Source organism: Haemaphysalis longicornis, unplaced genomic scaffold (genome assembly GCF_048455015.1).
Source record: "Haemaphysalis longicornis isolate Haplotype H1 unplaced genomic scaffold, Haemaphysalis longicornis Haplotype H1 scaffold_7, whole genome shotgun sequence".
Lineage (NCBI taxonomy): Eukaryota > Metazoa > Arthropoda > Arachnida > Ixodida > Ixodidae > Haemaphysalis > Haemaphysalis longicornis.
Window position 1 is genome coordinate 159,428,963 of NW_027526422.1, and position 144,179 is coordinate 159,573,141.

The 144,179-nt window shown below is 46.0% G+C and overlaps 2 protein-coding genes across 2 annotated transcripts; one reads left to right on the plus strand and one right to left on the minus strand.

Moving 5' to 3' along the window:
• The first annotated feature begins 40,041 nt into the window (after positions 1-40,041).
• On the plus strand, positions 40,042-81,403 carry LOC144145398 (uncharacterized). The gene is made up of 5 exons (XM_077676987.1): positions 40,042-40,204; positions 63,567-63,718; positions 71,147-71,214; positions 75,975-76,055; positions 81,089-81,403. The coding sequence occupies exons 1-5, from the start codon at positions 40,088-40,090 to the stop codon at positions 81,238-81,240; spliced, it is 570 nt and encodes a 189-aa protein (XP_077533113.1). The 5' UTR covers positions 40,042-40,087; the 3' UTR covers positions 81,241-81,403.
• Positions 81,404-85,797: 4,394 nt separating this feature from the next.
• On the minus strand, positions 85,798-88,838 carry LOC144146628 (uncharacterized). The gene is made up of 2 exons (XM_077678564.1): positions 87,657-88,838; positions 85,798-85,827 (listed from the first exon to the last, which is right to left on the minus strand). Exons 1-2 carry the CDS (start codon positions 88,803-88,805, stop codon positions 85,798-85,800), a joined length of 1,179 nt encoding a protein of 392 aa, XP_077534690.1. The 5' UTR covers positions 88,806-88,838.
• Positions 88,839-144,179: the final 55,341 nt, after the last annotated feature.

The window sequence follows — 144,179 nt, forward strand, 5'->3', positions numbered from 1 at the left end:
CCTTGGCCTTATGAAAAGAGCACCAGCCAGCCTGAAACTCAAGTTGACAGCGACACCGAATTTTTTAAGCCGAGATCCCTTCCTTGCGCCCTCCATGATAAGGTCTCTCGAGAAATTGAACGGCTTGTGTCCCTTGGTATCCTATGACCCGTGCAACACGCGGAACAGGCTTCGTCTATTGTAGTCGCCTTGAAAAAAAGACGGCACCGTAAGAATGTGTGGTGACTTTAAGGTCACGCTTAACCCAGCATGCGAGGTGGAGCATTACCGCCTGCCTGTGGTAGAGGACATGTTCGCAAGCCTAAATGGCGGTGAATACTTAAGGGCCTCGAATTTAAAGGATGCGTACAAGCGACTGCCCTTCAGGAAGCATCCCGCGGGCTCTGTGTCATTTACTCGCACCGCGGGCTCGTCCAATATAAGAGACTTCCTGTTGGTATAGCTTGTGCGCCGGCCATTTTTTAGCGGAAGATGGAAGCATTAGTGGGTAGGCTACCGGGCGTCCAAGCCTACCTTGACGATGTGCTAGTGTCTGAAGGCAAAGGCGAAAGTGGAGAACGGCTCAAGAGTGTGTTGGAATGGTTCTGGGAACAAAGCGTTCAACTTAAGATGGACATCGTGTAGATTGTCAGACCTCCACCACATTGAGAAAAACGTACACGCCGTCATGCAAGCTCCGCCCCCATGTACCGCTAGCGAGCTACGATCGTTTCTTGGCATGCTTATGTTCTTTGCATGGCCCACTGTCTTCGTGTTAGTGCGGACCTCAGGGAGTTCTACGGACGAGCCGTCTCCCAATGAAGAGACTGTGGCACGACGGCCCGGACTAGGGCTGTTGCGAGATAAAAGTTTTCTCTCACTTTCTTTCTCCCTCGACTGCGCTCCGACCATTGTATCCGTTCGCGGTCCCTCCTGCTTTTGCGGTGAAGCTCCGAAAGTAGCGGAGGGCGCAGCAGCACGAGCATTTGCTCAAACCTTTTGAACTAGTTAGGTGGCCACCGTTTGGCTTGTGTGGTCTGACGTGTGACACTAACTAATTAAGAAGTTCATTAACGTTACTGCTTTTTGGACTTCTGGCTTCTTTCACTACAGCAATATTACTTCTCTTTGAACCGTCAGAACTGTACCAGCCGCCGCAAAATGCGAAAGAGCACGCCACCTCCCGAAGCTTTTCCAAATCTGCGCTTGTACCTAAGGCCTGTAAACGTTCAGGCGCATTACTTGATGATTATGATTAGAGGCCCTCTTTTTGTGTCGGGACGTCCGTTGTTACAAGCCGAATTGTCTGTGTTATTCCACATATTTGATTTACCCCAACTGACCTGTTGGGTTAGCACCCCTCTCCCCGGTTTTACACTCCCATCGCTTCCCCCCTTCTTGGCCTTGCACACCTGTTTAGCCCCTCCTTTTGTTCTGAATTCTAATTCGGTATACTATTCTTCTTACGTCCAACTCGTTTCCCTACTTTTTTTCCACCAGCACTCTAACCGCTTCTTCGTCACCTCTTTGACCCTGAAGTTGAGGCTCCCCCTCACACCAATCCGAAATCCTCCATCAATGTCGCTTCCCCATCGTCCCGCCACATTTGTATCTCTTTGCAGTCTATGACAATATGCTGTACGGTTCCAGATCCCTGCTGCCTGTAGTTAGCCATGTACGCCCGTGTTCGCAGACCCCGCCTATGCTTCAAAAAGCAATGCACTGCCTCGCGTATTGCCATAGAAACCTTCATCTTGATTTACAGTTTGTCTGTGCTGTAAGTCCCCAGAGTTTTTCCCTTCCTTTCTCTGTACCACATTCGTCGCATCTGCTGCTTTTACCTGCTTCTTAACTGATGTGTATACCCTACTTTCCCTTACCGAATTTCTGTACTGCTTGGTCAGCTGTCTCATCCTCTGTCTACATGGCGAGTACATGCTCTTGATATACACGTACCTAAATTCTCTCGCGGCTTTTTTTCCTCCTTCATGTCATGTAGTCTCTCCTCAAATTTTATCTTGCTCAAAGAACGTTCTTGCATCAAAGAACGACGAGCCCATATCCCCCTGTACAGCTTCATTCCAGTATTGCTGTACGCCCCTAGAACCAGATGGACTACCACGTTCTGATTTACCTCCAAGCCCACTTGCGTCTCTCACTTCATGCATATCACCGAATTTTCTAAGGTCTATCTTGGTACCATGACCCCCTTCCCGACTCCCCTTACCACCTCGTATTTGTTGTAGCCCCACAGTGCTCGGTTTCATTATACCCGCGTTCCGTCTTCCTTTTTCTTAATGGTGGGGCTCTTGCGCATGTGTGTAATCTGCCGCGTCATTAGGCCTTACTCCTAAATATTGATACTCAATACACCTACTTGTTAAATTGTTACCGATTTGTGCTCTGCGTCGTCATTGAACATCATGATCCCCGAATTTTCTCTGCTAAACGATAACCCAAGGTGCGTTGATTCCGCTCCGTATATATTGTCACGAAGACAAGGACGATGCTGTTGTCTTGAATGAGAAACACGTTTATTGGAGCGAACTTGTGCTCCCCTAACAACTCAAAAGAATACAGAGGCGGCGAAGCAGCGGTCAACAAAGTGACTTGCACAGGCGAGTGTCGTCGAATCGAATGCTCCGGCGTCCGCACTGCAGGCTTTTTATCTTTCGGCGCGCGTGGTTCTCGAAACGTCGATTCACATCGAGAACATAGTAGATCCAAGAAGATTATTCTCGGCCGTTCACGTTAGATCGGAATGCTCTCCCTATCACAACAGATAACACATGCGCCACAGAAAGAAAGAATGGAACGCGCGCTACCCTTGGCGCAGAGATAACACAGACCGGCGCAGCCGGGCGGTAAAAGCAAAACACAAATAAACGAACCCAATGTATGGTTCGCGGCATTACCCCCCCTCTAAGAATGCATCGACTCGATGCTAACATAAGCGACAGTCCGAAAATAAAAATAAAATTCGTTATCGTCCGTAGAAAGGTTTTAAGCGAACCACGTGGATGACTTCAGGCCGCGTGCGTTGTCGTGATGTGCCGGAGTCACCATCGGGGATCACTTCGTAGGTAAGTTGGCCAACACTTCGTAGAATCTGTTAGGGTCCGAAATACCGTCGCAGGAGCTTCTCACTGAGTCCGCGTCGTCGGATGGGAGTCCAAACCCACACACGATCCCCTGGTTGGTACTCGGCGTCTCGGCGCCGGAGGTTTTAGCAGCCCGCATCCACCAGCTGCTGGTCTGTTATACGAACTCGAGCGAGCTGGCGGGCCTCCTCCGCACGTTGAAGATATCCGTGGACGTCGGCGTTGAGGTCGTCGTCTTCTACGTGCGGAAGCATGGCGTCGAGCATCGTAGTCGGCCTTCTACGGTAGACGAGCTCGAACGGCGTCAGCTGCGTCGTGTCCTGGATAGCCATGTTGTACGCAAACGTGACATACGGGAGCACTTCGTCCCAAGTCTTATGTTCAACGTCAACGTACATTGACAACATATCTGCGATTGTCTTGTTCAGACGTTCTGTTAGTCCGTTTGTTTGGGGGTGGTACGCCGTCGTTCTTCAGTGATCCGTGTTGCTGTAGCGTAATACTCCTTGCATCAGCTCCGCAGTAAATGCCGTTCCGCGGTCTGTGATTAAGACTTCCGGGGCTCCATGTCGCAGCACAACTTGGCTTATAAACAACTTTGCCACTTCTTGTGCAGTCCCCCTCGGAAGAGCGGCGATCTCTGCGTAGCGCGTCATGCAGTCTGTCGCTACGACAATCCACTTGTTCTGTGATCGTGACGTATGGAACGGGCCTAAAAGGTTCATTCCAATCTGTTGTCTTGGTCTCGATGGGACGGCGATCGGTTGCAGAAGTCCGGCGGGTCTTGTCGGCGGTGTTTTTCGTCGCTGGTAGTCACGGCAGCTCCGGACGTAGTGGGTGACGTCAGAGGTAAGGTCGGGCCAGTAGTACCTCGCCTTGATTTTTCCAATAGTGCGGGCTGTGCCTAGATGTCCGGAAGACGGGTCGTCGTGGCACGCTTCCAAAATTTCGTCACGGAGGTCCGCGGGGATGACGAGAAGGTAATTTGCTCTTGTTCCGGGGCTGAAATTCTTCTTCACGAGGACGGAGTTTCTCAGGCTGAATGCTGGTAAGCTGCGTTTGAAGGTCCTAGGAACGCCAACGTTGCATCCCTCGAGGTACTCGATTATGACGCGTAAGTCGGGGTCGGCACGCTGCTAGGCGGCTAGGTCGCTCTCCGTCACGATCCCAAAGAAGAACGTGCTGTCTTCATCAGAGTCTTGAGGTCGTGGGTCGACGGGGGCGCGGGACAGGCAGTCGGCGTCGGAGTGTTTGCTGCCGGATTTATAAACGACTATAACGTCGAACTCCTGCAGGCGCAAGCTCCACCGCCCAAGACGGCCAGAGGGGTCCTTCAAATTTGCGAGCCAGCACAGCGCATGGTGGTCTGTTACAACCTTGAATGGCCTTCCATACACGTATGGGCGAAATTTTAAAATCGCATATAATAGCCAGGCACTCTTTCTCAGAGGCAGAATAGTTTTTCTCCTCCTTCGACAGACCATGGCTGGCATAGCCGATTACCTTTTCGCAGCCGCTTTGCTTTTGGACAAGGACGGCACCCAAGCCCATATCACTGGCATCCGTGTGCATTTCCGTTTCGGCATTTTCGTCGAAACGAGCGAGCACGGGCGGGCTTTGCAGGCATTTTTGCAGCTCGCAGAATGCTTTTTCTTGGTCGTTTTCCAAGCTAAAAGGGGTGCTAACTTTCGTCAAGCGCGTCAGTGGCTTCGCACGCCCTTCTTGTCTTTCCTCCTTGGGAAGTTCGCAATGGCTGAAGTTTTTGCCGGAAGAGGTAGGACTCCCGCGGCGTTGACGACGTGGCCCAAGAACTTGAGTTCCTCGTATGCGAAACGGCACTTTTCAGGCTTCAGCGTCAACCCCGACGTACGAATGGCCTCGAGTACAGACTCCAACCTTGCAAGGTGTTCGTCGAAAGTCCGGGCGAATACCACTACGTCGTCGAGGTATACGAGGCAGGTGTGCCACTTAAGGCCAGCTAGCACAGTGTCCATGACTCTTTGAAACGTCGCTGGTGCTGTGCATAGCCAAAACGGCATCACCTTGAACTTGTGCAGGCCGTCTGGGGTTATAAATGCGGTCTTCTCTCGGTCTCTCTCGTCCACTTCAATTTGCCAGTAGCCGGTCTTCAGGTCAATCGATGTGAAGTACTTCGCGTGGCAGAGGTGGTCGAGGGCGTCGTCGATTCGGGGGAGGGGGTACACGTCCTTTTTCGTGATTCTGTTCAGTCGCCGGTAGTCAACACAAAACCTTAATGTGCCGTCTTTTTTCTTTACCTGTACGACGGGCGCAGCCCAGGGGCTTTTCGATGGCTGTATAATGTCGTCGCTCAGCATGTCGTCGACTTGAGTCCGGATGGCTTCCCGTTCGTGTGAAGAGACGCGGTACGGTGACTGACGAATAGGTCGGGCTCCATCTTCGGTTATTATTCGGTGCTTCGCTAGAGGGGTCTGACGTAGTTCTGCGCTCGAGGAAAAACATCCGCTATAGCGACGCAGCAAAGCCAATAATTTGTTCCGTTGTTCTTGCGGTAGCGCCGGATTCACGTCAGAGGGCCGCGGGAGCTTGAAGGTTTCTACGGGTGTGCGTTCAAAGTCGGCGACCGCAATCACGTCACTTGCCTCTTGCGTTTCGTGGAGGCATGCAATTTTCGCGCCCTGGTTTAAATGCTGGTACTCCTCGGTGAAATTAGTACCCAAAATGTGGGATTGGTGTTCCTTGAAGCGCGCAATGCCTCTTGCGACCGACACACCACGGTCGAGAAGCACCCTTTGATCAGTGTCTACGATAGCGTCGACATCAGGAGCAGCATCTTCACAGTAGACTGCGACCATCAAGCTTGCGCGGGGTGGCAGGGTGACGGCAATCCTTACAGCAGCACGTCGTTCGGGGTTTGGTTCCGGCGTCATGGAGTGATGGGGGGAAAAAGTTATTGACTTGGTCTGCAGATCGATTATTGCACAGTTGTCGATCAAAAAGTCCATTCCAAGAATTACGTCGCGGGAGCAGTTAGGCAGAATGACGAATGCCGCAGGGTACGTTGTGATTGATTGATTGTGGGGTTTAACGCGCCGACGCAACGCAGGCGATGAGGCGCGCCGTAGTGGAGGGCTCCGGATTAATTTTGACCACCTGGGGATCTTTATCGTGCGCCGAAATCTCGTACACACGGGCGTTTTTGCTTTTCGCCTCCATCAGAAAAGCGGCCGCCGCGGCCGGGAATCGAACCCGCGACCTCGTGCTCAGCAGCGCAACGCCTTAGCCACTGAGCCACCGCGGCGGGTGGTACGTTGTGCCGTCTATGGTGACGCGCGATGTGCACGTTCCACTTGGCATCACGAGGTGGCCTCTTGCTGTGCGTATGTGCGGACCGTCCCATCTGGTCATAACTTTCTTCAGTTTAGACGCAAATGGTCCGCTCATTACCGAATAGTCAGCTCCCGTGTCTACGAGGGCGACTACCGCAAAGCCGTCGATGGACACCTTGACGTCAGATGGAGTCTTCCTCGATTTCCGGGTTCGTCTGGGCGTCGTATCTCTGCTTGTACGTGTTGACGGTCGGGCACTGTGCATCGTCGTTTTCGTCTTCTCAACGGACGTCTCGGTCAGGTCGGGTACGCGTCGCACCGTGTAGCTATAGTCGTGTTCAGGAGTCTCGTCAGGGCTAGGTCGGGTCGTCTGGATGAGGGCATGTCGTGAATCACTGTCTTCGGCGCGTCCTTGCGTCGTTGGAGGGTTTCCAGTTTTTCGCCGTAGAGCAACTTCACCTCCAGAAGTTGCTGCTTTTATTTTCCCCCGCGTGGGCTGGGGGACCTTCCACGTGCGAAATCAGCATTGCTACGGCGGTTAGGCGACTGTTATGGGTAGGGCGACGGCGATCGGTGTGAGCGGGCTGGTCCTCGGTTGGTGTTGGACAGGTATTCGTCGATCTCAGTAGGGCGCTGGCCAGGCCGGGGGCGTGGGGCGTCGACGGAGAACCCACGCAGTCCGAGTCTCCTGTACGGGCAACGACGATAGATGTGATCGGCTTCTCCGCAATGGTAGCACAGCGGACGATTATCTGGCGTTCTCCAAACGCCAGTCTTCGTCGGCGTCTGGGTTTGGGCTGTGTACGGCGGTACGGTCGACGGCGGCGACAGTGGGGACGGCGGCGAGAGTGGACGGCGGTACGGAGGAGCTTCTTGTAGATGGGTTGGAGCAGGGCGGGGTCGACGAACAGCCACGGAGTAGGTCATCGCCTGTGGCTCGCGGGGTGCCTCGGATGGCATAGAAGTGCCCAAAGTGCGTTGAACCTCTTCGCGGATGACATCAATCAGGGAAGCCACTTGAGGTTGCGGCGTCGTCGGAAAAAGCTTCCGAAGCTCCTCCCTGACCAATGCTCAGATGGTCTCACGCAGTGTGTCGGAGCTTGTAGCCCCGGCACCGATCGTCTCAGAAACCAGCACGTTGACCGGGCGATCGTACTGCCTCGTTCGAACTTACAGCGTCTTTTCCATCGCTGCCGCCTCAGACGCGAATTCGGCCACTGTCTTGGGAGGATTGCGGACAAGGCAAGCAAAAAGCTCCTGTTTTACCCCTCGCATGAGAAACCTTAGTTTCTTTTCTTCTGTCATCTCCGGATCCGCACGTCGAAACAACCTCTTCATCTCCTCAACAAAGATCACTACCCCTTCGTTGGGGTGCTGCGTTCGAGTTTCAAGTAAAAGCGCTGCGCGTTCTTTTCTGACCACGGTAGTGAAGGTCTTAGTGAACTCGCTTTTGAAAAGAGCCCCGTTTGTCAAGGAGCTCTCGTGGTTCTCCAACCAAGTGCGAGCCGAATCTTTCAAGTAAAAGAAAACGTGCCGGAACGTTTCTGCGTCGTCCCACCTGTTGAATTTCCGGACGCGCTCCAGTTTCTCCAACCATTCTTCTGGGTCTTCTGCGGGGGCTCCACGGAATGATGGCGGTTCCCGTGGCTGCTGCAGAACGACAGGAGGATTGGCTTGGTTGAGCATGGTGCTGGTTGCGACGTCTTTCTTCTTCGTCTTCTCCGGTAGTAGACCGAACTTGGGTGGTAAATCTTGCAGGCGGAGACTGGCTCTTGTTGGACTGGCTTGGCGGCTTCCAGAGGTTGAAGTGGGCATGAAGGGTGCGTACCCAGCACCTCTACCAGATGTCACGAAGACAAGGACGATGCAGTTGTCTTGAATGAGAAACACGTTTATTGGAGCGAACTTGTGCTCCCCTAACAACTCAAAAGAATACAGAGGCGGCGAAGCAGCGGTCAACAAAGTGACTTGCACAGGCGAGTATCGTCGAATCGAATGCTCCGGCGTCCGCACTGCAGGCTTTTTATCTTTCGGCGCGCGTGGTTCTCGAAACGTCGATTCACATGAGAACATAGTAGATCCAAGAAGATTATTCTGGGCTGTTCACGTTCCCTCCCTATCACCACCCTCTCTCCTCTATCAATTCCCTCCCTATCACCACAGATAACACATGTGGCACAGAAAGAAAGAATGGGACACGCGCTTCCCTTGGCGCAGAGATAACACAGACCGGCGCAGCCGGGCGGTAAAAGCAAAACACAAATAAACAAACCCAATGTATGGTTCGCGGCAATATTCATCATGCCCTGCATACCTATCTGGTTGTCCGCCATTAACAATATGTCGTCTGCATATGTTAATACTGGGATTCGCTGTTCCACCACGTGTCCGTTTTTATTGTATGATAAACCGAAACTCAGCCTCCTGCCCCTCTGGCTTCCATTCGAAACCCGTCATGCTTATCATGAACAGCAGTGCAGAGAGAGAGGACATTCTTGTTTGAAACAATTGTGGATGTATATAGGCCTATTGTGTGTTATCCCCTCCCACCCTATTAGCAGTGGTCTCCCCCAGTTTAGCTCCCTGAGTAAGATAATAAAATCTGCCCGCCCCCCTACCTCGTCCTCCATGATACTCCATAGAAGTTTCGTGACTACATAATCATACGCCGCTTCAATGACCAGAAAAGGTAGTCACAAAGGTCGGTTTCGCATCTAGTCTTCCCTACTTTTGTAACCCATTTTGAAGTTCCCCTAGCACTCTAGTCTTTTCTACCCACTGCTCTATTGCAAATGTCACTGCCTCCATTCCCAACCTGTATAGCACGGACGTGACGGTGACTGGCCTATACGAGCTCGGTTTATTCTAGCCTCCTTCGCCCTTATAGATTAAGCTCATCCTGTGAGTATATCCTGTGTCCGGTATTGCCTTCTTTTCTATCTTGTTGCTGATGGATTGTAGTAGCCTTCCCTTGCTCTTTGGTCCTAACTGGTAGATCAACTCTATCGGTGTCCCATCCGTGCCCACCGCGGTAATTTTGCAAACCTTTTCGTCTGCTTTTCCCTTCTTGAGCTTGTCCACACCAATCTCCATACCTATCTCCAGACCTTTCGGCCAATGTCTTCTCTCCCTTCAGCCACTGCCCCGCTTCGTTTTCTAAAGTACTACCTTCTCTGTGCCCCCTGCATTTCCTAATACCCGCAGATGGTTTCAATACTTTTTCGGCGCCACTCTGCGCTTTCCTTGCATTTGCACCACCCTTCACTCGCTGTCTTCCTTTATCTTCGCCTGCTTGAACAGTTCAACTTGCACTGTTTATTGCTTATATTGCGCCTATTTTATGTCCACCCCTTCCTGCTGCCTCCCTGCCATCTTGGCCTGCGTGTATTCTCTAGACGCCTGTTTACGCCGCTCTATAGCCTCCTTGATTTATGCGTTCCAGCAGTTTCTGGGCGCTTTCGTTTCTTTCTATTGATTCGGCGTTTCTGGCTTGACTATTTTTCCGGCATTGTTTCATGAGCTCGTCATAATCCAATATTTCTCCAGGATTTCTTTCTATGTATGTCGGCTATATAGTTTTGGCTATAGCCGCAATTTTTTTACTGCTGAACTTTGCGTACTGCTCCGGTCCGTCCTGTTTTCCGCCCTCCGTTTCCCAACCTTCAGCTGTATACGCTTGTGGTCACTGACCAGGCTGCGGCCACCTTCCTCCTCTATGCTCATTCCATTCAACCATGCATAAATCCCCACTGCGAGGAGGCAGTCGTCGATGCTCGACTGTCTCCTGCCACAATCCCACGTGTTTTGGCTATCGCGTTTTTGTTCTCTAGTTGCTATGATCACTTTCTCTTCCGTACATATATCCAGAATTAGAATTCCGTTGTTGTCTCTCTACCCGTCTAGATCTTTATTGTGGGCGTTCATGTCCTCTACCGAATGTCCCCCCCGGAGCATTTCAAATCTTCAATGTTAATTTTTTGGCACGCCACCAAGTTTTTACTTTGTTCCTTACTCTCTTTACCCGCCCACAAGTACGACACTACTAAAACAACCGCCCTGCCCCTAACACCCCTTTCACCCACACATGCTCTTTACAGTCTTCTTTCACTCTTTTCCAATTTGCCCGTGACGTTTAGGCATACCTATTCGTCCGCCTTTTCTCGACCCAGCTGTTCTATTGCAACCTTCCCAAATATACTCTCCAATTACCGGAGGTTCTTCCAGGTTCCTTAGATGCGTCTCGGTCACTGCATATGCTCGGATGTCTCCCTTCTCTAGCTGTTTACCAATTCCCACCCATTTCTTTTGTTTCCTGCCACCCTGCACGTTTATGTACGGGATCTTCAGCTTTCGCCGTCTCTTATTTACACACCGGCGGCTCCCCTTTCTCTGTCCTGCACCATCCTGTACTGACCTAGATCTTTTTGCTGCCGTTAATTCCCTTTTCATAAATGCCTGGGCCCGCCGTAAAAAAGCCACTGCCCACGCCGCGTGTCGCCGCCCGATGGCTTCTCCCATCTGCCCGCTGAAGTGGACTTGGTCCCACTAGAACGCCCTCTTCCAGCCCACTCGTCGGATATCCGTGTTGATTTCGATGACTGCCAAAAACATCGCCTTAACTAGCACTCGTATCTCTGTTTATAGCCATCACCTCAACCTCCATATGCTCCCCTCTCCGAATGATTTCGGGCATTACGCTCACGACAAGCTGCCCGTTTGGGCACAGCGTCCTATGCTCCCTAACTCCCTTCTCCAGCTGTTTTCTCACACCCGCCCCACTTCCCTGCAGAACGTCGTTAGTCCCTCCGGCTGTAGCTACGAGGTTCTGCCACTGCATGTTGTCCCAAGTTTTGTCCTTCGCATTTCACAGAACGAACCTGACCATCTTACGAGGGAACACGCCCACCTCCACTCTTTTGTCTCCCCTCACCTGTCCTCTAATCTTCCCCTCGGAGTAGCCAATGTTCGAACCGCCTGCCACGATCACCATGCGCCCCTTTCCTTTCTTTTGGATGCCCCCCGGTGCAGCCACCTGCTCCGGCTGCGTCTTAGTCAGCCTGACCTCCTTATCACTCGGGCCTTTTTCGGCCTCGTTTCCGGCTTCACTACCCCCTTTATTATGACCGCACTGGCACTACCTCGGTGACCACCGCTTCCCTGTCCGCCACCGTTTTCCTTGGGGTCAAGCACACTCGGCGCGCCTGTATTGCTACGTACGCCATTCTTGTCCCTAAAGGCGTCTCTCGTCACTAGCTTGTCCACCATTTCCGTTAACTTCTGTTTGAGCGGTTCCCGCTGCCCCCGTTCACCTTTCAGCTCCTCTTCTAACTCTCCAACGTGCACCCACAGCGGTTGCTTTTATACCTCTAGCCGGTGGAGTGGCGACGCCAGCACACCTACTCTGCGCCTAGAATATTGCTCTTCCGCTTCCTCGACCGACTTGAACCGTGTATCTTCGAGCGGGTATTCGTGCCGGCACCCAGTGCACACCACACCGGGCTTCTTCTTTGGTGAGATGGAAGTTTACGTGCCCAGTAGTGCTGAACTTGAACATATTCACTGCTGCGTTCTCCCGCGCAGAACGCGTTATTCATAAACCAAGTCCACGTGTAACAACCCCTTGTCACATTTGGTTAGAGCGTTTCCCTACGCTACCCACTCCTGGAGCGATATCCTCGTGGATTGTCCGTCTTGTGTCCGTTTCAAAAGCATCCGTTTTGAGCAAGCCCTGATTGGCTAAAAGCGAACCGGATATGACGCAATGCAAGCACGGCGGAGCTATGAATGGAGCCTTCTAGGAGGAGACGAGGTTTTGTCTCCAGGCTGCTGGTTCGCTTGCGGAGCAACAAACATATAAAACATAGTTTAAACTAGTTTCGTAGTTTAGAATGTGTTTAAAAGAATTTGCGCAAAATATATTCAAAGTCAACCTACGACTAGAAGTACGTCCCAGTAAAACGGACGCAAAACGGGCGTTTTGAAAACTGACAAACACGACAATACCGCCCCTGATCCCTTCCACAAACCCGTAACGACTAAACCTACATATATTTCTTCTAACGCTTTACCAACCTGAAAATAGAATAACAGAATTCAAATACCCACTTTCACCATACGTGTCTCAGCTGTGCTCCGCACATCCGTACCGTGAGCCGTCGAGGCGGCGGTGTCATGATAATGATGGTGATGATAATTAGAGGCCCTCCCTTTGCATTGGGACGTCCGTCTTCACCAACCGATTTGCTTGTGTTATTCTACTTATCTCCCCTACACTCCATCAACTAATGGGATAGCCCCCTTCTACTGCGGTTTTAAACTCCCATGGTTCCCCCTCTTCCTGCGTTTCCACACCCGTTACCTCCCCCCTTCAGTTCTAAATTATACTTCGTTATATTATTGTTCCTACGTCCCACTGTCTTCCCTACTTTTCTTCAACCACCACTCTACCCCCCCCTCGTCACCTCTTTGGATCTGAAGTTGAGGCCCCCCTCACACCAAATCCGAAATCCTTTATCAATGTCGCTTCTCCACCGTGCCGCCGCTGTCGTATCGCTTTGCATTCTATGTCAATATGCTCTACGATTCCCCGACTCCTGCCGCAGCATACACCAGTTCCGTCCTGTTGCTTGTAGTTACCCGTGTACCCCCGTGTTCTTAGATACCCCGCCCATGCTTCAAAAAGCAATGCAGTGCCTCACGTTTTGTCCTAGCAACCTTGCTTCCTGAATTCTAGTTTCTCTCTTCTATAAGTCTCCAAAGATTTTCACTTCCATTCTATGCACCAAGTTTGTCGTATCTGCTGCTTTTACCTGCTTTTTAATTGATGTGTATACCCCACCTTCCCCTTTCGATTTTCGGTACCACTTGGTCAGCTGTCAGGTCCTCCGTCTCCACCGCGTATCCATGCTCCGCATATAAAGGTACCTCAAGACTCTAGAGGCCCATTTTTTCTCCTGTATAACACGTACTCCCTCCTTAAATTTTATCTTGCTTTGCACCTACCTTGCCTCAAAGAATGACCAGCCCATACCCTCTGTAATGCTTCATTCGTAGTTTTGCTATGGGCCCCTCGGGCCAGCCTGGCTATCGCCATGTGATTTACGTCCAGGTCGGCTTGGATTTCTGACCTCATTTCTGACCCTCATGCGTATGGGGTATCTGACCTCGTGCATATTGTCACGAAGACAAGGACGACGCAGTTGTCTTGAAGAAGAAACAAGTTTTTTGGAGCGAACTTGTGCTCCCCTAACAACTCATAAGAATACAGTGGCGGCGAAGCAGCGGTCAACAAAGTGACTTGTGTTGGCTAGCGTCGCAGAATCGAATGCCACGGCGTCTGCTGTGCAGGCTTTTATCTTTCGGCGCGAGAGTTTCTGGAACCGTCGATTCACATACAGAACATTGTAGATCGCAGAAGATTATTCTTTGCTAGCGGCGTTAGGGCGAAACACGCTGCTTATCTGAATGAGATAGCCCGTGCGGCATAAAAATAAGGAATGGAACACGGGCTTCGCATGGGACACAGATAACAAAGCAGGGCGCGGCCGGGCATTAGAAACAAACAATAAATAAACAAACTCGTACGTGGTTCGCGGCAATATCGCGTGCTCTACCAGTTGTACAGCGCCTCCTCGTGACGCATTTGGCAAAGCCGTGACGCATTTGGCAAAGCCTTCGAAAGGCTGCGACATGAGTCCCGACTGAGAGCATCGCGGCAAAGCCAGGTTTAACAAAGCGGCTACGTTAAAGCATTGATCATTCTTTGGTGCCGGCGTGGATCATGATGTGATCGCTAGGCGAGGTTGTCTTGCGCGCGTTCGCCACCCCATCCACTAGAGTAAACGGCATCGCTGTTCAAAGAGCATTTTAGTAGCCCACCGAGACAGACTCCGTGCAGGCTTGCGAGTTCGTTCTGGAGTGCGACAGCTACGTACCTGCGCCCGCGCACACGCCCTTGCCGCTCGAGTACTGGCGGATTGGCTAGAAGGAAGGAAGAAATCCTTCGGTCACGTGATCAAAACGTGACGTTACTTGCAGCTTCAAGGGACAACGACGAAAAAGGCGCACTGTTTCCCTGGGTCCCCGAGTGAACGCTTTGCGCCGTCAGTATCCAGTGTGTCGATTTTTGTTGATTTCTACCCAAGTGCGACCAAAGCATGCTGCAGCTGCGTAAAGATGCCGTGAATGTCAAAACTAGTGCAACCTCCGCATCGGATGATGTGTACTTACGGCACTTCAAGAGAGACTTGCAGCATGGGCTCTACGCTCTAAGTAGCTCAGCCATGCCGTCTCCGGCGTTTGTTGTCACAGACACCGAAGAGCAGGAGAGAGGACATCTATCTATGCGCACATTTTCCCAGCAAGGTCCGTAACATGGTTTTTTATGTTCGCTGTAGTTTTTGTGTTTATACGACTGTACTGTGTAGGTAAACTGCGTTAATTCTTCTTGTTTGCTTGGCCCCCTCGGCCTCTTAGATGTCACTCTCGTTCCCGATCGTTTTGTGATGTTAACACTTTTTACCATATCTTGAATTCAAAGTTAGCGTGGGGTGCATACTTGGGCGAAGAACAGACAATGGAAAAAGACAAATCAGTCATTGGTGCGCAAACCAACAGTTTCGGGTATCTAACGCGTGGTTTGTCTTTACCAACTGGCGCTGTTTCTCGTTCAAGTGTGAAGCACATGCAAAATTCAAATTACGATGCTAAGTCCCCACACGCTCCGGCCGCAATTTCAAGCGTTTCATTGTTGTTCTTTTGTGTAGGAGCCCGTAATACCACAGCTACACTGGGGTCCGAATGTCATTTGAACTAATGTCATTTGGGTCAAATGGCTTGGAATGACATTCAGAATCCGTCGTGCTACACTACAATTGCGAATTGCATTTAAAAGCTTTCACAATTGCTCGCCATGCTGTATTGGTGCTGTTGTCGCCCTGTTCCGCTTTCGTACAATAATACAACAATCAAATTTAGGAGCCGTTTAAGGCAGTAAAATGATATCCAATTAAAAGAGACACCAGTTTTGACTCTAATGTGGTGGCTTTTTGCGTAGTTTTATTTTTTTTTGGCAACTGACAAACTGGTTTTGGAGTATAAAAACCAATTATGTTGATTTCATATTTGAAGCAAAAAAACAGTGAACAGTTTCACAAACAAAACTATTTTGTTTATTTTACGCACGGAAGTATTATATTGCCGCGAACCATGCATTGTGTTTATTTGTGTTTTGCTTTTACCGCCCCGCTCCGCCCGTCTGTGTTATCTCTGTGCCAAGCGAAGCGCGTGTTCCATTCTTTCTTTCTGTGCCGCATGTGTTATCTGTTCTGATAGGGAGAGCATTCCGACCTAATGTGAACAGCCCAGATAATCTTCTTGGATCTACAATGTTCTAGATGTGAATCGACGGTTCGACAACCACGTACGCCAAACGATAAAAAGCCTGCAGAGAAGACGCTGGGGTATTCGACTCGCCGTAGTTAGGATGCGTACGTCACTTTGTTTACTGCTGCTTCGCCGCCTCTGTATTGCTTAAGTTGTAAGGGGAGCACAAGGTCGCGCCAATAAACGTGTTTTTCTTCAAGACAACTGCGTTGTCTGTGGCTTTGTGACAATATTTTTTATTGCCGATCGAAGACGCTGCTTGCGAGAGTTCTAGAAATGGCATTTGAAATCCCAAATGTCTCGCTCTGTGCTCATATGGCTTGAATATCATTTGCGTCCAAAGGCATGTCAAAACCAAGTGTGTGCTCAAGGCTGATCGAGCCAGTGGCGTACTGCACTCAGCGAAGTCGGGGAGTTCGGAGGTGGGGTGTCTCAAGCGTAAGTATGCGTGTGTTTGATGTGTGCCGATTACATGTCGAGAACTGTGCTTCCCGTACAAGGCGCTTCTGAAAGGGAACCCGCCGCGGTGGCTCAGTGGCTAAGGCGTTGCGCTGGTGAGCGAGAGGTCGCGGGTTCGATTCCTGGCCACGGCGGCTGCTTTTCTGATGGAGGCGAAAAGCGAAAAAAGGCCCGTGTGTACGAGATTTCGGCGCACGTTAAATATCCCCAGGTAGTCAAAATTAATCCGTAGCCCTCCACTACAGCGCGCCTCATCCTCTGCGTTGCGTCGGCGCATTAAACCCTACAATCACTCAATCACTCACTCACTAAACATCCTAGGCACTGTTAATAAAAAACACCAAGTTACCCACAAAGCTGTCTAGAGCCGTTAAGTGTTCTAGGTTCCAAAATAGCAAAAATTTCCGTAGCATCAGCGCGCACTCTAAATGGAAACAAATTCCCTCCACTTAAATGCCAGAGCGGCAAATTGCTCGGTAAAGGGTATAACCGACTAAAGCCACTAGCCGGGAACCACTCACGGCTTTGTTTCCGAAACCGAGGCTGAGACTGGCATCGCAGCCATGTAAGAAAAAAAAGAGAGATCTGGGTGCTGTAGAGAATAGAGCTTCCGGACATAAGCAACTCTTATCCACACAGTTATGTTCTAAAAATAGAAATCTGTGCACATCGTTTTCTTTCAAGTTTACTGGTGATTGCACCTTTGAAACTAATCACTGACACACAATTGTGTAGTTCTACACGGGATATTTGTATGTATTGCTCCTACGCGTAACTGAAGTTCAGGCTGCGGACAGCCACATCCAATTTCTCGTTTCCCATGATGCCGCCGTGGCTTGAAAGCTACTCGAAAGTTACACGATGATCAGCGCCGTATGCGAGATGACGAAAATGCTTCGCTTCCGGCTGGATGTGTTTGTTAAAGCTTAACAGCCAGCACGTTTCAGGCGTCGGAGCGCTGGTCTTGAAAGAGAGGAAAGGACCCTGTAAGACGGTGGCTGGCAAGGAATACGCCGAATGGCTTCTCTAATCCCGCATAGCTTCACCGACTTGGGCAAAGTCGGTCGTTCAAGCCAATATGACAATGCTTAGTGAGCTAATAAAATAATAATTCCTGTTCGAACTGCAGTGGATTGTTCCCGCTTCATCTGTGTAAATGTGAGTAGTTGCACAGTAAAATTTGGTATTATTCTAACGTGGCATATGTAGTCGGCTAGTTTGAGGCATGCCCAATTTTCGAATCAATTGCGCGAAATAAATAGTTTATCCCGAGGGCTGCCCCAGATCAGAGCGGGAAACTTGGTAGCGTGGTCGATGTGCTTAAAGCTGGAATTAAGGAGTTAATGGCGAGTATTTTTTGTCTGAAGCTGGGATTGTGGTTTTCTTCAGGGAAATTGCACGGGACATGGTTTCTTCCATGTAGCTTGTGCCTAAAATGAAAGCGGTGCGTTTGTTGAAGCCGTAGCACGCGCAAGTCAAGCTACCGGATTCAGAAATTTTGCCAGAACACTACAAGACGTTAGAGAGTCCGAGACACTTTCGGAGGCAGTTATATATTGCTGCATTTAGTGCATTTTACATAAATGTTTAGGTTGCTGCAGTACAGGGAGGCTACAGCGCAACACGCCATCAACATACGCCTCTAACAGCAAAACCATAGGGCCGCAGTCGCTGCCACCGCGGGTTTCAGCAAGGTATCCATTTATTTGTGATGCTGTTGGGATTCGCATTCAAAGCCTGTTCACTAACGGGACCTACGAGAGGTTTCTGTCTTATAGGGATGCAAGATATCTCATGATACTTACGAAAGTTAGAGGCTGGCCACAGAGAATTCAAAAAGTATCTAGCGGAAGCTTCTCACAATATTAAATTTGACTTTTACGGTCTTTGACAATTTTGCAATATGAGCTTTGAATATTTCTTTTGCAAGCAGCATTATGGGCGCTTGCTTTACAAATTACACATAAAGGCTTTAATTACCGTATTTGTTGAAGATTCATAGCACGGTTCTATGCCTATCCCAGGCATGCTTCTAAAGCACTCCACTAAGCGGTTGTCATTTATCGTGTGCACATATTACAGGTGCCCAGGAAAATACCTAACCTTTATCGTAAATCAAACGTGGTGGTCATTCACAGCACCGCGTGCCCATTGAGGAAGAACATGTGGACAGTGCATGTCCCAGGTTAAAACATTAAGGAGAGTGCGGGACGGAGCTAGTACTCGGCTAGACCAAGCAAAATTCACATACCTAAAATGGGACTACCAATTAAGGTGTGATATTTTGGGGACTCTTTGTCATTCTTGTAGAGCGCGGACGGGTGGTAAGACCCCAGCATCAGCACTTTCAGTTGTAGCATCACATTTGCACAAACAACAACCGTTGAAGTTACTCCTAACCCGACCAAACAGGCCTGCTTAGAAGTGGAGAAAGTAAAATAAGTAACTGCAAATATTTAATGCATGCTGCAATGGAATGATAAAACGATGCGTTTCAGTTGCAAAAAAGAAAACAAATTGGTGACTCCAAGCACGCCACGGGAACGTCGATGAGGATTATGTGATGGCGTCCTGCAATAATATACGTCCAGCCCGACAACCAGACCCGGTCACGCACTTTCCGTAAATGGATTCTGCAGATCGGCATGCGCACACTAGCAAGTTGAGTTTTTCATTTGTCAACGCGAATGTCCGCCTCCATCACTCCAAATTTTCAGGTGCACTGTACTTCGTGCTATGTACCCAATCCAAGTTTTTGTACACAGCTGTAACAGGCAATCTTCACAGAAGACTGATGTAGCACAGGAATGATGTAACCCCGGGTAACGCGATACTAAATGCAATTTCGGATCACGTCAGAACCTGGGACATATGAGTTCCAAGCAATTTACAGGTGTTTTTACACGCTTGCTGGCTGAGTGTGTAATTATTGAGAGATCCTTAGAAACTCATCACAAAATCTGCAGCTATATTCACAACTCCTGCTAGCAAGCATAGATAAGATCGTTTTTTACACCACTGTTTATCATCAACAACATAGCGCTGAGGGTGCCGTAACGACACAAATTTCTCTTTAGACTCTGCCAGGGGCTTTTTTTTTCCAAAACACTATTCCTTCGAACGATTTATTTCTTAAGGTAGTAAGTACCTGAAATCACGGCTGCGGAATGGGAAACAGGGTGTGTATACATGACACCACCCTTGACAGCGTGCCCCGGATTTCGCTTTAAATCAATCGAGCGGTAGGTACGTTCTTCGCTAGTGCGCAATCATCATAAGTGGACACATGTGTATATTTCTATCTCTGGCTCTGTATATATATACCACCGGAGGGTCAACTATATCCCTTACAATATATATATATATACATACATATATATATATATATATATATATATATATATATATATATATATATATATATATATATATATATATATATATATATATATATATATATATTGGACACTCGCAAGTTGTAGCAAAAAAAAGAAAGACGCACGTCGACAAAGGAAAAGGTTGAACATTTAGGTCGAGGTACCGGCCTTCGTCAGAATAACCTGACGAAGGCCGGTCCCTCGGCCGAAATGTTCAACCTTTTCCTTTTTCGACGTGTGTCTTTCTTTTTTTTGCGATATATAGGTATACATATAAATATATATATATATATGTAAATAAATAATACTTTAGAGAAGGTAGTGGCCTCAGACCTCTGCCAACGTTTCGACAAGGAGACTTGTCTTTTTCAAGGACAAGTCTCCTTGCAGAAATGTTAGCAGAGGTCTGAGGCCGCTACCTTCTCCAAAGTAATATTTCTATCTGGCGACCATCTTCAAAGCCTTCCAGTACCCTATATATATATATCTATATATATATATATATATATATATATATATATATATATATATATCAGGGTGTCGAACAGGAACCGAACCGAACCGAAAACCGGAACTGAACCCGAACCCGAACCATTATTTTTTGAGCCGGCTGAATCAAAACCGGAACTGAACGAAAAAAAAGAAATAATGGTTTCCGGTTCTCGAAGAAACGGTTCGACCATCCTCTTATTGATAACGGGAGGTAAGTGTCATGAAGGGCTTCTTTCACGCGCCATCAACTACGCAATCTCTCGCTGACTTTTACCCTTCCAATGAACTAAAGTGCTCCGAACGCACTCATCACGGTCATAACATGGTGACAATTTGATTATTTGATTGATTGTGAGGTTTGTTAATGCACCGACGCAACGCAGGCGATGAGGCGTGCCGTAGTGGAGGGCTCAGAATTAATTTTGACCACCTGGGGACCTTTAGCGCGTGACGAAATCACGAACACACGGGCGTTTTCGCTTTTCGCCTCCGTCAGAAAAGCGGCAGCCACGGCCGGGAATCGAAACCGCGTTTTTGAGCTTAGCAGCACAACGCCATAGCCACAACATGGTGAAACGACTGCACAGCAGTATAGCAATTAGGGCCCCTAATCTCAACGGTATGTTGCTTTGGACGAGCAAGCAGGGTGCAAGGCTGGGAAGAAGAAATGTCAAACTCTTGGAGGCCTGCGCGATGTTTGAAGCACCGAATTCGCCCTTCCCGCGGTCGCCGGTGCGCCTGTCACCACGCCCCCACAAGGGGCATTTTTAAAGGCTCTATAAAACGTTTGTTGCTCTCTCTCTCTCCCTCATTTGGGCGGTGCAAGTGCAATCAGTCCACGAGATTGTTGCACTGTGTACCAGGCAAGGTTCAAGCCCTACATTTGCCTATGCCTATTTGCAACAGCTACAGAGTGCTGAAATTTTGGCTTTTAGGTACATGCATAATCACAAGAATTAAAACAGCGCCAGAAACGGGACGCATGAAGAAAGGGACGCACATATGTCTGTTATTGGTTCGAGACATCGGCTTTATACAAGCGAGGCAAACCTCGCGAAACGAGAAAGATGGGAAAATAGCGCGAAGGGGCCGGAGAAATAAGATTTTTAAACCTACTACACGTGGATAAGGGAAGATTGATTGATTATAATGTTTAACGCGCCCACGCTACACAGGTGATGAGGCGCGCTGTAGTGGAGGGCTCCGGATGAATTTCGACCACCTGGGTATCTTTATCATGCGCCGAAATCTCAAACACACGGGCGTTTTCGCGTTTCGCCTCCATCAGAAAAGCGGCAGCCGCGGCCGGGAATCGAAACCGCGTTTGTGAGCTTAGCAGCACGACGTCTTAGCCACTGAGCCACCGTGGCGGGTGAGGTAAGGGAAGATGCTTCTCTATTCGAAATTCTAGAGATTGTGTTCTTTCGAACTGACAGGTGTGCCCAGAGTTGTGCAGTGTACGTTTGGTTTCGCTGATCACCACTGGAGTCTTTGGTAGTCTGTTGTACAGGTAAAGCTGCTCTTCACAGGCGAATAAAACGCCATATTGTGTGCGCTGGCGTGTGTTTGCGCGCTTTACGTGGATGTTTGCTTTGTTGATTGTTTTGCAATGGGGATGCAGGCAGCATTCGGTCTTGATTGTCGCAGTAAGCCCGATAACGAAGGGGCCGCAGCCCGTGGTCGGCGATATCTTTCCGCCGCGTCTTCTTACATGCTTGGGCAAGGATCTTAAATGGACCACGAAAACGAATCCCTACATTGCTCTATTTGAAAGACCTACCTTTGTTGACTCGTTAACGGCGTTGTTTTCACAAGAAGCTGTGAGAAACACCAAAAACACTTTCAAATTTTCTGCCACCAAGCATCAGCAGTGACGTAACAAGGAAGTAATTCAAGCAAAATGGGCAATGACCTAAGTCATTATTAGCATACAAGCAGTACAACAAAAGGAAGCAAGGGGCAACAATAAATAACACACTCGTGTTGCTTAGCGGTGGCTTTGTGCGGTCTCTAGGACGACAGTAGAGGTGGTGAAAAAGATGCTGGTACATTTTCTGTTACACCTGGCCTGGAATATCAAATTTGACAATAGTATTGCAGCTCATTTGAAAAAAACTAGTTCGAGTGAAAAAAAAAACACATCAGTTTTCTGATGAATATAGAGTATACACAACTGATTTTTTGCGCCTTGCTACTAATTCAGTTCTGAACCGGTTCGCGAACGGGTCGGGGCGTTGAATTTGTCGAGCCGGAACTGAACCGGAACAAATTAAATTTACCTGAACCCGAACCGTAGCCGAACCCGTATTTTTTTCGGTTCGACACACTGATATCTATATATATATATATATATATATATATAGATATATATATATATATATATATATATATATATATATATATATATATAGATATATATATATATATATATATATATATATATATATATATATAGATATATATATGTGGTGGGTTAGGTGGTCCGTGGGCCACCTGGCAGCCTCCAGTCACAAGCCCCCAGTCACGTGTCCTCGAAACTGAGCCCGTAAAACGCCCCATCCTATTTAATGCCTCCCAGGTGGCCCACGGACCACCTAACCCACCACCTGGTCACGCTGGAGAACCAGTGTCAGTCACCGAGTCATCCCCCAATGGAAAGATAGTGCACCCACATGAGTGCCTGCGTTCGAGCCCCCAATCTGTACCAGGCCGCCCAGGAACCTATCCGACACGCGCCAGCCACTCGGACTCATCTGCAGCCGCCTGGCTTCACCTACGCATCCGACTAGCAACCCAGCAGAACCATCGTCTGGCCGTGGTTCGAGCCTTCAAAGATGTAGGGCTCCCACCGGTCTACCTACTTCCAGCGCTCCCTCCGCCGCTTCCAGCGCCACCGAGGCCCCAAGATACCCACTCCGCAAGTACGCCGACGTCGCCAAACCTTCGTTGCAAAAGTGACTACCCAGGCCAGCATCAAACGGTTCTGTTTCCCGGCAAGTTTCTAAAACATTTCTCAATTTAAGAAAAATTGCCGACAAACGCATTTGTTCCCAGATGCTTGCCTCCTCCCTCAAAAGTTACGTCAGAGCATCTAAAGTTCCTAAGGGCCTACAGATTATGTTAAAGCCAGCTACGTCGAAAATGTCCGCCCATCACATCGCTAGATGGGAGAGTGTTCTAAAAACTGCGTCACTTGAACTCGCACGAATTCTTATTGATCACTATGAGTCTTCCGAAAAATCGTTCCGCAACACTGAAAAACAGATAAGGATGTCATCCGAACTGTCCTCAAGTGAAATAGGCTTATCACAGGAATACGAACATAAAAAGAGTAAAGAAATCGGTTTAGTAAAATCTAAGAAATTTCGCCGCGATGGTATTGTACAGCCCGCTACGGTTCAACAGCGGTTAGATGCTGTAGTCAGCAAAGAATGCGAGCCAATACTGCATTCCCCTAGTCCTGAAAATTCTTGCATTGTAAATTTGTCCTGCGCTACCCTCTCTCCTGCTGAATTGAGTCTGTTATCTCGTGGCTTAAGTTTTTGCCCGCAACCGGTGGTTTTAACGAATTTTCCCTCTTTAAAGACTTGGATAACTTTTGCCGCAATTTACGACTTCGAGAGTATTTCCATGATCGCCCCAGCCCTAATGAGCCGCATGACCCTTTACCCCCTCATAAGCATTGGACTCCCCCGACACAGCGCGATAAGTGTTTAGACATGTATATATCTGCCGTCACGCGGGACATACTTCAGTCCTACAAAAAGCAGGCCACATATCGTAAGAATCTTTCGGCGGATGAAAGCAACGCGCTCAAGTTGTTAGCGACACATCCTGAAATCGTCATTAAGCCAGCAGACAAAGGAGGCGCAATAGTTGTCATGAATAAAATTGGCTATATAAACGAAGCCCTGAGACAATTATCCGACAGCTCTTTTTATAAACGTGTCGATGCCGATCCCACAGAAGAATTTAATGCCACTATCAAGGAAACCCTTCAAACTCTGGCACAGGCTAATAAAGTAGCACCAGACGCAATAAAATCCCTTGTTCCACTCAGCCCGGTGGCAGGTAGATTTTATCTACTGCCAAAAATACATAAAAAAGATAATCCAGGTCGTCCGATCGTATCCGGAATTGGCACAGTGACAGAAAAACTATCCCTTTATGTAGACTCGCTTATAAACAATATCCCACCTATGTTCCCTTCATTTGTAAAAGACACAAACCATTTTTTAAATGATATCGTGGAACTCGACATTCCACCCGGTTCGCTGGTCGTGACTTTGGACGTAGCCTCATTGTACACTAATATACCTCACGATGATGGCATACGAGCTGTCGTTGAAACCTATGAAGCCTTCTGCGAATCAAGTCCGGTTGATGGTGACACACTGGCAACGTTGTTAAAACTGATTCTCGAGCTAAATAACTTTGAATTCGATAATGCACACTATATTCAGATAAATGGTACTTCAATGGGAACGAGGGTGGGACCAAGCTATGCTAATATTTTCATGTGTTCTCTCGAAAGAGCATACCTGGATAAATGCGCTCTCAAGCCCTTCTATTATAAACGCTTCATAGACGACGTTTTTATAATTTGGCAACACGGCGAAAATGAACTTCTCTCCTTCATCTCTGGTTTTAACAACTGCCACCCCCGTATCTCCTTTTCGCACCAGTACTCGGCTGAAGTAATCAACTTTCTTGACGTCACAGTGACAGTTAAGGATGCGAAACTAAGTACAAATCTTTATAGAAAACCCACAGACCGCCATCAGTACCTCCACTTCGAGAGCAGTCATGTAAAACATAATAAAACTAGTATACCTTACAGCCAAGCGGTTCGTTTTAAAAGGATATGCTCGCAAGAATCCGACTTCAATCAAAACTGCGCAGTACTCCGTGCCGCCCTGACTAGACAAAAATACCCAAAACAGATTATTGACGATGCAGTGACACGAGCAAGCATGCTTGATCGCAACGCACTTTTACTCCCGACGACACAGCCTCGCACTCAGCAAACCACTAATCTGGTACTCAGTTATTCATCATCAGCCCCTAAAGTAACATCAATTCTTAAGAAGCACCATAACATACTTATGCAAAGCCAGAGGCTCCAACGCATTTTTCAAATCCGCCTCGCGTAGTCTATCGACGAGCAGCGAACCTACGCGATTCACTCACTTCGTCTAAGACCACTCGCCCACCTTGCATTGGCTGCCAACCCTGCCAAAAACCGCGATGTCAAATTTGTCCCCAAATGACGACAACTGCCACAGCCAGCAGTACAGCTTCCAATTTCACACTAAACATAAAAGGTAATTTTACTTGCGAAACCGAACGTGATTTATCTGCTCGAGTGTACCGAATGCCGGCTTCAGTATATTGGCCAGACCCGCACGTCTTTTAGATTTCGTTTTAATAATCACAAGTCTCATATTAAGACCCTCCCGAACCTGCCGTTGTCCCAACATGTCAACGTAGTTGGTCATTCATTCAACAAAATAAAAGCAACAATTCTTGAATCCGGTTTCCGCTCACATCATGATAGGGAAGTCAGGGAATCGTATCCCTTTCACAAATTCAAATCTATGAAATGGGGTTTAAATGAAAGCGTTGGCGCGCTGGCTTTCTTGTCGCACTGATCGCGTCTGTGTAACCTTTTTACTGCCGTTTACGTAGATATACTTGTGTTTGCATTGGCGCTTGTGTATATGGTTGCGCGCGTGCCACCAACTAAGCATTTCTATCATTTTTTCCGTCTTAGCTTCGGCATTAGCCTGACAAGTGATGCTATCTATACTGCATTCCTTACGACAGGTTGACTGTTCAGATGTTACTGTTTTATCTTTTTTCTCTTTTTTGCCCGCTCTGCATTGTATATATTTTTGCTGACTCCGCTATTAAGTAGAACTTTTGTTTTTCATCCATTGCCATTTTCCTACACCCATTTCCCGTTACTCTATCTACCTTTTTTGCACAGCTGTCACTGTATCTTGCCAGTGTAAGTGACCTGGTTTTTTAAAAATCCTGTTAGCCTTGATATGAAATCACTTGTTCATCAACTGCTGTCGTCCTGCCTAACACAACACGTGTCACCTTGTTTACTGTGATTGGCTCCTGCTGCTTTATAAGCCAGTTCACTTGCAATTTGTTGCTATTCTGACGAAGGCTTCTCCGAAGCCGAAACGTTAATACATTTTCGTTCGTTACCCTTTAGTCTTCTCTGTCACTGTATATATGTATATATATATATATATATATATAGCGTCAGATACAGTTGTGGTAAATATAAATACCCCAGAAAGCGAAGGAGCACACAGTCCCCAGATAGCCGAATTTGTAAGGCATTCGAGATCTAATCGAAAGTCGTGGGTTCGGTCCCCACTCTGGGCGCGTGTTTTTCTTTCTTTCTTTCTCACGTAATAATAATAAAATAAAATAATTTAACGTCACTAACGGTAAAAAATCGTCTAACCATTCCCCAATGCCTTCTTTGGCGTTGTAGACTGCCGGCATTTCTTTCTGTATTTCCTAACGAGCCCCTCATTTCCAAACCCTATATATATATATATATATATATATATATATATATATATATATATATATATATATATATATATATATATATATATATATATATATATATATATATATATATATTTATATATATATATATATATATATATATATATATATATATATATATATATATATATATATATATATATATATATATATATATATATATATATATATATATATATATATATATATATATATATATATATATATATATATATATATATATATATATATAGTAAGGAAATGAGGGGCTCGTTGAGGAAATACAGAAACATAGGTCCGCAGTCTACAACGCCAAAGGAGGCATAGGGGTGTGGTTAGGCTCTATTTTTTACAACGGTTAATGAAGTTAAGATTTCTTTAAATATAAGGATGAAAGAAAGAAAGAAAAACACGCGCCCAGAGTGGGGACCGAACCCACGCCTTTCGATTAGATCTCGAATGCCTTACCAATTCGGCTATCTGGGCGACTGTGTTCTCCTTCAGTTTCTGGGCTATTTATATTTATTAGAAGTGTATCTGATGCTCGAGGGTGGTAGCCAGCGCCACTCTGACTACACGGGGAGTAGAGGACTTTCTTTTCAACCCCCGGGGCGTGACTCAAACGTCTACAGCCTGTCATGAGTGGGTAACTGGCGGGAAGCCCTCTTATGCTACCTAGGCATCAAGGCTGCCAGAACCGAGACCCTCGCTAGGCTTTCGCAGAATAATATAGTAACGAAATGAGGAGCTCGTTGAGGAAATACAGAAACATAGGTCCGCAGTCTTAACTGAAATCTTAACTTCATTAACCGTAGTAAAAAATAGAGCCTAACCACACCCCTATGCCTCCTTTGGCGTCGTAGACTGCGGACTGCGGACCTATGTTTCTGAATATATATATATATATATATATATATATATATATATATATTTCGTGGTGAACAGACGAATGAGAGGAACAGCGGATGCCTGCGAAACAATATATTTCAATGATGTCGGCCATCATAGCACACAGCAACGTCACGCACCATGCACACAGCGTAGTTGTCGTTGTCTTTTTTTGTGTGACGATATATATTCAGCACGTGATAAAATTATCATTAATGTATATTTTTTATCCTGTCCTACGATAGCTGTAGAAGGGCTGGAGAATTATTCAACAGAAGTAGATTGAAAGTGCGTTACAACTGAATTGTGTCTTTGGAGTCATACGCGTTAACATAATGTTGATCAGAAAAAATATTTCAAGACTGGCATTGGCGATGGTGTATTGCACAACGTTCTCTTATTCGCCGTTACTGATTAGCTGGGGCGTTTTTTGAGAAAATGTTCTATGTGCAGTGCCGCAAACAAAAGGCATAAGCATGCGTACTATTGCTTTTTTTTTTACTGGTTCTAGTTAGAGAACATCACATACGTGACAGGTACCATCCGTAAGTACATGTTGACATCAAAATGCCCTATGATTGCCTTTACATGTGAAATAATTATTCGCTTTTATTTCTTACAGGATGCTCAGTGACGTAACTCGGCAGTTTAAAACTTTTTCTGCTGCCCACGAGGATAAACCAGTGACGACAAATAATGCGTACAGATAATGGCACTTTCCACGTCAGTTTTACCAATTGCAGGAAGGATAATCTTTGTAGCCTATATGACTCCCTTGATGTCATTTGAGCCGGTATTCCGTATCTACACCAATCAACACTTCACTATTCTTGATAAAACCAAATTTCGCAATACAGAGCATTCTTGTGTTGAATATTATGTCTTTCCTATAGAGAAGAAAACCGCTAGACGTTACTCAAGCAGCTGCAAGATTTACCAAAGATAATCTGCGCCTACAAAGGGCCTATTTTTTTGTAGTAAACAATGTGAGCCTAAAAAACCTCTCTCTGAGTAACATATCCCAAGTACATAGATGCAAACAGGATCCTCAGCAATAATGCCTGTGCTACGATTCCTTCCAGCCTTCATCCTTCAGCAGGAAAAAAAATCTTGAGTGCATTTGAGAAAAGCACAATCAATGAGCTTTTCTTTTTATTTTCACACAGGTTACATTATTCAAAAATCAGCTACATATAGGAGGCCTTAAAGGGTTAATGAAAACAAAGTTAAAGTTTGTTATAGTAGAAAAAATTTTTTTTTCAGTGCCCCGACCGCTTGTCAGGCAGCAAACTATGCTTTATTGAATGACAAATTAAACAATGAAAGGCAAAACTTTGATTATTCTGCTAAATAGTACGTTTCGTGGCGTCTGCAATGACGTATCCTTGAGCAGGTGTTGAATAAAGCGCTACTGCGGGACTTAGTCTGCAACAAACTGCGAAACGCGTTCTTTGCTGCCAGTCCGCCTAGACGGTTCCAACATACCGCGGTTCCCACTCGCTTTGTTTCTCACCGGATTTCCACCTGGGTTGCTTCTGTTACAGTTGGTAGCAATCATTTCGTAAAGCGTTGGGTATGTTCGATAAACACGGACACGTAACACAAGGTTGCTTACACCAATCTTCAAGTGGCGTGTGAGACAATCTCAAAGCGCCGTACTGCTGCAGATCTTTAAAAGCATAGGGCACGCAGTACCGACAACAGTACACACGGGTCCTTCTTTGTTTACACGTGCATTCGTCACTTCCATTTTTACCTCTCAGTGATTACTGCTGTAAAAAATATGGGTTAAATTTAGCCGCAAATGACCCGTTCTGAAAGCGCACAAGCCCTACCTATCTCAGGTTTGCTTTTGCCGGCCTCCGCCAATCGCACAGCTGCCTATAACACGTAATCGCTTCTTGTACAGGCAATGCGCTAAGAGGTTGCATGACCATGCTCTTTCTTTTATAGGTATATAGCCTTTTTGATTAGAATTTGCGTTAACAGTGGAGTCAGTGTTATTCTAACAAGGCAATCTTTCGAATCAACCAAAGTTGCATTTCGTCTGCATTGTCACTTTAGCAATCTTGCAGCCAGGAGAGCGTTCATGATGGAGTCCGACCTTTTGTGAGTACATACCTCTTTCTGGCTCTGTTGTTTCGATTGAATACCGACCCTGGTTTAATTGCTACAAAAACAAAACTAAATATTCGCATGTGGGGGAAAATTGTGCCGAAAATGATAATACTCAGAAAACAAGACCAGTCACTGCTACGCCCAGTAAATATTAGGGCACTGCGTAAGCGTAGCCGCGCAAAGCTGAAGCACCAAAAAAAATTCAGCCACCATCACTGTTGAGATGGGAAATCTGAAAAAAAATTACACCATCTTCCCGTAGGTGAGCCCTGCGTAGTATGCGAAGCAGCCTCTTCCTGTAGGGTAACCCTGAATGGTATGCGAGGCAGCCATGGGGTCGACTGAAATTCCCACTGGTTTTCAGTTCGTCGTTTCTGTTGACGTTCAGTTTCGTGTGCCTTCGTTGTATCAGTAGCTCCCTGACCTAGTTTGAAAGAGTGAAGGACATAAGGCGCGATCGTAGCCCATGCACCCGTCTCGGTTTGTAGCGCAGTGGGAAGAGCGCCGCGTACCTCCCGTTGCGGCGAGATTGTCGTGGGGTCGAAACCGGGCGCCGCCTAACTATTTCTTCATATAATGGACTGCGCTGACCTCAGCCCAAACGCTGACGGCGCTGAAGAGACGCGCACACGCAGTAGAGTGCGGACGACGGACGACAAGAGAGGGAGGGACACAGCCCCGAGCATGAGATGCTCCGAATCCAAAAAACAGCGGAGCTGGTGGCCTTCAATAGCTTTACTTCAGTTTTTCCAAGGACCGCGGCAGACCTTGGAAAAACCAAACCGAGGTAAAGCTATTGACGGCGTGCTAAAGACGGCTTGCTCATGTACCCATACGGTGGGCAGACCATCTACCCACCTTATGGGTAGATGAGCACGCCGTCTCTCTTAACTAGGATACTACCTTCCCGTCAGAGATAACATCCTCACCAGGCGCTGTCATTCCCCGACCTCGCCTCCCGAAACCACCATCCGCCCACTTCAAGCCATACAAACTCCAATTACAATGACCGCGCTACGAACCTAAACCACATGGTAAGCGCCCCGAATGCGATCATTGCGGGACAGGATAGACATCGTTTCATAACGCGAGGTAACCGCGATTCCTTTAGACCAACGGAATAGTTTTTTAAAGACGATAGTCGTTCTTGGGCTACTTGAACTTGAAACTTTTGGCGTGTCTGTATGCATGCATGCCTCTCTGTCTGTCTGTCTGTCTGTCTGTCTGTCTGTCTGTCTGTCTGTCTGTCTGTCTGTCTGTCTGTCTGTCTGTCTGTCTGTCTGTCTGTCTGCCTGTCTGTCTGTCTGTCACTCGATTCAGCCGACCGGCCAAAGTGAAACATTATTTGCCTAATAGTCTTATATACTCACAGCCAAATCTAAACGTCTAAGTCCGGTGTTTATCTTCATACTTGGCAACAAGACAATACGCAAATATTATTAGATAGGTTCCGCGTTCCGCGCGGAACGCTCGTGAAGTGGGGCAACGTGTTTCTGTAAACAATGTAATCGGTTGCCTCGATTCACACGCGTCTCTGCACTACGGCAGTGCTGGCATCGAGACACCCGACTGGGAGCAGTGGAACGCGGCAAATTTAAATTGACTGAGCAAACCTCTAGCGTGTTTTCTTGGAACGAACGAGACGGGAGAGGAACATCATGGGTGGTGAGTGGGAAAAAGAAGGGATGCACTTACTTGCCAGGGGCATGAGTCGACTATCGTCTTGGTCGACATTTGCAACGAAAGGAGCAGGTACGCGGCCAATTCTTTTTGAGAGGCCCGCACTCTCACCACTCCTAGTCGGCTGCTTTCCTTCTCGTCGTTTTCCCTCACACTTCTTGGCCCAGCCTTTGCCTCCCCGCTACTTTGCTGCAGCAAGTTTGTAGCGACGACAGGCATAGATGGAAGTCAATCTCACACAAATGCAGCTGCTGAGCAACCATCCAGATGCTATCCCGGGAAACTAACCCACGGGGGTACCGACGTACGGCGCCGCAGGGCGTAGCACCCTTAAATGCTAGAAATATTGAACTTCTATGTAAATACAAAGCATACTTGGGTACGCTTTCCGACTTCAAAAGCTAGCAACTTACGTTTTCTGGCCTATTTCGGCAGTTCGAATGAACGCGGATGAGCTGTTGTTAACATAGGAAGCATAACGCTCATGCGGATATACACAATCACGCACACAAACGCACCCGTAACTACGCACAAAAAGTCTGCACTCGTTGTTCGTTCAATAACAAAGAAATCTGCCCTTTTGAAGGCTGTTAGATGGGTGCAGCAGTTATTTTTACTGACACTTTAATTCTCTGGTAAATATTTTGGCATGCGATTTTCGACGGGTGTTGGTTTGGACGAGATGGTGTTCGTCTTCCTGCGTAGAAGATGAATAAAGAGGAGCGAAGACACGACACAAGCGTGTGTAATGACCTCTGTCTTCACCTTTTGGACAAGTAATGATGATGATTGGATTTTTATGGCGCAAGGCCGACTGACGGCAAAGAGTGCCAACGGATGGTTAGTTCATTTGAGTGACATGAAAGTAAGCCATTTGGCTAAAAATAAACGAAGTAAAACACAAGATAACGAAGATCACTGGTGTACAGGGCGAGGTTGTCATTATGCATGATAAGAAATCAGGTGTAAAAACTTGACAATGGAGAGAAACATAAAAACACACTTGCTGAAAAACTTGGGCTCGTCTCCTAAAAAATATGATAGGCGAACCGGGATTTCTTGTCTGTATAGTTGTGGGAAATGTTTGCGTCGTGTTTTGTCAAGTGCCTTGCATTGAAGTAGCACTTGGAAAACGGATAGGGCTTCTACTCTGCCCCCCCCCCTCTGCACATGGGTCGTGGAGATCCCGTGAGCAGGCCGGAGTGTGTGGCATGTGTGTGGCCTATCCGTAATCGAGCCAGGGTTACTTCATTGTGTCTGTTGTGTGTGTCAGTGGTGTACGCTCCCAACAGTGGCTTTATAGCCTGTTGTTTGTTTGTCTGTCTGTTCATTCCACTGTGCTTGCCATGTTGTGGGAATGTGTTGTCTGATGTGTGACTTGAGGTCAGTTTAGGGTATTGTCAGCTGTATTTGTAAATGCCGCAGCGGCCGCCATTTAGTCTGCTGTCTCATTACCTGCCATCCCAGAGTGCCATGGCACCCATCACACGGTCACTTCAAGGTTTAACGCATATACAGACATCATAATATTAATGAGAGCACTGACCACAAGGTTTTTAGACTTTTCTGATGGCAATGTACGCACAACACTTGAGTAATCCGTATAAATTACGGATTTGGGAATTTGATTTAGAGGAATATGATTAGCTACGAGAAGTATGCCGTATGCCTCTTCAGTAAAAGTGCTTGTATTTATATTCATAGTCTTGCAGACATTAAAATACCCCCATGCGCAGCACAGGAAACAGTTGGGGCAATTGTTTGAAGCGTCAGTGTAAAATTCAGCACACTTATTATTGTGTTGCAGAGAGAAGAAATGTTGCAGGATCGCGCTTCTGGGCACTCTGCTCTCGACACTTGTGAAAGATACATCACATGAGATCAGGCGATGCTGCCATGGTACTAGAATTTTATTAACGGAGGTTTTCCTGGTGTCTGAAAACATGTCATCACGTTATGACGCTTCTTCTCTTACTCTGGAAGGGAAAATAAGCAGAGAATTATGGACGTTTAAAAAAGAGTTGAGATACGGACGTATCATAAAAAAAGCTGACGTAAAAGAATCGTGAGGCATGAGATTTTAAAAGCATAAAGCAGGTCCGTGTATGCTCGCTGACGTCCTAGGGTCCACTTGTTGAACTTCACATAGAGGCTATCAACTGGACTAGTCCGGAAGGCACCACACACCAAGAGGAGCGCTAGATGAATCACATGGTCCAGAATTCTGAGGGATGTTTCAGTGGCTAACCCATGAACATGCTACCATACTCCAGTCATGAACCTGTTAGGCTGGTAAAAACACGAAAAGGAGTTGTTTGTCAACACCAAAATAAATTTGCGAGAACACCTTCAAGATGGTCATTGTTTTTAAGCATTTATTTTAGTTGTTTTAAGAATGGGATGAATATGAGCGTTTCGTCAAAGATAACACCTAAAAACGTGTGTTCGTTTTTCATAGGAATTGAGACACCGCTGGATGCCACGCCTCTTGGAAAACAAAACACAAGTGCACTTTCCTGGATTACACCTAAAATCATTGCTATCTGCCCAGCCGTCTAGCTTGTTAACACCAAGCTGGAATTGGCGCTCACAGATAGACAAGCTACAGGATTTAAAGGATAGTTGAACGTCGTCTTCATAGATTGAACAGGAACTCGATGGTGGAAACGCCTTCCTAAGAAAATTCATTTTCTCAATAAAAAGCGTGCAGCTATAAACTCCACCTTGTGTGCGTTCAGGTGACCTAATAATATGTATGGTTCAGGTAACTGATCTATCAGTGCTTCAAAATCAAAACTTGTTAGCCGATAATCTGGAGGGAAGTATATGGAGCATATTGTTACTAGCCTGTTAAAGATCGTCGTTCGGATTGCAACAGTCTCAAGGACAGTGCTGCGAGTGAATGGATGACAGGCTCAGGATTTTTGGGCAATATTGGCCACACCACCAGAAGAAGTTGTGCAGCCAACCCTGTCCCTTCTGAAAATTAGATAATTGTTGAGTAAGTTGTTATGTTTTCTGTTTAAATGTGTTTATTCCAAGCACATAACACTTAACAACGTGAGGGTTCGAGCTAGATGGTACTCCATAGTGAAAATTAAAGCGCAACAAATTTAGACAAAAGACGAATGACACAAGGACAAGCGCTTGCCTTGTCCTTGTGTCATTTGTCTTTTGTCTAATTTTGTTTCGCTTTAATTTTTCACATAACACTTGTTTGGCTCGAATGCTGTAACTCCTATACATCATAAATATTTTTAAGGAGGCTTCTGCAGTTCCATTGGATGACATTTTATTTTCCCAGTATAGCCATTTAGGAGGTACTGCATTGCGTGTGTGCGTACTCATGTTTTCTGTGTCGGGGCTTGTACTCTGAGAGGGGGCTTTTGGGCCTTTCTGTTGGCCACGTGTAGTCATGGCTTGGTGTAGTTGGCTTGGTGCGCAAAGAACCTCGGAGGCCCTTCCCTGCGCTGCGATGCAGGCAGGTACGGCCCGAAATCTATCTAATCTCCAGATGTCCTGTGGGTGCCCGACAGACTGAGCTCCCTCGACATAGATGTAATACCCTTTCGGGCGCCCTTCGCTTCAGCCACCACTGCCAAGGGCATCGCAGGCGCCATGGGCAAGACAGGTGGTGGGGCAAGGGTTGGATATGACGCGGTTCCCCCTGTGTCCATTTCCTCAAGGCTCTCGGGTGTGCTCGAGGCCTGTGAGGCAGGAAAGAGAGTGACTACACTCCCACCCATGTGGGTGGCCACCTCAACGACTGCCGGTCAGGCAAGTGGCGTGGTGAGTGGTGCGGCTGTGAACGTCAGGCTCGTGGTGGGCGAAGGTAGGAGAAAGTCAGCTGAGCTGTATTGCATCTCCTCCAAATCCAGGCGCCGCTCCGCCCACCTGCGAGCAGCGTCGGCGTACCTTCCAAAGCTGAAGAGTTCGAACCTCTTCCGGGCTTCGGGAAAACTGAGGTTTTCATCGTTCTTCAAAGTGATATTTGTTTTTCCTAATTGAACTTTTCGCATGATCGCGAAAACACGTCGTGAGGTCCATGGCCACTGGGACAAGTGAACCTGTTAGCATCGCAGTTGGCTCTATTATGGTAAATTTGCCCACACTTCACACATGTTAATCTACTGCGGCAGGAGTTCCTGCCAAGCCCATACCGCTCGCATTTGAAGTAGCGACGTGGGTTTGGCACATACGGGCCCGTGAGACATCGCATGAAACCTTCCGTCACGGCTTCTGCTGTTGAGGTTCTATCAAAAGTGGGGAATATGTGCTTTTTTTGATTTCCTTATTGTCTCGCCCTATTGTGATGCGCCGGACTCCTGTGACCCCTTATTCACGCAGTCCTTCTAGGATGTCGGTTTCTGTTTCATTGATGAGCTTGAGTTCGGAGATGACGCCTTGAAAAGAGTTTAGGGTTCTACGAGGAGTGACTGTTATTTCTAGATCATGGATTCTGGTTTGTTTCAGAAGCTTAATTGCCTGCTCTTTGTGGCTAACTTTAATGAGCACATCTCCAGACGTAAGTTTTTTTGCCTTGTAGTGCTTTCATGCAACACTCTCGATTAACCTTGCTACAAGGAAGACGGGTTTTCCATTTACGGGGGTTTCTTTGTCCACAGATTGCATCACGAGGAAGCAAGGCAAGTTGTCGTTGCTTCGGAGGTCAATGGTCGATTGCGGTTTGAGAGGTACATCGGGGCGGGCTATTTTCAGAACCTGATCGTTTGGATGGAGGTGAGGAGGAGGTTGAAAATACCATGTAGCGTAGTATACTTCTCGAGCGCTGCCTTTAGGGGCGCCACTGAAATCCCCCTAGCGGCCCGTTTCGAAAGCAAATGCGGGAGTCGCCGGCCCGCTCACCACTGTCGCCATTGCTTTTGAGGCACGTTCGCGACCGATATTTTCCGTTTGTATGCGTTGGAAATACATATTTATGCGGAGAAATCACTCTGTTCACAAATGTGGTGTATTTACGAGAGTGTAAATGCTTCTGACGCGATCTTACTGTGGTACATTTTGTCCGCATAAGCGCCAGGTGTGTGTCACAGCCCGGCATCGCGAAACCAGCCTATGCATGGAGCTGATTGTAATTCCACTGCCCTAAAATTTACTAACAGTACCACCGTAAGCAGTGTTCGTTCAGATGCTCATGCTACGGCTATACTGGCTATACACAACGATGTAAATCGGTTTCGTGTGCTTTCATAATCTACCGGAGCACTCATACCTGACGGCCCGCCAGTTACGCTTCATATCTCGGGTATTGATCACTACCTCGAACAAGCCAATGTGGCATACATTTCACGGAAATTCTACGCAATAAGTACGATGGATAATGCAAAATTACATCCGGGAGTCAGCACAAATAATTTACGGCTGGGTAATCTTGTCGCGAGGTGAGCTTACCCAAACAGTCATCGGTTACATATATCCCCCGCTTATATCCGAGGCCGTGACTAAACGCTAGCTTCTCCGAAACAGGGAGCCTGCAGAATTTAGCACAAAAGTGAAATCAGAGGGCCTTATCAGATACCACACTCTTCCAACGACACCTTTAATCATTTGTAAACTTCCCTACTGTGTACTTCAAAAAATGTGTCCGCCGAGTGATCAGCTGTTCATTAAAGTCGAAAAACAAAATAAAGGTGAACGCTCAGCTTGTGTGTGAGTACTAAAGCGGTCATTCCTTGATTTCGCTCCGCATTTGTACACAACGACAGTTAAGCGCTCCCCTACTCGCCCTCCCTGTTTTGGAAAATATCAGTGCATTTCGCATGTAGTTGGTCCAGTGAGTTCAACCTTGCTTAAGGTAAGACTAACGTCTGTAGGATTTCCAAAACTGTGCTGGGTTTTTTTCATTCCCGCACGAGCTATTACATTGCTCCCGGACGTGGCAGACCATTTATTTTTCCGTGGTTTGATTAACTCTCTTGGTCCATGCTATCAGGCGGGAGTGGGCCCATATTTAACGACCAACAGACTTGGAATATACTTAACATTATCGCGTGGCTTCTATTTCTAGAAGGGCACAAGCTATTGTCAGGTATTAGGTAATCACCTCCCCGAATGATAATTTTCTACGACGTATACATTCAAAACAAGGACGAATTCGTTGTCCGCGCGGCAAAACAACACCAACCTCTCATTGTGCCAATATTAGGACTAAACGTGGCCTCAATAGCATGCACTTGCGCCTGAGATATTCGAATGTGCCAGTGGTGATATGCCGCTGCCGTCGCTGACGGCCGTAAGAAGCGTGCAGTACCGCCTCCACGGTTCCTCTTGTTGGCGTTCGAGCACTCTAATCAGGACGCAGCTGCTTTTCTGAAGTGCCCTAAACGTACTATTTGCTTACAGACATCACCATAACAAGATGTTCAGTGCGAATAAAGGCAAAAAGAAGCGAAAGAGAACCAAAACATTGCTTGAGCCGCTATCAGCTGCGCAGCGGACATCCCGTAAGCGCCGCGGAGAAGCGGCGGCAGGCGGCGCAGCGATCACGAAGCTCGAGGCGTATAGAAGCAGGGGACGGGTGTACTTCCTTAGTCAGCCTTACTTTGATAGCTGAGGAGGTCCCCGAGCTCCCTGACCTGCGTGGTTTACAGAAAGGGTGCCCATCTGGCAGAGCTTGACCTGGGCTCCCACGGCCCTTCACCTTACAACACATCGCCACGGTTGGTTCTAACTTATGTTTGGGGGCTCGGGGTCAGCGGTGTCGCCAATAACGTCACCAAGATTGCTCAAGCTGCCCCGATCGGGGTTTTCGGGCAAGTAAGCGTACTGCATGGTTTTAGTAGTATATGCAGTAAGCAAGACTAAAAAAGTCGTATAATGCATTAGTCCCCCACCAATAGTGTTTTGTATGTTCATGTGTAAATTTTACCGCATAATGGTTTTAAGAACTGCAAGACAAAGGCTCTTTTTCAAATAAAATACGCATATCCAAAAATTATAAGGATGAAAATACTTTAAGAAGATTCAAGTAGTTTCCAGCTATATCTCTTCACTGGCCGCTAAAGGAAAAAAGGTACTTTATAGAGATCTCCAGGTACTTTTAAGGCGTTCTGAAACATCACCGGGCACTAATGAAGGGGTTAAGATTATGGATACGACATACCTGCTTGTGACAATTCGGAGTCACGGCATCTGTTTGCGCACCCCGAACGGTAACGCCAGCAGCTGTCACGTGCTTCAAAAGACCATGAAACCTAAGATTTTTGAAATGTTTGCAATAGGCTGTATTTCTCGAATAATAACAAGCGCGGTAAGATAACATGTTTCAGGAGGCCTGCGCATGTTCGTTTTGCTACTGTGCGCGTGAGCGCATGACTACGCGTGTGTCAGTTGATGTGCTTGTGTGGACATTTAGGCAGGAATAAGCCGTAGCTCTCTATTATTAAGAAGCGCGTCAAGATAACATCTTTGAGGAGGCCTCCGCATGCCCGTTTTGCTACTGTGCGGGTGAGCGCATGTCTACGCGTGTGTCAGTAGAGGTGCTTGTGTGGAGATTTAGCGACGCATGCAGTCGACTGTGTTAGCCCTTTACGCTAACATCAGCAGTTATGGCGTGTTCCAATACACTTTTTATGGAAGGCCAGTGCAGATGCCAGGACATTAGCCCGCTAGTAAAAAATGCAGAATATTTCTGGTTTCAGACAAACTCCTATATCCACGGCAATCACCTTCATATTATGCAGCCCACCCCCTATTTCCCTACCTATACAGTAACTGACCAATTTTTCGGACCTGGAGGAGAACGAAAATACTACGAATAAAAGAACAGTCCGAAAAATGTGTGAGCCGTTGCTCCTATGGGATCCCTGGGGGTTCCTAAGTAAAGTCCGTAATATCCCCGGAAGTCTAAATTTTCGGACTCCGAAAAAACTGTCGGCTACTGCAAGTTCTGCACCCAACCTAGGCCTCTGTACCACAAGGAATACGAGTGTGAGAAACTCTCTTCCCTTACCGCCAATTCTACCCCAACCTAGTAGCCGTGAGCAGGCCAGCTCGCCAGCACCGTCCTCTCAATCTAGCGCAGCTTGGTAGAGAGGGCCAGGGAAGCCAGCCCCGACCAGGGTTTCTGGGGATAGGGATGGCCTCACTCACTCACTCACTCACTCACTCACTCACTCACTCACTCACTCACTCACTCACTCACTCACTCACTCACTCACTCACTCACTCACTCACTCACTCACTCACTCACTCACTCACTCACTCACTCACTCACTCACTCACTCACTCACTCACTCACTCACTCCCTCACTCACTCACTCACTCACTCACTCACTCACTCACTCACTCACTCACTCACTCACTCACTCACTCACTCACTCACTCAGTTCTGACCTCGAACGCACATTTAAGGTCGTGCGGTCAGGAATATTGCCGTGACAGCCTGGCTGACAGCCGTATACACAGTACTACATGGGGTCGGTGCATCAAAGCTAAAATGTACTTTGGCTGTCACAACTTGGCATGTGCTCGAGCGTGTTCAGCGACCTAAAAAGAAACAATCCGTAATTTCTGCGGCCATTCAGCTTTTCAGAATGTTGTTTTTTTCTTTTTTCTGTAGGCGACCTGGTAATTGTGTTGCAAACTAGTCAGCTGCTCGGGAAGGATGAAACTCAATTAAAGTAGGATTGCAATACCATATATTGCACGATGAACCTATCCTGAGTCAGTTGCGGCTGATACCAGAACGCCACAAACGTACGCCACTATGCACCTTTTTAAGAATCTTCCCGTGGCTGCGTTCCTTTTGTTCTGGGGTCCTTCTGCTTTGCGAGCTGGTAGCGGGCCTAACAAGCTCCAACGTGACGTTCCAGACGCTTTCAAGGTAAAACATTTGCAATTTGACAGCACCCTCGGACTGCCTAGTTTAATTGGCAAACCAATCTACAACAAGGCCAGGTAAAAACTAAAGTAGATTCGGGCTATATGCGCAAGCGTAGGCAGGCTTAATAATTCTTAAGTAAAAAAACCAGAATGTTGCGCAGCCCCTGTGTCTCAATAATGGTAAAGCCGAAACGCTCAAAAGTAGCGCAATCTAAGCAATAGGGGTGTAAGCAGTGACAACTGTGTACGCTAGAAACTGCACAGATCCCTTTACAGGAATAAGGTCTAAAAATGGCGAGTTTCTGATGCGGCTAGCTGCTATGTCCGAGCCTGTTTAGCATTGCGACCGGAAGCCCAACACGAACCCGTGAACTGAAGCGCGCCCGTTGGTCACGGCCTTTAGGTCTTAAAGAATGTAAATGGTGGTCGTGATCACAAGCAATGGGTGACCACAATTTGAAAATTGGCACTGACCGAGAGTTTATACAAAATTAAAAAAAAGAAGTTTCTGCTCCCGTAGGGGTGCCTTGTTCACTTGTTCACAGATTCCGATGAAGGCCCCCGTACGGAACCCCATTGTCTTTTTGAGACATTGTAAACATCCTTGGTCGGTGCAAGTTCTTAAATTGTAGTCTGCGTTTTCCCGACCAAACTAGCTTCCCTACAACCATTGATTGCACATGCAATGGGTGATGGAGACACTGATTTTGGTAGTTATCATCTATATGGTAAACCAACGGTGCATAATGTAATTTGAATTCGCAACAGTCCATGTGAAAACAACGGCTGCCGTTGAGTAAAAAAGCCGTCTTGAGGATGTCTGTAAGAGGGAAGTGCACATAAAATTGCCGACAACTTATGAAGAATAACGTCGAGTAGCCGGGTTTAAAGAAATAAAAAAAATTTTGGATTGGTTTGTAATCAAGCGGACTCCGGACTGTAATCAGGGTGACTGCGGACAGGTTGTAATTAAGCGGACTCCGGCTGTTGCAGAAATATGGTAATCAAATGTTGTCCGATACTGTCCCCAATCTTCTAAATCAATTTATTGAAATCGGCGTTGACTTTCATTCTTTAAGGATTTCTGAGCTTTTACGTATCTACCTGTAATAATGATTTCTCTTTTATTTCTTCTCTCTCTCTCTTTTTTTCTGACAAAGAGTACCAATTCTGGCTATGTATGTAAGCAATGCTCCGCTACACATTGTATAAACTTGTGTTTTTTGCATTTCTGTTTATTTAACGACATTTGTTGTAACAACATTTTCTTTAGTAACAGTTTACTGAATTTTACAGAAAAACAGTGTCTTGTTGAAATTGCATTGTATCAATTACACGCAAGCCCTCTAGGGTGTATACCGTCAGGCGCCATCTGCTGCCCATACACCGGTACGGGGCGAGAGCTCGTCAAGCTGTCCACAGCAGCTTTTTGTCTCGCCCCGTCATGTCTTATAAAGAACATGAAATAAAATTCTATTCTATTCTATTCTATTCTAATCCAGACTGCGCAGTCCGAAGTAATTCGGACTGCGAGTCAAGCACGCACCTCACGGTTCACTACGCTGTATTTTATGCCTTAACTATGGCGCCGCTCTTGGAGCAAAACGCACTGCAGCAAAGCCACATTCTACAAACGGATCTTATAAAACCACGACGACAATAAGACAAGACACATCAAGTGCCTCAAGGAAAAAAAAACGCTTCCGGTAGCCGGAATCAAAACTGTATGCTACCATTATGAAGCCGATGCTTTGACTGTTGCGCCAGTCTTACACGGACGAAGCAGTTTAGGTATTGAACTTTGATTTTGACGCAGAATGAATGCAAGAAAGCATACCGTTTTAACCATCTGTCTTTCAAGAAAGTGGCTTTGGTATTTTATTCCTTAAAGATGCTGCACTCCCTGAATATTGATGACCAAAGGTTCAAGTAGTGAATCTTTTCGGAAACCTCGAGACTCATTACATTCTGCTCAGCGTCGACCTACGGAACGTCAACTCAGTCGTGCAGCTGAATAGAAAAATGGACATCTCTAGCTTTACGTACGTAGAAGCATCACGTACGTAGCGCTTTCACGGATGACGAGTGCGCATCCGCCTCCGTGGTCACCGTGGGTCTCCGTGGGTCTCACCCACTTACGTGCGATTCGAATTGTTACGTTGCTTCTGTACGTAGTGTTGACCAACATGGCAGCTCCCTGTCTTCCCGCTTCAAAGCGATACCAGATTCGTCTCTAATTCTTAGGTGCGATGTCGTGTTCAAAGCTCTAGTCGGCCTTCAATTTGCCCATTCTTATCCTAATCAAATGTTTCAATCGCAAGGCAGCTTTCGATTTTCGGAACGAAGGGCGATTTTGGAGCTGTTAAGACGGACGAGTTAGCGTTAGTCGTTGTCATAGCAACGGGCTAGCGAGATTATGAGTGGTTACAGCAGTGTCTGTGTCTGTTACTAGATTGAGCTATAAATAACGCGCAGATTAGGTGGCGCTTAGGTTGTGAAGCAGTAGTTTTTTAGAGCGCCCCGCTAAGCTAAGGAAGGTAAATCTAGCCAAAAAACTGCAAGTGAGATGTATGCACACTCAATGCTGGGAGGCAGCCAGGCCTAGAGATAACCGAAGAACCCATAGACGTAGCTGACAACGTAGACAGACGGGATTTAAGTGGAAGTATTACAGCGAATAATGTTGTAAGATACAGAAATAGACCCCACAAGCGGAAAGCGAAAGAGAAAAACAAATGCAATAAATATTTAATCATATACACAAATACGCAGGGAGGCAGAAACCCGGATAGGTGGGTAGAAATTCCAAATCAACTAGAAAGGGAAGACATAGACGTGTACGTTTTAGCCGAGACTCACCTCCGAGACCAAGATGGCCCAGCGGTCATAGAGAATTATGTCTGGGAAGGATCCAACAGGGCAACAGGAATCAAGAAATGCGGAGGCGTTGGCCTGCTTTTAAACCAGGAACTGACTTGGAGAGAGTGCATGAAAGCTGAAAAGAGCATCAATGGATTAAAGGCACGATAGCGGGGGAACATTAGTGGTCAGGAGTTGTGTATTTGTGGACCGAAAGCGGAGCTAAAGAGGAAAATGAGAAAATTGTAAACAGTAGAGAAGAAATGTAAACTAGTTCAAAGATCAGAGTAAAATAATCTGAGTTGGAAATATGAATGCCCACATATGAGAACTCAATGGGTGCACAGATCCCAACGATTCTCTAGTGATATATCTGTGTCAGGAGAAGCGGCGTTTGTAAACATAAACAAATGTGGCGGATAAACAGCGTGGGAAAGCGGTAACAGACAGTTCAGTATAGATTATAGTCTAGTCTAAGAGACAGCATACGAAAGGTTGGGTGACATGATTATAGATGAAAACGGAACAGCAAGCTTAGGAAGCGACCACAAGCGGCCTACCTTGCGTTTTGAGGCGCAACACTGACAAATTTAAAAATCGGCACAACAGGAGAAAATAATTTGAACAATGGAGAGTTAAAGATCATTGCTGAAATATTGGAAGACGAAATCAATAAGTACCCGGAGAAAAATTTGGATAACGACGAAATGATCGCATTCATAAACCATACGATGAATGAAGCCAAGCAACGAAACCCAAGGGAAGGAGAGAAAAAACCTAGAAGCTGGTGGAATAAGGAAAATAGAAGAGGCTATTAACAAAGCCAATACAGGCGTCGAGAGAACCTAGAGCGGCAAAAAGAACTGGTATGCAACCGTAGGTAGTGAAGGAAAATGGTCTATCGACCGGAAAAGAAATCAAGAAGTGCAGAAAATGGTGCAAGCAAAGATCAAGCAGAAAAGCGAACAATGGATGGAAGAAATACGGATGAAAAACAAAAACACATTACAAGAAGTTTTGGAGTCATGTAAAATTACTAAGCTCAAAACAATGTCAATAAAAAAGTCTCCATTCATGAGCAGAAGAATATTTAGAAGCAGAGCAGGCGTTGGCGCTTACTTATCGAGTTAATTGTGCCGAGTTTAGAGAAATAGACGTAGGGAAGCCTACACCGATAACATCAGCGCCACAGAAGACTGCGGAAAGATAATTAGGTTTAGCAAGCTTGATTGAAAAAACGCAAGAGCAAAAGGTGTCCCCGCAACAGCAGTGGGGCCGGAAAAAATAGTAATTAAGGTGGTCAACATGCTTGGATCTAAAAGTAAGCCATCATTTATGCGGGCAATAGGTAAGGTGATACAAGCCAAACAAATACCCGAGGATTGGTTAGAAAGTAGGATGGAAATAATATATAAAGGCAGAGGCAACAAAGCCAGTATTGATTCCTATAGACCAGTCACAGTAACGTTCGTCGTGTATAGATTCGTATTGCAGGCGATAAAGTTAGAAATGCAAGCATGGATTGAAGAATATGAAATCCTTGGGGAACTATATTATAAGTTTACACAACACAAGCGCTTTGATGATAATTTGTTCGTGATAACGCAATGCATTCAAATTGCGAAAGCCTAGAATAGACCATTTTAGCTTACGTTCTTGGACATTAAAGGGAATGGGACAACGTAAACAGAGAAGTGCTGTGGAGAATGCAGAACCTCCAGGGAATGAATGATTAGTTAATACAGTTCCTTGTAGCAATTTATGAAGGTAATAGAGGGCTCATGACATGGGAAGGGCAGAAATGTGCACAGCAGGTCAACACCAATCGGGGTCTGAAACAGGGATGTCATTCCATCCCAATGCTTTTTATTCTTAACATAGCAGTTTTAGAAAAGAAGCTCGAAGGAAGTCAATTAGGATTCAACCTAACACATATGTTGGAGGCAAAGTGGTACAAAAGCGCATTGCGGAAATGTTATACGCAGACAACATTGCTGTTTTAGCAGATAACCAGACCGATATGCAACGACCTATAAATATTAGCGGTCAGGAAGCCACCGACCTCGGGTAAATTTTAGCGCAGAAAAATCGGGAACAATGGTTTTCAATGACCCTAGCACTAACGCTGTGTCAAACCAGCATGGCGAACTACCCAGAGTCAAGGAATATAACTATTTGGGAGTGTGGATAAACGAAGGGGACAACTACTTATGAACTCACGAAGAGCAACTTAAGGGCAAGGGAAAGTGAAACGCAGCTCTTATGTAGCATAGCGCTCTGGAGAGGGGGGGGGGGAGGGGCGTACAACAAATATGAAGTTTTGAAAGCAGGATGGAAAGGACTAATGGTTCTGGGTCAGGCCACTCCAGCAGGCCTTGGAGTGAATAGGCCGTTTGGCTTCAGGAGCACATGGTAATGCAACTAGCGAAGCAGTGCAGGGATATCTGGGCTGGGCGTTGCTTGAAGTTCGAGACGCACAGTGTAAAATATGTTATAAAAAGAGCAATGAATCAACGTAGGTGGACAGGTAAAATTTTTGGTACCTACACATGAAGCGCGGGGACTCGCAGTGGCTAAGAAAGACTACAAGGGTAACCACGAAATACGAATCAAACATGGACAATCCAAGACAGCCAAGGTAATCAAAACAGGCAAGGCAGTTGGAAACGAATAAATGAGCGAAAAATGGAAGCTGAAACTTCGCTAGAGATGCACACGGCTGAGAAATTGGACAACACAAAGGAAAATTTCTACGATAATTCCAAGGGCGCAGTGCTTTGCTTTTTGAGGCTAAAGACGGTTGCCTTTGAACTTCAACCTTTGCGGGGAAGTACGCGGAAGATGACAGGGTATGCATGATGTGGGAAAAAGAAGCAGAAGCTATGCGGCACATGGTGATAGAATGCCAGTGTTTCCATCCTAATCTACATGAGGCAAATATTCGTCTTTCAGAAGCCCTAGGATTTAAGGGTAGCACAGACGAAGTCAACTTCAAGGCTGTCGAGCGACGAAAACAAGATTAGAATGCTGAAAAAAGAATGTAATTAGAAAAGCAGAGGGTGGAATATTGGCTAGTAAAGCTACCACCTGTAACAGAACAATTAAGTATTTTGTGCCTAATAAGATTTTGTGCCTGCTCTAAGAACAGTGCTAGTATTAAACGAAGAGTATAAAACATGTTTATTAGTTTTTAAGGGATGACACGCCATCACCCCTATACAGAGGGAATACCACTGGCAGTCATTATCATCATCATCAGCTATGGGCGGAGAGCGCGATCATCCAGGTGCCATGTGCACTGGGTGTCTCGCGTACGTGTAACTATAAGGGGTTCGAAATACACATGTATGGTCTACGTTTACTTTGCGTCTGTGAACTCTGTACAATACTGATGCTAGAACTGTATATTAGCTACGCAAGCTGTTCGCTCGACATTAGGATAATAACTTCATCAGGCTGAACATAAGCATTACAAAGTTTCGGTATACCGTTTGCTGCCTTTTCGTATGCTATAGGGCAAATTATAACACGAAAATGTTTTATGCCGGGGTCCACCATCTTAAGATGTAAGTGACGCTATTTCCGCCACGGAAATGACATCGCCACAAAACCTTCCATTGATGCGGCATCGCCGGCATTCCAGCTACGAACTCTTTCGCCGCAACGGGAGGTACGAAACGCGCTCCCGACTGCGCTATGAAGAGACGCGTGAATAAAACGACAAGCGCGGCATATAGCCTTCTTTTCAAATGGTGCTGCCATCCTGGAGATGTGAAGCAAGTAGTGCGTCATGACGCTAATGAGCGCCGACAGTTGGCGCCTCGATTGATGCCAGTGTCTACTTGTACAGGCGACGCGACGTAAGCCGCGGAGAAGCCGACTTGCGGATGTCGCGCTCGTGACGTGACACGGGCCGCTGCTCCTTTCGCTGCAGCGGACGATGTGGTCACCAAAATATTAGCTGGCAACCCGTTTGGTTTCGTTCGCACGGATGGTTTCCGAACGCCGAGGTTTTCGTCGGATTTACGCAATGTTCCAACGTGTGCAATCGAGTGTCTAACGTTGAAGCATCTAACGGTGCCATACTGACGAAATCTAAATAGCCACGTGAAAGTTCATATCGATGCCTGTTCCTGAAAAGGCACAATTCACTTTCATGGTTTACTAGTTGCTATGGAAGAGGGACCAACCACATTTTTTTGTGTCGCGCAATGGCAATACCGCGAGGGGAGTGCTATTACAACCTCTCATCAATTTTGCGTACCACCAGGTTAAGGCTTTTTACCGCCATCTCTTGAAGACATTGAGAAAAAGTTTGCTCATCGGCTGATTTCTCTGGGGTGTGCCGGAGTGCCAGAACTTTCCGACTACCCAAAACGGTGCAAACAGACGCTTTCCCGTCAAAACTGAATGCAGCACGTTCATACAATGATCTATTTCCGCCTATCTTTCTTCCACATGTTATATCACGGTGATTCGCCATTCCGTCATACTTTCATTTACCCTACTTTGTACATTTCCACACGCGTCTACCATGATCATAAAATAGAACCTGTATTTTCTCGCACAAAAAACACCAATACACACGCCTTGTTTTGTCGATAACCGAGTGGAATGGTCGGCCATCCAGCATTGCAACGCATACACAGCAATTATCGTTTCAGTCTGCATTATTTACGTTCCTTGAATGTGATCGACAATCTTAGCCATTGCCACTTTTTTTGCTATTTTATAACGTGATGCGCAACTTTTTCAATGCGCTCGCTTTTGAAAACCTTGCTGTGTTCTTTTTTGCCTATTTTGGTTGACCGACGGTGTATCCTGCTTATGTTTTCTTGTCTTCTTTTTTTCTTGTTAAAAATGGCTGTTGTCATTGATTACTGTATGACACCCCCCCTTATGTAATGCCCTAGAGGCCCTTAATGTATATAAATAAAAAAATAAATCTCCTCTCAACTGAGCACGCTCCATTAGGGAAGCTTTGAAGCCCCGTGGAACTTTTTATTTGTAATCGCCCACAACGCCATAAACCAAAAGTCCGGGTTTGAGGCATACATTTTGTTAAACTTTAAAACAATCCATAGATGCGCTTCAACCCAACACAAAGTCAAGATATGTGCAGCAAGTCTGCAGCCCGATTAAAACGCGATCGGCTGCCTCCTGCCCGTCGTAAATTCGGCGCCCACCTATAGCCGTTTGCGCGCTCGAACCGCACGGCACTTCACCCTGGAGCGCAAGGAGAGAAGGCTTTACAGCCACACACACTGTTCATATGCAACGCGAGGTTGAGTCGTACGTCGGTAGAAAAACATAATCCCCAGCATGGTAAGCACAGTCCTCCCGCAGAAGGTCAACGTCGTGTTTTATCCCGAAGTGAACGAGTCCACAACAAACACACACACACAGCTTCGGTCTCCGACCTGGCGGCAAAGCTTGGTTAGGACAGTCAGGGATGTCACGGTGGTACAGCGCTGTGCGAGGGCGACATGCAAACCACACGACGTATTTATATACACAGGAGCAAATAAATAACACGGTCTATCGGCTGAAAATTAGTGTCCACAGAATAGCAGAGCCGTAGAGGGTTATCGTAATACTTGCCGCCATGTTGTAAGCAAAGGAATACGCAAGCGGCCTCGCGTAAGTACGCTATTTTGCTGAAATAGCGTCTGCTCGTCTTCCGTCCGCTTAACGCCAAATTCGGTAAGCGTAGAACTCATGCGGAGCGCGAACGGCGCAAATGAACAGCGCTCGTAACTCCTTGCGTTTGGCCGGGTACGCTGCTCTAATACTCCATATTATACAATGCGTGGTCAAGCACAGGGAGCACTGACATTGAAAGCTGCATTTGGAAGCTAATGCCCCAGTTACTCATTACCATTTTGCTATGTTGTAAACAAAGAAATCTTCACCCATACCCACTCGCTGGGATTGACCAATGACTCTGACAGTCGCCTTCACAAGTTAAAGGCTAGTTCATGAGGTCACAGCGGCATTAAAGACAACAAAATACGAAAAGAAACATACCGTGGCACCCACGGTATCTAACAGCGTATGCAATGAAACGTCTACCTCAAGGATTACTATTAAGTTACAATCATCTCTCCCTTTTGATGTTATTTAGGCAACCGTACTATTTTAATGCCAGTTAGGTAGCAGAGCCATTATCACAGAGTTTGGAGGGTTTTGCATGGCGTCTGTATGTGAAGAAGAATTCCGTCACGTTCGCCCCGTAACAGCCCGTACGGAAAGAGACGTATTTGCAATTTCTTTTCGGTATTTTCCTACGTAAGGTCGAATACTACACTTGGAGGTGTAATGGCTTAAAAGGGTGTACCGCGGGTTAATGCGCAATGAATTTGACGATGTTTGGCAAGCCATTCAGTTAAGTCGATGCTTGTTAAATGAGCCAGTCTGCGTTTTTCGAAAGATTTGGTGTTTTGTAGTTCCCCCAGCACTTGTCCGAATGCAAACGATGCTTTATTCCCTTCGAAATTATTTCATTTCAGCTGAATTTGGATTTTCCTTCTAAATCGTGCACTTTCGTGGTGTGCAATGACATCACCACTCTGCAACCGATTGGAAAGCCTTGTTTACTATTAGTGAACCTAGATGGCGCCACCATAGTCGTTTCGTGAAACAGTGCTCGCTGGACAAAAATGGTAACGTAAGACACCGTTGCTTGCGTCAATCCGCCAGTGTCGCCTGAGAAAACCCCAAAGCCCGCAGTGCTTTTCAGCTAAACCAAGCATAGTGCGCGCAGTACTAACAGCAGTACGCATCGATACTTCTATTTTTACGTGTCCTTTCGTAACTTCCAGTGTATGTCCCACCCATCTTACAGCTTTAAAAAGAATGTGCCCTAAATTTAAGCGCAAATATCTCGTTCGCAAGCTTCTGCTCTACCTAATTAGTTTTTGTTTTTGCCACCCTCCGCCAAATGGAGAGCTGCCGTGTATGATATCATAGGCCTCCTGCGCTGCACAGGGGGCGCTGCGCGAGCGGCTTCCGGGCAGTACTTCCGGTTAGTACAAAGCTGCGCAGGTCCCATAGAATCCCATGTTGACAAAAGCAAAATGAGCTCGATGCTTTGATAGTTTTGCGATATGGTCACTAGCCCATCCCCGACTAGTCAGATCTCTTCCGACGACCAACTTGGCATTAGGGCAAAAAGCTTTGCACTGCTAAATACGTTTACAGCGCCGACGAAAGTGCCGGGACGGTGACGGCGCTCTGCCACTCGCAGGTTCACCGATCGATGGTCGTATGAAGTGAAATTTGATGTGAAACTTCTCGTTTGAACTAATACTCTAGGTGACAAGGACTTTTCAACAACAGCTGATAAAAAAAAATTACTCCCACCTCCCCTCGCGGGAACCCCTGTGTAGATGCGACGCATAGGGGTTCCGTTGTTGTTTCCGTTAGGTTGATTCTCCCATCGCGTGACACGTGCCGTGAACCCCCTGCCGCGGCTATGACGCAACGTGGCGCGGCTATGACGCAACACAATCCCACACAATCCACTTTAATTCAATCCAATCCAATCCAATCCAATCCAAGCCAAGCCAAGCCAATCCAATCGAATCCAATCCAATGCCCCTCGCGAGAGAGGTTCGCTATCGGAGAGGAGAGGGGGTGAGCGGCGGAGAGCGCAGCTCGGGCGGCGAGGAGAATGGGGGAGGGGTGTGGACGGACAACGACAACGCCGTATGGAGGGACAATGCGAGTGAATGAGATGCCGTCGCATCTAAAAGTAGAGAGACGCAATCGGCGATGATCGCGCTTTAAAACGCCAGCGAGTCTGGCCGACCGCTGGCTCGCCTGCTGCGGTGTACCGCTCTTTTGCGTACCTGGGCACTATGCCGGCACTTTCATTAGACAGTTCTCGTTTGCGTCGCCGTTATGAATAAATGGTGCAGTGTTAGGTTGCCGTTATGTTGCGTGCCTCAGTGGCAAAATGAAAGCGAGCGTCAGAAGCGTGAAACCTGTTTTGCGATTCCGAAACATAAAACAAAGCGGTCGGGCGAGCTGAGACGCCGCTCATCTTCGTTTTTTGCTCTCACTTTACTTAATTACGCTATTGCATCATTTTTTCCCATTTCGCACCTAATAGGCTAGAATGAGGGTCAGCAGCGGTTTGAAGTGTAGGGCCGAGTTGCATGCAGCCGACACGGCGGAGGGCTGGACGGCAAATTGGGTGGGAGGGGAGCAAAAAAGAGCGAATTGCCAATAACATTTGACAATAATGTGGCAAAGTTTGAAGATGGGGGACAATTCAACTGGAAGCGACCGATTCTAAGTTTTGGTCTCACTGTCTAACTCCATTTGAGGACAAAAGTGGCGTGTGTGCGTTAAGATTGTTAGCGACGACCCCTGCACTACAATAAAACCAACAGATTCATTGATGATCATAAGTAAATATTCGGTTCCGGGCACCGTGTATGCGGCTGTGTTATGTTATGCAAATATAGAACACATCTCCGCAGGCAGCGGGCGTGCGAATTGGGTGCTTGTTTTGGGTCTTTTAATAGCGCTTAATTTGTTTATTTGACGCTATTGCCTCACCTCCTCGCTAGTATACATGTACCCGGCCGTTCGTAAATCGGGCGGCGTAAAACGTTGCACAAGAATAATTTAGTTTGCGAAAATAAAAAACAAAATTTCCACTCTTTTTCAAGGCGGTGCCAGACCAGCAGTGTCAGCTGAGTCGGCTGCGGAATTTCTGCGTTCGCTTGCATGCTCCGGCTGAAGCAACCTTTTGCAGTTACCAGCATCGTTCCGTGTTTATGCTACTCGTGAACTTTCCTTTGTTGACCGCACGTAAGAAGAAAGAACGGTAATGGTAGTCAGGAATTTTGACCACCCGAACTGGCGATACTGTCCCACGCCGCGACGACGGTCGCGTCAAAAGAAAGCCGATAAATCGGCTTGTTTCAGCGGATATTATTTTATTTAGCCTGTTCAACTTCTTTAAGGTCATTTTCATACAGTATGCAGTCATTTATACGCGCCACAAAGCGAGTGAACTAAGTACAACCAATTTTCCCTCTGGCCTGTAATTGAAAACACATGGAGGGCGGCGAGGGTCGTGTGCTTTTGTACTACCCAGAGGCGTCGGCCACTAGGGGTGCTGCATGTCGCCGAAACTCCATCGCAGGAGTCCTATAGGTTCTGTCGCGGGAAATGACATAGTGGGTCGCATGGCCATTCCCTTTTTTCCTAATTGTACATCCTATTTGAGCGCTGTTTACGTTAAAAGTGGCGTCAGTACGACCCTGACGAGGCAATCTATTGAATGAACCGAACTTTTTTTTTCTTCATGGCTACCTTAAGTACACGGCCGTCACGTTACGCTCATGCCAGTCAATTTTTCACGTGCCAGTTGACTTATATTGACACTCTTACATTAGGTTATTTCAATACGAAAGCTATAGTTATTTATGTCATTCGCTACTCCGATGCCCCTGGAACAACAATCGGCCGGCTGCTGAAAAGAGAGAAAACAGGCGAATGAATGCGTGAAATGACATGATAATTTCTATGGAAGCTCGAATAAATAGGGTAACAAATTTAGTTGAAATAGAACTTCTATAAATGTGGCTTCATGTGTACTTCGAGCTACAGCGTTTCGAAATTCAGGAATAGCACCTGGACAGTCACAGCTCGGTGAATATGGTTGCAGAATGGATACATTGTTCAATGGGTTGTGGCCTTAGACTTAGAAACGTGCGTTATAGATATGTGCTCTGGCTTAGAGAATAATTTCGGGGTGCCAAATACAGGAGTAGCCGATATGCCATTATGCAAGCACATTTCCCTGAGCACTACTAGCAGGAATGATTGGCTAATCCTACCAGCCGTAGTAATCAAAAAGACTCAGAGAGGAGAATGATGGTAACATACAGAGGTCACAGCTCTACCACCGAACAGGTGCTGTCCAAGGAAGTCCTGTTGGTGGCATTGCTGTACCAACTAAAGAGAGTGCATAAACTGAGCCTGCAACTTTATTGTGACACTTTTTTGTCGACCTTGATCAGTCTAGTGCATACAGGGTTGGATCCACACCCGTTTAGATAAATGGCCGCTTTGAAATTTGGTCAGTCATGGCAGTGCGCCGCGAAGAGAGGAGGGAGGGAAGACGAGAAAATTTAGCCAAAGTAGCGCCTAAACGGGCCACGAATACTAAATGAAACCCGGCTCTGTATGTAAAAACGTAAGTTTGGATGCTCATCTAACTCCGTTAGCCTGAAATGGCGTTTCTCAACAAAAAAAAAAAACGCTCGAAATGTGAATTTTAGAATTTAGTGCGGAATAGAAACGTATTTTGGGCCGACAATAAAATATTTTTATCAGTGTGTTTACAGCGCGTTCGCATTTAGAGTATACGGTCATGCCGAACTAGACGTCCCACTAACATCTTCTCGTCCTTTTTTTTTGGCGGTGGATTATGTAGGCTGCCGCCCATTGCGCAAACCTGCTTAAGCGACGTCACAGAGAACTCGCTGGCAAGTGGCCGTCGAGTCGACACTAATGCAAATATTTTCTGTTTATCTCTATTGTTTGTTTGAAGTGTGAGGTTGAGCTTTTTACCTCACAAAAAACCGAATATTTATTGAACCAAACTTACATTTCTTCTTCGTGGCCTTTTTAAAACCAGCATGAAAAGCTCTCGCTAACCCACCAGAAAGAACAAGAGCGGTGGAGCGAAGAAGGCGGGAAGGGAGAACCAGAAATAGCGACGAAATAACAGCAGTCGTACGGCGCTGCCCAAGATTAAGCGCGCAAGGAGTGTCGTGAACAAGGGGAATGAAACTCCCCGAGACTTCATGTCCAATACCAAAATGGGGCGAACACAATACGAAATATCGTTTCGACCATTCACCTCTAATGCTTTTGCTCTTGCTGCATTATAATTAGTACTTACATGTCCTAGAACATCGGTTTCGGAACAGTCTCAATGCTCACATGGTATTGGGTTCCATGAACCCCGTGAAAAACCCGAACGCAGAAGATGATTGAATAAAACCTAGACATTCTTATACGATCTTTTGCCATTTGTGGTTATATTGTGAACAGTCTTTAGGACAGCACTAATAAGTCGAAGCTCGCCTTCCTTCCTTACTTTTGTAAGGAGAGGTGTCAATCTTTACACCAGTAACCTTAAACAACAGCGCGCACAATTGCGGCGGTGCGGGGCATCAGCCAGGCTAAGCAGAGGCGCAGTGCTTTCTCACAATGGTGAGCCTTTAGATTAAAGGGACACTGAAGGTAACCAGCAATCGGTTTCAACCAAAAGTATGACCTTTCCATAGCCATTGTAGCGTTCATTCAGTGAAGAAAATGGCCTAAATTGCGGAGAAATCGATAATAAAACAACGCAATTCGAATTCCCTGTTCCTTTACAGCGATTTGATGACGAAAACAGCTAATGCTGCGATCGCAGTTTGCGTAACGATAACCTAGAAGCAATTGAGATGTTGGTAATATATAGCGGCATAGATGCAACCTAGCACAACACTACCACGTACCAAGCATTTTACAGAGTCCCGGTCAAGTCAATCATGCTTTTCCGATCTACACAACCTTTGCTGCTGCAGAGAACTAAGGAAAAGTTTCTTCTTGGAACCTATGAACCGTATAGAAGCTTTCTTCAAGAACAGCGTATTTTCCGAGTTAAGCCCCTTAGTGTTTACGTCGAACGAACCTATTGTGTGCTGCCAGCGCAAGACGCCCCGCATAGAAGCATGGCCGCCAGCGTGGAGGAATGGCGCTATCCAGCGCATCCAGGGAAGACGTTGCGTGCGCTAGACGTAGCGCATAGTTGAAATTACCGACTTTAACCAAAGTAGCGTTCCCGTAATTTTTACTTTAGCGCTTGCACGCGGAGGGTCATAATAAAAGTGGCCATCCACTCAGTACTGTACAAGGGCCACAGAAATGTCTGACCTTGTTGGCGTGCGGTATTTTCCTTAATCTGTTGAATGGGCTCATGTCACAATGTTTCTTACCCTTCTTTTTTTTCTTCGCTGTTCAAACAAGACACCGCAAAACCTGCAGTTACGTATTTATGAACTTGTGAAGGCCTATTGTGAAAGATGGCGGCGACATTTGGGTAGAAAAACAAGCAAATCTGTATGCGCAATGTCTAATGACCGCAGGTTTACCGGAATCTTGGCAGAACGCGAACATGAACGGCAACATGATAAGACAGGTGACATGCACGAATGCAGAAATTACATGCCCACCAGCTTAGTGTCAGTCGTCTACAAGGTACTTACCAAAGTAATCGGTAACAGAATTTCTGCCGCCTTAGATTTCAGTCAAACTACAAGCAGTGTTTTGTAAGGGCTATTCAAAAATGAACAATATTCACATGATCAATCAGGTGATAGAGAAATGCGGGGAGTATACTCAACCCCTTTATATATTGTATTTATAGATCTAGACAAAGCATTTCACTCGGTCGAAACCTCAGCAGTCATTCAGGAATTGCGGAATCAGCGTGTAGACGAGCATTACGTAAGAATACTGGAGGATATCTACAACGAGTCCACAGCTACAATAGTAAGCTGTAAGATACCGTAAGATATCTTAAGATACTGAGAGCCGTAAAATACCTACAAGGAAGGGAGTAAACAAGGGGATACCATTTATAAAATGTTATTCAAAGCATGTTAACAAGAGGTTTTCAGAACATTGGATTTGGAACAGGTGGGCGTTACGGTTAATGAAAAATACCTAAGTAACATCAGATTTGCTGATAATGATGCTTATCTGTGTAACTCGGAGGTCAAATTGCAAAGCATGCTTACCACACTCGACAAGCAGACTATATTCCTCGGACTGAAAATGACTGTGCATAAGACTGAAGCAATGCTCAATAGCCTCGAAAGAACAGAGCGATTTGAGACAGGTGGCGATGCAGTGCAAGTGGTCAGCGAATATATCTACTTGAGCTAAGTGGTGACCCCGGATCGCAGCCATGAGACAGATATAATTAGAAGGATAAGGATGGGGTGGAGTGCCTTCGGAAGGCCTTCTGAGATAATCAATAGTAGCATACCATTGACCCTGAAGAAGAAAGCGTATGACAGCTGCATCTTACCGGTACTCACCTACGGGGCAGAAACTTGGAGGCTGACTAAGAGGGTTCAACTTAAATTAAGGGCACCTCAGCGAGCAATGGAACGGGAGATGATAGGTGTAACCTTAAGGGACAAGAAGAGGGTGGTGTGGATCAGGGAATCAACGCGCCTTAAGGATATATTACTAGAAATTAAGAAGAAGGAATCGGTGCGGGCAGGGCATGTAATGCGAAGGCATGATAACCGTTGGTCATTGAGGGTAGTAGTGGATCTCTAAACAAGGCAAGGGGAACCGGGGGCAGCGGTACGTTTGGTAGGCAAATGGGATAAAGAAGAGTGCGGGGATAAATACCAGTTAGCACCGGTTCGGGGTAATTGAATATGGGCGTGGACAGGCTGCAGCTGCCGCTGCTGCTGATGATGATGGTAAAATATGTTTATTCAATTTTACCCCTTTCGGTGTAAGTTGCGGGGTATGGCCAGTGGCGACGACACCTGCCTTTGCGATTTTGCCATTTTACCTTAAGGTAAAACAGCTACGCGCAGGGGAGGTACATTGAAGTTTAACCTGGCGAGGTGGCTCAGTGGATAAGGCCTTGCGCTGCTGAGCACAAGAACTCGGGTTCGATTCCCGGCTGCAGCTGCCACTTTTCTAATTTGGGCGAGAAGCATAAATGCCCGTGTGTTCGAGATTTTGGCACACGTCCACGATCACCGGGAGGTCAAAATTAATCCGGTTTCTTCCACTACAGTGGGCCTCATCGCCCGCGTTGCGTCGGCAGGTTAGACACTAGAATCAATCAATCACATTCTATATGAACAAATTGTTAAGTGCGAATGCACTTTATAAGCGACCCCAAACCTTCCACCGCCGGCGGCGGCGGCGGCGGCGTCCGCAGTCCTCCTCTCCCTAGCAACGGCGTGGAGCGGAGAGGAGCATCGGTAGCAACGGCGCGGTGACGTCACTTCACCACGTGACCGCGCTCGCTCCGCCTCCTCGCCGTAGCTGCGCGGGTGCGCGCCGCTCCCCGCACCACTCCTCGCGCCGTGACGTCATGGTATGACGTCACAGCGCGCCTTCTCTCCCCAGCAGCTGCCACGCGCCTCTCTCTCCACCGTGACGTCACACTCTCTCGTCTCCCCCTCGCTCGGCTGCAGCTGCAGTGCGCCGCTGTCCCTCTCCCCTTGCGCTCGCCTCCTCTCTCAGCCACCTGGCTCGGCGCGCTCGGCGCGGCGTACCCCCCTATATATGCAGCGATAAACTGCCAGACCTCCGTGGGTCGGCTTGCGCGCGCTCACGGGCGAATGCCAACGGATTTTAACTTTACTCCCCCTCATAGCATCACCCCGTGCATTCGCATTTAACCATGTTCACCCTCGGGGAAATGCTTGGGAGTTTTTTTTGTCCTACGTGTTCATTTAGTTGCATCAAATATGTTTGCGATTTTGCCTAAGGTGTGTTGCAGTGTTGCCGCACGCCAAATTAAGCCCTGTTCGAAACGAACGGCCCCGCCTGAAGGAGATAACACCAGCACGGCGTGAATCGCGACGTGGTAACGTACAAAGACCTCCTGCGGTGGTACAGTATCCCTAGAAGTGTTCCAGTACTTTTTGACAAGTAAAGAAGTGTCACTGGACACGCAAAATAACTGGCCTAGTTGTCAAGTTTGCCATTGAAATTGCTTCGCTGCCAGGTAGGTGTGGCGTGCTGAATGCATCGCCCACAGGGTATTCTGTACGCCTCAGTAAGGTACGCCTCAGTAGCCCCAACATCTAGCCGTCGTTCTACAACGCTGATCCCGCATATATCATCCCAAGTGCGTAGCCGTAGAGAATAAAATTGAAGCTATTTAGTGTTGAAAGTAGCCCCAGTACATAATTATGAATCTGAATTAGAATACGCTTCTACAGGTCAATTGTAGGGATACTATTTGAGAGGGTATCGTTTGTGGCTGCCTGCTACCAGGGGAAAACCATCGCCATTACGTCTTCCACAATGTATCGTGGTCTTCGCTATCATAACCTGCTCCACATAATTCGGACGAGCAACGACACCTAACAATTTGGAATGCGTACAAAGGTCTCGGAGGCAACCAAATAATGCGGCAACCATTTAATCGGCTGCTCAGGGAATGTGACAAAAAACTAGTTGTGGAAGCGCAGTTAGTCTTCGTATGACTGGTCTTTAGACATTAAGAGGAGCCAGATGCTATTTTATACCTACCACAAAAAAAATTGATCTGATATGCTGAGAAATTAGGAGGATACATTTTTTACCGCATTTCCTTTTATTATACTCCCCTAGGGGAAATACCTCTTTATATTTGAGAATACTACCCATTTGTTCGGTAGGATTATTTGAGAATGTCATTCTACAGGCAGTTGTAGAACAATGTTGCGTGATCCCTTTTGTCGAGCAGCGAAAAGTTAATAATCACAAATTCAACCTGATAACACTGAAAACTACCGAATATTAATAAGAGATGTTATTTGGTCCACAACAAAAAACGTTCGCTCAGTATAGGCATTCAGAAGAGATGAGAAGAGGAGTGTCTATGCAACATGGGTGTCAAACTATTTTAGTTGTCTTGCAGAGCTCAAAAATTCTTAAACATTTGAAGGTCCTGCCCTACAAGCACATAGGAGCGCCCTCCTATCGTCACCGAGCAGCGCAAAGCTGTGGTGTTTTCTGCACGTGCTGCTTACGAAAAACGCGGTTACTTGTGATGATGATGATGATAGAGGCCACTTGCAGTGTACGAAGAAGTGGCTAATACGCTTTCGTTTGTTGAAGGCTTAAAACATTACAGAAAATTGTGAAAGACAAATTGGTGTCTCTTTTGAAATGCCTTCGAATCTCGTCGCTATCCCTGGCGGACTTGAGAGGGGCGCGATGCGCACGGCTGGTTCAGCTTTTAGAAGTCAAACACACGACTATAATCGCACGAATCGCTGACACGAACGCCCACTGTGTTTCGCGTTGCAACCATCTGAGCTGTAATCTTTGATTACTCGTGCAGCGCCATCGCCTGCCGGTGACTCCTTTTTTTTGTCCGCAGTATCGGCTTTCCACCGCTGTTATTGATATTTCTTCCTCATCATTACCATCATCTTCAGCCTACTCAGGTCCACTGCAGGCTGGAGACCTCTCCCAGTGACCTCCCACTGCTCCGGTCCTACGCCGCTCGGGTCCCACGTTTACCCCTCTTTACATCTAATGCCGCATTTACATCTAATTCCGCCGAATGGTCTCGGCTCTCGGCGCACGTTCTGTTTTCAACCGCGTACATGTCGTAATGCGTATTTGAACTTTCGACACGCTAAGCGACGGGCACGTCTGCCACTGCGTCGACTTTGCGGAACCCCCCACACAGCGTGAGCGCGACCTCTAGGAGGTCCACTTGAAGCGGCCTAACAGTTCGTTTCGAAAGCTCCCTCAGGTCGCTCCGGGAAGCTTCTCATTGCCGCAGCTGCCTTTGCAGCACGTTTACGGCCTAGTTACACTTTGTATACGCTGGAAGCAGCCATTATATGAAATAATTACTGTTTTCTACATTAACATGTGTTTATGAGGGTGTAGTGTTTCTGACGCATGAGAGTGTAAATATTTCTGACGCGACCCTAATGTGGTACATTCGATCTGTATGAGCGCCAGGTGCGGGTCAGAGAGGGAGAGAGAAAACATCTTTATTGAGCTCTATGTGGCTGAAGGGGCGGTTGTGGACGCTGGCTTGTGCCGGGTGGCGACAAATGCAGCTCTAGTGACCAAAATGGTTCGGACCTCTAGGTCTGAGCTCTCCAGCGCCTCCTTGCACTCTTCATCACAGGAAATTAGGTGAAAGGGATCTTTAGGGTACCCGCAGAAGATGCGGGGAAGGGTGCGAGAGAGCCACATGCACAGAATAAGGGGAAGGGTACAATGAAGGGTGGTTTCGGTGGGGTATAGCGAGATTAGGGAACATGTTCGTCTGAAGAAAACGCCACGTGCACTCTTCGGAATTGGTAAGGTTGCCATGAGCTGGGGGATACCTATGGTGGTCGAGGCGGTAATGAACGGTTATTTCTTTGTACGTAAGTAGTCTATCTCTGGCGGGTCTGGCCCCGAGATAAGGTTCGAGTCCTGCCCCGGCTCGGATGGTGAGCCCTCGAGCCGTATTGTGGAACGCCTCATTACCAGCGATGCCAGCGTGTGCCGGTGTCCAGACAATTTCTACCGGGGAGTCGGGTGGGTGACGTCCGAGCATTGGGATGATTGTGGCGAAACATTGCCTTTGGCAAAATTTTGAATGGCCGCTTTGGAATCGAATATTTTTATCGAGGGGGTCGGCCTTTGGGAGAGGGCTAATGCTACTGTCACCTCTTCCGCCGTGGCGGGATGGAAATTACGTAAGGTTAGAGAGGCAAGAGGGGGATTATTCGGGTCGTTTATAACTGCAATGGCGAATGCGGCATGGTGTCTCTTTTCTGCGGCATCCACATAGGCCAGGTCGGATCGAGCGGGAGTTGTTTTTGAAGAGCACATGCTGTCTGTTCCCTTCAGCTGTCGTGGTAAATGCGATGCGTGTTTAGGGGTATTGGTTTAACTATAAGCTTTGCATGGGTTTTAGAAGGGAGGGGGATTTTGGCCTCAGGGCAGTCAATATGACCTATACCTAGCCCCCTGAGAATATGGGTTCCAATGAGAGTTTTAGGCAAGGGGACGACCTGTTTTGGCAAGGAGGGCTTCAATGAGCTCCTCTACCGTATTGTGCACACCAGGATCTTCAGATCTGGCAGTGGATGTGTTAATGGGAAGGTGGAGGGCAGTTTTGTATGACCTTCGGGAGCGGCGATTGACCTTATCTAATTCAGTGGCAGTCGAGTTCAGGTATGGCAGGGAGTACGTGATCTTGCTGATAATAACAGCTTGGATTAGCCGGAGCCTCTGCTCTTTCTTGAGACCGCTGCGGCGGTTGGAGATTCGTATGAAGAGTACTATACTTTGAATAACATGTTCGAATTTTAGGAGAATGTGTGTATTAGTCCGATTATTTTGGATAAGCATCCCCAAGATTTTAAGGGTAGAGACCTCTGGAATCAGGTTGTTTTCTATTTGAACTCTACTGTCTGGTGGTACTTTGGATCTCCTTTTTGGTTGTAGGAGAAGGAGTTCCGACTTACTGGTTCCAGCATAGTGTAGTCTGCATATGCATGACGCTGATTGTAGTAATACTCCCATGAATAAAGCAACAGTGTTTCCGTAAGCAGAGGTTCCTTGGATGGCAATGGTAATCCTACACACTGCGATGCAAATCAGAATCGCGCAATTACCGAATCTAGCGGCGCACTCATACCTGACAGAACGCAATTTACTCTTCCAATATAATAGTCGGATTTTGATAACTTCCATGGAAAGCAATGTGGCAATAAGTTTACGAACATTCTAAATAAGTACCGTGACTAAGGCAAATTATATTCGGGGATCAGCACATGATATTGGTAATAATGCTATGTCGGCTTGCCCATACGTCGGTGGCTGCTAACTCTCGCTGTCTGCTGCACAATCTCAGCGAGCAGAGTGCCGACGGGCGTTTTAAGAAAGTAGCTACCATGAATATTTTTGGAAACATCACCATACGAAACCGGGAGCCCGTATAAACAAGAACCCTAAAATCAGATCACCTTCGTTTAACCACACCTGTTTTAGTTTGTGGGCTGCCTACATTGACTTCAAAAAATGCGCTCGCCGAATGATCAGCTGTTCGTTTAAGTCAAAACACAAAAGGAAAGCGAGTGCTCAGCCTGTGCGTGTCTCTTTTAAAATGGTGATTTCTTGATTTTTTCCTTGTTCGCATACAACGACAGTTTAGCGTTTTCGTATGTCCTGCAGAGTATTTTGCATTTATTTTGGTGTGGTGAATCCCACCGGTCGTAAATTGATACTAACTTCATTAGCATTTAGAAAGTCTCACTAGGTTGTTTATTCCCGTACCAGCTATTCTGTTGCTTTTGTAGTTGCAGACAACAATTGGTGCTTTTATTGGCTTTCCTTGCTTTGCTCAATAAAGCGCCAGGGGGTACATGTTAAATACTCAGAGCCTTTCACTTCTCTTAACATTCTTGCATGGCCAGAATTACCATAAAAACGAAACTTTGTTGCCGCGTATTGAGTAATCCCATCACATAAACGTATATTGCTACGGGGCATGCACATGTATAAAAAACCAAGCCCCATTTGCTGTACACACTGCAAGACAAAACTAACCTTCTCTGTAACATTGTCATGTGTAAATAAGGCGATAATATGAATCACTTTTGCATAAAGAGTTTCGAGGTGAAAGTGGTGATATTTTGTTGTGTTTGCTGACACCGGTAATTTCAGCCCGGGAGCGCGGAGAACCCCCCGTTTACTTTTGTTAGCGTTAAAGCACTCTGCCCACCCTGAGGTGCTTTAATAAAGTGCCCTAAACGTACTCTGTTCTTACATACGTCACCATAGAACGTTGACTAACGTCCATATAAGCCACGCATGGCTCACACCCTAGGCGCAGCCCAACAGCGGCGGCAGGTGGCGCAGCAGTCGAGAAGCACAAAGCCTGTAGGCGAGATCTGCGGTAATGCGACCACAGCGCTATCGCTACCTGTAGTCCGCGGACTTTACCCCAACACGCACTCCATTCTCCGTTTTTCCAGGCCATCTTTCTTGGATTGGTGGGGCTAAATATTGCTGACGTGCCCCATGTGTTGCTCACGCAATCTACGAAAGTATCATTTCCAATTGAAGCACCTTTTAAATTTAGAGGAATATCCAAACACTGTGTCCAAACACTGTGGGTGCCATTCTGAATATTCTAAATTACATGTTATGGGGATTGAATGAAATCTATAATGCCAGAAGAAACACGTTTGTATCACAAGTTTCGGAGCAATTGCCGTGGGAAGGCAGCTGAACGTCACTGCTAGGAACCTCGATGAAAAACAGTAGAAGGCAGACGAATGGTGCTGTTCATTTCTTTCTGAATATAGGAGAATCGAACACCATGATTAGATTAAATTCTTAATGAGTGTTTGGAAAATCGAAGATGTGAGTTTTTATTGCTGAGTATCACAGCCCAGTCTCTTTGAAGCTTTAAATAGAGCCCCAATGGTGAACAGCCAGTGCTGTTTTCAGCCTTCTTCGTGTGCGCCTATTTAAATATTGCAATATTATCATGTATAAACAAATGCAGTAATTTTGGACAAAACCCCCAGTTCTCCACTTCGTCTTTTCAACGTGCTGGCATATGCTTACCTCTAACAAATATTGCCCGCTGGAGGTGCACGCTCTCTCACTTACGTTGGTATGTTTTCTCCACATGAAGTTTGTGCAATTTTGAATTTACTATCTGCTCATTTCATTTTTGTATGTTGTGGATTTTCTAACCTTTCTATTTCTTTTAGGCTTTCGGAGCTTTTCCGTACGCCATTGGCATAACTGACAGCAACAACGACACCATTTTTGAATGCCTCACGGCGATACGTACTGAATATGACTATGAGGCCAAAACAGTCACATATGTCTGGTCACTCAACGATGGTCCCGAACACACAAGGTAAGCGTCCGATATGCTCAGTGCAGATATGCTACTTGAGGATGACCGAGAACGCTCTGATGCCACAATTTTTAAATGCCAAAAACTTCGCCCTGGGTTTCTGTTTGAACTTTAAGTGAACTGCTTTACATAGAAACTACAAAAATAACGGGGAGACCAGCAATAAACTCTGCTGTAATTTATTAGAATTTAAGAGCCTCTGCATAGTCCTACTATTTATATGTGCTTGGTAAGATAAGACTATAAGACTATATGGTTGATATAGGTGCCTGTGTTTACGACTTCGTCGCACTGTTATTCAAGAGGTGCCCGCTTAAAGAGAGAGAGAATACTTTTTACTACTACCATGAGTTGGCATGGGTTCATTGGTCCAGGAATAAAAGAAAGGCTGCCGCTTCAATGGTTCTTTAAATAGCGGAAAATGGGAGCGGGCACTGGAGATGGGCAGTTTCTTGTCGCAGTGCTCAGTGAAGGGCGCTGGATTTTACAGTCTTCATGTTTGCGGAACACTGCCGTGCCTAGTAGTATGATGTGTTGGAGATATCACAGAATCTATACGGAGGACTGCCTAGGACAGAGAAAGCAGAATTTTATGGGCTGAGGAAAGTAATTTTTGGAGGAGACAGAAACAGCACTCCTGCTTCATCGCTGATTTTTTTGGAGGGGGATTCATTGGGTGTGATTTTTACCTAAATAATAATATCGTTCTGTTATCAAGCAAAGGCTGTGGTGGAATATAATGCCGCGAACCATATACGGATTTGTTTATTTATTGTTTGTTTTTAATGCCCGGCTGCGCCCGGATCTGTTATCTGTGTCCCATGCGAAGCGCGTGTTCCATTCTTTATTTTTATGCCGCACGGGCTATCTTATTCAGGTAAGCAGAGGGTTTCGCCCTAACGCCGCTAAACCAGAATAATCTTCTGTGATCTACAATGTTCTGGATGTGAACCGACGGTTCCAGAACTCTGACGCTGCAGGATAAAAGCCTGCACAGCACACGCCGCGGCATTCGATTCTGCGACGCTCGCCGACGCAAGTCACTTTGTTGACCGCTGCTTCCTTGCGACAGACACCCTCGCGGTGTGTCTGTCGCAAGAGGCATTGTACGGTTTAAGCAACGCAAATCCCACGTTTTGGTCACCAATTTCACTGAGGAGTACCATCATTTAAACAAGGGCGCTGCAATTGCATTCCTCGAAGAAACGCAACAAGAAAGTGACGTGATCGCAGTCGCCGAATTTGAACGCGCACCCGAAGATGCCTTCAAGTTTCCGCATTCCTTCGACGTGAATCCGGCGCTACCACAAGAACAACGGAACAAACTATTGGCTTTGCTGCGTCGCTAGAGCGAGTGTTTTTCGTCGAACTCGAAACTACGCCAGACACCTCTAGCGAAGCACCGAATAATAACCGAAGATGGAGCCCGACCTACCCGACAGTCACCGTACCGCGTCTCTTCCCACGAGCGGGAAGCCATCCGGACTCAAGTCGACGACATGCTCAGCGACGACATAATACAGCTATCGAAAAGTCCGTGGGCTGCGCCGGTCGTACTCGTGAAGAAAAAGGACGGCACTTTAAGGTTCTGCGTTGACTACCGGAGACTGAACAAAAGCGCCAAAAAGGACGTGTACCCCCTCCCACGAATCGACGACGCCCTCGACCACCTCTGCCACGCGAAGTACTTCTCATCGATGGATCCGAAGACCGGCTACTCGCAAATTGAAGTGGACGAGAGAGACCGAGAGAAGACTGCATTCATAACCCCGGACGATCTGTACGAGTTCAAGGTGATGCCGTTTGGGCTCTGCACGGCGCGAGCAACGTTTCAAAGGGTCATGGACACTGTGCTAGCCGGCCTGAAGTGGCACACCTAACTCGTCTACCTCGACGACGTTGTGGTATTCGCCCGGAATTTCGATGAACACCTTGCAAGGTTGGAGTCTGTACTCGAGGCTATTCGCTCGTTGGGGTTAACGCTGAAGCCCGAAATGTTCCGCTTCGCTTACGAGGAACTCAAGTTTTTTGGGACTCGTATTCAACGCCGCGAAAGTCCTGCCTGACCCAGCAAAAACATCAGCCATAGCGAACTTCCCAAGACCGAAAGACAAAAAGAGCGTGCGAAGATTTATCGGACTGTGCGCATACACCGGCGCTTTGTCGCAAGCTTCGCACGCATCGCAGAGCCACTCACCTGCTTGACAAAAGATAGCACCCCTTTCGCCTGAGAAAACGCTCAAGAAAAAGCATTCTGCGAGCTGAAACAACGGCTGCAAATCCCGCCCGTGCTCGTTCATTTCGACGAAAACGCTGAAACGGAAATGCGCACGGACGCCAGCGATATAGGTTTGGGGGCCGTCCTAGTCGAAAAGCAAAGGTAATCGCCTTTGCAAGCCGTGGTCTGTCGAAGGAAGAGAAAAACTACTCTGCCTCCGAAAAGGAGTGCCTGGCAATCATATGGGCCATTTCAAAATTTCGCCCTTACGTGTATGGTAGACCGTTCAAGGTTGTGACAGACCACCATGCGATGTGTTGGGTCGCCAATTTGAAGGACCCCTCTGGCCGTCTTGGGCGGTGGAGTTTGCGCCTGCAAGTGTTCGACGTTACAATCGTCTACAAATCCGGCAGGAAACACTCCGACGCCGACTGCCTGTCCCGCACCCCTGCCGACGCACCACCACAAGACTCCGATGAAGGCAGCGCGTTCTTCGGGGTTGTTACGGAGAGCGACCTAGCCGCCCAGCAGTGTGCCGAACCGGACTTGCGCGTAATGATCGGCTACTTCGAAGGACGAAACGTCAGCGTGCCTAGAGCGTTCAAGCGGAACTTACCAGCATTCAGCCCAAAAACTCCGTCCTCGTGAAGAAGAATTTCAGCCCCGGAACGGGAACCAATTATCTACTTGTCATCCCCGCAGACCTTCGTGACGAAATTTTGGAAGCGTCGCACGACGACCCGTCTTCCGGACATCTCGGCACAGCTCGCACTATTGCAAAAATTAAGGCGAAGTACTTCTGGCCCCGTCTTACATCTGACGTCACCCACTACGTTCGGAGTTGCCGTGACTGCCAGCGACGAAAAATGCCGCGGAAAAGACCCGCCCTGTATTTCTGCAACCAATCGCCGTCCCTTCAAGGACCTTTCAACAGATTGAAATGGACCTTCTAGGCCCGTTCCCTACGTCATGATCAGAGAAAAAGTGGATTGTCGTAGCGACAGACTACATGATGCGCTACGCAGAGACCGCCGCTCTTCCTAGGGGGACTGCACGAGAAGTCGCCAAGTTCTTTATAAACCAAGTTGTGCTGCGACATGGAGCCCCTGAAGTCCTAATGACGGACAGCGGAACGGCCTTTACCGTGGAGCTGATGCTAGGAATCTTACGCTACAGCAACACGGATCACCGAAGAACGACGGCGTACTACCCCAAACGAAAGGGCTAGCGGAACGTCTGAACAAGACGATTGCGGATATGCTGTCCATATACGTCGATGTTGAACATAAGACTTGGGATGAGGTCCTCCCGTATGTCACGTTTGCGTACAATACAGCGACGCAGGAAACTACGCAGATGACACCGTTCGAGCTTGTCTACGGAAGACGGCCGACTACGATGCTCGACGCCATGCTTCCGCATGTAGAAGACGACGACCTCAACGCCGATGTCCAACGATACCCTCAACGTGCGGAGGAGGACCGCCAGCTCCCTCGAGTTCGATAACGGACCAGCAGCTGGTGGATGCCGGCCGCTACAACCTCCGACGCCGAGACGCCGAGTACCAACCAGGGGATCGTGTGTGGGTTTGGACTCCCATTCGACGATGCGGACACAGTGAAAAGCTTCTGCGACGGTAGTTCAGACCCTACCAGATTCTACGACGTGTTGGCCAATTAACCTACGAAGTGATCCCCAGTGGTAATTCCGGCACATCACGACGATGCACACGACCCGAAGTCGTCCACGTGGTTCGCCTTAAACCGTACTTCGCAAGATGACGAACTTTTTTGTTGTTGTTTTGTTGTTGCTATTTGTTCGGACTCGTTTTATTTTAGCATCCGGTCGATGCACTCTTAGAGGTTGGGTAATGACGCGAACCATATACGGGTTTGTTTATTTATTGTTTGTTTTTAATCCCCGGCCGCGCCCGGATCTGTTATCTGTGTCCGATGCGAAGCGCGTGTTCCATTCTTTATTTTTATGCCGCACGGGCTATCTCATTCAGATAAGCAGAGGGTTTCGCCCTAACGCCGCTAGCCCAGAATAATCTTCTGTGATCTACAATGTTCTGGATGTGAATCGACGGTTCCAGAAACTCTGCCGCCGCAAGATAAAAGCCTGCACAGCACACGCCGCGGCATTCGATTCTGCGACGCTCGCCGACGCAAGTCACTTGTTGACCGCTGCTTCGCCGCCTCTGTATTCGTTTGAGTTGTTAGGGGAGCACAAGTTCGCTCCAATCAACTTGTTTCTCCTTCAAGACAACTGCGTCGTCCTTGGCTTCGTGAAAATATATTACAAATTCCGTGAGATTGCCTGGAGGGATATACCTCGAGCCATTTTGTGGCGGTAATGCTGCTTTAAAAGGTAGAGGAGGAATCTGGAATATATCTTCCGGAATGTTTTGCAGTAGTATGTTAGGGTAAGGAAGCAAACACAAAATCATGTTGAGGGTCTTTAAACCATTGGTGAAACTCAAAAACTTTAGGAACTCTCTGTCCCCCCTAGAGCAATTAGGAACGGAACACTTATAAAAGATGACATATTGGTGGGTATTCAACGGACATCATTAGGAATGACGCACACCAAGAGATTCTGCGTAGAAAAACAGTATGGAATGACAAGACGTCGTCGTCTATACAGACGCGACGCAATAAGCAAGGTACGGAGTAACGTGCGGCCGTTACCTCCGGAACCGACCATATGTCAAGTCTTACGCTCCGGTAGTCTAACACCGCGCAGGCTGTAGAGACGGCGATCACCCTTGCCCTCTCCCTGACAAAGGCCAAAATAATTATTACGGACAGTCCAGCCACCTGCCAAGCATACCAAGCAAGTAGGATTTGAAGACAAGCGCTTCGGGTGCTACTTCAACGACCGCCACAGAAGCAGGTCAGAATGGTATTAACCGGCGCACTCTGCTTTTCGCGCAACCACACGGGACACGTCCTGGCCAGAGAACTCCCCACCGGGCACCGCAAGAAAAGGCGGACCACACCTGCTACCACTCCTCACATACGCCGACATCACCCAAGATAACCGACTACCGAGGCACCTCCATCCACCCGTCACCGACCAGCCAACGAAAGAACAGAAAGGCCTCCTCAGACAACTGCAGGTTAATACGCACCTACAATTAACACGACTACACGCTATCCATCCTACTCTTTATGATCCTGTGTGTACTTATTGCCAAGCCCCAGGCGCACCATATTGTCTGGGAATGGTACCAAAGATCTTGCCCCGTCCCTAACCCCCTCACTCAAGGAATGGGAGAGTAGGCTGGCCAGCTCCTACCCTGAAACGCAGCTTTTACTAGCGGGAAGGGCGCAGACAGCCGGCAGTACCAACTGCGTCTGGACTGAAAACCCCGACCACACACATACTCACCTCAGCTGTGATTAAAGTTTCTCTCCCTTATAGCAACTGAATAGTCGTTGTAATATAGCGAACACTATAGAAAAGGCAACAAGAACATAGGCCAAATGTTAAGGTAGTTGATACCTTCCTAAGCTGCATTCCGCATCTTACAGATGACATTCCGCCAACGTGCGTGAGAATACGCTGCCCAGAACACATAAGTACTCTCAAGGAGATGCGGCAAAAAGAGACTAACATCAAGTTCAGAACATCTTGTTCTTGACTATTATTTGATTGATTGATTGTAGGGTTTAACGCGCCGACGAAACGCGGGCGATGAGGCGCGCCGTAGTGGAGGCCTCCGGATTAATTTTGACCACTTGGGGATATTTAGAGTGCGCCGAAATCTCGTACACACGGGCGTTTTTGCTTTTCGCCTCCATCAGAAAAGCGGCCGCCGCGGCCGAGAATCCAACCCGCGACCTTGTGCTCAGCAGCGCAACGCCTTAGCCACTGAGCCACCGCGACGGGTGGACTGTTAATTGAGCTACACAACCCTCGGACACGTAGATGCATAGAACATAGCTTTTTAAAGGAACAAACAAACTTTTGAGTTGTATTGCTTTGCCGAATCGAAGGGTTTCTTTTTTAACTACTCTATTTAGATAGGCTATGGGTGAATATGAGCATTGTTAATCGTAGTTTTAGCAATGTTTATTCGCTTCCAGTTTCTATAACGAACTACTAGGGGTAGGTTGGAGGCGATTTATTGAAATAGAAGGTGGAAAGGAAGTGGAATGGGGATATTTTAACTCATTTGGGAGTTCACCAGCATACAATCCAGTCCAGGGGAATGGGAGCGAGGGAATGAAAGGGGATAGGTGGGAACATTTGGGGACAGAGAGAGGGATAGAAACAAAGAGATAAGGATTGCGTAAGGTTCGGCAGCAGGCATTGGCCTATAGTCGTTTTATGAGACCGGTCTACTCGAGAAAGGCCAGGACATGTCGGAAGGTTTTCCGCCGGATGGATGTGGGGCCCGTGGGGAAAATCAGGGACATCAGGATGTAGCTTTGCCGCCCGAAACGCTGTAGTTTGGCCTGAAGATCGGCTCTCGGGCATCATACTGGCGGCAGGAGCAGAGCAGGGGCCCCAGGGTCTCGGGCTTTGGGCAGTCCACACATGTGAGCAACGACCGCCGACATGTTCTAGTTCAGAATGCTTTCTTGTAAAACTCATCTTCCTCTGCACCAAAATATAGAAATTGAAATTCAGGAGTGCGGTCATTCAACTACTGATCTTTTAAAGGTCAGTTATTTCTCTTCTGCCTTTAAAAATATCTCACCGACGATATTTGTTGACCCCGGCGTGCGTTTATGCATGGCTGAAAGAATGTTATCTTCGGCAGCAAAGCACGTCATGTTCCACTGGTCCTTGCCTGCTTTTTCTGGTGTGATCTTTTAACGGCGATTGGGTTAGTGAAAACAGCAGAGCTGCGTACCTAAAGAGTCGTCAGAAAATACCATTGTTTAGGGAAAGGTACATATCTGCATATACTGCTCCGAATATATAACATCAACTTTAACTAAATTACTCAATTGCGCAGCTGATAGACAAAACCTTGCTAGAATGCCTAAACGTCGCGTTTGTCTGTTGAAATACCCGTTGAAATAACTACACAACATTTTCTAGATTTATATGCACCGCTAGATTAGTTACGCGAACACATCAGAGAAAACCGGTACCACACGGTACATGTTGCTAGTGAGCCACAAAATAAATTACCAGAAATTGTGCTGCTCTTACAGTAAAAACCTGCTATACACTATGCTGTGATTTTTTTGCAGAAAACACTACGCGTTCCACTACACAGCAGGCGCAACGCCAGATACGGCCAACTTCACCGTTGGGAAAGGTACACATCGAAGCTGTTTAGCCCTTTCAGTGCTTCAATGTAATATTATAAAAGCCTTGCAGGTTGGATATATCGTATCAAGCTTTAATACGTTTTGGAACGAAAGAAAACCTGCAACTTTGTCAGGACTTGCATTGTGTGTACCGTAGTATCTGTTTCCGAAACCAGGAAACTTTGTGGAGCTAGTGAAGGGAACGGGAACAACCTTTTTTGAGTGGGTTTCATACAAATGATACTGTCTTTTTAGGCATTGCTTCAAAAGTGTGCATAAAAGTACCCCATCGAATTTTAAGTTTTTTGTGCCCAGCATTGCATGTATTTTTCTACATACTCTATTTTATACATTACGAAGCGAAACACGCGCGCACTAAAAAGCACACTGAACATTCTACTTCTTGCCATCCAGCGGGAACCACGTAAATTGTATTGCCAATTCCACATTAACGTTTCTCATAATCAGGATAATTTCCTAGAAAAGCTCTTGGCAAACCAATTACAAAAATGTGGCAGAGAGGAAAAACCAACTATTTTAAGGATGTATTTTTCATGGATTTCAACGAAACCGGTTGTCGTCTATTTTCCTTACAATAAACATAATGCCGCTTTGGACATCTGGCTGCCTGCGTTTTTAATAGCTCTAAGAATCTGACATAAAGCGCGACTCTAGACGCCAAATAAAACATGAGGCAAACGTTTATTGGATTGAGTAAAGAACACAGACGACACAAAGCGAATGGATGAAGTTGAAACTTGCCGCTATGCCGCCTCGTTGCTTAGGCGCTAAAGAACAGGTTTTATCAAATCGCCATGCATATCGTGTAAACTCATCCCTGCGGTAGCTTTTCCTCTTGTCTGTGCTGTTTCTCGAGCGTAGCTTAATCGGTCCTTATAGTGCGGTTCTAAAACATGTGGTCGTTGGAGGGAGGCTACTCAATATTGTGTGCCTTTTTTAGCCGATTAGGGTTGTGCGGTAATGACTATAGGCATATTCTAAACGGGTGAGTAGTCTGTAGCTTGTTTTCGACCCTACCAGAAGAATACAACCGAACATGGGAGATGAGAGCATGTTAACCTGGCGAGTGAGGTATAAATAAGTAAAAATTACATTCCTCGCAACAATGTAGAAGTATGTATATGTTTTTATGTGTTCGTCTTCGTGTTGAAAAGCGCCTGCAGACGGAGCACCGAAGAAGGAAGACACAGGACAAGCGCTGACTCCCTACTCGTAATTTGTTTGGGGGAATGAGAAAATATAATATGCATGTGCCGTCGGGTTGTGTGAAAATAAGTATTCGAACGTCAAACAGAACCAGATAAAATGCTCCTGAACAGTGGGTAATTCTCGTACACATTAATAAATGCATTTATTAGTAATTTGAAGCAAATAATCTTTGACTTAGCATAATGCCTTCCTAATGCTTGCGAGCGATGCCATAAGCTCTAGTAATTTTTTGTACCTGAATATTTGTTTATAAGCAGTCTTCCGAATGAGTACCCAGCACCTTTTTTCTACTCTAATTACAAACAAGGTATTTATGTCAAATAAGTTCCTCTACTGCCACCTACGGCAGTCCCCGACGCACGGCGATGACTCTAATGCTGAAATATTCGACTTCCGAAGCGGAAACCCTTAACTCAAGAACGTTTTACACACGACACGCACACCCGCACATCTGGAGCGTACAAGCTCACGCACAAAAAAAATCTCAAGCTGTCGTCTCGTGCACATCCTCAGTAGCGTTGTAAAATACATTCCGCTGTACCGTATATCAGTCACCCGCTGAGCGTCCCTTTTAGGGAGGATAGTCTTTCTTGGGCTACTTCCATGCGAAAGTTTGTTCTGGATCTTTGTATGTTTCTTTTTCCGCTATTGTGTCTGTCCGTCGACTGAGGAATCCGGCCACAAGTGTAAGAGATTGTTGAACGCGAAGGTTAAGGGGCCATTGCCTTTCCGAAGCACTAAATTTGAAAACACATCATACTTGTCATGACTATTGAGCAAAGAGAAAATATTAGAAAAATTTCAAGAAAACATCAATCCACAACTGCTACTCGTAGGGTTCATTTATTTGAGAATGAATTTTTGTTTTTATACTTGCTAGAAATAATGAAAATACGTTGTTTGAAAACAATAATTTGGCCAAAAAATTCAAAAATGGCTCTGCGAGTTAGGACCTCGTGGTGGTGCTCTAAGTTCAACGATAACAACAGGTTCCAGCAGATTGCATGAGCACTGTAACTTCGTGAAATCGTAAAGATTTTAAGAAACCTCTTCAGTGTTTATCGCCAAAGAATCCAAATGGGGGAGGCTTGATAGGTTTGTAGAGGAGAGAAGGGAGTCATTTACGAGGCAGAAGCGGCAGCAGACTATTGCCTTTCGACGATATTTGCAGCGATGTGCTCAGCTACGCGGTCATTTTAAATTCATTTCTTTATTACGCTACACCGCACTTTTTCACTGAACTGGGCTCGGCATAAAGTTTACGCAGGGCGTCTGTGATGGCTTTTCGCGGTAGCTATTTATCGCCATGATATCGTGCGTACATCGTGGCCACTCACACATAACTTCTGCATGTTTTCGGTAAATATTTGTTTTCTCCTAATTCGCATATCAAAAAAAGATTGTTAGATTCTTAGCTCCTTTTAACCTTAAAATATATTGTACTTATTGTAATTTATTTTGAAAGCCCCGCTACTTTATTAAGACCTGGTGTCAGTTGCCGTGTTAACGGTTATTGTGGTAAATTTAGAATTGAAGTGGTTGCCAATAACATTTGATCACCAACTTTGTCGATAACGGAAAGGCATTTCCGGAGATATGCTCACTGCATATTCCGTCAATGGTTAACAAGTTGCGCGACAGTGCAGGGCCCACTTCAGTAAAGATGTTTGGTGTTTTCACTATTTTCGGTCCAACTATAAGCCTCGAGCTTCGCGATCGCTGCACCGCCTGCCGCCACTTCTCCGCGGCGCTTACGGGATGGGCGCTGCACAGCTGGTAGTGCCTCATGCAGTATTTTATTTCTCTTTCGCTTCCTTTTGCCTTTCGGTGACCTAAAGAGCTTGTTATGGTGATGACTGTAAGCAAATAGTACGTTTAGGGCACTTCAGAAAACAGATGCGTCCTGATAGAGCGCTCGAACGCCAGCGAGAACTATCCCGGGACGCGGTAGTGCTCGCTTTTTCGCTGCTCTTACGGGCTTCGGCGACGGCAGCAGCATATCACCACTATCACCTGCGACTACGACAGACCATATAGTTAATCGAGAGACGGAAGTGAATTCTTTTGTCGCCTCGTTTATACCTTGTACAGACACCGTGATAGGTTGGTTTCACTTTGCAGCGCGGACAACGAGTGAGGCTTTGTTTCGAATGTATACCTCGCAAAAAAGTATGATTTGGAGATGTGTTTACCTAATACCTAATAATAACTTGCGCCTTTTATGGGGATCGAGGCCACGCAAAAATGTTAGGTATATTACAGTGCTGTGCGCCGTGAAATATGTGCCCATTACGCCTTATTTAAAAACCAAGGTGGGTCAATAAAACCACAGAAAAATAAAATGTCTGCCACTCCCGAAGAAAGGAAATAGCTCGTACGAGAATGAAAAAAAAGGGTATCTTCGGAAATGCTAAAAAAATGTTTGTCGAAACTTAAGACAGGTAGAACTTGCCATACCACTAGATGCTAAATGCACCCCTTTCTGCAAGACATGGGAGGGGGGCGGGTACGGCAGGGGCACGCTTAATGATCGTTGTGTTCAAACGCGCAGCGAAATCAAGGAATAGATGTTGTCGTAAGCTGCGCGTTCACTTTTATTTAGGCTTTCGACTTTACCGAACAGCTAATCAGTTGGAGGACGCATTTTTCGTAGTTATACAGTAAGTACATACGTAGTCACAATCGATAAAAGGTGTCGTTGTAAGAGGGTGGTATCTGATACGCCCCTCGGATTTCACTTTTTTGCTAGATTCCGCAGGCTGCCTATGTCATATGAAGATGTTTCGAGGAAGAGTTTAGTCGCGGACGCGGATATATAAGGGGAGTATACATGCACAAGATCATGAATGTTTGCGGGTGCTGACCTTAAGACAAGATGACCCAGCAGTAATTTTTTTGCTGATTCCCGCATATAATTTTGCATTATCCATTGTACTTATTTCGTAGAATGCCTGTGAAAATTATGCTACATTGGCTTGTTCAGGATAGCGATCAATTTGTGAAGTTTGAAGCGTAACTGACGAGGTGTGCTATACGCTAGATTATGTAAGCACACGAAACCGATATACATCGTAATGTATAGCCGTAGCATGCGTATCTGAAAGAATGCTGCTTACGGAGGTACTGTTAGTAGATTTCAGGGCTGTGGAATTACAATCAGCTCCATGCATATGCTGGTTTCACGAAGCCGGCCTGTGACCCACACCTGGCGCTAGTGCGGACCAAGTGTACCACACTAACATCGCGTCAGAAGCATTTCCCCACTCGCAAATACACAGCAGTTGGGAAAAAGTGACTTCTACACATAAATATGTATTTCCAACGCAGACAAACGGGAAATATCAGTCGCCAATGTGCCGCAAGAGCAACGGCGACAGTAGTGAGCGGGCCGGAAACTCCCACCACTGCTTTCGAAATTGGCCGTTAGGGGGATTTCAGTGGCGCCCCTACAGGCAGCGCTCGAGGCGTATAGTGTTTGGTCATCACTTGCCACTGCCTTGCTAAGCAAATAAACTAGTGTTTCTTAACACTTGCGCAGACGAAGTGCCTGAGGTGAAGTATGTTCGTTACACCGACTACAAGGACTGCGTTATAACCGAAGCATCGCACTTTGCGGAAGGTGAGTAATCAGAACCATCCTTTAAACCTAGATGTTCTGTTCCATCAAATTTTATATGTTGCCTAATAACGCATAATTGACCAAAACAACATTTAATAAATAGGGAGAGATAGAGAATAATATTCAATAAAACGTATCGTAGAAACTGTTCGCCAGGAAGATTTTGAAAATTATTTCGCTCCACAGGAAGAGTAGCCTTAGCTGGCTTTACAGCGCCCCTCGCCCTAAAGAATCTTTTCCGTCCAGTGTCCCGAATATAATCTAAATTCTCGATGTGACTACACCCGCGGTTGTTCCGATTTTTCTCCAACAGCGCCAGGAATTACTCAGGTCCTGCTTTTGAGAGGGTTCACTTGATTAAAGGAGTATATATTTTGGTTCTAAGTGGTGAAAAAATCCGATGACCTTAGGACAACTGCATCACCCTCTCGTATATTAACTTGCATAACTACACGCGAGATTGGCAATATTGCCGATATTTTGGTGCCCATTGGGCAGTTCCTTGTTCATAAGATAGAGACACCCCTTGCTGGAAAATTCCAGTGATGAGACATATGTTTTGATATTTCCTTTTATATTTATTTTCTGCGCCCAAAATAACCTATATTCATTTTTTTATAGGTGTGGTTTTATTCCGAGTGCCGCATTCAACAGTTTTTGCGAGTCTTATGAGTGCACCTTCTAGTTTTTGCCGTCCGGATTTTGAAAAACATACGAAGCCCGTCATCCCTTATTTTGTTTCCACTTTCTTTAAACCGTATTTTAAAAACAAAGCATTGTTCACAAAATACCTATCCGCCAAAATATTTATACTATTCAAAGAAATATCAATAGACGTGCACTAAAAATGCACGTTATTAAAGAGGATAAAGAAACCGATAGTGGTTCAGCACCAACACTACTGTTTAATCATATTTTGTATGTCTCAAACAGTTTATAATTACCTCCCCACCACTTGTCAAGTTCTTTACGTCATTGAGGTTGCAGCAACCTCGCGGTCATCGTACCGCGTCATGACATTGTGAGCATGGAGAAATGGGCCGGTTAGCTAGGTGTAGAAAACAATCACTACGGCGGCAAAATATCTCAAACTTCACACGTACGGGCACGTCTTTGCTCGTTCGCTACATAACAAGAAGAAATTATCTGACAGCAAAGAAGAGCATCGGAGTCTTAGGGGAAGGTGGTGGACTTCTCATTATAGGCAATTTTAAATATAAAACAACTGCCTTTATGCAATCTGGAACGGGCAGATTAGCACATTTCGTATGACGATTCCCGGGTGCCCATTGTTTAGTGCGAGTGAATAGCTCTAGTTTACTCTTCATAATGGCCACACAAAAAACTGTTGTGAAGGATTGCGTAAAAGAGCATTGGGGATTCACATTACCTTCAGCTTTCTCTTATGTGCACAATCTGTCGGCGCTGCAATTTGACAGAGCAGCGCGAAAAAGAGTCTCAAAAACGCCAAATAGCACCGATATTTACTGATTTGTAATCATTGTAAGCGAATAAACAAATGTATTTGCAGCACCTGGAAACTCAATTAAGAAACGCTACAGAAGAGCAGTGGCCGAGCAAAGTGTTTTCTTGATTCAACCTTGCAGGCGCCACTGCTACCTCGCCGTGTGTATTTACTTCTCCAAAATGTGAGCTTATCGCAACATTCTCACTGTGCCATCATAATCTCTAAGTTGCTCTATAAAAGCATTTTAAACCGTTGTTTTGGTACACCAGAAGTGTGGCCATCAGCTCAGTTTTTTCTTACAGTTCATTGAGAACATCTACATCACCATCATTGTATTAGTAATAATTACAGTCAACGCATTAATGTTTACGTAACGAACACTATTTGTAGTTGCTGTGAACCATTCCTATTATACAAAAGGAGCCCAAATGCAGGGTAAGAGAGAAAACAAATTCTCCATATGAAACTCTCATAGCGAATAGGAACTCTATTGAGAAACACAAATATATATTGTGAAAGACTCCGAAAACCCAATCTAATTCTACGACGCGCAGAATATCGATGCGCAAAAAATATAACTCAATAGAAATACAAACAATCCGTTGCACGGTTTACTATTTTTGCACGTGTAACCCCATTGCGCCCAATCTGGGTCCTGTAGACAGGGAAACTTCTATTTTGCCTTATTCAGTAAACTCATTTCCCCAGAATCTTAATCCTGTGTGGAGGTTATGCCTTTCTTTCTCCTCTTGTGCACCCACAACCATAACGCTACTTGAGAACCACTTGTTGCGCGCTCTCCAAGTTACGTGCCTCACCTTGATATTATTTCGTTTTCTTTATTCACGGAAGAATAAATTCTGCACGAGTCAGTTTTGTGGTCCTTGGAGCTCATACTGCATCTTCAGAGGCTCATTTGTGTCTTCCCTCCCATGAATCTTTCAGCTGCCTAACAGAGGCTCAGCAGTTCATATTACTAACCCGACTTTCCTAACAAAATTGCTCTGAAAGTGCGCATTCTGTGCAAGTGGAAGTTTTCAATAAAAAACGCATACTATATTGGTTTTTAGAGCTTTAGGATTTCACCTTGCGCGGGCTAAGAACGCGTCGAATCGCTTGTACATAGTTATGGTTACATTGTTCCTTTAATCTCTTCCCATCTTCCTTTACGAGTACGAAAGGCCTCTTTACCTCTTTATGTTACTTCTGTCGATTCGTTGATATTTAAGGCCCGCACCTATCTTTCTAAAAGGAGAATAAGCATTGAAAAACAAGAAAAAGGTAACTTAGGCAGACTTCAGAAAAAAACGTTGCACACACCATGTAACTTCCAAAATACGGACTATTACAATGCACAGAAGTTGAGGTAAATGAGGTCACCACTTTTTTCATTGCCACAAAGAGATAATACTAAACCAATGCCACCGGTAAGCTATGGAATATGCGGTACGTAAGGTATTTCTTGGATAAAACTGTTTGAAATGTCTGTCATACCACTCAAGCCCAAAAAGTGTGCCCAGGGTATACGTTATCTCCCTCTTAGCGCACAGCGCCTTGGTGCCCGGTACACGGGTTTCGCCGCTGCGGCGGCACCCGTGTAACCGGACGAGCGATGTGCCAGCCCAGCAGACGGAAAGCGGGAAACTGGCGACCCGCCAAAGTGTGAGCGGCAGGGTTCACCACGCAGCTAAGGCGCAACTCCGAGAGCGTAACCACGGTTCAGAACGTTTTAGTGGCTCCCGCTCACACTTTCGCCATGGGTAGCCGCCTCCTCTGTTTGTGGATCATCCAAACCACGTCATATTTGTGCGAGAGGTTCAAACACAATTTTTAACGGCTAGCTCCACGGCAGTCAAGGGCTGCGAGATAAAAGCAGAGGAGCGCGCACCGCCCTGCAGTAGCTGCTCACGCAATCCCTTCCTGAGACGCACCAGGTATACGCCCTGACCGAGAAGACTGCAGTTCGCGCTGAGCACAGATTCCGCCTTATAAAGTATAGTAATCGTCGTGGGTTTTCTTTCTCTTTGTTTAGTCTGCACAATATCAACCTGCTCGGGAGGGCAGCTTGATGAACGAATGCTTTTGGAGTAATTTCTCATGTGCTTTTCATTTGAACGAATGAACCGTCCAGCACTAAATGCGCCCATTGCAGAAAATGCGCTGTTACAAAGCAGTAAAAATTCCAATCTGAAAACAAGAAAAATAGGAAGGACGGTGGAGAAGACATCTAATACAATGCTTTTAGGCATTGTGCCTGTGAGTGCTCAAAGAATGAAGAACGGTCGCGTTTTTCATTCTTTTATTTCATCTGAAGTGCCTAATTGCAATAAATCACCTTGTTTAAACCCACAAAACCAACAGAAGAGCCGCGAACACTGCTTTCTTTTCCCTGAGGAGAATTTCTTATTTCCTCCTTAATTTTTTCCAATAAAGGAAGGTTGTACTTTTGCCGGCTCTCCAACATTGTTCTTAGTTCCGCTGTTTTACCCACCGAATGTAATAGTATTTGCTCTAAGCTTACGGCTCATGCATAAACAGGCACTTATGAGTCACCACAAATGCAAACCACTTTCTGTTCACAAGCTTCTCTAGAAAATCTGCTTCCAGAAAACCTTCGTTCGAATGTTATCCTGGGATTTCAGGTTGGCTGCTTGTTTTCAGAAAATCAGGTACCACTGTACTTCAAAAGGTATTTGTGTCACTACTTTAGCTGACGTGAACGAGTATGAACGTGCCCTTAGGAAGACGTTTCCATACTTGTCTCCTCGCTAATAAAAAATTAAAAAAAAAACGCAAGGAGGTGCGAACGACACACATATACAAAGACCCATAAAATATTTAAACACAAAGGCAGTTTCTTGACAAAGTTTAGCGCCGCTCTACTGTTCAAACTCGAGTACAAGCTCCTCGAATGTAGGTTATCACGTATCGCATTTGTGTGCTTCTTGACCGCTTTGTTACAGGTGTCGTTTTTGGTAGTTCATTGGCCGCGACCTCTTGCTGCACCAGCTTTTCAATGTAGTGACTTCAAAAATGCCGCTGTCAGGCTCCACAATGTTTCCCGACAATGTTATAGATTGCCGTATATTTGTTTCTAGCTGCACGTCGGTGGCAGCAGGTGAAAGGTTCTCACACCGGGTACATTTATAGGAAAGAGGTGGTATTTCTTGTTGTGTACCTGCTGTAGAGTGTGGGTAACCATGCACCCATCAATGCACGCGCGTTTCCTCGTGTCCAAGAATAATGGGAATTGGCCCTCATTTGATCAGCTCATCACTGTGGCGAGTATCAAAAATTTTGCGCTTTTGCGGGAAAAATAATATTGACTGGAACCATTCAGTTACTGGTAACTAGCTCTGGTGGTAAATGTTAAAAAGAGGCTGACGTAAATACTATTGCAGTCATTCGCAAAGAGGTAGCACATGCTTTTCTTCTGCAAAAGAAAAAGACGCTGAGTAGTGGGTTAATTTGCCACCACGCAAGCGCGTTATATGGCGTGTGATCACAGTGACAGCTATGCCTGCATGTGATGAAAATTTTATAACGTTAATTATGCTATACGCAGAGTGCACGCTGTGGGTGTCGAAAGAGGTCGAAGACTTGGTGCCGGTACACTGCCTTGAGCAGTTCGGAGACATCTGCGGGTTCGCTGTGCCACTCCATGACGCCGACCTCTGCGAAGACGACTTCACAGACATCGAAGATGCGGACGACTAAACTCTTTCCCATAACATAAATTGCCGGCTTCCGAATTGACTATGGCATTGGTGACTAATTGTGTGCCGAATGTATCTAATTTTTATATGATTTCAGCGTCATTGGGAAATTGGAAGACAACTGTGTTGCATTAGGATGTACTAATAAAGCAGTAAATGAGAAAGCGTGTTTTTCACGAGACTGGATATGTGCGAAACACCCAGAGAAATTACTTTTTCGGAGTTCCCTACTCATGCACGGTGCTTCTTGTTGCACGGTGCTTCTTGTATTGCACGGTGCTTCTTGTATTTCTTTGTATATACTCTCGCCATGTTCTTTTCATGCATGGGCAGGACATGCACTTGCTAATGAAATTAAAGTACAGATATGGGCAGCAGTCAATCGTTTCCGCGCTGTGGTAAATTTTCGGAGAGTGCACTTTTCCATTGATATTTTGTATTATTATCGGCATTTGACAGCTTCTCGCCGTAATGCTAACAGTAGGGGGCACCGCCCCTCATACTGAGCCACCATACGTATCTGTCGCCTTCCCTGTGAAGAAAAGTTCAGGTGAATGGCAGAACCTTTCAGTATCCCTCGACACCATGGCGTTGCTGTTGCTGATGGGATTCCAACATTTTCACAACACACGGAGTTCGTAATTTTTGTAATTCGGTTTTAAAATTCAGTGAACAGCTAAAATGTCGCCTGTGTAGCGACACCGCTAACACCTAGTCTTCATAGTTACGGAGTGTCCTGCGAGATAAGAAGTTTTAAACTGAGGGGCACAGACCTCGAACCGCAGCTGTCAACAGCTTGGTCAAGCTGCGGCAGATGGGGTTCCCGACATTTGAAGGCCAGAAATATCCGGCCTTTGCTAAATCCGGGGCTAGATTGAAGATACATTCAGAAACGACTTCCAGGAGCAGCAATAGCGAGGACATCGAGGAGCCATATTTACAGTGTTACTTGCCACAGGAAAACGTTTTACCTGAATAAGATAAACCTCAAAATTGTGATACCTACACGTTTCCTAAGCGTAGGTAATGGGTCATCGGTATTTTCACTAAGCACAGCGCATGCGGGTATTACTATGTGGTTCCGCTGTGCATAGATAAGTAGGCTGTTAAAAACGCATTCAGTAAGAGGCAGAATTTTGGAGACTGAGCCCCATGCTTATTCCTTTGATGGACATCGGGACACATACGTCCGTCTTTCTATTTAATGTTCTCGTCACTGTTGCTCCCTGACAAATCTCGCACCATTACGTAAGCACCACTACCTTCAAGTAGCGGCTACAGCAGAACATTCCACATGTACTTTCGTAACGATGCCGATCAGAATCCTTAGGTTCTTCGTGACTATGTCTTGATTTGTTGCGTTCTCGTGAGATACTTTCCAGCAGGAAAAAAACATCTGGCGAGCAAATATTGTCTTTCTTGCGTTAGAATTAATACTCACAATCAATAAAGCTATATTTTGTTATTTCTGAGCGTGTAGAGACAGAGGAAACGATTTTTACGAAAAGCTGTGCAGTTATTTTCGTGGCAGAGCGGGGGCTGTTCATGCCACACCGATGTTATTTTTTGTGTAAAGGTAAGAAGGAATATATTCCAATTTGGTAAGAACCTTCACTGAAAGAACTTCGCTGGCATACGTCGACAGTTATACCTGCGCCCGTAAATCAGAGCTTCACCCCTGGGTGGTGCCGCTAGTGCTGTACCAGCAAAAAAGAAGTTCACGCTAGGTAGACATAGAAGGTAGGTAATGACTTCCTGTGTGGGAGTTTTTTAACACCATTTTTTCAGAAGAAGTGTTTGCTCCGACTAGGAAGCGGTACAAATTGATTCCAATTGAGCACAGTAACCCAACTGGACAGTGGGACATACGAGTCCCACTTTTTTTTGGGCAATCAATTGCGCCTTAATTTTTGGGATTGTTTCGGTATAATGAGAAACTGATAAATAGCTAACGAAGAATGTTTTTAGCACGGTTACTTAGTTTCCTTGTGTCCACCGAAGTGTTAAGCAGTAACCTATTTCGTGGAGCGCTAACATCGGTTTTCTGTATTTTTCCTACCCACACACTCTGTGACATTACCGTCAACACTTCCCTCCACCCAACTCCCACCTTTCCAGAGCCGAATAGACCACACTTCGCCGGCTACAGACCAACCCTCCTCCACCATATCTACCCCACCCAGTATTATAGTGCCTGCCACTTTTGCCCCCAGCCAGGCACCCTGTACCATCTGGTCTGGGAGTGCCAAAAATCCCCATCCCTCACACCCAATCCCCGTCCTACGTACGAGCAGTGGGTGGACCGGCTGTCCAGCTCGGACTTCTCGACCCAGCGCATGCTGATAGATAGGGCACGAGCAGCCAGCAAGGACCAGGGCATCCCGGACTAGCGGACGCCCCCCACCGGTGCCCTCACCATCCTGCACCCTGAAGGATCCCCCTTCGAGCATAAAGGGTTCGCGAGCCCGAACCCGCCCGACGAAGTAACGCCGATCCGCATGAGAACAAATCACCGGTTTATTCCGGGAAAACCAAGGTTGGAAAAAAAACAAAGCAAGTTGGGAGCAATATAAAAAGAGTACAGCAAGCAAGCACGAAAAGCGCGTAAAGAAAACATTGCGGCGGTTGACGCCCTGCCTGTCCAGAAAGTTACAGCTGTACACTCACGGCGACGCATTCAGTCACTTGAGCCGACGACGGGTAAAGAGCGTCCGCCGCGGACGCTGGTTGCTTCTCGCTGTCCGGGCGTCATTGCTGTGGCTGGCCGCCCGTCGGTCCTATCCGCAGCCCGCGGAAGCAGCCGCTCTCGCGTGTGCCCCGGTGCGCCCTCCCCCCCGGCGCTCCTGTGAGCGCCGCTTTTACGCCACTCCATTGGTTGTGCGCATGTTCCGGGTTGTATGCGCACTACACGTATTTGTCCCGTCTCACTGTTCCTTACACACGCGCGCGAGCTCACGACGCACTAACGCCACTATCGCTGTTCGACGCGCGCACTTCACCGTAATCACCCTGAGCGGGCACTCGTAGGGGCTGCGTCCCTACAACCCTTAAGCTCGAAATTAAAGATGTTTGTTCTCTCTCTCTCTCTTAGCACTAAGGCACGTATAAATACCGCATTAAATCTTTCAATATCCCGTCCTTCCTAAATACTTTTCCCCAGTTTTTCGGTACAACAGCGATTGATTGATTGATTGTAGGGTTTAACGCGCCGACGCAACGCAGGCGATGAGGCGCGCCGTAGTGGAGGGCTCCGGATTAATTTCGACCACCTGGGGATCTTTAACGTGCTCCGAAATCTCGTACACACGGGCGTTTTTGCTTTTCGCCTCCATCAGAAAAGCGGCCGCCGCGGCCGGGAAACGAACCCGTGACCTCGTGCTCAGCAGCGCAACGCCTTAGCCACTAAGCCACCGCGGCGGGTACAACAGCGATCCTTTAATTCCTGGTAGTTCATTCAGCACAAGAAAAGAACAGCGGTTACCACCGGGTCAGTCTTCCTAATTGGAATATATAAACAAGGCAAAGTAGAAAGAGGTGCAAAGCTTTTTTGTGCTGGTAACGTCTGGAATTTGATGCAAAAAACGAGTGAATTCTTTACTATTGGAGCTATCTTGTCGCCCTCAAGGTCATCCTAGCATCTTTGGTACGATGAATAAAACGTGGGTAACTGATCAAGTAGGAACTAAAAGTGGGCGTGTTGGTAGGGTTGCTACTCCCTTGTTTCCAGTAAAAGTAGTCGCTCTGAATTCTACTCAGGGCGTTCGTTTTTAAGAGAAATTCTGGAGAAAAGGCCGAGGGTGACTTCTGGGAAGACATGCATGGTTGGTAGGTAGTCCGCTGAAGGGCAATAACCAAACGGACTAAGTTTTAAAGTACCGACTAGGCAATAGAAAATGAAGGTTCACTTGGAACACTTATTAACCTGTTCTTTTTCTTGCTTTGAGCAGCCAACCCTTTTGCTTGCAATCTGTATACATCTATTGCGGGTACCATTCATCGGACGTGTTGATGGGCCAAGGACGTCGAATTGTCGAGCCCTATTGGCAACTAACTCCTTAAAAAATGAACTGCCATTAACTCACAAGAAACAGTTTGGTATTCATGAAGTCTGCAGCTTTGTCATGCGCAAATTCTCGACAGTGGGTAATATACCAGAAGGACCCAATTCAAGAGAAACTCTGGCAAGGCGGAGCTGTGGTGATAATATTAAGCACATGATAATATTTCGAGGGGGGTTCAAATGCTTTAAAAATGCGATTCATGCTATTTGTAATTAATGAGGTCACCACAGTGCGAAATCCGTAGTTGCGAGTGGACAACCTGTATTCCAGCGACAAGAATTGTGCTCCATTATCAGATATAACAACCTCTGGTATGCCATGTCTTGCAAAGATACGTTGCAGGTACATCATGACAGTGGCACTTGTTATCGAAGATAGCAAGGCTATCGGCGGGTACCTAGAAAAATAATTCACGACCACCAAGTACCATTTTGCTAGAATATGGCAGAGATCAGCACCTAGCTGTTGCAAAGGACGTTGTGGAGTGGTTGTCGGGATCATTGGTTCGGACATTTGTTGTCTGTGCTCTGCGCATACGCGGCAATCGGTCACCAAAGCTCTCAGCTGACTACTGAACCCAGGCCACAATACCGACTCTCTGGCTCGAGCGGTGCAAATTCTCGATTCCCTGTTGACTTTCATGCAAGCGTATTCATATATCTGCGCGCAATTTCTGTTGAATTACAAGCCATGCACCTGTCAGTAGCAGACCTTCTACGACTGTCAGCGTGGCTCTTTCCTGCTACTATGGACGCGAAACCGTCGAAAGCAACGAGAACTTTGACCACCCTTTCCGGCTGAATCTCATGTGTGTTTGACAGACATCATCAGCTGCTTGATCTGCTTTCACCTTTTCAAAAAGGTCAGCTTCGATGGCGTTTGACAAAGAGCCAGAAACGTGCTTGCTGACGTCGCCAACAGACAGTGCATGGTCCATTTGTTTACCCCGAATCGGGGCTCTGGACAACATATCTGCAGTAACAAGACTCTTACCCGCGACATGCACAACCTCATAGCTGAACCGCATCAGCCTCATGCGAAAACGCTGAATGCGAGGCAGTAAAACATCTAAAGGAGATTTTCCCGACAAGGATATAAGTGGTTTGTGGTCGGTTTCACACACAATTTCAAGACCTTTGATGTACCCTTCAAATCTTTCTGCCGCCCATGTCATTGCCAATGCTTCCTTTTCAATCTGGGAATACCTGGTTTCGGCAGTTGTCAACGAGCGCGAGGCAAAGGCACCTGGTCGTTTTTCTTTGTTTGGTTGAATTTGCATAAGTACTGCCCTCAAACCGAATGATGACGCCGAACTGATAACGTCTTTAACATATGACAGCGCTTGCTCTTGGGCTGGTCCCCACGTCCATTCAGAACCCTTCAAAAGCAAGTGGCGTAAGGGCGCCGTTTTCGAAGTCAACTCTGGTCTGAACCTTGCCAGATGGTTAGTCATACCGAACAGCCGTCGAACGTCAGATACGTAATTTGGCGTCGCCAAAAGTTTGATGGCCCTAACCTTTTCAGGGTCCGGCTCGATTGCATCTCGACGTATCACACAACCAAGAAACTATCTCGGGTACTCCAAAACAACACTTTTCTTTGTTTAGCGTAACGCCAGCACTTGTGAGGCGGTCTAAAGTTAGACGCAGAGGCTCGTCATGTTCAGCCTTGTCGCAGCCATATTTGAGCACATCATCCATCATGTTTACCACACCTGGGATTTTTTCCAGAATCTGCGACATTTTCTTTTGAAAAAATTCAGGTGCTGACGTTATCCCAAACGGTAGTCACTGAAAACACTATCACCCAAATGGCGTTATGAAGGCAGTTAACAATTCGCTTTCGGGCGACAACTTGATCTGATAGAAACCAGAGTTAGCGTCTGGCTTTGAAAACACAGATGCACCACTTAACAGACCGAGGCTATCCTCTACCATTGGCAAGATATAGGGCTCGCGAAGTACACTTTATTTATTTGCGTCAAGTCAACGCAAATACGAATATCTCCAGATGGTTTGACTACTGGTACAATACCCTTGCAGCATTCTGTGGGTTCGTCTACTTTGCGGACTATATCATCCCGCTCCATACGCTTGAGCTCCTGCTTAACTAGGTCCCGCAAGGGCAAGACAATGCGACCCGCAACCTGAATCGCAAAGGGAGTCGCGTTCGGCTTCAGTGGAATATTGTATTCTCTGTTCATAGCTCCCAGGGAACTGAAAAGCTGCGGGTGGGAAGCCTCGATGGCTGACGTGCAAATTACCAAGTCAGCGAACTTAAGCTCGAGAACTTCCAGCACTGGAAGACTCAAAATTATGGAGCGTAAGGGTGAGACAACGTAGACAGTTTGTCGGACCGTGCGTTTTTTCCACTGGATATTGGCAACAAACTTTCCGAGAACATAGAGTGGCTCATTCGCGGGTCCTGTTAAGGTTATGTCGCACTTCTCTAACCTGGTAGGCCATTCAGGAAACGTTGAGGGTACCACGAAAACTTCTGCACCCGAGCCTAGTTTAGCGAACACCGGAGTGCCGTTTATGACGACCTGAGCATACCAAAAATTAGAGTGCTCCCCGTGCACCGCGCCATCAAAATACGCCCCCTTGTCCATATGGAGAGAAGAAAGTTGTACCTTCTTTCGGTCGCCTGCAGCCTTTTTCCGACACACCACTGCAAAATGTCCGGAACAACCACAGCAGTTGCATTTCGCAGCTTTTGCCGGGCAGAAGGTCCCGGGGTGCGCTCCTTGGCCGCAGCTGGGGCATGGACGGGGGGTGCGTGGTCGGTAAGACTGTTCTCTGGTGCGCTGCCCTTGTATGCCAGGTGCACTGTTTCTTGACGAGCTGCCCGGAGGCTGTCCTGAAGAATTCTTCCGGGGCTGCCCTTGGCTGCTCACCGCGTCCAGGTTGCTGGCTGCCGCTGCCGAAAGTTCGTCGCTGGTTTCTCGCAGCTGCTGCTGCTGTCGTTGGACGGTCTCCTTCAAGCGAGCTTTTGCCAAAGCACCTGCGAGTGTTAAATTTGCATCCATTTGTAGATACTCGGAGAGCTTCGCATCACTGAGGCTGACGACAAATCTGCCGCGGATCATGCGTTCCTTTTCCTGGTAGTCGCACCGGTCCGCAAGCGTGTCCAACGCAGTGATGAATTGGTCGACTGATTCGCCAGGCTGTTGAATGCGTCGGTGAAAACATGTGCTCTCATCAACTAGGTTCCGTGCGGACACAAAGTGGTGCTTGAACTTTTTTTTGACGACTTCGAACTGCTTCTGTTGCTCTTCAGATAAAGCGAAAGTTGAGAAGATTTCTCTGGCTTGCCTTCCTATCGTATAACGCAGAGTCCGAACTTGTGGTTCTTCACTTTGCTCGCTTAAGCCCGAGGCAAAGCGGTAGTCATCGAAGAGCTGGATCCAAGAAGGCCATTCAGATGTCCGGTCGAAGTCTAACGTTGGCGGAGCTCGAATAGCGAACATGCCGTGGAATGGCTTGACTCCATTGTCTTCTGACATGGTGGCGCTTGAAGATTGGTGCAGCACCCCTTGAATATCAAAAGACGCCATCTTCTGACAATGTCGTGTGGCGGCCTAGAAGTAGGCCGAGTGCAGCTGGGCTGCCGCAAGAACGGGGAAAGGGACAGAGCTGCAGACGATGCGGGCGAGATAATGACAACTTTTATTCCATGCCATCAGCGTACATATATAACAAACACACATGGGACCAGTGACGTCACGTACAAACTGCACGTGGTGCGTCGGGGCGAAAGCAGCAGATAACACAGGCATACGATACGCGACATAGGCGCTATCAACACACTCTCGCTTAGACAATAATTTCGGGGTGCCGTTTACAGGAGTAGTCAATATGCGATTAGCCAAGCACATTTCCGTGGGTACCCCTAGCAGCAATGATTGGCCAATCCTACCAGCCGCAGTAATCAAAATGACACAGAGGGGAGAATGATGGTAGCATACAGAGGACACAGCTGCACCACCGAGCAGGCGCTGTCCAAGGAAGTACTGGTGGCTGCATTGTTGTACCACCTAATGACAGTACATAAACTGAGCCTGCCATTTTCTTGTGACACTTTTTCGCGACCTTGATCAGTCTAGTGCATACAGGAATGAATCCACACCCGTTTAAATCAATGGCCGCTTTCAAACGTCGTCACTCATGGCATTGCGCCGCAAAGAGGGGCTTTAAGGTTAATGGAGAATACCTCAGTAACCTCACATTTGCTGTTAATGTTGCTAGGCTAAGTAACTCATAGGTCGAATGGCCAAGCGTGATTACCGCTCTCGATATGCAGACTAGAATCGACGGACTGAAAATTACTATACAGAGAACTGAAGTAATGCTCAATAGCCTCGGAAGAGCACAGGGGTATGAGATAGGTGGCGAGGCAGTACAAGTGGTATGCGAATATATGTACTTAGGCGAAGTGGTGACCCCGGATCCCAACCATGAGACAGAGATAATTAGAAGGGTAAGGATGGGGTGGAGTGCATTCGGCATGCATTCTGAGATAATGAATGGTAGCCTACCATTGTCCCTGAGGGAGGAAGTATATGACAGCTGCATCTTACCGGTACTCACCTACGGGGCAGAAAATCGGAGGCTCATTAAAAGGTTTCAGCCTAAATTGAGGACGACTCAGTGAGCAATGGAACGAAAGATGATAGGTGTAACATTAAGGGACAAGAAGAGAGCGGAGTGGGTCAGGGAATCAACGCGTCCTAAAGACATATTACTAGAAATTAAAAAGAAGAAATCGGTGCGGGCAGGGCATGCAATGCGAAGGCTAGATAACCGTTGGTCATTGAGGGGAACAGTTGATTGCTATAGAACGCAAAGGCTACCGTGGTTCAGCAAAGTGGGCGGCGATAAATAGGAGTTAGCACCGGAACGGGGTAATTAAAATCAATGGGAGAGGCCTTTGCCCTGCAGCGGTCGTGGATAGGCTGCTGTTGCTGCTGCTGATGATGATGGTAAAACGTCTTCAGGAAATTTTAACCCCTTTTCTTGGTAAGTTCCGGGGTATGGCCAGCGGCGACAACACCTGCCTTCACGATTTCGCAGTTTTGCCTTGAGGTAAAACTGACACGCGTAGGGGAGGTACATTCAAGTTTAAATTGCCGCGGTGGCTCAGTGACTAAGGCGTGTGCTGCTCAGCATGAGGACGTGGGTTCAATTTCCGGGTGCGGCAGCCACTGTTACGATTTTGGTGGTGAGGAAAAACGCCCGTGTGTTTAGATGAGATTTCGGCACACGTTCAGGATCCCCAGGAGTTCAGAAATAATTCGGTGCCCTCCACTACGGCAGACCTCACCACTCGCGTTGGGTCGACGAGTTATACTCTAGAATCAAGCAATCACATTCTATATGAACAAATTGTCTTTTGCCCTACGTGTTCATTTACTGGCACAAATATTTTTGCGATGTTGACTAAGGTGGGTTGCAGGGTTGCAGCACGCCAAATTAAGCGCTGTTCGAAAGGAACGGCCTCGCCTGAAGGAGAGAACACCGGCATGGTGGGCATCGCGACGTGGTATGGAACAAAGACTACCTGCTCTGGTACAGCATCCCTGGAAGTGTTTTAGTACTTTTTCACAAGTAAAGAAGTAGCACTGGACAGGCAAAATAACTGTCCTAGGTGTCAAGTTTGCCATTTATGTGCTTGGCCTCCAGGTAGGTGCGGCGAGCTCAATGCGTCGCCCACAGGATATTGTGTACGTGTCAGTAAGGCAAACGTTTGCCCGCACATCAGCACCAACATCTAGACGTCTATCCACAACGCTGTACCTGCATGTGTTATCCCAAGTGCGTAGCCCTAGGGAATAATATTGAAGAGAATTGGGGTTGAAAGAAGCCCCAGAACATAATTATGAATCTGAATGGGAACACGCTTCTACAGGTCAATTGTAGGGATATTATTTGAGAGGGTATCGTTTGTGGCTGCGTGCTACCAGGGGAAAACCGTCGCCATTACGCCTTTCACAAAGTATTGTGATCTTCGCTATCATTACCTGCTCCTTATAATTCGGACGAGCAATGACACCTAACAATTTGGAAGGCGTATAAAGGTATCGCAGGCTACCTGAAAAGGCAGCAACCATCTAATCGGCTGCTCAGTAACGTGAAAAAAAAAACTAGTTGTGGAAGCGCAGTTAGTCTTCTTATGACTGGTCTTTAGACGTAGAGAGGACAGAGATGCTCTTTCATACCACAAAAAATTGATCTGATATGCTGAGAAATGAGGAGGATACATTTTTTTACCGCATTCGTTATTATTATACTCCTATAGGGGAAATACATCAGCATACCTTTGCACTGCACTGTAACCGAAATGGTATGGTGTCGGATTACCTATGCAAACAAGGTGTATTTGATAGGAACTGTATATAGGCCACCCTCTGCTTCACCAAATTTTTTGGATGACTTGAATTGTTTTCTACAAAATTTTTGGATGACTTGAATTGTTTTCTAAACTCGCACGTAAATGAAAATACAAGGCTTATATTTGCTGCTGATTTTATTTGCCACATATTAATTGGGAAAATCTATCAACGGGTCAAGTTGAAATAAATAGTACGAACAAACTGATGCAGATTATGTTTTCGCATAATCCTAATCAAATAGGTAAATAACTTACAAGGGTTACCGCAAAGTCGCTGTCAGTGTTGCACTTGATTTTCATATCTAGTGGATGGGCGGATTACACTGCATCAATTGACGAAGGTTTATTTGATCATAATATGCTCTGCTTGAATATACCGGTCACCGCAATGGCTTGTGGAAACCCGCCGCGGTGGCTCAGTGGCTAATGCGTTGCGCTGCTGAGCACGAGGTCGCGGGTTCGATTCCCGGCCGCGGCGGCCGCTTTTTTGATGGAGGCGAAAAGCAAAAAACGCCCGTGTGTTCGAGATTTCGGCGCATGATAAAGATCCCCAGGTGGTCAAAATTATTCCGGAACCCTGCACCACGGCGCGCCTCATCGCCTCCGTTGCGTTGGCGCGTTAAACCCTATAATCAATCAATGGCCTCTGGAAAACCATATGAATTGGTACATGTAAAGAATATGGCCGTGTGGATGACACGTCCATTCTAGACGTTTTGGAGAGCAGGTTTGATGAATTTGAAATAGCATCCCACCACGAAAGTGTCAAAGAACTATGTCACCGTTTTGAAGGTATTATAAAACACTGCATTGACCAATTTGTTCCCACACGAACGAAGAAATCAAAACAGAAAAATCCTTGGATAACTAGAGACATAATTCACCTCATACGCAAGCTAAAAAGATTACAAAAGAGGAAGAACAACCGTACGAAAATTTCATTTACTAAAAAAAGCCTGAAATCCGCCTCAGTCAAAACGAAGAAAACGTTTTTCAATAAAACGCTTACAGATTTCCTCAAATGCTCACAACAAAAGTTCTGGCGATACTTTGCAGATAAGAAGGACACAATCCAACAGATAATGGAAGGCGAAGTAGTGCTCAAAAACAAGATAGCGCGAACCTATTTATTCGTTTCTTCCAATCACTTTTCACAAATATAGCGGTGACATTAAGAGCGAAAGCCTAGTCTATTCAATACAGTACCAAATGGAAGACCTGCAAATTAGGAGGGAGGGTGTCTTCGAACATTTGTTAAAGTTGGACCCAAAGAAGTCATGTGACCAAGACTAAATACCGACAACATTCCTTCAACGCTACGTTGAGTGGATGTCCTATTACCTGCTGCTTTTGTTTGAAAAATCCTTAAGGGATAATTCAGTACCTAAGGACTGGCGCGACGCGAACGTTGTTCAGATACATAAAAGTGGAAATAAACTGTCCGTAACCAAAACTACATGCCCGTCTCGCTAATATTGGTGTGTTGTAAAGTATTAGAGCATATGATAGCCAAACACATTCTTAACCTCTTAGAAAAAAACGATTTGCTATGTCAATTTCAGCACGGCTCCCGATCTGGCCTTTCGACAGTCACTCAATTAATCGAAACTGTCCATTACCTTTGCGAGGGTATAGATGAATGCAAACAGGTAGATGTGGTATGTATAGTTTTTGCGAAGGCATTCGACAAGGTTCCGCATCATAAATTGCTCTACAAATTGCGAAGGCCAGAAAGTAGTGAGGGTATTGTTTTGTGGATCGAGGAGTACTTACGAAATCGTTTACAAAGAGTTAAAATCGGAACAAGCGTATAAGAAAAATGGAAAGATCTGTCTGGAGTGCCTCAAGGCTCCGTTTTAGGAACGGTATTGTTCCTACTGTACATAAATAGTATTCCTGCCAGTGTCAATGCACCTGGTAAGATGAAACTTTTTGAGGACGATTGTTTGATTTATTCTCGTGTACTACGCCCCAACGATCAGATTGAAATAAACCAATGCCTGCAAGCATTAAATTTATGGTGTCAATGGTGGGGCATGGAAATCAATCATAAAAACAACATATACGCATGTAACAAGAAAGCGGGATGTTCTAAGATTTAAATATAATATAGGGGAATATGCCTTTACCGAGGGACAGAGCTTCCGGTACTTAGGAGTGACAGTGGCGCATTATCTCGATTGGCGCATTCATGCGCATAATACCTACCAAATCACATCAAAACCTCTGCTTTATTAGGAGGAAGCTACCAAACGCAGATAAAGAAATTAAGTTTGTTGCCTAGAAGACTTTCATACTGCTCCTTTTAGAATACGCAAATGCTGTACGGAGTCCACACCAAAAGGGTTTAAAAAAGAAAGTAGAAAAAGTACAGCGAATCGCAGCACGTTTTATATGTTCTAGGTATCGCCCCACAGACTCAGTTCCAGATATGCTTCAGCAGTGCGGGTTGGAACTTCTGGAAAGCAGGAGAACAAAGCAACGGCTGAAATTTCTTTTCCAGATATTGCATGGATCATTAAAACTAGATAAGAAACAGTGTGTGGATGCGCCTCCAAAACATAGTTCCCGAAAAAATCACAGCAGAGCTATTCGAACTGTTATTACGCACACTGACGTGTATCAGTATTCTTTTTTTTTCGGATGTCATTGAAATATGGAATAAACTACCAAACGATGTTGTGGAGTGGTTGGGTGTACATCAATTTGAATTAGCAATAGATATGTTTTTTAGAAACACCGCGTCATCCCAAATCTATTCATGACTGTGCGCTAATAGAGTATTTTAGTCCACCGTTTCGTCCCTCGCCGTATTTGGTTTCCTTGTTTTTTTTTTCTTGCAGTATTTTGCCGTGTCGCGTTCATCCCAGTGTGTTATTGCAGTGTTTATTCCCACCCTGTAACGACCCTCACTAGAGGGTCAACACTACTACCAAATAAATAAATAACTAAATAAATACTACCCATGTGTAGGTAAGAATATTTGGGAAAGCGATTCTACAGACAGTTGTAGAACAATGTTTCGAGATCCTATTTGTCAAGTAGCGAAACGTTAATTAAGACCAATTCAACCTGATAACACTGAAAACTATCGAATAATAACAAAAGATGTTTTTTCGTCCAAAAGAAAAAAAGTTCGCCCAGTATGGGTATTTAGAAGAGATGACAAGAGGAGTGTCTATGCAACATAGGTATCGAACTATTTTAGTTGTGTTGCAAAGCTAAAAACTTCATAAACATTTGAAGGTCCTGACGTACAAGCACGTAGGAGCGCCCTCCGATCGTCGCCGAGCAGCGCAAAGTGCGATGTTTTCTGCACGCGCTGCTCCCAAATAAGGCGGCGTTTTTTGATGATGATGATAGAGGGCACTTGCAGTGTACGAAGAAGTGGCTGATACGCATTCGTCTGTTGCATATTTAAAACATTGCAGAAAATTGTGAAAAGACAAATTGGTGGCTCTTTTGAAATGCCTTAGAATATCGTCGCTATCCCTGGCGGACTTGAGAGGGGGGCGATGCGCACGGCTGGATGAGGTTTTAGAAGTCAAACACGCGACTATTCTCGCACGAATGTCGGACACCATGCCCACTGTGTTTCGCGTTGCAACCATCTGAGCTGTCATGTTTGATTACTCGGGCAGCGCCATCGCCTGCCGGTCACTCCTTTGTTCGTCCGCAGTATCGCCATTCCGCCGCTGTTATTGATATTTCTTTCTCTCATAATCACCATCATCTTCAGCCTACTCAGGCCCACTGCAGGATGGAGACCTCTCCCAGTGACCTCCCACTGCTCCGGTCCTGCGGCGCTCGGGTCCCCAGTGTACCGCGTCTTTACTCTAATGCCGCCGAATGGTCTCGGCTCTCGTCGCACGCTCTGTTTTCAAACGCGTACATGCCGTAATGCGTATTTGAACTTTCGACACGCTAAGCGACGGGAACGTCTGCCACTGCTTCGACTTTGCGGAACCCCCCACAAAGCGGGAGGGCGGCCTCTAGCAGGTCCACTTGAAGCGGCCTGACAGTTCCTTTCGAAAGGTCCCTCAGGTCCATTTGGGTAGCTTCCCATTGCAGCCGCTGCTTTTGCAGCACGGTAACGGCATAGTTACACTTTGTATACGGTGGGAAGAGCTATTATATGAAATATCACTGTTCTCTACAATAACATGTGTTTACGAGGGTTTGAGTGTTTTTGACGTATGACGGTGTAAATATTTCTGACGCAACCCTGATGTGGTACATTCGATCTGTATAAGCGCCAGGTGCGGGTCAGAGAGAGAGAGAGAGAGAAAAAACATCTTTATTGAGGTCTATGTGGCTGAAGGGGTGGTTGTGGACGCTGGCTTTTGCCGGGCGGCGACCAATGCAGCTCTGGTGACCAAGAAGGTTCGGACCTCTAGGTCTTAGCTCCCCAGCGCATCCTCCCACTGCTCATCACAGGAAATTAGGGGACAGGGATCTTTAGGGCACCGCCGAAGATGTGGAGAAGGATGGCGAGAGAGCCACATGAACGGAATTTTTGGGAAGGGAATAATGAATGGTGGTTTCGGTGGTGTACAGTGGGATTAGGGAACGTGTTCGTCTGAAGGAGACGCCACGTGTGGTATTCGAAATTGCTAAGGTTGCCATGAACTGGGGGGGAACCTTTGGCGGTCGAGGCGGTAAAGAATGGATATTTCTTTGTACGTAAGTAGTATATCTCTGGTGGATCCGGCCACGTGATAAGGTTCGAGTCTTGCTCCGGCTCAGATTGGGACCCCTCGAGCCGTATTATGGACAGTCTCATTACCAGCGAGGCCAGCGTGCGCCTTTGTTCAGACAATGTCTACCGGGGAGTCGGGTGGGTGACGTCTGAGAATAGGGATGATTGTGGCGAAACATGGTCTTTGGCAAAATTTTGAATGGCCGCTTTGGAATCGAAATATGTTATCGAGGGGTCGGCCTTTGGGATAGGGCAAAGGCTACTGCCGCCTCTTCCGCCGTGGCGGGATAGGGATTACTTAAGGTTAGTGAGGCAAGAGGGGGATTACTCGGGTCGTTTAAACTGCAATAGCGAATGCGGCATGGTGTCTGTTTTCTGCAGCAACCACATAAACCACTTCGGATCGAGCGGGCATTTGTTTTTTGAGAGCCCATGCTCTCTGTTCCCTTCAGCTGTTGTGGTATATGGGATGCATGTTTCTGGGCATTGGTTAACTGCAAGCTTTGCATGGGTTTCAGAAGGGAGGGGGATTTTGGCCTCAGAACAGTCATTATGACCTATGTCATGAATGTTGAGCCGGACCGCGTGCAGAGCAATTAGCCGGACTGCTGTCTACACAAACACACGCGTTATATTCAACAGGCAATCCAAACAGGTAGGTACGAAAGGGGAAAGACAATATTTACAAGACTGGCGAGGAACTGGTCCACTACAGTCAGATGGAGCTGGTACGGTGGATGGAACGGCGACGGGCTGGTGACTTCGGTGAGTCGACGCCAGGTGGCAGTCTGTCAGCAGTACAAGACGTGTGCGCCGAGAAGTTTCAAACCAGAGTTCTGTTCCAAGCGGAGATTGTGGCGATGCCGATGACTAGCGGCAGGGTGAAAATTCCTGGGCCCGAAACGAGGCCTCGCTGCCCGCGCTCCGCGTCACCGGCGCACCGCTCACTCTTGGAACGGACCTCGGCTTCTCCAAGTGGCGTCCAGGGCTGTCGTCGGGCCTACACCACGACGGACGGAAACTGGAAGGAAGCGCCGGCGACGCACCTCGGTCCTGCACCGCGAGGTGCTTCTTTCTTGCTGGCCCATCCTCTTCGGCAAGCGGTATACTAACGGTTAGGCGGATTGGCCACCTCATTGTACTATCCTTCACTACAACCTATACCCAGCCGCCTCAAAATATGGGTTGCAATGGCAGTTTTAGACAAGCGGACGACTTGTTTGGAAAAGAGGGCTTCAATAACCTCCCCTACCGTATTGTGCACACCAAGACCTTCAGATCTCGTAGTGGATGCGTTAATGGGAAAGTAGAGGGCACTTTTGTATGACCTTCGGATGCGGTGATTGACCTTGTCTAATTCAGTGGCAGTCGAGTTCAGGAAGAGCAGGGAGTATCTGATCTTGCTGATAATAACAGCTTTGATCAGCCGCAGCCTCTGCTCTTCCTTGAGACCGCTGCGGCGGTTGGAGATTTGTATGAAGAGTCCTATAGTTTCAATAACATGTTCAAATTTTCGCAGAATGTGTGTGTAATCCGATTATGTTGGATAAGCATCCCAAAGATTTTAAGGGTAGAGACCTCTGAAACCAGGTTGTTTTATATTTGAACTCGAATATGTGGTGGTACTTTGGATCTCCTTTTTGGTTGTAGGAGAAGGAGTTCCGACTTACTGATGCCAGCATTGCGAAGCCGGAATATGCATGACGGTTATTGTAGTACTACTGCCCTGAATAAATTAACAGTATCTTCGTAACTAGAGTTTTCTTGGATGGCAATGGTGATCCTACACACTGCGATGTAAATCAGAATCGCGCAATTAAGTAATCTCGAGGCGCACTCATACCTGGCAGAACGCAATTTAGTCTTCCAATATAATAGTCGGATATTGATAACTCCCATAGACAAGCAATGTGGCAATAATTTTCCGAACATTCTAAATTAGAAGTACCCTGACTAAGGCAAATTATTTTCGGGGATAAGCACACGACATTGGTAATAATGCTATGTAGGCTTACCAATACGTCGGTGGCTGCAACCTCGTACCGTCTGCAGCACAACCTCAGCGAGCAGAGTGCGGACGGGCGTATTAAGAAAGTACCTACCGTGAATATTTTTGGAAACATCACCACACGAAACCGGGAGCCCGCATAAATGAGCACACTAAAATCAGATGACCTTCGTTTAACCACACCTGTTTTCGTTTGTGGGCTGCCTCATTTGACTTCAAAAAATGCGTCAGCCGAATGATCAGCTGTTTGTTTAAGTCGAAGCACAAAAGAAAAGCGAGTGCGCAGCTTGTGCGTGTCTCTTTTAAAATTGCGATTTCTTGATTTTTTTTGTTGTTCAAATACAACGAAAGTTTAGCGTTCCCATATATCCGGCAAAGTATTTTCCATTTAAATTTGTCTGGTGAATCCCACTGGGCGTAATTTGAGACTAACTTCATTAGCATTTAGAAAGTTTCACTAGGTTCCTTATTCCCGTACTAGCTATTCTGCTGCTTTTCTGGTTGCAGACCATTTATTATTTTGTGCTTTTATTGACTTACCTTGCATGAGGCGCCTTGCAATAAGGCGCCAGTTGGTACATATTAAAAAAACAGAGACTTTCACTTCTTTTAACAATCTTGCGCGGCTAGTATTACCATAAAATAAACATTTGTTGCCGCATATTGAGTCATTCAATCACATAAAATTATATTGCTATGGCGCATAGGCATGTAACGAAAACAAAGCCCCATTCGTTGTACACACTGCAATACAAAACTAACCTTCTCTGTAACGTTTTCATGTCTAAATAAGGCGATACTATGATTCACTTTTGCCTAAAGAGTTTCTAGGTGAAAGTGGTGATATTCTGCTGTATTTGCTGACACCCGTAATTTCAGCCCGGGATCGCGGAGAACCCGCGTTCACTTTTGTTAGCGTTGGAGCATTCTGCCAACCCGCAGGTGCTTTATAAAGTGCCCTAAGCGTACTCTGTTCTTGCATACGTCACTATAGAACGTTGATTACCATTCATATAGGCCACGCACGGCTCACAGCATATGCGCAGCCGAACAGTGGCGGCAGGTGGCGCAGCAGTCGCGAAGCACGGAGCCTGTAGGTGATATCTGCGGTAATGCGAGCACAGTGCTATCGGAGCCAGTAGTCGGCGGACTTTACCCCAACACCCACTCCATTCTCCGTTTTTCGACGCCATCTTTCTTGGATTGGTGGCGCAAATTACTGCTGGCGTGCCCCATGTGTTGCTCACGCAATCTACGAGAGTATATTTTCCACTTCAAGCACCTTTTAAAGAAACAGGAATATCCAATAACTCTGGCCGTCATTCTGAGTATTCTAAATGGCATGTTGAGAGAAATCTTTAACACCAGAAGAAACACGTTTGAATCACAAGCTTCGGAGCAATTGCCGTGTTAAGGCAGCTGAACGACACTGCTAGGAACCTCAATGAAAAACAATAGAAGGCAGACGAACGGTGATGTTCATTTTTTTTTAATATAGGAGAATCAAAAACCAAGATTAGATTAAATTCTTAGTCATTATTGGGAAAATCGAACATGTGGGTTTTTCACTGCTGAGTATCACAAACCAGTCTATTTGAACCTTCAAATAATGCCCCAATGGAGAACAGCCAGTGACGTTTTCATCCTTCTTCGTGTGTGCCAATTTATATATTGTATTATTATCATGTATAAATAAATGCAGTAATGATTGAGAAAATCCGCAGTTCACCACTTCCTCTGCACAACGTGCCGCTATATGCTTACCTTCTACAAATATTGCCCGCTGGAAGGTGCACGCTCTCTCACTTATTTTCCCATTATTTCTCCACATGAAGCTTCTGCAATGTAGAGTAGACTAGATGCTCATTTCATTGTAATATGTGGTAGCTTTTCAAACCTTTCTATTTTTTCAGGCTTTCGGAGCTTTTCCGTACCCCATTGGCATAACTGACAGAAACAACGGCACCATTTTTGAATGCCTCACGGCGATACGTACTGAATATGACTATGTGGCCAAAACAGTCACGTATGTCTGGTCACTCAAAGATCGTCCTGAACACAGAAGGTAAGCGTCCAAGATGCTCAGTGCAGATATGCTACTTGACGATGACCGAGAACGCTCTAATGCCACATTTTTAAAATGCCAAAAACTTCGCCGTGGGTTTCTGGTTGAACTTTAAGAGAACTGCTTTACGTAGTACCCACAAAAATGACGAGGAGAGCAGCAACAAACTCTCCTGTAATTTATTAGAATTTGCAAGAGTCCTCATTTTCCTACAATTCATATGTGCTTCGTAAATAAAGCCGATATGGTTGATACAGGTTCCTGTGTTTAAGACTTCGTCGCGCTGTTATACAAGAGTTGCCCGCTTAAAGCGAGAGAGAATAGTTTTTACTACTAGCATAAGTTGGCATGAGTTCATCGGTCCAGGACTAAAAGAAAGGCTGCCGTTTCAATGGTTTTTTACAATAGCCGAAAATGGGAGCGCGCACCGGAAATGGGCCATTGCTTCTCGCAGTGCTCTGAGAAGGGTGCGGGATTTTACAATCCTCATGTTTGCCGAACACTGCCGTGCCTAGTAGTATGAGGTGTTGGAGATATCACACAATCTATACGGAGGACAGAGGAAGCAGAATTTGATGGGCTGAGGAAAGTAATTTTTGGAGGAGACGGAAACAGTGCCCCTGGTTCTTCGCTGGATTTTTTAAGAGGGGGATTTATTGGGTGTGATTTTTACCTTAATAATAATATCGTTCTGTATCAAGCAAAGGCTGTGGTGGAACGTATTTTACGAAGCCCGTGCGATTGCCTGCAGGGATATACCTCGGGCAATTTTGTAGCGTTAATGATGCTGTAAAAGCTAGAGAAGGAATCTGGGATATATCGTTCGGAATGTTTTGCTGTAGCATGTTAGGGTAACAAGCAAACACAAAATGAAGTTGCGGGTCTTTACACTATTTTGTGCAACACAAAAACTTTCAAAACTCTCTGTCACCCCTTGAGCAATTAGGAACGGAGCACTTATAAAAGATGACATATTCCTGGGTATTCAACGGACAACATTTTTAAGAAAGGTGCAAGGCAAAAGCTACAGAGTTGAAAAACTGTAAGGAGGACAAGAAGACGTCGTCTATACAGAGGCGACGCAATACGCGAGGTGTGGAGTAACCTGCGGCCATTAAATCCGGAACCGACCTTATTTCAAGTTTGACGCTCCGCTCGTCTAACATCCAGCAGGCTGTAGGGACGGCTATCGCCCCGGCCCTCTCCCAGACAAATTCCAAAGTAATTATTACGGACAGTCCAGCCGCCTGCCGAGCATACCATGCAGGTAGGATTCGCCCAACCAGACGGGACATGTCCTGGCATAGAAACTCCCCCCCGGGCACCGCAAGAAAAGTCGCAGCGCACCTGAAACCACTCCTCACATACGCCGACATCACCCAACATTACCGACTACCGAGGCAACTCACCAGTCACCGATCAGCAACGAAAGAACAGGTAGGCATCCTCATATAACTACAGACTAATACGCACCCACACCCAACACGACTACAGGCCATCCATTCTGCTCTTTATGATCCTGTGTGTACACATTGCCAAGCACCAGGCGCATCATATTGTCTGGGAATGCCAACACACACCTTGCCCCATCCCCAACCCCTCACGCGAGCAATGGGAGAGTACGATGACCAGCTCCGGCGCTAAAACGCAGCTTTTACTAGCGGAAAGGGCGAATATAGCCGGCCGTAACAAATGCGTCTGAACTGAAGACCCCGACCCCACATATACTCACATCAACTGTGATTCAAGTTTCTCTACCTTATAACAACTGAAAAGCCGTTCTCACATAGCGAAGAATATAGAAAAGGCAACAAGAACATAGGGCAGATGTTAAAGAAGTTGATACCTTCCTAAGCTGTGTTTCGCATGTTAGAGAAGACATTCCGCCATCCTTCGTGAGAATATGCTGCTCAGAACACATAAGCAATCTCAATGACATGCGACAAAAACACACTAAGTTCGCGTTCAGAAGACATTGTTCTTTACCATTAATGCAGCTACAGAACCCTCAGACACGTAGACGCATAGATCATACCTATTTAACGAAAGAAAATACATTTTTGAGTAGTATTACGTTTCCGAATAGAAATGTACTTTTTTAACTACTCTATTTACATACGCTATGGGTGAAGTGGAGTATTGTTATTCGCAGTTGTAGCAATGTTTATTCGCTTCTAGTTTTTATAACGAACGACTTGGGGAAAGTGATAGGTGATTTATTGAAATAGAAAGTGGAAAAGAAGTGGACTGGGGATATTTTAACTCATTTGCGAGTTCACCAGCATACAATCTAGTCCAGGGGAATGGGAGAGGGGGATCGAAAGGGGATATGTGGGAACAAATGGGGACAGAGAAAGAGGGAGAGAAGGAAAGAGATAATTAGTGCCTAAGGCTGGCCGCCAAGCATTGGGCTACAGCCGTTTGATGACGTCGGTCTCCTCGGGGAAATCCAGGACAAGTCGGAAGGCTTCTCGCCGGATGGTGTTTGGGCCCGTCGGGAAAACAGGGTCATCAGGATGTAGCTTGGCCACCCGAGACGCTGTAGTGTGACCCGAACCTCTCCTCTCGGGCATCATACTGGTGGCAGGAGCAGAAGCAGGTGCTCCAGAGTCTTGGGCTCTGGGCAGTCAGCACCTGTGGGCAGAGGTCGGCGAACTCACTCATGAGTCCATTCACTCAGACTCATTTGGTCTCAAACTCACGCGTGAGTTTGAGTTTGAGTGAGCGCGAGGCTAGTGTGGCATGGTGAGTTTGAGCTTGAGTGAGTTTGAACCGAGTGATCCCGACTGAGTTTGAGCCGATCGAGTTTGAACACGCCTGAGAACTAGTGAATTCTGAGTCCGTTTTGAGTTCTGAGTACATTTTGAGTTTGAGTCCATTTTGAGTTCTGAGTACACTTTGAGTGTGAGTCCATTTTGAGTTCTGAGTACATAATTATTTTGAGTCCATTTTGAGTTCTGAGTGCATTTTGAGTTTCAGTCCATTTTGAGTTCTGAGTACAATTTTAGTTTGAGTCCATTTTGAGTTCTGAGTACATTTTGAGTTTGAGTCCATTTTGAGTTCTGAGTACATTTTGAGTTTGAGTCCATTTTGACTTCATAGTACACTTTGAGTTTGAGTACATTTTGAGTTTGATTACATATTAAGTTTTGAGTACATTTTGAGTTCTGAGTACATAGGAGTTCTGAGTCCATTTTGAGTTTGAGTACATATAAGTAGCCTAGCAGGCAGCTATGGTTGGCTGTTAAGTTTCATGCGTCACTGTGGGCTCGGAATTCAAGTTCCCTGCGGGTACGGCACCAATCGCGATCTGCATGATCAGTTGGGAGGGATGGGGTGTCTGATTTTTTTTAGTTTCCTGATGAATTTTAATGGGCATAAGCACTTGCTGTATACCTCATTTTCGCGTCTGGGCCCGTGAGTGATAATTGACTGGTGAGGTCATTAAAAAGAGTTGTCATAACTTTTCCTCCTTATGGATCCACTAAGAGCGTGGGAAAGGGTGGTGGGAAAGCACACGGCGGCGCTGGCGTGCTGGTTGTTCGCCTGCTACGTTTAACGGCTTGATATACTAGGGGTCACAAAGGAAGAGGTGAGAGCCGGGGGAAATGGGGGCGGGGGCTGTCCTTTCTGCTGTTTCAAATGAATTAGCTGAAATGACTGGGCAGCGCCCCTTAAGACAGAATAATGACCAAATTAGATTGGGTGAAAAGTGAAACTGGTGAGGTTAAGGCATGTAAGGTATCAAATGTAAGGTCCGGATTAACGGAATCAAGTGGGGTAAATAAAAAAATGCTTCCTGATTGTAGTCATCAGGCAGTCATAATGAGGCATAGATTGGGTTAAAATTCAAAATGACGCTGCGAGGGCATGTGGGGAATCAAATTCAAGGTCTCGATGTGGGGAATCATTCGGGACGAAAATGAGTTATGGATATATCATGACGTAGCCATGGTGAGTCATAGATTCGGTTAAAATTCAAGTTCATGACGCTAGGGCATGTGGCGTATCAAATTAAAGGTCTCGATGAGGGTAATCACGTGCTTCCTGATTATTATCATGACATAGTCAAAATGGGTCATAAATTAGGTTAAATTTCACAATGATGCCACTGGGTGTACGGGGCATCAAATTGAAGGTTCCGATAAGGGAAATCACGTGAGCAAAAATGTGGTAGGGCTATATCATGAGATAGTCATGGTTAGTCATTGATTGGTTTAATTTCATGATGATTCCACTAGGATGTGATGGGTATCAAATTAATGGTCTTGATGAGTGGAATCACGTGGGAGAAATACAAAAATGCTTCCTGGTTATAACCATTAGATTGTCATGGCGAGTCTTATATTGGGGTAAATTCGAAGTGACCCTGCTAGGGCGTGTAGGGTATCAAATTTACGATCTTGACGAGGGGAATCGCGTGGTACAAATAAAAAAAGGCTTCGTAGTTCTAATCATGAGAAAGTCATTATGAGTCATAGATTGGGTAAAATTCAAGGTGAGGCCGCTGAAGCATGTGGGGCGTCAAATTGAAGGTTCCAGTTAGGAGAATCACCTAAATAATGCGTCCTGGTTACAGTCATGAAAGTCATGGTTATTTTGACTGGTATGAATTCTTTATGACCCTGCTAGGGTGCGTGGGGTATCAAATTAAAAGTCTCGTCGAGGGGATCACGTGGGACAAATATAAAAATGCTTTCTGGTTATATTAATGAGGATATCGCAAAAGGTATATAGGAAAAGGTACACACTCACTTACACTCACACGTTCACTCACTCACTCACACTCACACGCACACTCTCACTCACACTCACACTATCACACTCCCTCTCACACTCTCACACTCACACACTCACTCACACTCACACTCACACTCTCACTCACTCTACTCACACTCACACTCTCAGTCTCACTCTCAGTCTCACTCACACTCACACTCTCACTCTCACTCTCACTCACACTCTCACTCACGCTATCACTCTCACTCTCACTCTCACACTCTCACTTTTACTCTCACTTTACTCTCACTCACACTCACACTCACACTCAACTCACACTCACACTCACGCTCTCACTCCCACTCTCACACTCCTCTCACTCACACTCACACTCACACTCTCACACACTCACACTCACACTCTCACTCACACTCACACTCACACTCTCACTCCACTCTCACTCTCACTCACACTAACACTCAACTCACACTCACACTCACACTCTCACTCCACTCACACTCTCACTCTCACTCACACTCACACTCACACTCACACTCACACTCTCACTCACACTCACTCACACTCACTCCCACTCACACTCGCACTCGCACTCTCACTCTCACTCTTACTCTCAGTCACACTCACACTCTCACTCCACTCACACTCTCACTCACACTCTCACTCTCACTCACACTCACACTCACATTCGCACTCTCACTCTCACTCTCACTCTCACTCTCACTCTCACTCTCACTCTCACTCTCTCACTGTCTCAATCTCTTTGAGGCCATTTGACTTCTGAATTCATTTTGAGTTCTCAGCCCATTTTGAGTTCTGAGTTCATGTTGAGTTTTTAGTCCATTTTGAGTTTGAGTACATTTTGAGTTTTGAGTACATTTTGAGTTTTGAGAACATTTTGAGTTTGAGTACATTTTGAGTTTTGTGTACTTTGAGCTTTGAGTTCACTTTGAGTTTGAGTACATTTTGAGTTTTGAGTCCATTTTGAGTTTTGAGTAAATTTTGAGTTTGAGTACATTTTGAGTTTTGAGTCTATTTTGAGGTTGAGTACACTTTGAGTTTAAGCAGATTTAGAGTGTTGAGTACATTTTGAGTTTTGAGTCCATATTAAGTTTGAGTACATTTTGAGTTTGAGTACATTTTGAGTTTTGATTACATTTTGAGTTTGAGTACATTTTGAGTTTTGAGTCTATTTTGATTTTGGGTACACTTTGAGTTTAAGTACATTTTGAGTTTTGAGTACATTTTGAGTTTTGAGTCCATATTGAGTTTGAGTAAATTTTGAGTTTGAGTACATTTTGAGTTTTGATTACATTTTGAGTTTGAGTACATTTTGAGTTCTGAGTACATTTTGAGTTTGAGTCCGAGTGAGTTCTGAGTTTTGCGCTCAATGTGAGTTTGAGTTTGTGTGAGCGCAGATGTGCTGCTCAGCATTGAGTCTGAGTTTGAGCGAGTGGTGATTCGAAAAAAAAATTGTGAGTGAGTTTGAGTGAACCGCGCCAACTTTGCTGAGGTATGCCTGTGGGCGACGACGGCGACATCTTCTAGTTCACCATGCTTTTATATGAAACTCATTTCCGCCCTGTACAAAATATAGAAATTGAAATTCGGGAGTGAGTTCATTCAACTTCTCATCTTTTAAAGCTCGGTCATTTCTCTCCTGCCCTTAAAAATACCTCACCCACGACATTTGTTGACCCCTACGTGCATTTGCGCATGGCTGCAAGAATCTCATCTTTGGCAGCAAAGCACGTCAAATTCCACTGGTCCTTGCCTGCCCTTTCTGGAGCGATCTTTGAACGCCGATAGGGTTAATGAAAGCAGAAGAGTTGCGTACTTAAAGGGTCGTCAGAAAATAACTTTGATTAGGGAAAGGCACGTATCTGCATATACAGCTCCGAATATATAACATCGACTTTAACTAAATTACTCTGTGGCGCAGGAGATAGACAAAACCTGGCTAGAAGACCTTAATGTCACGTTTGTCTGTTCAAACAACCATTTAAATACCTACACAAAATTTTGTAGATTTTTATGTACCGCTAGATAAGTTGCCCGAACACACCAAGGAAAACCGGTACCGCTACGGTACATGTTGCTAGTTAGCCACAAAATCAATTACCAGAAAATGTGGTGCTCTTACGGTAAAAACCTGCTATACACCGCGCTGTGATTTTTTTTACAGAAAACACTACGCTTTCCAGTACACGGCAGGCGCAACGCCAGATACGGCCAACTACACCGTCGGGAAAGGTACATATCGAAGCTGTTTTAGCCCTTTCAGTGCTTCAATGTAGTATCATAAAAGCCTTGTAGTTTGGAATATATTTTACCAAGCTTTATTAAGTTTTGAAACGAAAGAAATACTGCAACTTCATCAGGAAATCATATGTGTATACCGTAATGTTTGTTTCAAAAACCAAGGAACTTCGAGCTAGTGAAGGGAACGGGTGCAACCTTTAGTGAGTGGGTTTGATTCAAACAATATTGTAATTATAGGCATTGCCTAAAGTGTGCATAAAAGTACACCATCGAATTGGAAGTTTTTTTTTTTGTAGCATTGCGTGTTTTTTTTTAAAATACTCCGTTTTATAGATTGCGAAGTGAAACACGTGTACACGAAGAAGTACACAATGAACATTTTACTTGCCATCAAGCGGGAACCCTGTAAAGTGTATTGCCCATTTAACATTACACTTTCTCGAAATCAGGACAATTTTCTAGAATGGCACTTGGATAACCAATAACAACAACGGGTCCAGAGAGGAAGAAATTATCATTTTAGAATGTATTTCCCGTGAATTCCAACGAAAGCAGGTGTCTTCTTTATTCCTTACGATAAACATAATGCCGCTTTGGACATCTGGCACGTTGCGTTTTAATAGCTCTAAAAATTTGACTTAAAGCGTCTCTACACGCCAAATCAAACATCTGGCAAACGTTTATTCGATTGAGTAAAGAAGGCAGATAATACAAACCGAAGAGATAAAGTTGCAACTTGCCGCTATGCCGCGTCGTTGCATAGGCGCTGAGAACGGGATTTATCAAATCGCCTTGCAAATGGTGAAAAACTCATCCCGGCCATAAATTTTCACCTTCTCTGTACTGTTTCTTGAGCGCGGCCTAATGGGTCTTTATAGTGCGCTTCTAAACTATGTGGTCGTTCAAGGGAGGCTACTCAATATTTTGTGCCTGCTTTAGGCTACCAGAGCGGCGGGGATACGACTATAGGCTTATTCAAAACGGGTGAGTAGTGTGTAGCTTGGTTTCGGCCCCACCACAAGAATACAACCGAGCGTAGGAGATGAGAGCATGTAAACCTGGCGAGTGAGATTGGAATTAGTAAATATTACATTCCTCGAAACAACAGAGAAATATATACAAGTTTTAGGCGTTTGCCTTTGTGTAGAAAAGTGCCTGCAGACGAAGGACCGAAGAAGGAAGACACAAGACAGGCGCTGACTCCCTACTCGTAATTTTTTTGAGGGAATAGGAAAATATAATATGCATGTGCTGTCGGGTGGTGTAGATATATGTATTCGAACGTCAAAAAGAAACAGATAAAAGGCACCTGAACAGTGGGTCTCTCTTGGACGCATTACGAAATGCATTTTTTTAGTAATTTTCAGCCAAGAATCGGTAACGTAGCATGATGCCTCCCTAATTCTTGCAAGCGATGTCGTATGCTCTAGTCGTTTTTTGTACCTGAATATTTGTTTATAAGCAGTCTTCTGAATGGGTAACCAGCACCGTTTTTCTACTCCAATTTCAAGCCATGTTATTTATGTGAAGTTAGTTCCTCGACCATCACCTACGGCAGTCCCCGATGAATTGGCGATGACTCGGAATTCTGAAATATTCGACTTCAGAAGCGCGAACTCCTAACTCATGAGCTTTATAAAAACGAAATGCACACCCGCAGATCTGGAGCGTACAAGCTCACGCACAAAAGAAATATCAAGCTGTCGTCTCGTGTACATCCTCAGTAGCATTGTAAAATACATTCCGCTGTACCATATATCAGTCCCGCGCTGAGCGTCCCTTTAAGAGAGGATTGTTTTTCTTGGGCTACTTCCACGCGGAAACTTGTTCTGCGCCTTTGCATGTTTCTTTGTCTGCCTGTCGGTCTGTCTCTCGATTCAGAAATCCGGCCAAAAGTGACAGATTGTTGAACGTGAAGGTTGAAGGGCCAATACCTTTTCGACGCACTGAATCTGAAAACGCATCGTGCTTGTCATGACTGTTGAGCAAAGGTAAAACATTAGAAAGATTTGAAGAGAACATCAATGCACAACTGCTAGTCGTAGTGTTCGCTTATTTGAAAATGTATTTGCGCTTTATACTTGCTAGAACTAATGAAAATACGTTGTTTGAAAAGAATAATTTGACCAAAAAATTAAAAAAATGGCTTCGCGAGTTGGGACCTCGTGGTGGTGCTTTAAGTTTAACGATAACAACAGGTTCCAGCAGATTGCGCGAGCACTGTAACTTCGCGAAATCGTATAGATTTTAACAAACCTCTTCTGTGTTAATCGCGAAAGAATCCAAATGGGGGACGGTTGATGGGTTGGGAGAGGAGAGAAGAGAGGCATTCACGAGGCAGAAGCGGCCGCAGGCTATTGCCTTTCGACGACATTTTCAGCGAAGTGCTCAGCTACGTGGTCATTTTTAATTCATTTGTTTATCACACTACAGCGCACTTTTGCACTGAACTGGGCCGGGAATAAAGTTGACGCAGGGCCTGTGTACCGTTTACCAGGGCCGTAGCCGTTTACCGCCATGATGTCGTGCGTACTCAGCGGCCCCTCTCTAACATCTTATGCATATTTTCTGTAAATATTCATTTTCTCGTAATTCGTATCCTAAAAAAAGATTGTTGGATTTTTAGCTCCTTTTAAGCTTAAAATATATCGTAATTAATATATTTTATTTCAAAGCCCCGCTAGTTTATTAACACCTGGTGTCAGTTGCCGTGTTTCAGGTTATCATTGTAAATTTAGAATTGATGTGGTTGTCAATAAAGATGTATCACCCACTTTGTCAATAACGGAAATGCGTGTCCGGAGATACGCCCAGTGCATGTTGCGCCAATCCTTAGCAATTGGCGCGACAGTGCAGAGCACACTTTTGTAAAGATGTTTAGTGTTTTTACTGTTTTTGGCCGCAGGTATACGCCTCGAGCTTCGCGATCGCTGCGCCGCCTGTCGCCTCTTTCCGCGGCGCTCACGCGATGGCCCCTGCGGAGCCGGTAGCGGCTCATGCAGTATATTTGTTCTCTTTCGCTTCCTTTCGCTTTTCGGCGCCCTAAACAGCTTGTTATGGTGATGACTGTAAGCAAATAGGTCGTTTAGGGCGCTTCAAAAAACAGACGCGTCCTGATAGAGCGCTCGAACGCCAAGAAGCGCTATCCGGTAACGCGGTAGTGCGCGCTTCTTCGCCATTCATACAGGCTTTGGCGACGGCAGCAGCATATCATTACTGTCACCTCCGAATACGAAAGACCATAGAATTAATCGACAGAAGTAAGTGAATCCTTTTGTCGCCTTCTTTAGACCTGATACTGACACAGTGAGATGTGTTTTCTCGTTTTGCAGCGCGGACAACGAATGCGGCTTTGTTTTGAATATATACGTCGTAGACAAATATGATTAGGGGATGTGTTTACCTAATACCTGACAATAACGTGCGCATTTTATGTTAATAGAGGCCACGAGAAAACGTTAAGTATATTACAAGGCTGTGCGTCATGAACTGTGTGCCCATTAGCGCCTTATAGCAAGAACCAAGGTAGGTTCATAAAAGCACAGAAAAGTAAATTGTCTGCAACTCTAAGAGAAACGATAGCTCGTACAGGAAAAAAAAACAGTGTACCTTCGGAAATGCTAAAGTTGTTCGTCTAAACTTAAGACAGGTACAAATTACCAGACCACTGAATGTGAAATGCGCTGCTATTTCGCAAGACATGAGGGGTGGGGGAGGGGGGGGGTAAGAAAGGGGAACGCTTAATGATCATTGTGTTCAAACGGGGAGCGAAATCAAGGAATGGATGTTTTCGTAGGCTGCGCATTCATTCTTATTTAGGATTTCGACTTTAAAGATTCGCTGAGCACTTGCCGGACGCCTTTTTCGTAGTATACAGTAAGTACATACGTAGTCACAAGCGATAAAAGGTGTCGTCGGAAGAGTGTGATATCTGATAAGATCCTCTGATTTCACTTTTATGCCAGATTCCGCAGACTGCCAAAGTCTTGTGATGATGTTTCTATGAAGCGTTTAGTCGCGGACGCGGATATATTGGCGGAGTATATATGTACAGAATAATGAAAGTTTGCGAGTGCTGACCTCGCGACAATATGACCCAGCAGTAAATTATTTGTCGTGGGCTGATTCCTGCATACAATTTCGAATTATCTATGGTATTTATTTTGAAAAATTCCCGTAAAAATTATGGCACATTGGCTTGTTCAGGGTAGTGATCAATATCTGAGACATGAAGCGTAAGTGGCGAGGTGTGCTATACGCTAGGTTATGTAATTACACGAAACCGATTTACATTGTAATGTATAGCCGTAGCATGCGTATCTGAACGAATGCTGCTTACGGGGGTACTGTTAGTAGATTTCAGGGCCATGGAATTGCAATCAGCTCCATGCATATGCCGGTTTCGCCATGCCGACCTGTGACACACCTGGCGCTTGTGCGGACCGAATGTACCGCACTAACATCGAGTCAGAAGCATTTCCACTCTCGCAAATACACATTTTCAAAAAAAGTGACTGCTCCACATAACTATGGATTCCAACGCTGACAAAGGGAAAATATCAGTCGTGAATGTGCCGTAAAAGCAACGGGGATAGTGGTGAGCGGGCGGAAACTCCCACGACTGCTTTTGAAATGGGCCGCTATAGGCCTCCTGCGGTGCCCAGGGGGCGCTGCGCAAGCGGCTTACGGGCAGTACTTCCGGGTAGTACAAAGCTGCGCAGGTCCCATAGGATCGCGTGTTGACAGAAGTGAAATGAGCTCGATGTTCTCAATTGTTTTGCGATATGGTCACCAGCCCATTCCCGACGAGTCTGGTCTCTTCCGGCGGTCAACTTGGCATAGGGGAAAACGTTTTGCAGCGCTAACTACGTTTACAGCGCCGACGAAAGTGGCGGGACGGTGACGGCGCTCTCCCACTCAAAGGTTGACTGACCATTGGAAGCGAAACTTCTAGTTTAAACTGATACTCTAGGTGACAAGGACTTTTCAACAACAGCCCCTCAAAAAATAAGCAGGACGCAATCGGGCGATGATCGCGCTTTAAAAGTCCATCCAGTCCGGCGGTCCACTGGCGCACCTGCTGCGGCGCGCCGCTCTTTTGCGTGCCTCCGCACTATGCGTGCACTTTTAATAAACAGTGCTCGTTTGCGTCGCCGTTACGAATACATGGTGCAGCATTAGCTTGTCATTTTGTTTCTTGTCTCAGTGACAACATGCACTTAGCGTCAGAAGCGTGACATCTGTTGTGCGATTTCGAGATTAGTTGCCACTACTGACGCTGCATGTCGCCAAAACTCAAGCGCAGGAGGCCTATTGGGCTTTCAGTGGCGCCCCTACAGGCAGCGCTCGAGGCGTATAGCTGTTGGGTCATGAATTGCCACTGCCTTGCTAATCAGTTGCCGTTGCCTTGCTAAGTAACTCGGGGGACGAATTGCAAAGCATGCTTTCCGCACTGGGCGAACATAGTAGAACCATGGGACTGAAAATTAATATGCAGAAAACTAAAGTAATGATCAAAAACCTCGGGACAGCACAGCGGTTTGACATAGGTGGCGAGGCAGTGGAAGTGGTAAGCGAATATATCTACTTAGGCCAAGTTGTGACCCCAGATCCAAACCATGAGGCAGAGATAATTAGAAGGATCAGAATGGGGTGGGGTGCATATGGCAGACATTCTCAGATAATGAATAGTAGCCTACCATTGTCGCTGAAGAAGAAAGTGTATGACAGCTGCATCTTACCGGTACTCACCTACGGGGCAGAAACTTGGAGGCTCACTAAGAGGGTTCAACTTAAATTGAGAACAACTCAGCGGGCAATGGAGCGGAAAATGATAGGTGTAACATTAAGGGACAGGAAGAGAGCGGAGTGGGTCAGGGAGCAAACTGGTGTTAAAGACATATTAGTAGAAATTAAGAAGAAGAAATGGACGTGGGCAGGACATGTAATGCGAAGGCAAGATAACCGCTGGTCATTAAGGGTAACAGAGTGGATCCCTAGAGAAGGCAAGCGTTGCAGGGGGCGGCAGAAAGTTAGATGGGCAGATGAGATAAAGAAGTTTGCGGGGATAAATTGGTCACAGTTGGCACAGGACCGAGGCAATTGGAGAATAATGGGAGAGGCCTTTGCCCTGCAGTGGGCGTAGATAGGCTGGTGATGATGATGATGATGATGATGCTAATCAGTAAGACTATTTTTTCTTAACACTTGCGCAGACGAAGTGCCTGAGGTGAAGTATTTTCGTTACACCGACTACAAGGAGTGTGTTATAATGCAAGCATCGCACATTGCCGAAGGTGAGTAATCCGAACCAACCTTTAAGCCTTGATGTTCTGTTCCATCAAATTTCATATGTTGCCAAATAACGCATAATTGACCAAAACAACGTTTAATAAAAAGGGAGAGAGAGAGAGAATGTTTTTATGAAACATATCGTATAAACGTTTCGCCACGAAGAGTTAGAAAATTGTTCCGCTCCACAGGAAAAGTAGCCGCAGCTTGCTTTACAACGCCCCTCGCCCTGAAGAACCTGTTCCATCCACTGTCCCGAATATAATCTAAATTCTCGATGTGATTACCACCCGTGGTTGGTCCGATTTTCCTCAACAGCGTCAGCAATTACTCAGGTCCTGCTTTCAGACGGTTCACCTTCATAAAGGAGCAGAAATGGTGGTTCCAAGTCGTGAAAAAATGAAGGACCTTGCGAGAACTGCATCACCCCCTCGGTATATTACCTTCCATAACGCTACGAGAGATTCGCAATATTGCCGATATTTTGGTGACAATTGACGCAGTTAGTTGTTCTTAAGATGGAGACACCTCTTGCTGGAAAAAAATGCAAGTGATGACACATTATATTTTATATTTTTTCATATTTTACTATCTGTGCCTGAAAGAACCTATATTCTTATTTTTATACTTGTGGTCTTATTTCGAATGCCACATTCAAGTGTTTTTGCGTGTCTTATGAGTACACCTTGTATTTTTGCCGTCCACTTTTTGAAAAACATACGAGGCCCGTCATCTCGTAAGTTCAACTTTATTTTATACGTAATTAAAAAGAAAGCATAATTCACAAAATATCTGCAAGCCAAAATATTTGTACTATGCAAAGAAATATTAATTGACGTGCCATAAAAATACACGTTATAAAAAAGGGGAAAGAAAGCGATATGGCTCATCACCGACACTACTGTTTAATCACAATTTGTGTGTCTCAAACAGTTAATAATTCATCCACGCTCCGGGTCAAATTCTTTACGTCATTGAGGTTGCAGCAACCTCGCGGTCATCGTTCTACGTCATGACATTGTGAGCACGGAGAAATTGGCCGGTTAATTAGGTGTACAAAACAATCTCTACGGCGGCAAACTATCTCAAAATTCACACGTACGGGCACGTCTTTGCTTGTTCGCTGACAAACAACAAGAAACTACGTATGACGGCAAAAAATGGAGCATCGGAGCCTTAGGTGAAGGTGGTAGACTTCTCATTACAGGTAGTTTCGAATATAAAAAAATCTGCCTTTTTGCAATCTTGAACGGGCAGATCAACATATTACATATGACGATTCCAGGGTACCCGTTGCTGAACACGTGTGAATAGTTCTAGTATACTCTTCCTAACAGCCACAATAGAAAAGTGTTGTGAATGTTTAAGTAAAAGAGCATTGGGGATTCTTATTACCTTCAGCTTTCTCTCACGTACAAAATATCTCGGCGCTGCACTGTGACAGAGCAGTGCCGAAAAGAGTCCAAAAATGTCAAAAATGACCGATATTTACTGATTTGTAATCATTGTTAAGCGAATAAACTAAAAATATTTACAGCACCAAGAAATTCAAGAGAAGGGAACGCTGTAGAAGAGCAGAGGCCGAACGGGTTGTTTTGTTGATCCGACCTTGCAGGCGCAACTGCTACTCTCATCGTGTATTTTTACTTCTGCAAATGTCAGATTATAACAACATTCTAACGACGTCATCATATTGTCTAAGTTGCTCTGTAAAAGCATTTTAAACAATCATTGGGCTACGCCAGAAGTGTGGCCATCTGCTTAAATCTTCAAAACAGTTCACAGAGAACATCTAAATTACCATCACTGTATTAGTAATAATTACAATCACCACTTTGATGTTTACGTAACGAACACTGTTTTATAGAAGCTGTGAACTATTCCTATTATAGAAAAGGAGGAAAAATATATAAATACCACACACTCCTAGCGAATGAGAACTTTATTGAGAAACACAAATATTTATTGTGAAAGACCCCGAAAACGCAATTTAATTCCAGGAGGCACAGAATATCTACGTACAAAGCATATAAATCAATAAAAATACAAACTATCAGGTGCACAGTTCCCTATTTTAGCCCAGGTGGCGCCGTAATGCCCAATCATGGTCCTGTAGACTGAGAAACTTCTATTTTGCCTTGTTGAGGCCACTGATTTCCCCAGAATCTCAATCCTCTGTGGAGTTTTATGCCTTTATTTCTGATCTTGTCCACACACAACCGCAACGCTCCTCGAAGAGCACCTTTGGCGCGCACTCCAATTCACGTGCCTTGCCGTGATTTTCCTTCAGTTTGTTTATTCGCGATAGAATGTGGTCTGTGCGAGTCAGTTTTGTGGTCCTGGGCTCTCCTACTGCATTTTTAGAGTTACGTTTGTTTCTTCCCTACCATGACTATTTTAGCTACCTAAAAGCGGCTTAGAAGTTCATACTACTGGCCCGACTTCCCTTAAAAAAAGAGCTATGAAAGTTCGCATTGTTTGCAAGTGGACGTTTTCAATACCAACGCATACTATATTGGTTGTCAGTGCTTCCGGATTTCACCTTGCCCGGGCTTGGAACGCGTCGAATCGCTTGTGCACAGTTATGGTTATATTGTTCCTTTCATCTCTTGCCATCTTACATTGCTAGTGTGAATGGCTGGCTGGCTGTTTACCTGTTTATGGTAGCACTGTCAATTCTTTTATATTTTAGGCAAACAACTAGCTTTCTAACTGGAAAATAAGCATTTAAAAAACAACAAAAAAAGAAATTAGGCATATTTTAGAAGAAAAAAAGTTGCGCACGCCATGTTATTCCCGAAATTCGGACGATAAAAATGCACGGAAGTTGAGGTAAACAAGGTCACCACTTCTTTCTTTGCCCGAAAGAGAACACTGAAACGGTTCCACCGGTAATTTACTGAATATGCGGTTGCTATGGTATTTCTTGCATAAAAGTGTTTGAAATGTCTGTCATAATACTCATCACCAAAAGGTCTGCTAATGACATACTTTATTTCCCTTTTAGCGCGCAGTGCTTTGGCGCCCAGTACACGGGTTTCGCTGCTGCAGCGGCGCCCGCGTGACCGAGCGAGCGACGACCCAGCCCAGCAGAGGGAAAGCCAGGAAGCGGCGACCTGCCAAAGTGTGAGATGGAGGGCGGCACACGCGGCTAAGGCGTCATCTCCGAGAGTGTCGCCACGGTTCAGAATGTTTCGCTGGCTCCCGCTCACACTTTCGCCATGGGTCGCCGCCTCCTCGGTTTGTGGGTCATCCGAACCACGCCAGATGTGTGCGAGAGGTTCAAACGCAAGTTTTAACCGCATGCTCCGCGGCAGTGAAGCGCTTCGAGCTAACGGCAGTGGAGCACGTGCAACCGTGCGGTAGCTGGCTCACGCAATCCCTTCCTAAGACGCACCAGGTATGCACCCAGACCGAGAATACTGCAGCTCGCGCTGATCACAAATTCCGCGTTATCGAGTATTGATGGTTAGAGCGACCACGCGTGGCGCTTCGGAGCGCGGCTCCGTGACGTCGGCTTAGATATTCTCGCAATTGTCGTCTGCTTCACTCGGACTCGCTCTCCCTGCTGTTTCTTTGCGCTCGGTTCGCTTTTGATGCTTTTTGCGCCCCATATTTTTTTGTGCGCCACTTTTTATCATAATAAAAGACTAGCTCAGGGGGTGATTTAAAGTCTGAGACCGCTCCGGAAGAAACATTGCGGCGTTTCCCGATTCCTTTCGAAGCCGTTCCTGTACGGAGCTAGAACAGTCGGAGCTATGCATCAGCTTTTGTATACAGCGATGTTTCGTACAAAGGGAACATGCAGCTGCTAATAACCGACAACACCCAAACTGCAATAAGAAAACAAATTCCCAGGCTTTATGGCTTTTGGCTTTGACAGAAGGCATTGCGACTTCCGGTATCCGTATGCGAGGTAAAACAATTTTCGTAACTTTGCCGAACGCTCCAAAGTATTGTATCACGTCACTTTGTGTCGTCTTGACATGAAAGTATGCCGACATGCACTATGGGCAGCAAAAGATATAGGTTGAGTTCCAAATAACCTAATTTCCGTATAGGCGCTTGTTAGTTTTATACCAGGCTTCTAACCGTTACGGAGGCTTATTGAGCAAAACGAGTCATGTGTACGGTAAAAATGCAGTAACGCTCAGCTGATTCAGACCTGAAGGCATATTTCCCTACATTTCACACAGCCATATCTTCACAATATTCTGATAGGCGTTACAATAAAACTGTACACAACTGGGGGAACAGCAGGAGGAAGCCAAATCATTATTTCACAGTAAAATCCAGTTGGTTAGTCGCTGGGGTCTTCCGTCCAGGAAAAGAAAGTAAAATGAATTTTTTTCAATTTATAGAACCCCATCTCGAGTAGGACAGGATTTGTTGTTCAAGCCCGAAAGGGTTTGAAAACCAATAAAACCCGCTTGTACATATCATCGGATCTGATTCTTGTTGTATACTGGAAATGGGCCCGTATACCATTTATTGCGTTCGTTAGCGAGTATATCACGCCTTCAACAACGTAGTCATATCATAGCTTTGCAGCTTGAGAGTAAGCTGGTTATGATAACGATGGTTACGATATAAATTCAGTGCAAAAAACATGTCATCCACTACTCTGGACAACATTGTCTGCGCTGTTTCGCAGTGACGTAGCAGAAACCTTTTCATTACATTTCCATGTAAATAAACAACGCACCCTTCGGATATGCACCTTCTTGCACGCAGCCAAAACGAACGCATATTTGTGAAGAAGGTACTGTGTGTCTTACAGCCGCACGAATATATCCACACGAGCATTGGGAGCCTCCCAAACACCCTCAGTCATCCTAATAACACGTTTGTGAGGATACAGAACTATTAGTGCATGGGGCATGAAAAAAAAACATTCATCCCATACAAGCCAACAACAACAAAATAACTGGTGACAGCCATTTTATTTCGCACTGTGCGATGCGCTTGTAAAGGCTCACTGCTTGGTGCGCAGCTGTAAACTGTTGAATCTTCATGAGAGCACCTCAAAAATACTTTAGGGAACCTACCCATTTGGATACTTAACTAGGAGCTCTTAGCACTGACCCTCGCAAATAAGCTAGAAAGGACGACTTACTCACGGTCATCTGACCTACGCTCTGAAGAAAGGTGTTCTCGTTCTCCTCCTGAGTTGCAAATTTCTGCGGTATACAGCTTGATATCATTCGGAGGTGTCAGAATTTGGTAAAATAACTGAATTTCAGGAAATACGCTGTTTAATGCACTAAAGCACCAAAGCGGGAGGTTTCTAGCACGGGTACTGCTGCCCCTCACGAGCGGAGTGTAGCAGACGACAGCGCGGCGAGTCCATAGGCTGACGTCAGAGCCAGGGGGTGCCACTCAAACATCTCACCGCCAATAGTAATCGAGATGTGAATTTTTTTCTGTTTAGTCTACACCATATTCACCAGCTTGGGATGGCAGCTTGTTGAACGAATGCTTTTTAAGTAATTTATTTTGTGCCTTTTATTTGAAAGAATTAAGCTTCCAGTACCACAAAGACCCATTCAAAAATGCGCTGTTCAAAACCACGAAAAATTCCAGTCTGTCCACAACATAAATTCTGGCATTGTGCCTGTGCGTGCTCAAAGGATGAAGAACAGTCACGTTTTTTATTATTTTGTTTGAGGTGAAGTATCCAATTGCAATAAATAGCATTGTTAACCGACACAACTAAAACAAGGGCCGCGAGCGCTGTGTGAGTTAGTCCTCAGTCTGTGTAGTTTTTTTTTCCTGGGAAGTATTTATTCCTTCTTATTAGTTGCGACGAAAGAAGGTTTTAATTTTGCCGCCTTTCCAACATTTTTCTTATCTTCACGGTTTTACCCACTGAATTTGTATTAGTATTTGCTCTAAGGTTAAGACTCATGAATAAACAGACACTCATGAGTCACCATAACTAGGCAAACTGCACTTTTTCTTTAGAAGCTTTCCTAGACAGTCTGCTTCTAAGCAACCTGTGTACTAATGTTCCCATAAGGTTTCAAGTTGGCTGCTTATTTTCTGTAAATCAAGTATCAGTCTACTTCAGAAGTTATTTCTGTCGGTACTGTAGCTGAAGTGAATGAGTATAACTTCGCACTCCTTAGGAAGAAGTTTGCGTACTTGTCTCCGCGGTAAGAAAAAAATAAAAAAAAAAACACAAGTAGGTGCCAGCGAGCCACATTTACACGGACCTATGAAATATTGAAAAAACAAAGGCAGTTTTTAACCAACATTCGGCGTCGTTTTGCTGTTAAAACTTGAGTAAAGGCTTACGGAATGTAACTTATCACGTATCGCATTAATGTGCGTGTTGACCGCTGTGTTACAGGTGTCGCCTTTGGTACTTTTTGTTCCACGATATCTAGCTGCACAAGCTTTCCAATGTAGCGGCATCAAAAATGCCATTGTCGGACTTCACAAAGGGCAACGACAAGGGTATAGATTGTCGTATATTTGTTCCTAGCTGCTGTGCGCAGGCAGCAGGTGAAGGGTTCTCACAGCGGGTACATTTATAGGACAGAGGGGGTATTCTTTGTTGTCTGCCTGTCGTAGAGTGAGCGTAATCATGTACCCATCACTACACGTTCTTCTCCTTGTGTCCACGAACAATGAGAATTTGCCCTGATTAGATAGGCGCATTACTATGGCCAGTATCAAACTTTTTTGTTCCCTTGCGGGGAAAATAATTTTGATAGGGACTAATAAAATTTTGGTAACTAGCTCTGATGGGAAATGTTAAAAGAAGGCAGACGTAAATACTATTGTCGTGATTCCTTAAGATGCAGCACATGCTTTTTTTCTGCAAAAGAAAAAGAGGCTTAATAGTGGGTTAACTTGCCCCCACGTCAGTGCGCCACGTACCGTGTGATCACCGTAACAGCTGTACCTGCTCGCGAAGAAAAGTTATGCCACGTTAATTATGCTATACGCTGAGTGCACGCTGTCGGTGTCGAAAGAGGTCGAAGACTTGGGGCCTGTTCACTGCCTTGAGCAGTTCGGAGACATCTGCGGGTTCGCTGTGCCACTGGATGCCGCCGACCTCTGCAAAGACGACTTCACAGCCATCGAAGATGCGGATGACTAAACTCTTTCCCGCAACATAAATTGCCGGCTTCCAAATTGAATATGGCATTGGTGACTAATTGTGTGCCGTATTGACCCGCGTGGTATTTAATTTCAGCATCATTGGGAAATTGAAATACGACTGTGTTACGTTAGGATGTACCAATAAAACAGTGAATGAGACAACATGTCTTTGACGAGTCTTGATATCTTCTTACAACGTAGAGAAATTATCGATTCGGAGTTCAGTACTCATGGGCAATTCCACAGTGCTTCTTGTATTTCTTTGCATCTACTCTCGCCATCTTCGTCTGTGGTACTGACAGGACATCCACTTTCTAATAAAATAAATGTACAAATATTGGAAGCAGTCTATTGTGCGAAAAAGGACTTTACCACTGACGTTTAGTATTAATAACTGCATTTGACAGCTTCTCGCAGTCATGAGAACAGTGGGGGGCTGCGCCACTGTTACGGAACCACAAAACGCATCTGTCGCCTCCCCTGGGAAGGAAAGTTAAGCTGAAAGGAATAACCTTTTCAGTGTCCCTCGACATCGTGGCGTGGTTGCTGGTGATGGTTTTCCAGCCTTTTCACAGCACACAGAGTTCGTAATTTTTAAATTAGTGTTTTAAATCCAGTGAACAGCTAAGAATGCCTTGTGTGTGTGGCGGCACCGCCAACACTTAGTCTTCATACTTACGAATTGTCCTACTGATAAGAAGCTTTCATTACCTTCCCGGGTTCTATACATTACCGGTAAGATCTTCTTTTGTGACGGAAGGCGAGCGAAATAATTAGTACTAGTGTTTAACTTACCTTTTTGAGGTGCAGTAGTCGAAGCATTTATTACAGTCGCAGTGAATACTATCAGTTGCATTGCCAGAGTGGGGGCAGTTACTAGGGCCGGAGCTTGTTGGATTCTTACGCACTTGGGCAGTGTTAGAAATCATATCTCAGCAAAACTTGCGGGCTCTTTTTCGGGAGGACCTGGAGGTCCTGGGTTGGGACCCAACCCGGCGCGCACTTTTTCCTCACTGTGTGTCTTTACGAAGAATTTATCTTTTTCAATGACCTACAATTATCTCCCTATTGCTTTGCGAGGTTTTCTAGACTGCTAACCCTTAATTCTGTCTTAATTGAACGAGCGACCACCACGTGAAACATCGTCGCAAGTGAAATTACGCAAATGGCATTTCCGGATTGCTGTAGCCGGAACCCTCCTAATGCATTTTTGCAGAACAGAAATATATGGGATATATTTATTTTTTTATACTCTTAGGGCCAAAGCAAAGCAGAGAAGAGCGGGTGTACACAGTTTGGAGAAACCAAAAAGCAGCATATAAGAAATACATACATACCTGGCAGTCCGAAAAGTAGATGAACTATAACAATACGACAACAATGAGCAAGATACAGGGCAGTTACATTGGCTGAGTCACAAAAAATATCAATACTCGGCACGGTTTCCCCAGCAAATCACACGCACAAAATAACCAAACAAAAACAGAAAAGACCGTGTAGTTATATTGAGGTAACAAACATCAAATGATTAGCAAGCGCATTTTAAACAATGTGACGTCAGTGATAGCTGCAACAGAGGCTGGAAGGAGGTTACATTCGCGTGGAGTGTTCGGACTGAATGATTCGAAATACTCGTTGGTGCGGGCGCTGGGAACGCCTAATTTGAACTGATAATCGTTGCGAGAGGATATGTACAATGGGCACTTCAAGAGAATGTGGCTGAGTAAAGGGATACAATGAAAAATCTTATGGAAAGGCAAAGGCGAGAGATTTTATGGTGAAGTGAAAGGGCGGGTAAGTAAAGATTAGTTTTCATCGGGGTAACACTGGCCGTACGAAAACAGTGCGACAAGAGAAAACGAGGGAACGATTCTGTATCACCTCGATGCTGTCAATGAGGCAGTTAGTATGAGGATCCAGTATCGATGACGCATATTCAAGCTTAATTCTTACCAGTGTTTGTTAAAGTAAAAGCTTGGCGTTAGTTGGAGCTAAACAAAGTTGCTGTGTAAGTAATATGAAGTGCGACTTGGGTTATTTGTTATGTATTCGACATGTGTATTTCAAGAAAGATTGTAAGAAATATTTATTTCTTCATGTTTTTTTACTAATTTATTTATTTATTTATTTATTTATTTATTTATTTATTTATTTATTCAGGATACCATACAGTCCCATGGAAGGGCATAGCGTAAGGGGGAGGACATCATTTGTGAAGGGGAACTAAAGAAAAATAAACACAAGTATTGGGTCAAAACGCATAAAATACACTGAAGAAGGAAAAACACTAAACACTAGTCGCGAAGGTGCACTCAAGTTAACAAAAAAAAAGGAATATAGCTACTGCAAGTAGGTATGTATACAATCACAAAAAGGTGACTGAATAAATGACACAGCCAACATGAGCACTTCGGACATAATGAATATCACCAAAAGCCAGAAACAATATGAAATAAAAAGTGCACAAAAATTGAAGTTCAGAGAAAAAAAAATACGGTGAGTACTATCAGATACGTGGCGTCGAAAGGTTTCGTGGCATGAATCAGGTGTGATAATGTCGGGGAGGTCATTCCAAAGGCATACTAGCACGTGGGAGGGCAGATGTATCAAAGGCATGCGTGATACCATAAATGTGTGAGATGCCGAACTGGTTGTACCGTCTACGTGACGTGGTAAATGGGAGTCGAGGATTAAACTCGGACCATCTCGAGCTATAAATATATTTATAAAATATGCATACAAGTGCTAAAGAGCGACGTATGTGTAATGGTAGAAGGCAGCATTCATGTTTAATCTGGCGGATGCTAGCGTGTCGGTCGTAATTCGATGATATGAAACGAGCAGCTCTACTCTGAATAGAGTCAAGCATGTCAATTAGATGATTTTGATGTGGATACCATATAAAGAAGAAAATTTGAGCTGTGGAAGGACAAATGCTAGAAAATCAAGTTTACAAACACTAGACGGGGAACTGCGTAAGTTGCGTCGTAGATAACCAAGTGACTTAGAAGCTTTTCCGCATACGCATGAGATGTGGTCCGATCAAGACAAATTGGCAGTGAGAATGATGCCAAGATATTTGTACGACGACGTCCGCATTAGCAAGTTATTGTTTATGGTTTACGGAAAATCAGAGGTAATACGTTTACGGCTAAATGTTATTACATCATAGTTATTTAAATTTAGTGTCATGAGCCTATTGTCAAATCAGCTTGAAAAAAGAATATTATCATTTTAAAAGGCTAGATCATCGTCAGAATTATTTATCTTACGTTATATAATGGACCCATTAGTAAAGAGCCGAACGCATGATGTGAAGTGTGTACTAAAGTCGTTGATGTATATTAAAAAAAGTAAAGTGCCTAAAACGCTGCTTTGCGGTACACCAGGTCAAGTACAAAAGAGTGGGAAAAAATGGTGGACTACAGTAAACTGCTGACGAAATGTAATAAACTTTGCAAGCCATGATAATGTTGGTGAATCTAGACGGAGGGCTGATAATTTTGTTATGCGACGAGAATGGGCCACACGGTCGAATGCTTTCGAGAAGTCCAGAAAGACACAATCAGTTTGTAAGCCGTTGTCCTTGTTATGGTGCAGATCAGTAGTGAATTGAAATAGCTGGGTGTCACACGACAAACCTTTTCAGAAGCCACGCTGATTGCTAACGAAAACCTGATTATATTCAAGGTGGCTGAAAATGTGTGCTGCAATGATGTGTTCGAGCATTTTCTAGCACACACACGGTAAGGAAATGGGGCGATAATTGTTGGGTGTACCTTTGTCACCATTAATTTGAACTGCTACAATGTTACCTATTTTCCAATAACATGGTAACTGACCTGATGCTAATGACTGGCGGAAGATGTGGTTAAAACTTTTTCTCCAACAAGTCATGATGTCTATTAGTATTTTTGAGTTGATACTATCAATACCTGCGGACGTTGGAATTTTAAGGTTGTGTATCAGGCGGTCAGCGCCAGCAATAGGTATTTCTATAGATTGCATATAAGCCCAATCGTGCTCATGAAAATCTGGGACGCTGCCATGGCATTGCAGGGTAAATACTGAAGTGAAAAACTGGTTAAATACAGAGGGGCACTCTTAATCGGAAACCGAAACTAGGTCGTTATTGTTCAGCAATATCTTGTTCGTATCTCGTTACGGGGATATTTCCAGAGTTTTTTCGGATTTGATTTTAGTAAAGAGCAAAGCTCACGTGAGCAGTATGTACTTTTAGCGGCATGTATGTACAGCAATACACACTAACTCAAGTGAACATACAATAGGAAGTGTGAAAGAAAAAAATTCAGCTAAAACAGCACTCAAGACGCCGCCTCCGGAGCGTGAGGCCTGGTCACACCTAAAAAAATAATACTTTTTGTCGCACTGTAGGATCTCTTGGTTCTGAACGTTTGAAGAAAGCCAAGTATGAGTCAAAAGTACATCGCATAGGCATGTATTTACTAAAGAAGACAATCCATCGCGCTTGTTGATGACCCTTCTTATATTAAAAAGAAAGAAAGAACAGCCTGGATTAGGGGTATTACATGAAGTATTTCCGGCTAGCTCTGAAAGGGGAGAGGACCCGCCGCTAATGACAAGATCATCACGATTAGAACGAAAAGAGGAACCACTTTGTTCGTTTCTATTTCGCACACGTGGTCGGAAAGTGCGGAGTATGTGTAGACTTTATTGTCAATTAATACTTTATTGTATTTAAGGGAAAATTTACGACCAGTCGCCTTGGCGCTGTCGATTAGCTTCTTCCGTGTGATGAGTGTAGCTTTACAGAAATCCTTGCTAATCGCTGTTTCTGAGCCACGAAACTTTGCCTTTTGGGACAAAACAGACTCTTAAGTGTTGAAAGACGTGAAACGCACGCCAATTGGCCGAGTTCTATCTGGAGCGAACGTTCGCAGCCTATGAGCACGTGCAATTGCCTCGTCTGGTTGCTCCAAGCTTAACGTTGTGGCGAGAATTCACCGCACCTTTTCTTCACAATCGGGCCATTTTCTGAAGCGGAATCTTAGATTTCGTAGAAAATGAGGTTTTTATGGCGAGATCGATCCTCATAGTCAGCCAGGTGCGCCTGGAGGTCGGCGTGTTCATTTTTAACAGCGGTTGCTACCGTGTAATCAATATGAGGGCCATCGTTGAAATCCTCAAACGATTTTACTTGCTTTCCAGATCCGTTAACCGAGTTGTAAAGTCTGCTCTTTGTACTCGAGCAACTTTTGAGTTGCTTCCACCTTGTCTATGGAGTGAACTAGCGTGTCATGCCCTTCGTCTAGGTGACTTGTTAATTCCTGAATAGCCACCAGAACATCACTGTTCTGTTTCCTAGGGTCAGGTTTTGCAGGACCAGGGTTGAGCTCAACATCTCCGCTAACAAGCAACACTTTTGCAACAAAGGCACACTTTACAATGGTGCAGTAAACAACACGTGGGCATGCGGGCACAAGCACGAAAAGATTGTTTGAGTATTCTGAAAAAAGAGATGGGGCGGGAACAACCTCAACAAAAAGACAAAAGTGGTTGTAAGCCCCCGGCATCACTGCTGCTATCCAATGCTCACTGAAGGGTGAAGGGTGGTGCCAGCCAGTTATATGGTCCTCGCGCCATGATGACGAAGTCACGCTGGCTTCTACGTAGTACGGTTCCAGCGTTGCACATGGTAGGCAACCCTCGTCGGCGCGGAAGGACGTATAAATATGTATATATATATATATATATATATATATATATATATATATATATATATATATATATATATATATATATATATAGTAAGGAAATGAGGGGCTAGAGCCTAACCACACCCCTATGCCTCCTTTGGCGTTGTAGACTGCTGATTTATCTCTCTCTCTCTCTCTCTCTATATATATATATATATATCTATATATTATATATATATATATATATATATATATATATATATATATATATATATATATATATATATATATAGGGTGAGAAGAGACAGAGACAAACGAGAAACTTCAGGGAGTCCTCTCCCTGAAACGTCAGTAAACCTTTTGTTATTTTCTACATCTTTCTCGTTTGTCTCCGTCTCTACTAACCTTATTTATTTTGCGCTCTGTGTGAGTTCTATCTTTTCAGACTATATATATATATATATATATATATATAGACAGGAATAAGAATTGGCAGTCAAGAAGACCCCGGAAAGCAAAGGGGAGGATGTAGTAGCTCAAGATAAAGAATTTGGAAAATAAGAAAGTGGAGAAAAAATGCCCGCCAGGTGGGATCCGAACCCACGACCTCCAGAATACCGGTCTGGTCCAGAAGACCGGTCTTCTGGAGGTCGTGGGTTCGGATCCCACCTGGCGGGCATTTTTTCTCCACTTTCTTATTTTCCAAATTCTTTATCTTGAGCTACTACATCCTCCCCTTTGCTTTCCGGGGTCTTCTTGACTGCCAATTCTTATTCCTGTCTATTTTCAACGAGCCCCTCATTTCCTATTCTGATTCGCTACATATATATATATATATATATATATATATATATATATATATATGTATATGTATAGTTATATAAATACAGATACACATATATAAATGTAAAAGGTTAGTAGAGACAGAGACAAACGAGAAAGAGGTAGACAATAGAAATAAGTTTACTGACGTTTCAGGGAGGAGAAGTCCTCTCCCTGAAACCTCAGTACACCTATTTCTATTTTCTACGCTTTCTCGTTTGTCTCTGCCTCAACTAACCTTATTTTTTTCGCGCTATGTGTGAGTTTTTATGTTTTCAGACTATATATATATATATATATATATATATATATATATATATATATATATATATATATATATATATATATATATATATATATATATATATATATATATATATATATATATATATATATATATATATATATATATATATATATATATATATGTAAGGAAGACCGCCGCCAGCACCATACTCATTTAAATAATGTAGGAGCGTGGACAGCACTGGTCATACGCAATGAGTGGGTATGTGACACAGAAGCCACACAGGGCAGGTCCGCCAACTTGAGGATGTCGCATCGCCATCGCTGGGACGAATAGGGCTCGCGTGGTTGGCTCTCCTTCTCGACTGGCTGGACAGCGCGAGATGGCGCTTCGGTGCTACTGCTGCTGATAGTGCTGCTGAGGAATAAAGCCTAAAAACACTCTTATAACTATATATATATATATATATATATAGGAAAGCAAGTTCTCTTTGCTGAAACGTAGGCCACAATCGTGCTTTTACCTTGTTCGAAGTTTTTCTTCTCTTGTGTTCTCTACCATCTTCAAAGTTCTACTACTCCCTCTATATATATAAATATATATATATATATATATGTATATATATATATATATATATATATATATAGTCACGTGACAACGCGGAGATGGGTAGTCAGGAAGGAGGTGTATTTACAAAGGACACCGTAGCCACCGGGCGAAAAGACGGGTTGATGGCGCAAACCCCAGCGGGAGCTCGGGCTTCGTCTACTTCTTCTTCATTCCGTTGGACATCGCCCAGCGTCTTTCCACTGGAGCACATACCCCGATAGGGAGAGATTGCCCCGTGTACATTTCTCGGGAATCTGTCCGAAGTCTGTGACACAACTCCCCCGCCGCAGAAGCACCGTCCGGTGCCTGTCATGAAGGAGGAGCAGTAGCAGGTAGACTCCGTCGGTGGTACGGCTTGAGGCGGCTCACGTGAACGAGCTGAGGTACTGATTGCCCAGACGAGGTCAGAGGTAAAACAGGCACGATTTCGTAGGTGACGGGCTACGGTGTCCTTTGTAAATACACCTCCTTCCTGACTACCCATCTCCGCGTTGTCACGTGACAATATATATATATATATCTATATATATATGGATATATATATATATATATATATATATATATATATATATATATATATATATATATACGGTTTGTAAATGAGAGGCTCGTTAGAAATACAGGAAAGAAATGCCGGCAGTCTACAACGCCAAAGAAGGCATAGGGGAATGGTTAAAATATTTTTACCGTTAGTGACGTTACATTATTATTTATTATTATTAATTACGTGAGAAATTAATAATAATAAATAATAATGTAACGTCACTAACGGTAAAAAATATTCTAACCATTCCCCTATGACTTCTTTGGCGTTGTAGACTGCCGGCATTTCTTTCCTGTATATATATATATATATATATATATATATATATATATATATATATATATACATAGTAGAAGTACGCTCTTCGGAGACTTTATTGCCAACGTTTTGCCCTGAGACAGGTCTTCCTCAGGAATGAAAGCTTTGGGTAAAATCGTACGGACTCAGAGTGGGGGCGTCACCCCGAAACACACGCCACATGGGAAACAAACACACAAACGACCACGCACACCACACAGAGCTTATTCTGCCATACGCAGGCTAAAAAGGGCCTCACAAAAAAAAGAAAGAAAAAAAAAGTAAAAAGGGAAAAGAAAGAAGGAAAGGAAGAGGGAGGAACAAGGTGGCAAGGAGGAGGCAAGAAAGAGGCAAGGAGGCACACACTGCATGAACGCGAGTGGTGGGGATAACAGGAAATGTGACGAGTCCAGGGGGGGCGAAAGGCCCAAAAACGTCCGGTGTCTCCGAGAGGGAAAAACTACAAAGCACACGCCGCCACGAGCAGTGAGTTTACATGCGCGTAACCAGTAACAAGGATTAACTACCGACTGTCTTTAGTGGCATGGTCAAGAATGCAAGCGGGGCCCATTAGTGTATCTGAAGCGCAGGCAGCCACCGCGACTTTGGAGGGTCCCACAAAAGCCAATGGGGGAGCCCATTTGAGGCGTCCCCTTCCCCGCCTACGCCTCCCTTTGTACACGGCGTTGCGTCGTGTCGCGCCAGGTCAATAGACGGCTTGTTAACTGTTAGTACTCGGCCGGTCGCCGGTCACGGCACGGTCACGGCACGGCCGGTCACGGCACATACCGGCCAGTCGGCCGGTGTGTGCCGTGCCTCCGGGGCAAAGAAAAAAAAAGAGAAAAAAAATAAAACAAAAAGAGGGAAACAATAAAAAAGAGAAGCAAAGCAAAACATGAGCGAAAAGACACGAAGGACGCGAGCACTCCGCGAACACCAGCATTGGGGATCACAATGTGGTTACAAGACACCCGATGCATAAACCACAACAGACACCAAAATAAAAAAACTTCTTACCCGCTCGGTTGGAATAAAAAGCTTCAAAATTCCATTTCACATTTCGCAAGGATAAAATGGGTATGACATATGGTGACATAAACACGCAATGGGTACCATCTGGTTATTAATGAGGCGTGTATGCATCCTGAGCGTTGAGACAAGGAAATGAGAGAGAAAAAAATTAAAAAATAAAAAATAAAAAATAGCGGGGGCGGGAAGGGAAGTGTTGGTAGGGGGTCGGGAGCGGACGAGATAATTATAGTGACCGCGGAACATAGCGGTAGGTTGTTGGTGTTACAATGTACAACGTCACACCTGGAGCAACACGCTGCCTGTAAACCTCAGACCGTGCAATGCCCTGCGCGGGAAAGGCCGATACACATGAAGGGCGTAATGTTATCATAGCAAAAGGACAACAAAACTACAAGGTCCCGTATGACCCGGGGTCACAATGCTTCAATGGTCATGCAACGTACGAATTACAGTCATAGTTCCAGGGCTCTCATTAAGACCCCCCTTCAGCGTATTAACTTTGCAGATTAAGTAAGACTCACATTGTTCTCGCTGCCTACAGCTAGAAAAACTGCTCTGCAGAAGCGTGACTTTAATGTCATCGAAAGAGTGATTTTGCATCGCTAGGTGTCTGCACAAGGGAAGGTTTGGGAGTGCCTTGGTGTGATAGCGGTGATTGTTAAACCGCATTCGAAAAGGTCCATCCGTCTGTCCTATGTAGTTAATATTACATCCGCCACACTCCAATAGGTAAACCAAATTGGACGAGTCACAATTAAATGACCCACGTATAGAATATCGGAAGTCCGAATGTGTGCTAATTGCCACCCTCGCTGTCTGCACGTGTTTACACACCAAACATCTGTTTTTGCCACATGGTCGGCAGCCTAATTGCTGGGCGTCCCTGTCTTTGGCGCGGACAAGATAGTCCCCTATGCTTTTTGTGCACCTGTAAATTACACGCGGAGGATCACTGAAAATTTTGGAAAGTCGCTCGCTCTGCTGGAGAATGTTGAAGTTCTTTTTCAAAATTTTATTCACGTCTCGCGGGATACTAGTAAAAGTTAAGACTAAATTAGCGCGGGAATTATTCCAGTCATTCACGTGCCACCCCTGTAGCAGTGTGTTACGATTTAAACTTGCCGCCCTAGAAATGGCATCGTCAACAAGGGCCGGCGGGTAACGCTGTTTGACGAGGACACCCCGCATTCGGCTGGCGTTCGAACGAAAGTCTTCATCCTTGGAGCAAATTCTTCTAAATCTATGTGCCTGGGAATAAGGGATAGCCGTTCTGCAATGGCGTGGGTGGCAGCTGTTGAAGTTGCGGTACTGTTGGCGGTCTGTAGGTATCCTGTACACACTCGTCTCCAGTGACCCCGCCCGCACATGAACCTGAACGTCCAAGAAACTAATTTCGGTGCGAGAGTACTCGTACATGAATGAGATATTACGATGAACTGTGTTGAATTCTTCTATAAAGGCACTCAGTCGTTGCTCAGTGCCTGTCCAGATGATGCAAATGTCGTCAAGGAATCGCTTGTACAGCGCAGGTGAACTGTCTGAAGTAGAGAGGAATTTGGTTTCAATATTGTGCATGAATATGGTGGCATAATTGGGGGCCATTTATGTTCCCATCGCAGTACCACTTGTGTTGAGATAGTATTTGTTTTCAAATTCAAAACTGTTGTGTTCTAATACGAGACGCGTTAATACCTCAACCACCCTCGGGCTGTGCGAGTCTTCTTCGCGGTGTTCGTTGTACGACTAAATGAGGGCATTGATGCCATCGCTGTGCGGAATGTTGGTATAAAGGGAGGTCAGGTCCAATGTTACGAGAAATGCACCGTCCGGCTGAACCATGCCCTCGATTTCTTAAAGAAAATGGTTTTTGTCCCGTAAGTATGATGGAAATTGAGGAGGTATATAGCGAATGAGGTAATCTATATAACTTGACATTGGCTCTGTGATTGTGCCTATTCCCGATATAATTGGGCGGCCGGAATTTCCAATTTTGTATAATTTTGGAAGCATGCAAAAGCAACCAACCATTGGGTGGGCCGATGTTAGTGCCCTGGACAGTTTTCTATCAATTTCTCGGGCACCCACAAGTTGCTCCAGCACGTTATTTACAATTTTTTGGTGTTCTTTAGTAGGGTTTGATAGAAGGGGCTTATAGAATTTCCGGTCGCCTAATTGCCGATCCCCGACTTTGACGTAATGATTCCCGTGGAGAATAACAATCACCCCTCCCTTGTCAGCTGGTTTGATTACAATGTCCTGTCGGTTACTCAATGCATTGAGAGCACCCTGTTCGTTTTTTGTGATGTTGTGATAACGGGTTCGGCGTGATTGTTATGCCTGGAAAACGTCCCTCTGGGCGGCACGAATATACAAGTCAAGATTTTCCTCCCTTTGTGCACTGGGGGTCTAGTGGTGCTTGGCGACGAAAGAAGGTTTGGCGTTCTCCCCATCACTTCTATCGAAGAAGTACTCTCATAAACGCAGAGAACGGGCAAAATTATCCAAATCTTTCAGGAGTGTTAATTCTGAGCACTTCCCGTTGCTCGGGCAAAATGTGAGACCCCGGGACAGAACAGATATCTCAGTGGCGCCTAATGTAATCTTCGATAAAATAAGGATTTGCCCGCCCCCATCGCCGCATGCAACCCCCAGCGGCAGTTCCCCCGACATGCTGTCAACACCCTCCCCGCGGTCAACCGCTCCACAAGAGGCACACACTGTTGTTGTCTGACGTCCCTCGCATACGACCCGCCATGCCCCGGGACGTTATCACTTGCGAGTTTTTTTTAATTTGTTTTTTACGTGCCAGGGCACTAGCTTGCCAGGGCACTAAAACTTGCCAGGGCACTAACATCGGCCCACCCAGTGGTTGGCCGCTTTTACATGCTTCCAAAATTACACAAAATTGGAAATCGCGGTCGCCCAATTATATCAGGAATAGGCTCCATGACAAAGCCAATTTCAAGTTATATAGATTACCTCAGTCGCGATATACCCCCTAAATTTCCATCATGCGCACGGGACACAAACCATTTTCTCCAAGAAATCGAGGGCATGGTTCTGCGGGACGGTGCATTTCTCGTAACATTGGACGTGACCTCCCTTTATGCCAACATTCCGCACAGCAATGGCATCAATGCCCTCATTTAGTCGTACAACGAATACCGCGAAGAAGACTCTCCCAGCCCTAGAGTTGTTGAGGTATTAACGCGTCTCGTATTAGAACTCAACAGTTTTGAATTTCAAAACAAATACTTTCTTCAAACAAGTGGTACTGCAATGGGAATAAAAATGGCCCCCAATTATGCCACCATATTCATGCACAATATTGAAACAAAATTCCTCTCTACTTCAGACAGTTCACCTGCACTGTACAAGCGATTCCTTGACGACATTTTCATGATCTGGACAGACACTGAGCAACGACTGATTGCCTTTTTAGACGAATTTCACACAGTTCATCCTAATATCTCATTTACCTACGAGTACTCTCGCACCGAAATTAGTTTCTTGGACGTTCAGGTTCATGTGCGGGCGGGGTCACTGGAGACGAGTGTGTACAGGATACCTACAGACCGCCAACAGTACCTGCACTTCAACAGCTGCCACCCACGCCATTGCAGAACGGCTTTCCCTTATTCCCGGGCACATAGATTTAGAAAAATTTGCTGCAAGGATGAAGACTTTCGTTCGAACGCCAGCCGAATGCGGGGCGTCCTCGTCAAACAGCGTTACCCGCCGGCCCTTGTTGACGATGCCATTTCTAGGGCGCAAGTTTAAATCGTAACACACTGCTACAGGGGTCGCAAGTGAATGATTGGAATAATTCCCGCGCTAATTTAGCCTTAACTTTTACTAGTAGAACGCCAAACGTGAATAAAATTTTAATAAAGCACTTTAACATTCTCCGGCAGAGCGAGCGACTTTCCAAAATTTTCAGTGATCCTCCGCGTGTAATATACAGGGGCGGAAAAAGCATAGGCGACTATCTTATCCACGCCAAAGACAGGGACGCCCAGCAATTAGGCTGCCCACCGTGTGGCAAAAACAGATGTTTGGTGCGTAAACACGTGCAGACCACAAGGGTGGCAATGAGCACACAATCGAACTTCCGATATTCTATACGTGGGTCATTTGATTGTGACTCGTCCAATTTGGTTTACCTATTGGAGTGTGGCGGATGTAATACGCAGTACATAGCACAGACGGATGGACCTTTTCGAATGCGGTTTAACAATCACCGCTATCACACCAAGGCACTCAGAAACCTTCCCTTGTCCAGACACATAGCGATGCAAAGTCACGCTTTCGATTACATTAAAGTCACGCTTCTACAGAGCAGTTCTTCTAACTGTAGGGAGCGAGAACAATGTGAGTCTTACTTAATCTACAAATTTAATACGCTGAAGCGGGGTCGTAATGAGAGCCCTGGAACTGTGACTGTAATTCGTACGCTGCATGAACATTGAAGCATTGTGACCCCGGGGCATACGGGACCTTGTAGTTTTGTTGTCCTTTTGCTATGATAAAACTAAGCCCTTCATGTGCATCGGCCTTTCCCGCGCAGGGCATATCACGGTCTGAGGTTTACAGGCAGCCTGTTGCTCCAGGTGTGAGGTTGTACATTGCAACATCAAACAACCTACCGTTATGTTCCGCGGTCACTATAATTATCTCGTCCGCTCCCGGTCCCCTACCAACACTTCCCTTCCCGCCCCCGCTATTTTTTTTTTTATTATTTTTTTTAAATATTTTTTGTCTCATTTCCTTGTCTCAACGCTCAGGAAGCATAACACGCCTCATTAATAACCAGATGGTACCCATTGCCTGTTTATGTCACCATAAGTCATACCCATTTTATCCTTGCGAAATGTGAAATGGAATGTTGAAGCTTTTCATTCCAACCGAGCGTGTAAGAAGTATTTTATTTTAGTTTCTGTTGTGGCTTATGCCTCGGGTGTCTTGTAATCACATTGGGATCCCCAATGCTGGTGTTCACGGAGTGCTCGCGTCCTTCCTGTCTTTTCGCTCATGTTTTGCTTTGATTCTCTTTTTCACTGTTTCCCTCTTTTTCTTTTCTCTTTTTTTTCTCTTTTTTTGTTTCCTCCTGAGGCACGGCACATACCGGCGGTCGCCTCTCCTTGTTTTCATGTTTTTAAAAATTGCCGCGCTCCGCCATATTTTAGTACATTGGGCCCAGGAGTCAACGCGTGCCGGCGACAGGCCGAGTACTAACAGTTAACAAGCCGTCCATTGACCTGGCGCGACACGACGCGATGCCGTGTACAAAGCGAGGCGTAGGCGGGGAAGGGGACGCCTCAAATGGGCACCCCCATTGGCTTTTGTGGGACCCTCCAAAGTCGCGGAGGCTGCCTGCGCTTCAGATACACTAATGGGCCCCGCTTGCATTCTTGACCATGCCACTGAAGACAGTCGGTAGTTAATCCTTGTTACCTGTGACGCGCATGTAAACTAACTGCTCGTGGCGGCGTGTGATTTGTAGTTTTTCCCTCTCGGAGACACCGGACGTTTTGGGGCCTTTCGCCACCCCTGGACTCGTCACATTTCCTGTTATCCCCACCACTCGCGTTCATGCAGTGTGTGCCTCCTTGCCTCTATCTTGCCTCCTCCTTGCCACCTTGTTCCTCCCTCTTCCTTTCCTCCTTTCTTTTTCCTTTTTACTTTTTTTTCTTTCTTTTTTTTGTGAGGCCCTTTTTAGCCTGCCTATGGAAAATAAGCTCTGTGTGGTGTGCGTGGTCGTTTGTGTGTTTGTTTCCCATGTGGCTTGTGTTTCGGGGTGACGCCCCCACTCTGAGTCCGTACGATTTTACCCAAAGCTTTCATTCCTCAGGAAGACCTGTCTCAGGGCAAAACGTTGGCAATAAAGTCTCCGAAGAGCGCACTTCTACTTTGTGCTTATTCCTGCAGCAACTAAGGACGCTACTTCACGACACTTTCTATATATATATATATATTTATATATATATATATTGTCACGTGGATATTTGTCAAGCCGCGATGCCCTGCTTGCGATGTGTGCGATCGCCGTGCAAAGTTTAATCACCAGTTTGTGCTACGTTCCGTGCTTCTTGGCCAACCAGGTTTTTGAAGACGACGACGTAAATGTGTGGGTCCACCGCTCGCGGCCCAGACTGATTCAGCCATCTTCGCTGAGCCTTGCCGTGCTGCCTCTACTCTTCGGTGTAGCGCTACGCCTAATAAATAGGTACATCACCATCCTGCTGTCTACACCTCCGTCTACTAAGACGCAACACTGGTGGAGGAGCCGGGTTTTCTTATGCCTGGATCCCTGTCCGGCGCCAGCCCAGAAAGGCCGTGTCTCATCAACACGCCGATCCATCAGAGCAGTCGGCGCAAGCTCGGTCTCTCTCCTGAATTACCGGGTCTTTCCAACGTCCGCACCCGTAAGGCCCTGCAAGCTCCCATTATGGCCACACCACAGGTGGTAATGTACCAGCCTCGCGAACCCAATAAATTCCACGGGGATGCCTTCGAGGACGTGGAAGACTGGGTTGCTCACTTTGAACGTGTTGCCACTTTTAATCAGTGGGACGATGCGCTCAAACTGCGGCAGGTGTACTACTCGTTGGAAGACGGCGCTCGTATTTGGTACGAGAACCATGAGGCTACATTCACGTCTAGGACCGACTTCCGCCAGGAGCTTCAGGAAGCCTTTTCCAACCCGGATCGTCTTGAGAACGCGCTGCGGTTGCTGGAGTCAAGAATCCAGAAACCTAACGAAAGTGTCTCCAAGTTTGACGAGGACATGGCACGCCTTTTTCGCCGCGCTGATCCTGCCAAGTCGGACGCGAAGAAACTTCGCTACCTTATGCACGGCGTCAAGGAGCAGCTTTTTGCCGGCCGTGTCCGAAACCCGCCACGCACTGTGCAAGAGTTCATCAGGGAGGCCACGGCTATCGAGCGGGCTGTGCAGGAGCGCAGTCGTCAGTATTCTCGGAGGTCCGCCAACGCTCCCGGAACCGCTGCCAGCCTGACGAGCGATGACAGCTCTTTGCGGGAACTGATCAGGTCGGTCTTGCGCGAAGAGCTAGGCAAGCTTGGAATTGCGACTCCACAGCCGACGCCCTCCGTGGCCAGGATTGTGCACCAAGAGCTGCGCCAAGCATTCTCACCTCCCGACCCGCCCGTGCAAGGGAGCCCCGCAAGCTACGCAGCAGCAATGCGTCAGCTGCCACCAAACATGCCAACTGTCCCTTTCCGTCAGCCACCCCGGCCTGTGCAGTCGTGGCCCTCTTCTCAGCCGAAATTCCGACCGACCCGGGTTCGCAAAACGGATTTGGGGCGCACAGCTGACTGGCAACCCCTGTGCTATCACTGCGGTGACCCTGGCCACGTCTACAGACGGTGCCCCTACCGCGAGATCGGACTACGTGGCTTCTCTCCGGCTGCTCCTCCTCCCCGTCTTGGCCAGCAGCCGACCGAAATCGCCGACTACCTCCCTGCACTCAACACCAAGTCGCCTATTCGTCGATCCCGCTCACCGTCTCCAGCACCGCACCTCCCGCCGACCCGTCGCGCCCCTCGAGACGGCCCCGACGTCTGGTTTTACACCCCCCGGCGGGGAAACTAGACGAAGCGACCTGGGGAGGCAAGGTTGCTGACTGCAGAAGCTCAGAAGACCTTCCATCGCCGCCGACGTCAACCAACGGATGTTCCACTACCACTCGACGGGAACAAAGCGCCCATACAGTACTGCCGCAGTGTAAGCAAACAACGACGATGACCCTTAACGCCGACGAAGGCGCTAGTGCTGAACTCAGGGTTTCTATCGACGGGCATGAGGTGACCGCTTTGCTGGACACCGGAGCAAATTACTCCATCGTGAGCCAGCAATTTGCCGAGCGCTTGCGCAAGGTAAAGACTGCGTGGGACGGGCCTCAGTTTCGGTCCGCTGGAGGCCACCTCATGACACCAGTCGGGAAACGCACGGCTAGGATTCGTCTAGGAGGCTCCGACTTTGTCGGCACGTTCGTCATTCTACCTCGGTGCTGCAAAGACGTAAACTTCGCCATGGATTTCTTGCGCGAATATGACGCCGTTATAGACATCGGTGAAGGCAGGGTGAGCCTTTCGACGAACCTGCCTCCCGTACAGCCTACCGAGCACCGACGTCTGCCGCTGCGTATCGCTGCTGACGACGTAACTGTGCTGCCACGATCATGTGCGTTCGTCGCAGTAGCGTGCGACGATCCTTGCACTGCCGATGGCGTTGCCGAGCTGCACACATCGCTCTTCCTCGACCATGGCTTTGCCATCGCGAAAGGCCTGGTACACCTGTCCTGTGGTCGCGGAAATCTCCTGCTCACCAATTTCGCCAATGAGCGCCAGCACACCCTGAAAGAGACTACTGTAGCCTTCTTCGAAGCTGTCGACGACACAGAGGGCTGTTTTGTGCTCTAAACTGGTCGCACCACAACAGCGAGCGCCAAACCCGCAATAGACGTCAGCACAAACCTGTCGTCCGAAAAACGCCGAGTGCTCCTCGACCTACTGGAACAATATGCGGACTGTTTTTCGTCCACGGCAGGTGTCCGCCAGACGCATCTGACAAAGCACAGAATAATTACCGAAGAAACAACGAGGCCCATCCGTCAGAACCCGTACCGTGTGGCCCCCAAGGAGCGCGATGCAATACGGCGGCAGTACAGCAAATGCTGGAAGACGACGTCATCGCACAGTCGAATAGTCCCTGGGCGTCGCACGTAGTCTTAGTGAAAAAGAAAGATGGAACATTACGGTTTTGTGTGGACTACCGCAAACTCAACGAGGTCACCAAAAAGGATTTCTACCCGTTGCCTCGCATTGACGACTCCCTCGACAGACTACGACATGCCCGCTATTTTTCGTCTATGGACCTAAAAAGCGGGTATTGGCATATCGAGGTCGATGAACGGGACCGCGAGAAAACCGCTTTTGTGACGCCTGATGAACTGTACGAATTTAAAGTGTTGCCGTTCGGGTTGTGTTCCGCTCCAGCCACTTTTCAACGACTGATGGACACCGTGCTGTCGGGCCTAAAGTGGCAAACTTGCTTGGTGTATCTGGACGACGTGATCCCGTTTTCCACAACGTTTGAAGAATGCCTCGAACGTCTCACGTCCGTCCTCGAGGCAACACGATCCGCCGGACTTACACTAAAGCCTGAAAAGTGTCATTTTGGATACGAGGAACTTCTGTTCCTCGGACATGTGGTTAGCAGTGCCGGAGTTCGACCTGATCCTGCTAAGACTGAAGCGGTATCTCAGTTTCCCTTGCGAACCAACAAGAAAGCCGTGAGGCGCTTTTGGGGGCTATGCTCCTATTACCGACGATTTATAAATGACTTCCCCCACATTGCAGCTCCGCTGACCAACCATACAAGGGATGATGTCGTGTTCCTTTGGAATGACGAGCAACAGAGGGCGTTCAACGAGCTGCGCCAACGGTTGCAAACACCTCCGGTCTTAGCTCATTTCGACGAGAACGCCACCACCATGCTTCACACCGCCGCCAGTAACGTTGGACTCGGAGCGGTTCTTCTGCAATGGCAAGACGGCGCCGAAAGGGTAATAGCGTACGCCAGCCAAACGTTGTCCTCTTCGGAAGCCAACTACTCGGCCACCGAAAAGGAGTGCCTCGCCGTCGTTTGGGCAGTACCTAAATTTCGACCATACCTGTATGGCCGTCCATTTACAGTGATCAGTGACCATCACTCGCTCTGCTGGTTGATGAGCCTAAAAGACCCGTCTGGACGATTAGCTCGGTGGAGCCTTCGGCTTCAAGAATTTGACGTCAAAGTCGTTTACAAGTCTGGCCAAGCGCATGCCGACGCCGATTGTCTCTCCCGAGCACCAGCTGTTCCTGCGTCGGCGAATGACTGCACCGATGACGACGCTTTTCTTGGCGTGCTTGACACATCCTCCGTGTCGGAACAACAACGGAGGGACTCCGAGCTACGGCCGCTGATTGACTTATTGGAGGGACGCTCGCCCACTGTGCCGCGGGTGTTTTCAAGAGCGCTGTCATCATTCAGTCTCCGCGGTGGTGTCCTGTATAAAGCGAACTTTTCTCCGCGTGGCCGAAGCTACCTGCTCGTTGTTCCCGCAATACTTCGTAACGAGGTTCTGCGGGCTTGCCACGATGAGCCGACGGCGGGTCACTTCGGCTTCCCCCGTACCCTGACTAGGATCCAGCAGTCATACTACTGGCCAAAACTTTCTGCAGCAGTGCGGCATTACGTGCGCACGTGCGCACGAGTTTTTTTAACTTTGTTTTAACTTTAACTTCCGTCGTTCGTGCGCACGTGCGCACGAACGACGGAAGGCTCCACCACTCCGGCCAGCGGGCCTCCTGCAACCTGTCCAAATCCCCGAGAAGCCGTTTGAACAGGTCGGGATGGACCTGTTGGGACCATTTCCGACGTCGTCCGCGGGGAACAAGTGGATTGTAGTCGCCACCAACTACCTCACTCGGCATGCAGAAACAAAAGCCCCCCAAAGAGGAACTGCATTCTAGGTTGCCAAGTTTTTTATTGACAACATTGTTCTCCGGCACGGTGCCCCGGCCATTGTTATTACGGACAGAGGCAAAGCGTTTACTGCTGGGCTTGTCGACGCAGTCATGCAACTCAGCGGTACAGCACATCGGACCTCAACAGCGTACCACCCGCAGACAAATGGGTTGACGGAGCGGCTCAACAAAACGATAGCGGATATGCAGAGTATGTACACCGACGCCGAGCACAAGACCTGGGACGCCGTATTGCCATACGTAACATTCGCTTACAATACGGCTCAACAAGACACGACCCGGATGACGCGTTCTTCCTCCTTTACGGCCGTCCCGTGACCACTATGTTGGACGCAATGCTGCCTCACGACACCAGCAACGACAACATGCAGGTAAATGAGTTTACGAAACGAGCGGAAGAGGCGCGTCAACTGGCGCGCTTAGACACAAGGCAGCAACAGCGCTATGACACGCACCGTTACAACCTCCGTCACAGGACTGCCGTTTTCAAACCCGGCGAACGAGTCTGGATATGGGCTCCTGTTCGACGTCGAGGACTCCCTGAAAAGCACCTCAAACGCTACTTTAGTCTTTATAGAGTTTCGCGCCAACTTAGCAACGTAATCTACGAGGTTGTGGATGACGGAATTGTTTCTCATCGCCGACGTAACCGCCGCCCTGACGTCGTTCATGTCGTTCGTATGAAGCCCTATCTCACACGTTTAGGGACGATGCCGCAAGCGCATCCATTTATTTTTTTCCAAGAGCTTTGCACGCATCGAGACGATGCTGTTTCGACGAGGGGGCAAATGTCACGTGGATATTTGTCAAGCCGCGATTCCCTGCTTGCGATGTGTGCGATCGCCGTGCAAAGTTCAATCCCCAGTTAGTGCTACGTTCCGTGCTTCTTAGCCAACCAAGTTTTTGAAGACGACGACGTAAATGTGTGGGTCGACCGCTCGCGGGCCAGACTGATTCAGCCATCTTCGCTGAGCCTCGCCGTGCTGCCTCTACTCTTCGGTGTAGCGCTACGCCTAACAAATAGCTACATCACCATCCTGCTGTCTACACCTCCATCTACTAAGACGCAACAATATATATATATATATATATATATATATATATATATATATATATATATATATATATATTCTAGCACTAGTACCGGGCGATCACCGGGTGGTCCATTATATTAATTACACTAATTGGTATAACAGGTGTTCATTTCTTTGATAAGTATCGTTTTTGGCTAGTTCATCGTGAAGTCGTACACACTCATGAGCTCCTGACTGCTGTCAATACATTGGTTCCAACCGCAGGCGCGTCGGGGTAAGGGGAAACGACTCGCTCTCGTGCTGAATTCTACGTCCAGAGGAGTGTGAATTAGAAAACCTCGCTTGCTTGCTTATCCGCATGTTAGGACAAAATCCTGGACTTGATTTTTGGGCAATTGTAGCATTTTCAAGCAAAATGCGAATGCGACATATCAACTGGCTGTGTGCGTATTGGCGAATGTGCAAAAACAGTGTTTTTTGGAAATCCTCCTTGCTTCTATTGGGTGGGTGCCATGGAATAATGTTGTAGAACAGTGTTTACATACCTGAGTGAGTTACCTACCTGAACAAAAAATAGTTCAATATCTTCAAAGGGCGTGCGATAAAAAATATATAATCAAAAAAACTACTTTACCGCTTTTTACTCTCCCCATTGTGGGATTTAAAAAAAACAGCAATATTCACCTCCAGCACCGTAATTACAATGCGCTGATGAAATCTCAAGTCGTTTGAAAGAAAATTTTGGCTAGATGTAGACATCCCCTGCTAGGCCTTTTTGTCTAGACACCTGTGTCATTTGTTAAAAAGAAATTTGCCCTTTTAGCTGCATCGCAGGGCGAAATCTTTAAAAACGGTTCTCTGCATTTGTATGAGTAACATACGGTAGCAATACGCACTTAGAATAATAAATGGGTGAAAGATATATTAAGAAACCTTTAGGTACACCAATTTTTTTCCCGATTCGCCTCGGTACTGTTGGTTAGGGCGAAATCCAAAAACTACTTTTTAGATATTCCTAAGGGCTACATGTATTAGCAAAAAGCACTTAAAATTGTGAACGGAGGAAGGAGGGAATTACGTATTTAAAAACACAATTTCCCTCTTTCCCTTCATTAGGATGACAATTTCCGAAAATTCCCCCTTTATGAGCCTCTACGCAATGCCGCAAACGTACTCCAGAAATTTCAAGTCTCTAGAGGCAGCAGTTTTCGCTGGGCGTTGATGAGGCAGTCAGTCAGTCATTCAGTCAGTCAGTCAGTTGTCAGTCAGTCAGTCAGTCAGTCAGTCAGTCAGTCAGTCAGTCAGTCAGTCAGTCAGTCAGTCAGTCAGTCAGTCAGTCAGTCAGTCAGTCGGGAACTTCATTTTATAGGTATCGATTGAACCGGCTCCTAAGGGAGACGCGTAGCTGCCGAAGGTGTCAACCGATGGCGACCGCTAAGCGAACGCAGGAAAACTCAACTGAATTTTATGTCGAAAGGGATGCAGATGACAAAATCTCGCTGGCCTTCTTATCCGCATGTTAGCACAAAATCCAGAAATTGCTTTTTGGGCAAATAAATGGGCAGCATTTTCAAGAAAAAACGAATGGTAGATATCAACTGGCTGTGTGGTTATTTAAGAATGTGTAAAAACAGTGTTTTCCCGAAATCCTGTTTGGCTGTATTGGTAGGGTGTCATTGAAAAATGTTGTTGAACAGTATTTAGATAAATGAGTAAGTTGCCTATCTCAACAGAAACCAGTTGGATATCTCACATGGCGGGTGGTAAAAAAATAATGACTGAAAAATTGTTTACCGCTTATCACTCTCCACATGGTGGAATTTTTAACATTTCCAGAAATATTGACCTCCAACGCCGCAATCAGATTGTGCCCTTGAAATCGGTTGCCTTTTGAAACAGCAGTTTGGCCAGACGTGTACATAACCAGTTAGGCCTTTTTGGCTCGTCAGCCGTGTCATTTGTAAAAAAAACAATTTGGCACTTTTAGCAGCGTCGCCGGGCGATATCCTTAAAAATGGTTCTGTGCATTTGTTTGAGTAACGTATGCTAGCAAAAATCAGTTGGATGAAAGAATCGGTAAAAATATGTTTTGAGAATATTTATGAACACCATTTTATTTCCGGAATGCGGAATCACCTCGCCAGTGTAGGTTAGTGCGAAATCCACAAACTACTTTTTTAAATGTTAATAAGGGCTACATATATCGGCAAAAAGCGCTTTGATGTGTGAATGGGTGACCAAGAAATCACAAATTCGCGAAACCACAATTTAGCCCTTTCCGCGGGTAGGAGCGCAACTTCTGAAAAACCCGCCTTTGTGAGCACCTACTCAATTACGCGAATGCACTCGCGAAATTTCAAGAGTCTGGATCTAAAAGTTTTGGCTGTTTGTTTGGCTATTATTTTGGCTATTTATGTTAGGGTATTTTTTGTTTTCTGCACTTGGGAATGGTAGCCAGCGCCACTAGGCGCTAGCTACCACCCTTAAGTGCAGAAAACAAAAA

Bases quoted from the DNA above. Each gene is read 5' to 3' on its own strand.
- LOC144145398 (XM_077676987.1), top strand. From the start codon at position 40,088: ATGCACCTTTTTAAGAATCTTCCCGTGGCTGCGTTCCTTTTGTTCTGG. The intron at 40,205-63,566 runs GTAAAACATTTG...TATTTCTTTTAG, and splicing joins ACGTTCCAGACGCTTTCAAG to GCTTTCGGAGCTTTTCCGTA. The intron at 76,056-81,088 runs GTGAGTAATCAG...TGCTATACGCAG, and splicing joins AGCATCGCACTTTGCGGAAG to AGTGCACGCTGTGGGTGTCG.
- LOC144146628 (XM_077678564.1), bottom strand. From the start codon at position 88,805: ATGTCAGAAGACAATGGAGTCAAGCCATTCCACGGCATGTTCGCTATT. The intron at 85,828-87,656 runs GTCCGACAAACT...GCGTATGCGCAG, and splicing joins TCCAGTGGAAAAAACGCACG to AGCACAGACAACAAATGTCC.